We start from the raw sequence: 144,179 nt of genomic DNA, 5'->3' as shown, positions 1-144,179 counted from the left end.
GGCATTGTCATGTTGGAGGGTCATGTCAGGATGAACCTGCAGGAAGGGTATCACATGAGGGAGGAGGATGTCTTCCCTGTAATGCACAGCGTTGAGATTGCCTGCAATGACAACAAGCTCAGTCCGATGATGCTGTGACACACCGCCCCAGACCATGACAGACCCTCCACCTCCAAATCGATCCCGCTCCAGAGTACAGGCCTCGGTATAACGGTCATTCCTTCGAATGTCTCACCCCTGGTGAGACAAAACCGCGACTTGTCCGTGAAGAGCACTTTTTGCCAGTACTGTCTGGTCCAGCGACGGGTGGGTTTGTGCCCATAGGCGACATTGTTGTCGGTGATGTCTGAGGACCTGCCTTACAACAGGCCTACAAGCCCTCAGTCCTAAGTTTTCATAACTGTGCCCTTAATGTAAGATGTTAGTGTTACTAACCTGTGTTAGTGTCTTAACGACTGTTCCACAGGTGCATGTTCATTAATTGTTTATGGTTCATTGAACAAGCATGGGAAACAGTGTTTAAACACGTTACAATGAAGATCTGTGAAGCTATTTGGATTTTTACAAATTATCTTTGAAAGACTGGGTCCTGAAAAAGGGACGTTTCTTTTTTTGCTGAGTTTATGTGCTGGCTAGCAGAGTAGAACACTTGAAAAATAAAAGGAGAGCTGCACACTCTAGAAGCTCAGATGCAATAATTGAATAACCTAATAACCAACGTTTCAACAGACAAGGTGTCTTCATCAGGGTATAATGACAAACACTACGGGTCACAAGTTTAAATCATGTCAAAGGACACACACAGGTGTCTGTAATCATGGCGGGGTGTGGCTTGATATCATTGGTTAATTTACAGATATAAATAGAACATATAAAATAGACCATATTAAAAACATAAATGGATAAATCAAATCACATTTTATTGGTCACATACACATGGTTAGCAGATGTTAATGCGAGTGTAGTGAAATGCTTGTGCTTCTAGTTCCGACAGTGCAGTAATATCTAACAATTCCACACCAACTACCTTATACACACAATGTAAAGGGATGGAATAAGAATATGTACATATAAATATATGGATGAGCGATGGCCGAGCGGCAAAGGCAAGATGCAATAGATGGTATAAAATACAGTATATACATATGATATGAGTAATGTAAGATATCTATACATTAAAGTGTCATTATTAAAGTGACTAGTGATCCATTTATTAAAGTGGCCAATGATTGAGTCTGTATGTAGACAGTAGCCTCTCTGTGTTAGTGATGGCTGTTTAACAGTCTGATAGCCTTGAGATAGAAGCTGTTTTTCAGTCTCTCGGTCCCAGCTTAGATGCACTTGTACTGACCTCGCCTTCTGGATGGTAGCAGGGTGAACAGGCAGTGGCTCGGGTGGTTGTTGTCCTTGATGATATTTTTGGCCTTCCTGTGACAATGGGTCCTGTAGCTGTCCTGGAGGGCACATAGTTTGCCCCCAGTGATGCGTTGTGCAGACCTCACTACCCTCTGGAGAGCCTTGCGGTTGATGGGGGTACAGTTGCAGTACCAGGCAGTGATACAGCCCGACAGGATGCTCTCAATTGTGCATCTGTAAAAGTTTGTGACGGTTTTAGGTGACAAGCCACATTTCTTCATTGCATAAGTTCATAGATACAATTTGGCTCCAAACATTTACAAGGAATAGCAAAATCACAACAATGACTTCAGATCAAAGTCTACTTTTAGACAGAAGGGAGGGTGACGTGTTTGATGCAAATATAACTGTAGGGACGAAATCGAGTGGTTCGCTTCTAAAACGTGGGCCCCAACTGGGTACGTGGAGTTTTTGCACCTAATGGTGCTACGATGCTCCGAGATTAGTACTTTTAATTTGCGCTTCGTTTTACCCACATCATTTTTACCACAAGGACAAGATATAAGATAAATAACTGCCTTAGTGGAGCACGTGATAATGCCTTTTATTGGGATCTGTTTCCTGTTTGGGGGTGTTTGAAGGATCTACATCGTTCTAATTTGTTCAGAGCACTTTGGTAGTAAGAACGCAAGAATGCTTCTTTATGCGAGACTGTCCTTGAAAGAGATCATGTCTCAATTTGTTTTGGATTTTCTCAATGGCAGTATTAATTTGACCAATTTCATACCCCCTCTCCTTGATTTTTCTTTGTGTCTCATCCATATTTCTGTTGAAACCTGATTGTTTTTTGCAAATAATTTTGATTCGACAGAACTGGCTGTAGGGCAAACTGTTTTTCAAGGGAAGCAGGTGACAGCTATCAGCCATCAACAAACTGTTACGATCAGTAGGTTTCCTGTAAAGATCAGTGTATAGAACATTATCCTCACACAAAATCGGGGTTTAGGGTCATAAAATAGTATGTGGATGAAGGGAGGGTGTGTGGAATAAAGAGAAAACAATACATAAAACATACATGTATAATTATTGTGCAATTTATATCTATATGTAACAGGATTGGTTATGTTTCCACTTGCCACTGCAGAGATATGTATTCAATGTTTATGTATTCCTATTTGCTGGTTGAATTTACATATCAAGGTGTTATGCCATTTGTTGCACTTGCAGATAGGGGGAGATCGTGAATGTAAATTCTTCTCAGTTTGATATTGACGGTAGGTCACGTTCTTTAACACTTGTTGTGGAAATGCAACACAGGGACACTCGAACTCAATCTTAAATTAATAATTGTTTATTATCAGCTTGCTAGAGAGGTTCCAACAAACTTGATGCAGCATAGTGAACATATGTCAGGAGCTCTGTCGGGGCAGTCCTGTCAGTTCCCTTATATACAGACAAGTTATACTTGCAGTTATATAGCTTATTCATTCATAATTAATTCATCATTAATGTTTGCTTCATTCATGTGACCGACCAATACTGGGTCATGCATGTGACAGACCAAAGGGAGGGTGTGTGAGGCTTCTTCTCTCTAAGCTGTGACCTTGAAACTGAGATATCCTTTCTCTAAACAAGGCTCTGGGCATACTGCCAAATTGCAGATACTGATTGTGAGGATTCATCCCATCAGTCACTTGCATGAACACAGAAATAGTTTTTTTGAAAAGCACAAAGAGAACAGAAATGAGTTCATAGAAAAGCACGAACATAAACATTTCCATCACACACTATATTCTATTTTCATATTTACAATGTGTACAAGTTCACTATGTACATGTCCCTGATGTACAGTACCAGTAAAAAGTTTGGACACCTACTCATTCAAGGGTTTTTCTTTATTACTACTACTACTACTTTATTAATAGTACTATTTTCTACATTATTTTTAATTTATTTTTATTTTTATTTATTTTTGGGGGGGTGGATCAGCTTAATATTGCGGAAGGAATATTGCTTCCATCAATGTAATTGTCTGCATCATTTCCAATCCCCCATTTATTTTTTGGGTAAATATATATATCCATACACGCATGCATACATATACACATATATACATACACATACCTATATAGACATGCATACTTTTTTTAAAGAATATACCTTTATTATTATTCCCCGCAAACCCTACCAGCGATCGCCCAATTGGAGTAAACTAATAAACACTTTGGCTTTTACCTTAAATGTATTCATCTTATACACATTTTACAGACAGTCTAATAGTTTTTTTTACTTTGTTTTTAGTCCTTCCTCTATTTCTAATGTCCATCCAGTTTGATTTCTATTTGTAACTGTGCTATATCACAAAAGTTCTGAACCTATATACATTTTACAGACCCCGTATGTTTTACATTGTTTATCTTGTTATTAGTCCCACCCTTCAGCTCCATTCAACCCCTCCCATCAATCCATCAACATCATCCATTTCAGATTTCTATTTCACATATATTTTTCAACTGTGCTGTGATGCTTCACAAAACAATTGAACCTTTCTATTCTCATAGCTTCTACAGATTGTAAATTAAAAATAAACATTTTTGCTAAAATAATTATTATATTATTGATTGATTGACTATGGCTTTTCAAATCACCCAGTATTGCTATCTGCAGCGTTAGTTCTCGGCAAATGTTGCAATTCTTCAGCCATTCCTGGACCTGTGACCAAAAACGAGCTACATATGGACAATACCAAAATAAATGATCTAAATAGAATTGCAACATTTGCCTCCTGCCTCCTCACAGCAGAATCTGCAGAGCTGGGAAGATTGTATCCCCCATATATATAACATTCTATTAGTTGCAAGAATTTTGTATAGTAATTTAAATAGAAAAATGTTGAATCCGGCATTGTTTTGCTTGTCAATTCATAAACCTTGTGCCATGGAATGGGTACATCGAAAATCTCTTCCCAACTATTTTGCAATTTATATGGCACAGCTATCAGTTTTTTGGTCCTTAAATGAAATTGATATATGTTTTTATTTATCACACTTTTCTTTAATTAACCATTTATGTTCTTTAATACAGGGCCGACATACAAGTTCCTTACTTTTTTCCCCTTCTACTTGCCTCTTCCATTTTTGTGGTAATGCTGCAATTAATTGGTTGTAATTTTGGGTAGAGCAGACATTTCCATATGTCTGTGTTAGCTGCATGTGTGACATCACTCCACCAGTCCTATTTATAATATCATTCACAAAAATTATACCTTTTTTAAATATTTCTTTGAAAAATACTGTTTTTTTTTATCAATTACTATATTGGAATTTAACCACAATATTTGTTGTATTATTTGTTCTGTCTTTTCAGGTGGATTAAACTGAAATTGCAACCAACTTTCTAAGGCTTGTTTAAAAAATAAAGATATTTTGGAGATTATTTCCTTTTCAAACAACTGAAAGTGGGCAGGTGTAATCTGAATAAAGGGGAAAAGGCCCTTCTTGAATGTAGGATGAGACATTTGTACCAATTTTGTCACAAAGTCCACAGAAGGTGGCGCCCCTCCCCGGTCGGGCGGTGCTCGGCGGTCGTTGTCGCCGGCCTACTAGCTGCCACCGATCTGTTTCAGTGTCTGTTAGTTATGTCTGTTTTTTGATTGCACCTGTGTTTTGTTTGTCATTAGTGGGGGGGTATTTAGTTTGTCTGTGTTTAGTTAGGATTCGTGCTGGATTGTTCTATGTTACGTGTGGTAGGGGTTGTATTGATTTAACGTATTTGCTTTTGCTACGTATTCGTTTAGGCATTAGGGTTGCCGGGCTGCGCCCCGTCTGACTTTTAGAGTGGAGCTGTCACTCGTCATTTGACTTTTGTGCACCCTGTCTTATATGTGGATTTTGCCCCTTGGCAGTATTAAATACGTTTTGCTCAAACGGAACTCAGTCTCCTGCGCCTGACTCATCCTCCAGTGATTTATCTGCCCGTGACAAATTTACCAGAAAACCAGTTTGGATTTAAATATAACTTTGGTATGATTGATGCATTTAGTGAGAGGTCTAATGCTTTAATATTTAATAATTTCTGCCCTCCGAATTCATATTCATTATATAAATAGGCCTGTTTAATGTTGTGTGGCTTGCCGTTCCAAATAAAATTGAATATTTTTTGTTCATATAATTTAAAAAGCAGGTCACTAGGTGTAGGCAAAACCATAAGCAAATAGGTAAACTGTGATATGATTAACTTCTATAAGCGTCCCACCCTAGTCAACAGCCAGTGGAATCGTGTGGCGCGAAATACAAATACCTCAAAAATGCTATAACTTCAATTTCTCAAACATGACTATTTTACACCATTTTAAAGACAAGACTCTCGTTAATCTAACCACATTGTCCGATTTCAAAAAGGCTTTACAGCGAAAGCAAAACATTAGATTGTCAGGAGAGTACCCTGCCAAAAATAATTAAACAGCCATTATCAAAGCAAACAAATATGTCGCAAAAAACAAAACCACAGCTAAATGCAGCACTAACCTTTGATGATCTTCATCAGATGACACTCCAAAGGACATTATGTTATACAATACATGCATGTTTTGTTCAATCAAGTTCATATTTATATCAAAAACCAGCTTTTTACATTAGCATGTGATGTTCAGAACTAGCATACCCACCGAAAACTTCCGGTGAGTTTACTAAATTACTCATGATAAACGTTCACAAAATACATAACAATTATTTTAAGAATTATAGATACAGAACTCCTTTTTGCAATCGCGGTGTCAGATTTTAAAATGGCTTTCCGGTGAAAGCACATTTTGCAATATTCTGAGTATATAGCTCGGCCATCATGGCTAGCTATTCTGACACCCACCAAGTTTGGGGCTCACTAAACTCAGAATTACTATTAGAAAAATTGGATTACCTTTGCTGTTCTTCGTCAGAATGCACTCCCAGGACTTCTACTTCAACAACAAATGTTGTTCTGGTTCCAAATAATCCATAGTTATATTCAAATAGCTCCGTTTTGTTCGTGCGTTCAGGTCACTATCCGAAGGGTGATGCGCGAGCGCATTTCGTGATAAAAAAATTCAAAATATTCCATTACCGTACTTAGAAGCATGTCAAATGCTGTTTAAAATAAATTTTTATGCTATTTTTCTCGTAAAATAGCGATAATATTCCAACCGGGCAACGTTGTATTCATTCAAAGGCTGAAAGAAAAAATGGAGTAGTCTCGTGAACGCGCATCTCAGTCTCACTGTCCCCAGGCTGACCACTCACAAACTCTGCTGCTGTTCTTTGCCCAGAGACAGCAGACACCCCATGCCACTTTCTGGCGGCTTTAGAGAGCCAATGGAAGCCTTAGAAAATGTCATGTTACAGCACAGATGCTGTATTTTCGATAGAGATGCAACAGAAGGACAACAAATTGTCAGACAGGGCACTTCCTGTATGTCATCTTCTCAGGTTTTTGGCCTGCCATATGAGTTCTGTTATACTCACAGACACCATTCAAACAGTTTTAGAAACTTTAGAGTGTTTTCTATCCAAATCTACTAATTATATGCATATTCTAGTTTCTGGGCAGGAGTAATAACCAGATTAAATCGGGCACGTTTTTTATCCGGCCGTGAAAATACTGCCCCCTATCCCAAACAGGTTAAGTAAGTTTATCTGATACTCTCAATGATCCTGGATCACCACGGAGGTCATATATCCCTTAGCTAGATAATGTATGAAAATACTACTACTGGTCAAAAGATATTCAAATAACATAATGAGATCAAAATCACTAATTTGAACTCCACAAAGAAAAATTATTGTACCCTTCACAAATATGTCTAAGAACTTTAAACTCCATAATTATCAGTTATACAAATTTCCTTAAAATTAGTATTACAAATGACCTTAAATTCACTATCCAAATGACTTTTCAATGAGGCTGATCAGACCACAAAGGAAAGCCATGATAGAAGTCAAAAGTCATACCACCCTTTCAGAACAGTGTTTCTTACTACCTTAGACAAATGAAGGAAAAACCATCATACATTTTCCAGATGTTGGATCCCAGGTTCCCAGAACATTTCCCTTATCAAAAGACTTCACGTGTTTAATTAAAACTTAGAAAACAAAACTTCAACGATTCCATGTGTGTGTAACTTCTAAGATTCCATATGGAATAACAGTGGTGAGAAGTCCGGGGAGGGATACAATTCACCTTTAAATATTTAAATACAACTTTCATTCTCTATATGTCCGCTCAGCAGGCCATTTAGACAACAGACAACGTACTTTATCGAATTCACCTCGCTATTATTTTGAATGCATTCGTCTTTCAATTTAAACTAAACAAGCTATCAAAACGTTCGGTTTATATCTTAAACAACCACTAACAACCGTATCTTTCCAGGCAAAACATACCAACAGTTGAATGACAATCAGCAACTCAATTTTGAATCCACTGATGCATAGGCTAAGAAATTATCCCGGGTCTCCCGCATGGTAGGCAAGGATTCTACCTCTGAACCACCAATGCTATTGCTTAGGCTGGCAATTTCGGTGGTTTTGTCCTACTCCGTCACAATGTTTACAGGGAGCCTTACACTCCCGGGCGAAATGTCCTGTCTTATCGCAATTGAAACACTTTCTATCGTCTGGTTCTATGCATTTTCTTTTTCCTCCTCTCTTGAACACCATTACCCCGATAGTTACTGCTAAATGCTCTGACTCCACCTTTTCTCTCTTTTTACAGTCTCGGTGATTATGGCCTGCTTTATTGCAGTGTGTACACGGTGCCTCACAATCTCTAGCAAAATGACCCGGTTTGTGACAGTTAAAGCATCTATCTCCCCCTTTCTTTTAACTGTCTCTATCCACTTTTCTCAACTTTCTCCCTTTCTCTACCTCTATCCACTTTCTCAATAAGGTTGCTAAATCCTGTCCTCCTCACAATCTCTATGTACTTGCTATTGACCTCAATGTGTGTGCTTTCTACCGTTATTATCCTTAACCTATTTTGAAAAATACCTACCGTTAATCTTTCCTAGAATTTCAGAATAATTATTTGTATGAATCCTGATACATTATTTATATCTCACACGTATACAACCATAAATACGTATATGACCATAAATAATACTTATTTTTGTCGTTCCTTGAGACTTTTGACTGATCAATATATCTATCTCACACGCAAATAATTATATTCTTATTCTATGTGCTTTTTTAAAACTCTGATTCAATTACTTCTATGTGTATCTCTTACCTACTGTTAATTTCCTCTAGGATCTTAGAATAATTACTTTTATGACTTTTGATAGATTTATTAGGTCTCACATGTATCCAACAATAAGCTATTTCCCAGAGGTTGTAAGGCCCTGGTTAACAGCCCATTTTTCCGTTGTTACTTATGGCTTTTGACTGGTCAATATATCTATCTCACACGCAATTATCTTCTTACCCCCGTGGAAATTTCCCAATGTGTAATCAATTACTTCTATGTGTTGATTTCTATTCAATTACTTAATTGCTATATTTATTTTCTAATATGTATTCTCACTTTCTATGGGTGTAACCTCCTTCCTCCTGTTTGGAATAATCAGACCTATTTTGCGCGCCTCCGGTAGATCTCGACTATCCCCTCTAAAATGTATTTCGACAGGCGATCTATATTCATACAAATTATGTCCCTGACCTACGTTCTTATCATTTTTATTATTATATTTCGCCTTCTATATTATGTTTTCCACCTAATATATTATTAACCAATTATCATTTAGGTCTCAATATTAGCTCCAATTCTCACAATCTATGTGTGTGCTTCTATAATCTGTTATTATACTTAAATCTCACAATCTATGTGTGTGCTCTACTGTTATCATACTTAATCTCACTTACTCCCGTTAGTCCTAGACTAATGAAACTTACTTATCTTTATTTCGCCTTCTATATTACGTTTTCCGGCTACTGTACTTCAACCAGTTTTACTGTTAGGTCTTACTGTTAGATACTGTACTTTAACTAGTTTTACTTTTAGGTCTTACTGCAACCAGTTTTACTTTTAGTTCTTACTGCAACTGGTTTTACTTTTAGGTCTTACTGCAACCAGTTTTACTTTTAGGTCTTACTGTTTGATACTTACTTCGAAATGTCTTAATTAGATCTGTGACCCAGTGCCGCCAACACTAACATCGATACTTTTGTCTTAAACTTTCTCTACATTAGATTATATGGACGGTATACCCGATACAAATCTTACTTACTGGTAGTTTAACAGTTAAAATCCTCCCTCACATTTATCTTGACCAATGCTTTATAGGAATTTAATCCAGTCCATTCTAAGTTAATTTTTAGCAAGTTTAGAATTTAACCCCAAACTAATGAATAAAGATTACTGACCTTATCTTGCAGCTGAGAATTCAATGTAGGTTGGATCTCGTCACCGTTTCTGTCGCATACCAGTTCGCCACCGGCCTGTAAAGAATCCTCAGAAAGGGGCCAGGTCTTTAATCTAGGATATTTCATCCGCCCGTGCACGGTTTCGGTGTCTCCCTGGACCGACAGAAGCAGGAATTGAGTTCCGGCTGTCGAAGGACCAAGCTGTCAGTGGAATTTTGTATCCCCAATGATAATAATTAACAATCAATAAACCTCTCCAAGGTTTGTAAGACACTGGGTTAAGAATAATTAGGCAAGGACTCAACTTTCTGCAAAAGGTCTGTACAGTTTATTCAGAGAACGTTCTGAAGTACATTACACAAAGATGTTCATTTTATGCTCACTCCCCGCTTACGCACATACCTACACACAAACAATAGATATCCTACGCACATACATACACACGAACAGCAGGTGAATTGTATCCCTCCCCAGACTTCTCACCACTGTTATTCACTATCCAGTGCTGTCTGTTCCTTTCCCCCGAAGATTAGAGAAACCTTGAGGGTCACTCCCTTTCTTCTCTAAGTTACTCAAAGTTCCTCAGCTACCGGGTCAATCACAGTCTACTTGTTGTTATCCTGGGGCCACTAAAACACACACACACACATTTCATTTTGTTCCGGGCCTCTACTGGACCTTATGGGCCTTTCGATTAGTACTTTAATTATTCATTATACATGCTACATAACTACTTAATTACTAATTGGTTATGTGACAGGGTTGGATTCTTTATTCATTTACCTTTATTATATAATTCCCTTATCACTACTCAAAATATAATAACCCACAAAACCCAGGAAGAAAAACCCCTACTTAAATATGATCTCCAATTAGAGACAACGAGGACCAGCTGCCTCCAATTGGAGATCAACCCAAAAACAACAACATAGAAATAGAAAACTAGAACTAAACATAGATATAGAAAACATAGAACAAAACACTAAACACCCCCTGTCACACCCTGACCTACTCTACCATAGAAAATAACATCTTACTATGGTCAGGACGTGACACATCTCAACATCAACTGTTCAGAGGAGACTACGTGAATCAGGCCTTCATGGTCGAATTATTGCAAAGAAACCACTACTAAAGGACACCAATAATAAGAACAGACTTGCTTGGGCCAAGAAACACAAGCAATGGACATTAGACCGGTGAAAATCTGTCAATATTTTTGGTTCCAACCTCTGTGTCTTTGTGAGACGCGGAGTAGGTGAACGGATTATGTCTGCATGTGTGGTTCCCACCGTGAAGTATGGAGGAGGAGGTGTGATGGTATGGGGGTGCTTTGCTGGTGACACTGTCAGTGATTTATTTAGAATTCAGGCCACACTTACCCAGCATGGCTACCACAGCATTCTGCAGCGATACACCATCCCATCTGGTTTGCACTTAGTGGGACTATCATTTGTTTTTCAACAGAACAATGACCCAAAACACACCTCCAGGCTGTGTAAGGGCTATTTAACCAAAGATGAGAGTGATGGAGTGCTGCATCAGATGAGCCGACATCAACCCAATTGAGATGGTTTGGAATGAGTTGGACCGCAGAGTGAAGGAAAAGTAGCCAACAAGTGCTCAGCATATGTGGGAACTTCTTCAAGACTGTTGGAAAAGCATTCTAGGTGTCTACCTCATGTAGCTGTTTAAAAGAATGTAAAGCTGTCATCAAGGCAAATGGTGACTACTTTGAAGAATGTCAAATATAATGTATATTTTGATTTGTTTAACACTTTTTTGGTTAATACATGATTCCATATGTGTTATTTCATAGATTTGATGTCTTCACTATTATTCTACAATGTAGAAAATAGTAAACATGTAGAAAAACCCTGAAATGAGTACTGAGGTGTGTCCAAACTTTTGACTGGTACTCTATATATTACACTGAACAAAATATAAACGCAGCACGTAAAGTGTTGGTCCCATGTTTCATGAGCTGAAATACAAAATCACAGAAATGTTCCATAAGCACAAAAAGCTTATTTCTCTCAGGAGTATTTCTTTCTGTAATAAAGACGTTTGTGGGGCAAAACTAATTCTAATTGGCTGGGCCTGGCTCCCAGTGGGTGGGCCTGGCTGTCAAGTGGTGGGCCTATTCCCTCCAAGGCCCACCCATGACTGCACCCCTTCCCTGTCATGTGAAATCCATAGATTATTGTCTAATTTATTTATTTCAATTGACTAATTTCCTTACATGAACTGTGAGTCAGTAAAATATTTGAAATTCTTGCATTATCTTGCATTCTTCATATTTTTGTTCAGTGCCTTCGGAAAGTATTCCTACCCCTTGACTTTTTCCACATTTTGTTACGTTACAGCCTTATTCTAAAATTGATTAAATTACATGTTTTTCCTAATCAATCTACATACAATACCCCATAATGACAAAGCAATTTTATTTTACAAATGGATTAAAACTAAAAAACAGAAATACCTTATTTACAGAAGAATTCAGACCCTTTGCTATGAGGCTAGAAATTGAGCTCAGGTGCATCCTGTTTCTATTGAGCATCCTTGAGATGTTTCTACAACTTGATTGGAGTCCACCTGTGGTAAATTCAATTGATTGAACATGATTTGGAAAAGCACCCAGCTGTCTATATAAGATCCCACAGTTGACAGTACATATCAGAGCAAAAATCAAGCCTTGAGGTCGAAGGAGCTCCGAGACAGGATTGTGTCAAGGCACAGATCTGGGGAAGGGTACTAAAAAATGTATACAGCATGAAGGTCCCCAAGAACATAGTGGCCTCACTCATTCTTAAATGGAAGAAGTTTGGAAACACCAAGGCTCTTCCTAGAGGTGGCCTCCCAGCCAAACTGAGAAATCGGGGGTGAAGGGCCTTGGTCAGGGAGCTCCAGAGTTCCTCTGTGGAGATGGGAGAACCTTCCAGAAGGCCAACCATCTCGGCAGGACTCCACCAATCAGGCCTTTATGGTAGAGTGGCCAGATGGAAGCCACTCCTCAGTAAAAGGCACAGGACAGCCCGCTTGGAGTTTGCGAAAAGGCACTTAAAGACTCTCAGACCATGAGAAACAAGATTTTCTGGTCTGATGAAACCAAGATTGAACTCTGGTCTGAATGCCAAGTGTCAGGTCTGGAGGAAACCTGGCATCATCACCATGGTGAAGCAAGATGGTGGCAACATCGTGCTGTGGGGATGTTTTTCAGCGGCAGGGACTGGGAAACTAGTCAGGATCGAGGGAAAGATGAAAGGAGCAAAGTACAGAGAGATCCTTGATGAAAACCTGCTCCAGAGCTCTCAGGACCTCAGACTGGGACAAAGGTTCACAGAAAACGCAGTAGTCGCTTCAGGACAAATTCTGAATGTCCTTGAGTGGCCCAGACAGAGCCCGGATTTGAACCCAATCGAACATCTCTGGAGAGATCTGAATATAGCTGTGCAGCAACGCTCCCCATCCAACCTGACAGAGCTTGAGAGGATCTGCAGAGAAAAATGGGAGAAGCTCCCCAAATATAAGTGTACCAAGCTTGTAGGGTCATACCCAAGAAAACGTGAGGCTGTAATCGCTGCCAAAGGTGCTTCAACAAGTACTGAGTAAAGAGTCTGAATACTTATGTAAATGTTTTTGTATACATTTGCAAAAATAATAAAATATTTTTGCTTTGTGTGGGGATTGACGAGGATTTTTGATGAAGATTTTTTTATAATCAATTTTAGAATAAGGCTTTAACTAACAAAATGTGGAAAAAGTCAAAGGTTCTGAATACTTTCCCGAATGCACTGTATATGTGTATATGTGTATACCTGTTATATATTGGGGGCAAACTAGGATGTGCTTTTGTGTTATTGCTGTAAGAGGGAGTGAATTAGCTTGCACGCTCTAATTGTAATGGTCACAGTAATGCCCTGTTATTTCCATGCTAACAGATGAATCAAGAATATACAGACATTAACATGTGCTAATGTGCTTTCTTGTGTCTATCATCAGGTACTTACATTTATTGTATGTTGTTCTATTTTTGTCATTGTTATGTTTGTTGGCCGTCATTGTAAAACGAGAATTTGTTCTTAACTGACTTGCCTAGTTAAATAAAAAAATGTTTATCAGCCTCATAAAAGCTGATATTTCAAACAGATAAAATATGCATCCAAGCCTAGCTGAAATATTGAACATGTTGGGTCATTTTCACAGCTCTCTTTCCTTACAACCGGTCAAACTGAAAAAAAATCTTTCCCCTGATTTTTCTTGTTTTTGAATTGTATTTTCTCACTGGTGCCTCTTTGAGCTGCAAAGGAGGTAGAGATGACAGATAAATCTTTACAATGTCAACTAGATTGGAGTACACTACATGACCAAAAGTATGTGGACACCTGCCTATCGAACATCTCATTCTAAAATCATGGGTATTAATATGGAGTTGGTCCCCCCCCTTTGCTGCTATAACAGCCTCCACTCTTCTGGGAAGGCTTTCCACTAGAGTTGGAACATTGCTGTGGGGACTTGCTTCCATTCAGCCAAAAGAGCATTAGTGAGGGCGGGCACTGATGTTGGGCGATTAGGCCTGGCTCACAGTTGGCGTTCCAATTAATCCCAAAGGTGTTTGATGGGGTTGAGGTCAGGGCTCTGTGCAGGCCAGTAAAGTTCTTCCACACCGTGCTCAACAAACCATTTCTGTATGGACCTCGCTTTGTGCACGGGGGCATTGTCATGCTGAAACAGGAAAGGGCCTTCCCCAAACTTTTGCCAAAATGTGGAACCACAGAAACGTCTAAAATGTCATTGTATGCTGTAGCGTTAAGATATTCCTTCACTGGAACAAAGTGGCCTGAACCATGAAAAACAGACCCTTATTCCTCCTCCACCAAACTTTACAGTTGGCACTATGGTAGCGTTCTCCTGGCATCCGCCAAACCCAGATTTGTCCATCAGACTGCCAGATGGTGAAGCATGATTCATCACTCCACAGAACATGTTTCCACTGCTCCAGAGTCCAATAGTGGCGAGCTTTACACCACTTCAGCCGACGCTTGGTATTGCGCATGGTGAACTTAGGCTTGTGTGCTGCTGCTCGGCCATGGAAACCCATTTATGAAGCACCTGATGAACAGTAATTGTGCTGAAGTTGCTTTCAGAGGCAGTTTGGAACTTGGTAGTGAGTGTTGCAACTGAGGACAAACGATTTTTACTTGCTGTGCGCTTCAGCACTTGACAGTCCCGTTCTGTGAAGTCCCATTCTGTGAGCTTGTGTGACTTACCACTTTGCGGCTGAGCCTTTGTTGCTCCTAGACGTTTCCACTTCACAATAATAGCGCTTACAGTTGACCGGGCAGCTCTAGCTTGTCAAAATTTGACAAATTGACTTGTTGGAAAGGTGGCATCCTATGACGATACAACGTTGATAGTCACTGAGCTTTTCAGTAAGGCTGTTCTACTGCCAATGTTTGTCTATGGAGATTGCATGGCTGTGTGCTCCATTTTGTCAGCAATGGGTGTGGCTGAAATTGCCGAATCCACTAATTTGAAGGAGTGTCCACATAGTCTTATATATACACTGCTCAAAAAAATAAAGGGAACACTTAAACAACACAATGTAACTCCAAGTCAATCACACTTCTGTGAAATCAAACTGTCCACTTAGGAAGCAACACTGATTGATAATACATTTCACATGCTGTTGTGCAAATGGAATAGACAACAGGTGGAAATTATAGGCAATTAGCAAGACACCCCCAATAAAGGAGTGGTTCTGCAGGTGGGGACCACAGACCACTTCTCAGTTCCTATGCTTCCTGGCTAAAGTTTTGGTCACTTTTGAATGCTGGCGGTGCTTTCACTCTAGTGGTAGCATGAGACGGAGTCTACAACCCACACAAGTGGCTCAGGTAGTGCAGCTCATCCAGGATGGCACATCAATGCGAGCTGTGGCAAGAAGGTTTGTTGTGTCTGTCAGCGTAGTGTCCAGAGCATGGAGGCGCTACCAGGAGACAGGCCAGTACATCAGGAGACGTGGAGGAGGCCGTAGGAGGGCAACAACCCAGCAGCAGGACCGCTACCTCCGCCTTTGTGCAAGGAGGAGCAGGGGAAGCACTGCCAGAGCCCTGCAAAATGACCTCCAGCAGGCCACAAATGTGCTTGTGTCTGCTCAAATGGTCAGAAACAGACTCCATGAGGGTGGTATGAGGGCTCGACGTCCACAGGTGGGGGTTGGGCTTACAGCCCAACACCGTGCAGGACGTTTGGCATTTGCCAGACAACACCAAGATTGGCAAATTCGCCACTGGCGCCCTGTGCTCTTCACAGATGAAAGCAGGTTCACACTGAGCACGTGACAGACGTGACAGAGTCTGGAGACACCGTGGAGAACGTTCTGCTGCCTGCAACATCCTCCAGCATGACCGGTTTGGCGGTGGGTCAGTCATGGTGTGGGGTGGCATTTCTTTGGGGGGCCGCACAGCCCTCCATGTGCTCGCCAGAGGTAGCCTGACTGCCATTAGGTACCGAGATGAGATCCTCAGACCCCTTGTGAGACCATATGCTGGTGCGGTTGGCCCTGGGTTCCTCCTAATGCAATACAATGCTAGACCTCATGTGGCTGGAGTGTGTCAGCAGTTCCTGCAAGAGGAAGGCATTGATGCTATGGACTGGCCCGCCCGTTCCCCAGACCTGAATCCAATTGAGCACATCTGGGACATCATGTCTCGCTCCATCCACCAACGCCACGTTGCACCACAGACTGTCCAGGAGTTGGCGGATGCTTTAGTGCAGGTCTGGGAGGAGATCCCTCAGGAGACCATCCGCCACCTCATCAGGAGCATGCCCAGGTGTTGTAGGGAGGTCATACAGGCACGTGGAGGCCACACACACTACTGAGCCTCATTTTGACTTGTTTTAAGGACATGACATCAAAGTTGGATCAGCCCTTAGTGTGGTTTTCCACTTTAATTTTGAGTGTGACTCCAAATCCAGACCTCAATGGGTTGATAAATTGGATTTCCATTGATTATTTTTGTGTGATTTTGTTGTCAGCACATTCAACTATGTAAAGAAATAAGTATTTAATAAGATTATTTCTTTCATTCAGATCTAGGATGTGTTGTTTAAGTGTTCCCTTTATTTTTTTGAGCAGTATATATAGTGTATTAATTATATTGATTTATGACATTCTGGTGAGCAAGGATTTATTTGGTATTCTAGGGGAACATATAATGACAGAAGAGAAGCTACATGTATCTAATTACACACAGTTGACTAACAAATCGAGAGCTTGGGGCTATAAGGTTCTCTGCAAAAATATGATTCTGAGATAATTGGCTTTAAAGTCCCGAACAATCATTGGTTTGAATGGTGTCAGCAATTTTTATATTGTATTCTTTTGAACTTATCAACATGGATTGGGTTATTTAGAGTACTATATTGGTAGAAACCATTGAACAGAACAAGGCTATGTCAATAACTCATTTTTGACAAAAATACAGATAGAACCTTATAGTCCCAAACTCTTGAAATAACCTACCAAAATGTCAGAAATTATTAACAATACATCTTTAAATTAGGCAACATAAAAAAATACTGCACCCTCTACCAGAAACGTGTTATGCTGTCTCTTACTGTAGCCTGAAGCTGGTTAGGGTTGGGTGGGGCCCCAGATTTTTACACTATCACATTGGCTATAGTCGGTGGTTGCGGATGGGTTGTTAGCAATTGCGGCGGTTGCGGGTGAACAAACAGCTGACCTGCGCACCACTAGCTCATATGTTCATTTCCCGTTGCAAAACATTTAAAAACGTGCCCATATGATCATGTCTGCTGTCAATGTCCCGCTTTCCATCTCCAACCGTTTTCTGTTACAGTTCACATAATGCCCAGCAGATGGTGACAAAATCTAATATGTGTGGCTATTTCACTGAACGCTAGGTTTGGGGTCAATTTCATTTAAAGTACAGTCAATTCAGAAAGTATACACTGAAATTCCAATTCTCCAATGCTTTTCAATTAGGAACATTTGGAATGGGAATTTATTTTGCTTTCTAAATTGACTGGAATTGAAACGGAATTGACACCAACCCTGCTGTACACCTCAAAGTAATCAGACGTTCCCTCAACAGCACAGAGCTGGACTGAAATGCATGGGAGAGGAAGACCACATTGAGCTTCCTCTGGCCTGTACAGAGCTGCTCTTGCTTGGTTTGTGCCATGGCAAAATTCTAAATGGTGGGTTATTAATGAGGCCTTAATAGTGCCTATTATAAACCCTAATGGGCATAGCTGTTATTTTTTGTCAACTTGGAAAGAGAGTGCACTTTGTACTGTAATGATTGGGCCAAGCCCTGAGTTATTTACATGGTCAAGAAAGATTTAGGGCCTTGGTAATTATAATGATTATGAATAATATGGCTATGTCTTAGCTATTAACACATATTGTTTTTGAGTAAATCAAGACAAGCACTGTGTTTTCTCTTTAGATTCCCTGGATTCCCTTCTGATGTCATTGGACAATGCTCCGGTATATACAGAACAGATTCCTGCCCTCTTTTACCTGGGAGAGAATTGTACTGGGTCTGTACTGATACGTCTCCGAAGCCCAATTTGAAGATACTCAAGGTAGACTGGGAAGAGGATACCTAGTCAGTTACACAACTGAATGCATTCAACCAAAATGTGTCTTCCACATTTAACCCGACCCCTCTGAATCAGAGGGGACAGATCTTGGTTCCTTTTTAGTACATATCAATGTGTGTGGAAAAATAACCTATGTACCAAGTTTACAGATTAGCCTACTTGTAAAACGGCAAGAACTTGAATTGTATTATGTGTCGTTCACCTTTGCAACTTCATAGTGATCCTGTAAGGTTCAGTTGGTAGAGCATGGCCCTTACACCACCAGGGTTGTGGGTTCAATTCTGAGGGCAGCCGATACGTAAACCGAATGCATGCATGACTGTAGGTCGTTTTGGATAAAAGTATCTTCTAAATAGCATATAGTATTGGGATCTTTTGGCTGGGTTATTTCTTCTTCTTTCACATCTCTGGAAACATGAGTGGATACCAAAGAAGCAAATCCCATCTTCATGATTTTTTTGAAGGGATTGTACTATATGTATAAAATAAACATAGTCATTTATTATATTTCTAACATGACTAATTGTTTTTTCTACTCAAAGAAACTGACCTCAATTTCAAACCGCATTGAAGAAAAATACATGTGTTCTTGGGTGTGTGTGTGCCTCTACGTGCAACTAATGGGTGTAAACTGTGTTGTTGTTGAAAAACATGAATAACGTCTTGAATAACGTCTGTAACTTCTGTTTCTCTCTTAGCTTTGTCTCAGTGTGAGTCATGCTAACAACCGTATCCTGACATACTGGTCTCAGTGCACTTCATGTTACATCCAGGGTAGATTATTTGTGGACTGGGACCTTTTCAAGATGATTCAGCACCAGTAAGAGTTCCATGACAAATCTAACAAACCTAAAATATTTATTTCGGTCATGTGTTGATCAGTTTGTACGAGTGCGCCAAGGTCATGGATTCACATACTGTCACGTCCTGACCAGCAGATGGAGCTAGTGTTTTAGTTTTGGGGTCAGGACGTGGCATGTTTGTGTTGGTTAAATGTTGGGTGGATGATTGGGACTTCCAATTGAAGGCAGGTGTGTTGAGTTGCCTTTGATTGGAAGTCCTATATAGGTGTGTGTGTTTTTCTTTGGGGTTGTGGGTGGTTGTTTTTTGCACTGCGTTTCTAGCCTGCAGAACTGTAGCTGTTGTTACTTTGTTTGAATTGTTAAGTGGATGCTTTACTCCTTTATTTTAATTAAAGATGAGTATTCACATACCTGCTGCCCCTTGGTCCATTTCTAGAGAAGACAGCCGTTACAGAACCACCCACCAAAGGACCAAGCAGCAGAAGAGGAGGAAGCCACAGGAGAGAGAAAGGGAACAATGGACATGGGAGGACGTCCTGGACGGCAAGGGAGCCTACACCTGGGAAGAGATCCTGGCCGGAAGGGATCGCCTCCCATGGGAACAGGTGGAGGCACTCAGGAGAGTGGAGGCAGCTGGACAGAGGAACCATCGGGAACGTTACGCTGGAACACGGTTGGCTAGGAAACCCGAGAGGCAGCCCCAAGATTTTTGTTGGGGGGGGCACACGGGTAGCTTGGCCAGGCCAGGGAGGAGCAGTAAGCCAGCTACCGGTGACTACAGGGAGGTGCGTACGAGGTGGAGGGCGCCATGTTACGCTGAGGTATGCACCATCTCGCCTATACGGACGCACAGCCCAGTTCGCCCAGTACCAGCGCCCCGCAGGTGCCAGGGCAAGGTGAGCATCGAGCCGGAAGGGGGGATGCCAACCCTACAATCAAGACCGCCAGCGCGCCCTTTCGGTCCGGTGTTTCCCGCCAGACGCACTAGCATGGAGGTGCGTGTCTCCAGGCTGGCACGTCCTATACCAGCCCCACGCATCAGGAGTCTAGTGTGTCAACCCAGCTTCGCCAGTCAACAGTCGTCAGAGCTGCCCGCCAGTCAACCATCACCAGAGCTGCCCGCCAGTCAACAGTCGTCAGAGCTGCCCGCCAGTCAACAGTCGTCAGAGCTGCCCGCCAGTCAACAGTCGTCAGAGCTGCCCGCCAGTCAACAGTCGTCAGAGCTGCCCGCCAGTCAACAGTCGCCAGAGAGGCCAGACTGCCCTGAACTGCCAGGGTGGCCAGACTGCCCTGAACTGCCAGGGTGGCCAGACTGCCCTGAACTGCCAGGGTGGCCAGACTGCCCTGAACTGCCAGGGTGGCCAGACTGCCCTGAACTGCCAGGGTGGCCAGACTGCCCTGAACTGCCAGAGGTGCCCGCCTGCCCGGATCTGCCAGGGTGCCCTGCCTGTCAGGATCGGCCCGAGTGGCCCTCCTGCCCTCCGGCCCAGCCCGAGGGGCCCTCCTGCCCTCCGGCCCAGCCCGAGTGGCCCTCCTGCCATCCGGTCCAGCCCGAGTGGCCCTCCTGTCCCCCGGCCCAGCCCGAGGGGCCCTCCTGTCCTCCGGCCCAGCACGAGTGGTCCGTCTGCCAGGGTCAGCCCAAGTGGCCCTTCTGCCCGGCGCAGTTAGCAGCGCCACCGAAGTGGGCTACGCCGACGGTGGAGCAAGGTCCACGCCCTGCACCTGAGCCACCTCCAGGATAGGTGGGTTGGGGAGGGAGGGTGTAGCACAGTGCCGTCGGTGACGGCAGCCACCCTCCCTTCCCTCCCTTATTGTTTAGGGTTATTGTTTATGGGTTTTGTGTTTTTTTTTTTTCTTGGTAGGTGCATTCCGGGGTCTGCACCTTGAGGGGGGGGTACTGTCACGTCCTGACCAGCAGATGGAGCTAGTGTTTTAGTTTTGGGGTCAGGACGTGGCATGTTTGTGTTGGTTAAATGTTGGGTGGATGATTGGGACTTCCAATTGAAGGCAGGTGTGTATAGTTGCCTTTGATTGGAAGTCCTATATAGGTGTGTGTGTTTTTCTTTGGGGTTGTGGGTGGTTGTTTTTTGCACTGCGTTTCTAGCCTGCAGAACTGTAGCTGTTGTTACTTGTTTGAATTGTTAAGTGGATGCTTTACTCCTTTATTTTAATTAAAGATGAGTATTCACATACCTGCTGCGCCTTGGTCCATTTCTACAGAAGACAGCCGTTACACATACATACCAAAAAGTTATACACTAACTGGACTGTGAGTTGCTTTGGATAGGTGTCTGCTAAGTGGAATAATATGAATTCTATCTCAAAAATGCATTTGGTTTACGATTAGTTTAACCTTAACATCAGCAAAGTGTATTCAAGTTCACTGAAGTTCACATCTGTAGCGTTGCACTATGCCATAATAACTTATCGAGGAGACTAATATAAGGGCATCATGCCATCTGTGCAGGTGTTTAATGTTTGAATATCCTGTAGCTACATCCTGATGCTTTCCCCATGTAATCTGTTGTGTACTGTAGGCTCAGGCAGACTGTCAGGAGTATGACATGTACCAGGTGCTCTGGCATTGTCTTCCCAGTTGGTACTGCGTATAAAACATTGTCAGCCAGCAGTCCCAGGTGGAACACCACCTCTTCCTGCTGAGAGACGAGCTGCAAAAAGACAACTGGTTCGTTTGAGCTGTCTATTGTAATCTTGTTCCTCAATATTTAAACTTTTTATTAGTGCAACACCATGACAATGTAGGCTATATATTCGTTTCCAGAATCTGCCATACTACAGACTGTGACAAATTAGGACTTTCCTAATAACTTGATTCAGCTCTAATCTGGTAATCAGATCTGTTTGTGCTTTAGCCAATGCTTTGTAAAGGGAAAGGCAGTTGTTGTGACAACACAGCAGTTGGATATGAAAAGTCAGACATCTCTTTTCTTTGAGAGTAAGTTGACATTTGAGATAAGGCCCAGAGTACTTCTTGACCATGTGACATGATCACTCAGTATGTACAATTTAGTACCTCTAGAACCCTGGGGGCGTCTCAGACTCTCTGGTCTGTTTCTTGGCTCAGGTGTTCCTGCAGAGCGATCCAGGCCACATTCCTCAGCCCCTCCTGCAACATGGCTCCGCTGAGCCCTCAGCATACTTACACCAAAGCCTGAACAGCACTGTAGCGCAGCTGCCAGGCGTCGGTGCCAGCTAGCGAATGAACAGATGACACCAAACTCAGTGAAAACCCTGACAAACTGCAGACCAGGATAGGGAATTACAGTTTTAGATTAGACTTTTAGTGTAAATATAATGGCTAACCCAAGCTGTTTCATTGGACCATACTCTTACTTTAAACTGTAAGGTCTGCAATGTAGAGTCATATAGGCCTAATATCTAAAGATGTTGAAAAATGAATAACCAAAACTAAAATAGATGTGGTTATATTTTTGCTCATTTCAATGTTTGCTTGGTTTCCCACTCCTTTTTCTCCATGATTTACATGGATTGCCATTTGCCATGGCCAACAACCTCTCGGATGCATCCCTTCCAGGAAAAGAGGATGACATACTTTTAGTGATAATGAAAGAAATGAAAAGAGAGAGAGAGACAAGTTAATTTAGTGTGTAGATTATATATGGGCCAGTTTTTGACACACCCAGATGAAGACTAAACTACAAAAACATGCTCAATTTAGAATCTCCAGTGAAAGTGATTTTCAGTCCAGAACTAGGCTTAATCTTGGTTTGGGTAACCAGCCCATAATATGTCTAGAATCCCATCCTGCTCTGTCTTTGGGTTGATGCAGAAACTCATAAACATCTGAAGGCACAGCAAGGACTTTCCAGAACCAGAACCATTAGTCCTACAGTACAGTCCACCCCAAATTTAAAATAGATGTTTAAAATTAAATACATTAATTTAAGAATTCATTGATTTAAAACAAATCACGTTGATTTGGATGACTAAGCAAGTCTTTATAACTTGAAACTGGTATAAAATAAACATGAATACATTTAGGAACAATGATGCATCCGGAGCGATGTGTTTACATACATACAGTTGAAGTCGAAAGTTTACATACACCTTAGCCAAATACATTTAAACTCAGTTTTTCACAATTCCTGACATTTAATCCTAGTAAAACTTCCCTGTCTTAGGTCAGTTAGGATCACCACTTTATTTGAAGGATGTGAAATGTCAGAATAATAGTAGAGAGAATTATTTATTTCAGCTTTTGTTTCTTTCATCACATTCCCAGTGGGTCAGAAGTTTACATACACTCAATTAGTATTTGGTAGCATTGCCTTTAAATTGTTTAACTTGTTCAAATGTTTCGGGTAGCCTTCCACAAGCTTCCCACAATAAGTTGGGTAAATTTTGGCCCATTCCTCCTGACAGAGCTGGTGTAACTGAGTCAGGTTTGTAGGCCTCCTTGCTCGCACACGCTTTTTCAGTTCTGCCCACACATTTTCTATAGGATTGAGGTCAGGGCTTTGTGATGGCCACTCCAATACCTTGACTTTGTTGTCCTTAAGCCATTTTGCCACAACTTTGGAAGTATGCTTGGGGTCATTGTCCATTTGGAAGATCAATTTGCGACCAAGCTTTAACTTCCTGACTGATGTCTTGAGCTGTTGCGTCAATATATCTACATAATTTTCCTGCCCCATGATGCAATCTATTTTGTAAAGTGCACCAGTCCCTCCTGCAGCAAAGCACCCCCACAACATGATGCTGCTACCCCCGTGCTTGACAGTTGGGATGGTGTTCTTCGGCTTGCAAGCATCCCCCTTTTTCCTCTAAACATAACGATGGCCATTACGGCCAAACAGTTCTATTTTTGTTTTATCAGACCAAAGACATTTTTCCAAAAAGTATGATCTTTGTCCCCATGTGCAGTTGCAAACCGTAGTCTGGATTTGTTTATGGCGGTTTTGGAGCAGTGGCTTCTTGCTTGCTGAGGGTCCTTTCAGGTTATGTCGATATAGGACTCGTTTTACTGTGGATATAGATACTTTTGTACCTGTTTTCTCCAGCATCTTCACAAGGTAATTTGTTGTTGTTCTGGGATTGATTTGCACTTTTCCCACCAAAGTACGTTCATCTCTAGGAGACAGAACGCGTCTCCTTCCTGAGCGGTATGATGGCTGCGTGGTCCCATGTTGTTTATACTTGCGTACTATTGTTTGTACAGATGAACGCGGTACCTTCAGGCATTTGGAAATTGCTCCCAAAGATGAACCAGACTACAATTTATTTTCTGAGGTCTTGGCTGATTTCTTTTAATTTTCTCATGATGTCGAGCAAAGAGGCACTGAGTTTGAAGGTAGGCCTTGAAATACATCCAAATACACCTCCAATTGACTCAAATTATGTCAATTAGCCTATCAGAAGCTTCTAAAGCATTGATATCATTTTTATGGAATTTTCCAAGCTGTTTAAAGGCACAGTCAACTTAGTGTACAGTACGTAAACTTCTGACCCACTGGAATTGTGATACAGTGAATTATAAGTGAAATAATCTGTCTGTAAACAATTGTTGGTAAAATTACTTGTGTCATGCACAAAGTAGATGTCCTAACCAACTTGACAAAAATATCGTTTGTTAACAAGAAATATATGGACTGGTTGAAAAACGAGTTTTAATGACTCCAACCTAAGTGTATGTAAACTTCCAATTTCAACTATATGACTGTGCAATGACTGGCATGACAAGAGGAAAACTGATGATGCACTATCCAATTTAGAAATTGCACCTTGTTTAGCCTACTGTTACAGCTCTTAAGATTAAGTTGAAAGCCGGACTGAGTTCCTTTTTGGGGGGAAATATTGTCTTGCATACAACAACTGCAAATGGTTTTATGCACTTTATTTAATCGACAAAACTAACTTGGATTTCATTATTTTTTATTCTCCCATTATATGACATTTACAGAAAGATAAACAATGACAACATTTTACTCTCAACAAGCAACATTGGTAGAAAGAGATTTGCGCATAACACCATACCCTAATGCTGAGTTTCAAAGACAGACAATAGAACAATAACAATTCTATACCAAGTAAAGTGTATTGTTTCTCAAATATGCTTTTGATTTCAAATCATCCTAGACCAGCTTCTGTCTTGAAATTGAGTTTTGTCGCTCAAAAGGAGATAATACATTTTTTTCCCATAATTTAATCAGATGTGATACAACTGTTAAACTAGCTTTGACATTCACATTCACATTCAAACATTACGGAACAACCATTTCCACATTAATTTACATTGACACAAATAGACATTCAAAAAAATTAGCAACCAATGTCACAAGAATTCTAATTCCTTACCATGACAGTAAAGGCGCAATTATTTGACCACCAGAATAGCTAGGCATTCTTCCGTACCACACATAAGATATGCTCACCTCTAAACACCCCAGGAAATGTAAGGGAACATTTCCATATCCTTGGAACTTCACAAACGTGTTCAAAACATTAATTAAAAAACACCATGGCAACATGTTGAAGTGGATTTGAAAATGGCTCAGTCAAGGTACCAGTTTGAGGCATTCCATCTGTTAGCCAAGATCACAGGCAAGAACGGAACAAAACAAAAATAGTTGCGCAAATATGACAGGTTTTGTGACCTTTGGCATGTGTCATATGCTTAAGCAAGCAGTCGTACGCTTTTGGCCATAGTAACAAAATGTGTCTCAAGAATGTAATGACTAACTATTGTAGATTTAGAAGATTCAACTCGTTCAGATGCACGAGGAGAAAAGAGGGGATTGCTGCATATACGGTATCAATGGTAAGTTGGATCAGTTGCATAGTTTGATATCTAGGCTGTAGGCCCCAATTCAATCAATCACAGATTATAATAAACCACACTGAGTGGCGGTTTCCCGGACACAGATTAAGCCTAGTCCTGGACTAAAAAGCATGTTCGATGCCAAATTTCCATTGAAAGTGCTTTCTAATGCAGAACCTGGATTTTTCCATGTCTGGGAAACCGGCTTTGAAAGTTAACGCTACAGGTGTGTTTTTTTCATCAACATCCAATTAGGACATTTTCCCAGAGAGGAACAGCTTGTGGGGTGTGTCTGTTTTCACAGTAACACCTCAACACAGTGTGAACATTCTAAGTCAACCCGCGGTGCCGTTTTCCTGCAACTGCAACTGATTAAAAGGCTTTATTATTGATACACCTTTGAACATTTCTTGATCAAAACATCTGACTGACTGGTGCGCTGTACCAAGAGTAGCATAGCTGTGTAAAACAACAAAAAAGGGATAATTCACAACAATACGTATATGAAGGTCACAATAACAGACCTATATCAATGAATGTGATGTCACATGTCAATTATATAACAACTATTTGCTTCAGTAATTTCGCATTGATAGTAAATTATAATGGACATTTTTCTCCAAGGGGAACAACATAAGCATATGTACATTGGGCTCATTATGAAATTGAGAAATAAGGCACATTTTTGCTCTTTGGAAAAATAAAAACAGCATCTCACTTGAAATGAAACATATAAAAAAATATATAATTAGAATCAGTTGGCGTTCAAATCTTTTTTTCGGCATGCCAATGACTTTAAGCAATATTCACTATGATTGTAACCATACCTTGGTAAAACAAGACAAGAAATCACATTGTACAAAATCATATTAGTGGAAAAGGAAATCTGGACCTGTGGTCTTCTCAGTAGAGTGAGTTCAAGTGAAATTGCAACACAAACGTTCGCAACACAGACAGAACCTGAGACTGCAGGATAACTAGGGATACTGGATTCAAACAATATCATATTGCACTTTTAGAATGAAGCTTAATCAAGTTCCATTTCCTTCTCCTCCTGCCTCTCTCCTTTCTACCCCTCCTCCCTCTCTTCTTCCTAATCCTCCTCCCTCTCTCCTTCTTTCTCTCTTCCTCTTTCCCTACTTCCGTCTGTTCCAAGGATGTACTATGTCCCTAGGCTTCTGCATAGCCTCGCTGACAATGTTTTTCGGCACAGGAACAGAGGCCAGATTTTGGGCATGTGCCGTGGCAGGCACTGACTAGGCTCTCTGGCCAGCTGTCATGTCAGCTGCACGCGGTATGTGCTGATCTCCATTGGTTTCAGTCTGATTTCCTCTTTGCTCGACCCTCCCTCAGTCGTATGCATCAGAGTCAGGGATACGGGGATGATGCTCTGGAATCTCAGTTCTGAAAACAGCTTCTCCGTGTGGATCTGTGAGAGAACCAAACCAAACATGAACAATGACGTTATAACCGCATGTTGGAATAGAGAACCCATTATAAAAGGAGTTGATGGTTTAATAAAAGTATTTGACGCCGGCTTTGATCATGATGAAATATCCTATTATTTTAGAAGATATTAATAGGGTAGAGTATACTGAGCAAAAATATAAACGCAACATGCAAAACATTTCTAAGGTTTCACTGTGTTACAGTTCATATTAGGAAATCAGTTAATTTACATAAATTACCTAGGCCCTAATCTATGGTTTTCACATGAATTGGCATAGGCCCACCCACTGGGGAGTCAGGCCCTACCAATCAGAATGATTTTTTTCCTACAAAAGGGCTTTATTACAGACAGAAACACTCCTCAGTTTCATCAGCTGTCTGAGTGGCTGGCCTCAGACGACCCTGCAGGTTGTAACGGCTGTCGTAGAGAGGGGACCAAAGTGCAGCGTGTTGATTGCTCATGATCAATATTTATTATAACTCAAAACACTAAAGGAAAAATAACAAAGAGAAAAACGAAAGCGCACAGTTCTGTCAGGTACATAAACTAAACAGAAGACAACTACCCACAAACACAGGTGGGAAAAAAACCTTACTTAAGTATGATCTCCAATTAGAGACAACGAGGACCAGCTGCCTCTAATTGGAGATCATCCCAAAAAACAACAACATAGAAATAGAAAACTAGAACTTAAACACAGAAATACAAAACATAGAAAAACACAAAACACCCCCTGTCACGTCCTGACCTACTTACTATGGTCAATAACATCTTACTATGGTCAGGAAGTGACAGTACCCCCCCCAAAGGTGCGGACTCCGACCGCACCTAAACACAATAACAACCCCCCAAAAACAAAACAAAAGGGAGGGTAGGGTGGGTAACTCCTGTCTATGGCGGCTCTAGTGCAGTCCACATAACCTTATCCTCCAGCAGAGGAGGCAGCTCTGGTTCGGGGCGTAACCCCCGCTGCACCCGCTGATCCCTCTGCTTCACTACCACCGGACCGTGGATCATCGGAGGAGGAACCGGACTGTAGATCATCGCCGGAGGCTCTGTGCTGCAGACCGCCGCTGGAGGTTTTGGGCTGCAGGCTGCAGCTGGAGGTTCTGGGCTGCAAACCGTCTCAGGAGGTTCTGTGCTGCAGGCCGTCTCAGGAGGTTCTGTGCTGCAGGCCGTCTCAGGAGGTTCTGGGCTGCAGGCCGTCTCAGGAGGTTCTGTACTAGGGAGCATCGCTGGCGGATCCGGACTGGGGAGCATCGCTGGAGACTCCGGACTGGGGAGCATCGCTGGAGACTCCGGACTGGGGAGCGTCGCTGGAGGATCCGGACTGGGGAGCGTCGCTGGAGGTTCCGAACTGGGAACCTTTGCTGCAGGCTCCGTGCCAGGGATCATCACTGGAGGTTCCGCGCCATGGATTATCACTGGAGGCTTTGTGCCATGGATCATCTCTACAGGCTCCGGGCTATGGATCATCCCTACAGGCTTCTTACATTTTTATTTTACATTTTAGTCATTTAGCAGACGCTCTTATCCAGAGCGACTTACAGTAGTGAATGCATACATTTCTTACATTTTTTTTCTTCTTCCCCCCCCCGTACTGGTCCCCCGTGGGAATCGAACCATGGATCATCCCTACAGGCTCCGGGCCATGGATCATCACTGGAGGCTTCGTGCCATGGATCATCACTGGAGGCTTCGGACCATAGATCATCACTGGAGGCTTCTTTCGTGGAGCTGGAATAGGTCTCACCGGACTAGGGAACGTCGTTGAGAGTTCTGGACTAGGGAACGTCGCTGGAGGCCGGGTGCGCAGAGCAGGCACAGGGTATACTGGGCCGTGGAGGCGCACTGGAGGTCTGGAGCTTATGGCTGGCACAACCCGTCCTGGCTGGATAACCCCTATAGCCCCCCGCAAGCGCGGGGCGTTGTAACAGGTCGCACAGGTTTGTGCTGGCGAACTGGGGGTACCGTGCGTAGAGCTGGCGCAGGATAACCTGGGCCGAAGAGACGCACCGGAGACCAGGAACGCTGAGCAGGCAGAATCCTTCCTGGATGAATGCCAACACGGCAACTGTGGGAAGCTTGCACCGAGCGCACCAGGCTGTAGTTGCGCACTGGCGACACAGTGCGCATCCCCGCATTAAACGGGGCTTGCTCGATCACTCGCCCCCCACGGTAAGCACGGGGAGTTGGCTCAGGTCTCCACCCTGACTCTGCCAATCTCCCCGTGTGCCCCCCCCCCCCAATGTTTTGGGGGGGCTGCCTCTTGTGCTTGCCTAGTTCCTCTTCTCGTCGCCATTCCACTCTCGCTACCTCCACCTGTTCCCATGGGAGGTGATCCCTTCCAGCTTGGATCTCCTCCCACGTATAGGATCCCTTGCCATCCAGAATTTCTTCCCAGGTCCATTCCTGATCACGCTGCTTGGTCCTTTGGTGGTGGGTAGTTCTGTAACGGCTGTCGTAGAGAGGGGACCAAAGTGCAGCGTGTTGATTGCTCATGATGAATATTTATTATAACTCAAAACACTAAAGGAAAAATAACAAAGAGAAAAACGAAAGCGCACAGTTCTGTCATGTACATAAACTAAACAGAAGACAACTACCCACAAACACAGGTAGGAAAAAAACCCTACTTAAGTATGATCTCCAATTAGAGACAACGAGGACCTGCTGCCTCTAATTGGAGATCATCCCCAAAAAAACAACAACATAGAAATACAAAACATAGAAAAACACAAAACACCCCCTGCCACGCCCTGACCTACTCTACCATAGAAAATAACATCTTACTATGGTCAGGACGTGACACAGGTGAAGAAGCCGGATGTGGAGGTCCTGGGTTGGCGTGGTTACATGTGATCTGTGGTTGTGAGGTTGGTTGAACGTACTGACAAATTCTCTAAAACGACGTTAGAGGCAGCTTATTGTAGAGAAATGAACATTCAATTCTCTGGCAACAGTGGTGGACATTTCTGCAGTTAGCATGCCAATTGCACGCTCCCTCAAAACTTGAGACATCTGTGGCATTGGGTTGTGTGACAAAACTTCACATTTTAGAGTGGTCTTTTATTGTCCCCAGCACAAGGTGCACCTCTGTAATGATCATGCTGTTTAATCAGCTTCTTGAAATGCCACACCTGTCAGATTGACAGATTATCTTGACAAAGGAGAAATGCTGACTAACAGGGATGTAAACAAATTTGTGCACAACATTTGAGAGAAATAATATTTTTTTGCATATGGAACATTTCTGGGATCTTTTATTTCAGCTCATGAAACACTTTAAACACGTTTTTTTTCAGTATATCTCTTTCATTTTGGTGTGCATGTGCGTGTGTGTGTTTGTGTGCATGCATGCACGGGTGTCTCTCTGTGTGTGTATGCCTGTGTCTGTGTGCTCCTGTATGTGTTAGAGTGTCGGCATGTGTGTGGCAGCTTTACCTTCCCCTGCGTGGTGGCACACAGTAGCCCTGTGTTCCTATTGGAGAAGGCGCAGTCAAAGCCTTTTCTGTGCAGAATCAAAGCCGCCTCGTCCGACGGACCACCCCCGTCCTCCTGTAGGACCAGTGACAAATGATTCAGTCCCCACAAAGACCCCAACTGCCCCCCCACCAGCCTCAACACTGGAGCCATTATAGAGACCACCCTTTCACAGGTCAGCTGCATTTCCACAGCCATGTTCGAGGAGTTGATTCTGAAACAGACATGGGTTCACATACTATTCGAAAACTGACTGGCTTAATGGACCAATAGAGTAGTTTCAACACTGCAACGCTCCTATCTGGAACTCCAGGCAGGCGAGAGCAAACGCTTAAGGTATTTTAAAGATTTCAAATCGTATTTAAACCCAGGTCTGACTCTGAAACAGGGTAACTACTGTAGTTTACTACCTGACAGCACAAGTCCAAGTCAATTTCATCCTCCCTCCAGAAATGGTGTTTCTTTTCCATCCACAGTCCCTGGCTGAGTAAATGGAGAGATGCCACAGTGCATACTAAGTGGGATGGTAGTTGCGGCAGTGGTGTCATCATGTGAGTATTCGTGTAAATCCATACAAAGCCCTCGTCTCTAACACATTTCACGCTACCGTCTCCTCTTTTGATTTGTTCTCAGAGTCAAATTGGATGTCAGAGCGTGACTTTACAATCGATAATTGAGCAAATTGGTCAGCAGATTCCCCTTCTCAGCGGAACAATTAGCTCGATCTTTGACATGAGAGACAGCTCTATCATCAGAGTTAACGGGCCATGCGACAACAAAGTAGGAGATTATAGAAGATGTACAACACAGAGATGTAGTGTATTTACAGAGATGATATAAGGACAATTAATGGAGGAGTGCTGAGTGTGTGTTTTGTCCTAACAAACAAGAGATGAAACCAGGATTCCACATAGGTAGGTTTAAATCAATACAGCCAAGGCGGATCTTAATAAAAAGCATGACCATGAGAACACAGCGGTACAGTCATCATTTCAGAAAACTTGGTAACTCGTAGTCTTTCTATGAAGTTGCTCTGGTGTAGTAACCCTGTAACTACTCTAGTAACAACATTGTATTAACATATTATTACATAGTTATTCAGGATTTACATACAGTAGCAAATGACCTGAGCGTTTCTTTGTTACTAGCTACATAATTGGAACGGTTCATGTCTCAACTCCATGAATATGCAAGTACAAAGCAATGATTAAATCACTAGAAAACAACATGCAAATGCAATGTAATTAAAGCCTTACTACACAGATATACGAGTAACAATGTAAAGCATAAGCTTTTTGCGGCCTTATGCTCCACAGGGAGAAAAGAGAAGTACGGAAGTATTCTGTAGCATTACCTTGGACTGTATGCTGCGTAAATTGACCAAGTGGATGTCACAGGGCAGGGATGAGGCCAGCGGGGTGAAAGCGGACAAGGACAGGGACTGTGCCTTCGTGCTGATAGCCATGGAGATCAGAGGGTGGTTCAGGTACAGCGACGACACGTGACTCAGCAGAGACGGGTAGCTGAGGTGTGAGGGTTTCTCCCCCTAGAAATATCAAAGCAGAGACAGGGACATTAGGACAATACTCTGGGGAAAAAGAGACGAATGATCATAATGTAATACATGACAATGTTTTAACCCTAATGTCTTAACACTAGAAAAGATGAGAGCGTCATGTGGAAGGAAAACAAATGTACATATTTATTTTTACTCTGCCATTTTTAAAGTCATGTCCCCCGTCCTTGACTTTTCCTAAGTAAGTCTATATAACACACTGTCATTGTTAAAATCTTAATATCACTAACAAAATGTCATGTCAACATGTCATTTTTTCCCACTGCCCTCATTCACTGCTAGTAAGCCTGTGTAGCTGATAGCCCAAAACTATTTCTAAACTAATTTCACACATATAATAATAGAGTTAGCCTAAAGACAAGATTAAATTGACAATAGTCTGATGGGTGACAATATTATCAATTGTCAAATTGAAGAGATGGGCACAGCATGGAATTGACACAGAGGCAGGGAAACGGAGCGCCAAAAAGTCACTTTTTCAAATCCTACAGGGTCACATGCAAGTAAGATGTTTTGATTTATATCTAGTATCAGAAAGAGTGGATTCTGAAGTTTCTAAAACACTTACCTTTGTCAAATAACTCTCAAAATTCAAGAGGCGAGCTCTATTTCAAAGTATCACTTTTTCCAAGAAAAACCGCTGTTCCATTTGTTTACCACATGAGCAGCATAGCTCAGCCTACTAAGCAAAGACTAGTAATACAACTTAAAATATGTTATTCTGTTCTTTTGAAAAACATTTCCTTATTTATATAATGTTTCTTAAGACCTGCCAAAACAAAATTCTAATGGATTTCTTTGTGATGGATTTGACTCTTGAATTGTGGTGTTTTAGTGGTTTTTCTATATAGCCGAAAGTAACATAACCTAATGAAAATGCTATTATGTTATTTGAAATAATTGTTATTTCTTATTATAATGTTACCTATGACCTTAATAAACACAATCAAAGGACACTTTTTCCCATTGCATATATGAAATGTATTTCTTAGACCTTTAGAATGTTGACGTCCAAAAAACAAGTCATGGGGGGGGCTCGAGGCAAGGCTTTTCTAGTGTTAATCAAGTCTCCATAATTGACCTTCAAAAGTCAGTGAACATCAGTAAACTACAGTAGAACTACAAACTACAGTAAGTATGATAATGATAAAACGGAATATGTAGTGAGCTCAATCTCAAACCCCTGTTGTAAGTACCCCATCGGTCTTGGCCCTCTTCTCCAGGAGCAGGCGGAAAGTGCTGGCGGTAACTTTGTTGTCCAGAACACCCTGGCCCAGCCCGCGGTTATCATCCTGGTTCAGCCGACGATCCATAATCACCTCCAACTGGCCTGGAGGGGAAAACACAGGTATATTTTGGTTATCACTATGGCAACAGCTTCCAGGAACGACACAATATTTACATCTTACAGTTATTCGGAAAATAAGCAAAAGGAATAAAACAACAATATGTCACATAAGAGAAATTCATCAAGTACAGAACGTGATGTCTTTTAAAGATTGGCCAGAAACAGCATGATAGAAACTTTACTCATTTTAAATCGCGTCGTACTGTATCTCCCCCTCTTTTCACATCATGGTGCCAAAATAGCTGATGACATTATGTACTGTATACACCACAGGAGGTTGGTGGCAACTTAATTGGGGAGGACTGGCTCGTGTTAATGACTGGAGTGGAATGAGTGGAATGGGTTCCATGTGGTTGATGCCATTCCATTAGCTCCGTTCCAGCCATTATTATGAGCTGTCCTCCCCTCAGCAGTCTCCACTGGTATACAGATGGCAAGCTTAGAATCGAGCAGGGGTGTCATCTTTCCCGGAGAATTGAAGAACTGACGCCCTTCCAATAGACAACAGAAAACAAATCCACCGGCTTGCACTCACCACTCACGAGGCTGGCGGAGCCCAGAGACTGTGCAGTGAGCAGGGTCAGTCTGGTACCGGGGTCCTGGATGTAGGCCATGCTGGTCATGGGATAGAAGTTGGCTTGCAGGGGAAGCTTGGCCATGGTTCTTCTGGGCTGGATCTGCAGACAACATACATAGCATGGTTACACAATACCCACGTTTTATACAGTGACGCTATGGATTGAAGCGCAATGAGCCTCGACGCGCAATGCGGGTACTTGAGAAACAAGAGTGCTATGACATAGCATCAGGAGTACTTCCTGACCATGTGACCTGACCAGGAAAAACTCAGAGCCCTAGACTTTAACGAGGACCCAGAATTTTTCCTGTAGGGGAAAAACTCCTGGCCCCAAGCATACTGAATCACCAGAGAACAGGTGTGTTGAGTGGGATCTTTATCTTAATTAAGCCGACCAGTTTGTTTAGACTACAATGGCTGCGGGAAGCTGTTCAAGTATGTTGTTGTTTTTAATTTGTGTTAAGCGTTGAGTTGCGTTTCATCTCTGATGGCAGTAAATCCCTCTTAATCCCTGAAATCAACGTCAGACTGCCAAAAACATGCAAATAGAGATTGAGGGGGAAAAAACTGCCTCTCTATGGCAGCGTATCTAATTGGCAAAGGCGCTCAAATGCTGATCTGTCCGAAGATTCTCCCGTGAACAAATTCAAATCGTTTCAGCTTTTGTTTTCAGTTCAAAACTTTATGTCATGACACAAAATGGAAGACGTCAATGAAGTCCCTTCTGGGAACTTGGACAGCTAATATACCCCCATTCAGCTAGTTTCAATGTCAAGCTAATGCTACAAAATAGCCATTTCTATCATAGTTAATTGCTAATCATGTCATAATTGACCAAGCACAAGCCAGTTCAGAAGCAAGGAACGCAATATTTCTTGGGTTGGAATGTGTGACAGTAGCTGGTATACTGCAGAGCTCTGGCCTATAGCTAGTATACTGTACATGGTTCTGTTTTCTTTGTTTCTTTGCATGGCTTTGTATGTGTGCTCTTGGTCCGTGTATTCTTCACTCAATGATTTTGTCAGTGTTATCTCCTGCCCTCTTTCAGGTAACTTAAAAATCATACTAAAGCACTCGAGGAGCCATTTAACGCTAAAATGACACAAGAATAAATTAATTGTACAGCTGTGAATGATTAACCTCTACACTTATCCTTCAGTGTGTACGAAACAAATGAACATTCTCTCATTGAACGGCACTGCAGTGCCTGAGCAGAGAGAGTGGTAGTGAGAAAGAGAGAGAGTGAAAGAGAGAGAGAAACAGAGATCTGTGTCATACAGTAACAGTACCTGGAATCCGTTGAGGTCTGTGAAGAATCGATCCTTGCTGTCCACATCTGATGTTAACCTCATTGCAATTTCATGGTTGAACTCCCCCCTTATATCTACCAAGTTACATATCTCCACTGCCTGGCCCTCCACACCTAGAGAGAGAGAGAGAGAGAGAGAGAGAGAGAAAAAGAAAGAGAGAGAGAGAGGAGAGGAGAGGAGAGGAGAGGAGAGGAGAGGAGAGCGAGAGCGAGAGGAGAGCGAGAGCGAGAGCGAAAGCGAGAGCCTACACTGAACACCCGCTATGCTGTGGTGCTTACAGTATTACTCAGGCACAGGTGCTGCTACACATTCCTCAGGGAAGAGACGTTATAGGAAAGGTCTGTGGTAAAACATAGTCTGGATATATTTTTTTCTTCACATTTAAAAAAAAATTGGACTTACGACCAAAATTATACTGACAAATACATTTTTTATCTGTGTTCCTATTCATGGCTATGGGACATATTCAAAAGTTTCATTTTTCTTTGGCCTGGCTTGAGGTATTTTTTTATTTTGTATTTCTTTTTTTAACCTTTATTTAACTAGGCAAGTCAGTTAAGAACAAATTCTTATTTACAATGATGGCCTACAATGACGGTATTAATGATAATCTTATTACAGAAGGCCTCCTAGTACACAAAATCATTTTTGGGAACAGATAACCCTTTTTTGGGAATACATCTTACATTGTTTGATATCATTTTACATACCCAATTGAATTAATCCACCGGGGCGGGAAAAAAAACTGTTGAACAAATTTGCCGCAGTTCTTCATAAAATTATAATAAAAACAGTACATAGCCTTTGGGTAAAAGCCAAAGTGGTAAAGGAAATTGAGTCTGAACATTGAGCCATCAAATAGAGTAATATGAGACCAACATAATGGTGTAACTCTAGTAATAAGTCCCGCAACCTTATCTCCTAAAAGCTGTATACTGTAGCTGTACCTCAGGTCAAAATAGGCAATGAAACCATTCTCTCTATCTTAAGTAAAATCAGCATGGGTGGGTCCAATTAAGGACTGTTTTTCTGTGAGATGACATGTGCACCCTCAGGGTCTCTTTCTCCTGGGTAGCATGACAGCAGCTTCCTCTTTCTCACCAAGCATGCAACCCAACATCACTCATTTTCTCTATGAAAGCAACCGTTCAATGGTATCGCACTGACTAAACCTCTCTCTCTCTCCCTCTCTCTGAGTGAATCTTCATGTAGCTCATCTACAGACAGATGAAAAGATGAATAGTGTTTTGGATCTTCTCCCACAGAGAAACATTTCAGGATCTTTTGCTATCTTAAGGTTCTGTTTTTCTATCTCTGATACATGTAGGCTACTCTCTACCTATTCCAAGGTCCCATGCATTGTCCAGCTTTTCGGTTGATTTTACAATCAGTGGTGTAAAGTACTTAAGTAAAAAATCTTTTTAAGTACTACTTAAGTAGTTTTTGGGGGTATCTGTACTTTACTTTACTATTTATATTTTTGACAACTTTTACTTTTACTTATAATGTACTTTTTACTCCATGCATTTCCCCTGACACCCAAAAGTATTTGTTACATTTTGAATGCTTAGCAAGACAGGAAAATGGTCCAATTCACACACTTATCAAGAGAACATCAGTGGTCATCCTTACTACCTCTGATCTGGTGGACTCACTAAACACAAATGTTTCGTTTGTATATTATGTCTCAGTGTTGGAATGTCCATCTACTATCGATGCATTTTAAAAACAAGAAAATTGTGTCGTCTGGTTTGCTTAATATAAGTAATTTGAAATGATTTATACTTTTACTTACGATACTTAAGTATATTTAAAAACAAATACTTTTAGACAAGTAGTATTTTACTGGGTGACTTTCACTTTTACTTGAGTCATTTTTTATTAAGGTATCTTTACTTTACTCAAGTATGAAAATTGGGTACTTTTTCCACCACTGGTTACAATTGCAGATGCACGCACACACACACACAATTTCCATCCTTACCTTGAACGTTATACAGGCGTAGAGTGTGTGTCACGTGATCGAAGGTAGTGGTGATTTCAGAGAACACAGATCCTTTGGTTACCCGTATCACTGGAGGCCGGGCGGGAGAGTACATCTGGAGGAGAACAGAAAATCAATGGGGATCAAATCACTCCTAACACCATCTCCCATCCATCCTCTGCCAATAATACCTCCTACAGAGAGCATGCTGGTAAGGGAGCACAAATAAGGGCGGGAAGAGAGAGCGGGAAACTGGGGGAGCAGAACAACTGTAAGAGCTGAAGCCTTTATTCTTCACAGGGTTTCAGTACAGCTGCAATGATTCACGTTGACAAAGGAGCATCAATCACGTTTAATAAAGATGTCAGATTACCTTGGCTTCCCCGTCGGGCAGGAACAAGTAGGCTCCGCTTTTATCTCGGTTGCTGGTTGTGCCGTACCACGCAAACTCCACCTTGATCTGGTGTTCTGAGCCGTTCTCTTTCAGCTTCAATCTCTGAGCGTGTCAGTCAGAAGACAGCGGGATTTAACACTTACATCATCACCATTACACTGACAGTTTGGCATCAATGATGAGAGCGAACAGAGCTACCGCTATAATAATAAGACACCTTCTGTATCGTGTGTTGTTGTAGCTGAGCTGATTTGATGAACAATGTGATGAGTACTCATGCCTGAGACCGGAAGGCTCGTATGACATCCCACAACTAATGCCTAGGCTTTAGCTCAGAGGAAAATGCAGTCTTGTGTCACACAGACAACCCTGGTTTGATACCTGGTCAGTCCCATTGAGTCTAGAAGTGTGATATATTCCATGCAACCTTTCAGTGCAAAGCCCTATGGGTCACAGTCACTATACGCTTTATGACTCTGGTTCAATGCCCTGCTGTGTAGTGCTATGCTTTACTATGTATGCTATGCTGTGTTGTGCAGTGCTATGCTTTACCGTACTACTAATGCTGACCCTGTAAAACAGCACATTTCACTGCACCTATCTGGTGTATGTGACAATAAAACATCTGTGATCTGAACTATGCTGTGCTCTGCTGTGCTGTGCTGTGCTATGCTGTGCTAAGCTTTGCTATCAGGGCATAAAATGTACTTTTTGGTCCACCAACTAGAGTGGCAGGTAGATTTAAAAATCTACAAGCCACTCAGATTTTTACCAACCAAAATATTTTCCCCCCGCTAAAATTACACCAACAAAACACAGAAAAAACAGATGAGCATGCTTTGTAATGTTTCTAAAACAAGAAATGTATTACTAGTAAGAAGTAATGTGGTATATTGTTTCAGAATGTTTTTGGTGACCTGTGTCTTTTAACCAAAATATCACAGATGAGACAAAAAGTTTCGAGGTTACCGCGGTAGCGTGTCTGGAGTCATGTTTGTGTCTGTGAGATTGAGTTTGACTAGTAGAAGCATTGTCTTCTCTTATCTAACAGTTGAAACTCAAACATCGAAAAAACGACCTAGCTTGTGAACAAAACCATGTAAATAGCCAAGAAATACAAGGACAAAGTCTCACTTCAGTAAACTTTAGTTTCACGTAAATTAGACCGACTTGTATGCCTGTGTGCAGCGCTTCTAAAAATGAATCTTTCACTTAGCTCTTCACGTGTGCACAGCCCCCAGCCAGGCAGTGTTGCAGCACGAGATAAGCTATATAGGATTTGTAGTTCTTTGACTTTATGCGATTAATTTAGCAGCTATAAAACAAAACTGCAGAAATACTTTGAAAACAGCTACTGCAGCATTTATTTTACTATAAATGTGATCATGCTTTTTATTCACAAATGCGAGTGAAATGCTTGCACTGTGGAGCCCTGACCACTCGCCAACATGGCTGGTGAAATGGACGTCTTACCCGCCAATGCCAAAATCTACCCGGATTTGGCAGGTGTCGGGTGTTAATTTTAGGCCCTGTTTGCTATGCTTTGCTGTGCTATGCTGTGCAAAGCTTTGCTATGCTGTGCTGTGCATGGCTTACCTCCATCAGGCCGGTGGTGGGGGAGCTCCAGATCTGGAGGTGGGGGTTGTGGATGCTGAGGGGGGTGGAGGCGTCCTGGGGAATGTTGACGGTGAAGTGCTTCATGTTGACGGATAGTTCGCCGCCTTGCCTGAGGAAAACATACTCTGCCGTCTCTGCCCCGCCGCTCACAGCCGTACTCAACTGGTACAGCCCAAGACCCAACGCTGGCACCTGAGCTACGAAGGACAACTGCCCGGGAGAGAAAACACCAATATATGAGATAATGTGAAAAGAAAGCATAAACAACAGAAAACGTCTCTGTTTCACCACAAAATGGCAATACATTGATGATCAATCTCTAGTCCAAACTGAAAAGCACAGCTTTGTGTTTCTGCATCCATACACATATACCATATACTACCCGCCTGATACTCCCTGACACTACCTGACACTACCTGATACTACCTGCCTGACACTACCTGATACTACTTGATACTACCTGCCTGATACTCCCTGACAATACCTGATACTACCTTCCTGATACTGCCTGACACTACCTGATACTACCTTCCTGATACTGCCTGACACTGCCTGATACTACCTTCCTGATACTGCCTGACACTGCCTGATACTAGCCGATACTGCCTGACACTACGCGATACTACCTGATACTGCCTGACACTACCTGCCTGATACTACCTGATACTGCCTGACACTACCTGATACTACCTGATACTGCCTGACACTACCTGATACTGCCTGATACTACCTGATACTGCCTGACACTACTTGCCTGATACTACCTGATACTAGCTGATACTGCCTGACACTACCTGCCTGATACTACCTGATACTGCCTGACACTACCTGATACTACCTGATACTGCCTGACACTACCTGCCTGATACTACCTGATACTGCCTGACACTACCTGATACTACCTGATACTGCCTGACACTACCTGATACTACCTGATACTGCCTGACACTACCTAATACTACCTGACAATACCTGCCTGATACTACCTGATAGTAGCTGATACTGCCTGACACGACCTGATACTGCCTGACACTACCTGCCTGATACTACCTGATACTAGCTGATACTGCCTGACACTGCCTGACACTACCTGCCTGATACTACCTGATAATAGCTGATACTGCCTGACACTGCCTGATACTGCCTGATACTACCTGATACTAGCTGATACTGCCTGATACTGCCTGACACTACCTGCCTGATACTACCTGATACTACCTGATACTAGCTGATACTGCCTGACACTGCCTGATACTGCCTGACACTACCTGCCTGATACTACCTGATACTAGCTGATACTGCCTGACACTGCCTGATACTACCTGATACTAGCCGATACTGCCTGACACTACCAGTCCTCACTCACCTGCTTCTCTCTGCATCCCCTACCAGTCCTCACTTACCTACTTCTCTCCGTCTGCTCTTCATGCGTGTCTATTCCTCCGTCAGTTTAAAAAATATATAATTTAGCCGTGATGGCGAGCATGGATGTAAACCCAGATGAGTCTTTTTACATTTGTTCAATTGGAGCAGCGTGCAAAGTGAGCAATGTTGTTGATACATTGTTAAAACCAAGAGCACTGACTAGTCTGAGTAGACTTTGCAAGTTCACTGCCATGCAGCCTCTGAGTGACAGGCATGCTTGCAGCTTTACAGCAAAGAAAACAGCTTGTCGGTTAAAACGGTTAAAACAATATGACCATGTTTTTTATTTTATTTATTTTTTATTTAACCTTTATTTAACTAGGCTAGTCATTTAAGAACAAATTCTTATTTACAACGAAGCCCGACCAAAAGGCAAAAGGCCTCCTGTGGGGACGGGGGCTGGGATTAAAAATATAAATAAATTACATTAAAATATAGGACAAAACACACATCACGACAAGAGAGACAACACCACATAAAGAGAGACCTAAGACAACAACATAGCATGGCAGCAACACATGACAACACAGCATGGCAGCAACACAACATGACAACAACATGGTAGCAACACATGGCAGCAGCACTAAACAGGGTACATACATTATTGGGCACAGACAACAGCACAAAGGGCATGAAGGTAGAGACAACAATACATCACACAAAGCACCATATTACCAGAGATGCCTTTTTTCTTTCTATTGGGATTCACGCGCATTTGATATAATTTCACAAACCATGTTGCAGTCTGTTTTAAACTAATCCCAGGTCGCTAATTATTGGTTTGATAACAAACAACGTTGTTCAGCTAACAATCTGGTAAATTGACAGTAGGTCTAGGCAAATTTTATAGGCACAGGAAGAAAGGAAAAGGGTCTGCTACTCATCTAATGTAAGACTAAACTAGATCAACAATCTATTTATTTCCGGTGCTCCTTAAATACTGTTTGGTGCTTAACGTTTTCAAATTTGGGCTCAGTGTGTGTATGTGTATTTGTGGGAGAGAGAGAGAGTGGTGTGTGTGTGTGCATGTGTTTGCGTGTGTACCTGATACTGCCAGATACTGCCAGATACTACCTGATACTGCCTGATATTACCTGATACTGCCTGCCTGACATTACCTGATACTGCTTGATACTACCTGATACTGCCTGATACTGCCTGATATGACCTGATACTACATGATACTGCATGATACTACCTGATACTGCCTGATACTGCCTGATATGACCTGATACTACCTGATACTGCATGATACTACCTGATACTGCCTGATACTACCTGATACTGCCTGATATGACCTGATACTGCATGATACTACCTGATACTGCCTGATACTACCTGATACTGCCTGATATGACCTGATACTACCTGATACTGCATGATACTACCTGATACTGCCTGATACTGCCTGATATGACCTGATACTACCTGATACTACCTGATACTGCATGATACTACCTGATACTGCCTGATATGACCTGATACTGCATGATACTACCTGATACTACCTGATACTGCCTGATATGACCTGATACTGCATGATAATACCTGATACTGCCTGCCTTACTACCTGATACTGCCAGATACTGTCAGATACTGCCTGATACTGCCTGATACTGCTTGATACTACCTGATACTGCCTTATATTACTTGATACTGCCTGCCTTACTACCTGATACTGCCAGATACTGCATGATAATACCTGATACTGCCTGATATCACCTGATACTGCCTGCCTGACATTACCTGATACTGCTTGATACTACCTGATACTGCATGATACTGCCTGATATGACCTGATACTACCTGATACTGCATGATACTACCTGATACTGCCTGATACTGCCTGATATGACCTGATACTACCTGATACTGCCTGATATGACCTGATACTGCGTGATAATACCTGATACTGCCTGCCTTACTACCTGATACTGCCTGATATTACCTGATACTGCTTGATACTACCTGATATGGCGTGATAATACTTGATACTGCCTGTCTGACGTTACCTGATACTGCCTGATATTACCTGATACTACCTGATACTCGTATTATCATTCATGAATGTATCTGAATTTGAAGCTTAATAAAAAACTATTGATGTAAGGGATTAACCTGGATAAATAAAGGATATACAAAAATAATTGATAACAAAACAATGTAACAGACACTCATACCTGGAAGGCCTCTGTGGAAGCTGTGGTGTAGTCGTCCCAGACCGCGCTAATCTGAGCGGGGATGGGGTGACCGTGGTCCGTGATCACACACACGTGGGGCGTGTTCACGTACACGGTCACCACTGACGTGCGGTCCTGCTCCGTGGGGTTGTAGACGACCACAGACCTGTGGGAAAAAGATATGTTGGTACAAGCTGCTAATGTTTTGATCTGATAAGTCTGAAAGTACAGACACATATCCAGACAAAACTGTTCAACCTGACCAGACTATAACTTCCTATACTTTTTCTAAGGCATATTTGGAATATGAAAGGGGTCATAATATCAGCCAGAATGTTGTGAGGGAAAAGGGAGTAATATTTGTACAGCGACATACCTAGGGTGTGAGCTGATTTTCAGAACGTTTTTTCGAGGCAGGGCATCTTGAGCAGGCTGGATGTCATCCTGAGAGAAATTTGCATGAGATTGAGTTGATTTGCAAAATAACATATCTGATGTAGCTACACCAACACACAGTCCACAGACTATTTTCAATTCTTTGAGACACATTTGAAAAATGTATTTAATTTTGTTGTTGTGGTATTGGCTCCCGCTTTTGGGAATTGAGAAGATATTTAAGCGTCTAAGGCTCATTCACTTCCCAATACAAATTTCATTAGGTTGGGTTGAGTGAGATTCATATCAAGCGTATTTTCAGCTGCTGTAGCAAAACGACGAAGTGGAAGAGGTTACATTCCTCTGAAAATTGATGTTGACTTCCTGCCGGGGCAATTTGCATATTAAAATCCTGATGTTGTGCCTGCTTGAGGGATTTTGTCGAAGTTAGAGTATGGTAAATAAACACTTCAAAAGGTAGCTACTGCATGCACTTCACTCCCTGTACCACCACCATCAACCGTCACCCTTTGAAAATCCCTCTACTAATCTGAAAATGTTGCTATGCACAACCAACACCCTTGTTTCAACACTGAAATTAAAACACCAATGCTATTTTTACTCACCATTTGAAGAAAGGCTTTTGACGGATTGTGACTGTATGCACTTTTGTCCTTTAACACCAGCCAGTGAGCGGAGTTGACAATCACTTGGTTCAAATTCAAAATGGAATGAAACAACCTGAGAAGAGAGAATTGTTTTTAGTAAATGCCCAGAGGAAAGCAGTCAAAGCTCCGAGTCAAATAATGTTTCACTTTCATTCAACCAATGTCTACGTCCCGACGCTGAATACAGTATAATCACTAAACCATGTCAGTGCAATCCATTTAACTCGTGACTAATCAGTGTGTCCATGTCTACACTGCATCTCTCCCAATCAAATAAGACGATGAAAACAAATAAAACAAGTAATAAAACAGAGTGATACCTGGTACCGTAGTCGATCACTACCATGTCCTTGCCGGTGCCTGTGATGGCGTCATGGTGCTGGAACAAGCCCAGGTTCCTCCTGGCTTCAGTGAGCAGTCTGTTGTTCTCCACAGCTGGGAAATCATTCAGCTTCCTAAACCTCTGAATATTAGCCAGGGTCAGGGAGTAAAGGATCTCAGCTGCCCTGAAGGACAGACAAAGGGAATAGTTATTTTCTTCACATGAGTTTTCCTTTCCATGGCACCAAGACAAAGACAGACATGGGTTGTGTTCATTAGGGAGAAATGTTTTAAACGGTGAGATGCCATGTAATTTGAATCTGAATTTGACCAATAATAAAAAATTAAAAAATACTGTTGCAAAACATTGTGCAGTCCTGAACACGACCCATGTTCACTGATAGACAAATAGTTGTTGATATAGGGGTTCATCATGGACCAAGAGATAAGTAAAGTACTCCAAATTGACTAGAGTTGGAAATCTCCAGTATTTGATTGCAATCAGAGTCTCGGCTTGTGTTATTGAACCCATTTAACCCCCGAGCTACAACAATGAAAAATGAGATGCTCGGCTCACAAAATAGAGATTTTCTCATTATCCCTAAAGTATCAAGGAAAACAGCTGGCAGATGAGGCTTTTCGTAAACTGCTCCAGCCTTGTGAAATGAACTGTTAGTTGCTATCAGGGAATCAGAGACAACCAGTGTTACCATTTCTAATTCTGAGATTGTTTCAGCCCAGTGGAAGCCCTGCCACTTGTTTTGGTATAGAGCTGAGGGATGGAACTGGGAGAATCAATGTAAGCACTCTTAAAGTCATAGGCCAGTTTTTTTACTGTTGTGTAACTTGTTTACAGCTTTTTCTCTCGATATTTGATTGTGCATCTTGATCACCGTACTATGTCCTATGTGTCTAACTGTGTCCTTCTAGATTGTTCTAGATTGACAATGGCAGAGCAACACCTCTTGTTTGTGGTAGATCTCTAAGAAAATCATATTTTAACACGAAAACCAAAATATTTGATCAATCTAAGGACAATCATGTACCTATCTCTAAGTCATTGAGCAAGAACAGGACTGGGGAGCCCTAGGATTTCAATGCACTGACTGCATCTTGAGAGCTTCTCACATAAAACAATACACTGAGGCAACTGACCCAAACGTACCATGTAAAAAGCCAATAGTGCTGCCTCCTTTCACAGAGAAAGACATATTTACAGAACAAGACAATGACTATGAAGGGAACATCTCTTTCAGAGAATTGAGGAGAGCAGGCAGACCTACATCTATACACATACTGTGCACAGTCTTGTTTGCAGCTTGAAAGCAGTCACCGGTTGAGTACTAAGACTAATTTAACGACTTTGTTGTGATTACCCATTTCCCTTCCTATATTTAGACACCATCAAATGCAAATACAGTCATGTGTTTGAAGAAAATGCACGAATCCATCCATACAATATCTGTTAGTATACTGAATCTAACATAAATTCCTTTCTGTTATGAAGTTGAATCATTCAAGCATAACAATAGACGCTTACACAATCTTGAGACCTCAAAAGTTCAAACGGACTTAAACTCTTTCTCTGCTGAAACTTATCTCACGTGGTATTTCCCTGCTGAAACTTTTCTCACGTGGTATTTCTCTGCTGAAACTTATCTCACGTGGTATTTCTCTGCTGAAACCTTTCTCACGTGGTATTTCTCTGCTGAAACTTATCTCACGTGGTATTTCTCTGCTGAAACTTATCTCACGTGGTATTTCTCTGCTGAAACCTTTCTCACGTGGTATTTCTCTGTTGAAACCTTTCTCACGTGGTATTTCTCTGCTGAAACTTATCTCACGTGGTATTTCTCTGCTGAAACTTATCTCACGTGGTATTTCTCTGCTGAAACTTTTCTCACGTGGTATTTCTCTGCTGAAACTTATCTCACGTGGTATTTCTCTGCTGAAACTTATCTCACGTGGTATTTCTTTGCTGAAACTTTTCTCGCGTGGTATTTCTTTGCTGAAACTTATCTCACGTGGTATTTCTCTGCTGAAACCTTTCTCACGTGGTATTTCTCTGCTGAAATCTTTCTCAGGTGGTATTTCTCTGCTGAAACCTTTCTCACGTGGTATTTCCCTGCTGAAACTTTTCTCACGTGGTATTTCTCTGCTGAAACTTATCTCATGTGGTATTTCTCTGCTGGAACTTTTCTCACTTGGTATTTCTCTGCTCTGGGCAATGGTGTGTGAGATGCTGTGTGTATGTGGGGGGTCTGGAGGTTGGTCTGTAATGAGGGCTTTGTCTGTGTGGGCTCACAGTGAGACAGACAGTCTGTGGTGGAGAGGGGGAGAACCCAATGTTGAGGCCCCAGGACCCTGCCTGTGCTCCTGGTTAATGGCTTTGTAGACAGTGGGACCTGGGGCAGGAGAGGAGACACTCATTACTGCTCTACTACTGAGTCTGATCAAACACAATGGTGCACACACAGACAGACAGACAGACAGACAGACAGACAGACAGACAGACAGACAGACAGACAGACAGACAGACAGACAGACAGACAGACAGACAGACAGACAGACAGACAGACAGACAGACAGACAGACAGACAGACAGACCTCTTATCCACAGTCATCTCTGTGTGCTTAGTTCCTGCACTGACCACCTTGGCTGTCTCACACCAGGGATCCAGTAAGATTATGCCTTTATCTGAACAGTCAAAACAAAGGAAATCGATACCTGCTGAGAATACAGTTCTAAACACGGTGACTGAGGGTCTTTACCCCGTATCGGTAGAAAGTAGCAAAACTTTTGGCCAGAAGTTTGGGTGCCTGGTACTTTTAGTTGTAGAAGAAACACTTGACTAGAAGATACCAGGAAGACTAGCGGTTGCCAAGGTGTCAGTTCATGGGGATCCAAATAAAGAATAATGTAACCCAATCAAAGACATGATGAAACTAATCCACTGTGCATTAAACAGATAATTGTTATTTTTACATTTGAAGCAACTGAGATAGACCATAAATAAACCTTGAATAATAACCACATCTCCAACTGGGCCTGATTAGATAGGCTTGATTAAAATAATATGATTGTTAAAAATGTTCATTTACATTTTTAATTACATGTTTCTCACCAACTACTCTTGCATATTGATGAATGTTGAAGTATCGATCCAATAAAATATTCAAGTTTGGTCTTCTCACTCCAAAGTGTTTTCCACAGTTGATGAAGAAAGAAATGAAAGCCAATCTAATGGTCCACCATCTAATAACCTCAAACACTGACCAGACAGACTTGACTTTAATGCCTTTTTAGTTAGCACTAGCCTTTATCCTTCATACACAGTCACGGGTGAGAGAAGATCTCCCCCGGGTCATTGCCTTTGATCCAGTCTGTTTCTTTCTTTAGTAAAGGTTTCTGTAGCAAGTTATTGTTTATGTGGTGAGGGAGTTAGCCCCATGCACAACCTGCAACCTGCAGGGCCAGAGACTGCTTGGTCTATCTCCTACCCTTCAACCTGTCTGGCTTGGTTACACCTGCTGGGGGTTTAACCTCCTCCGACAAGGTGACAGTAGTAATGGGGTAAAAAAATTTTAGTTACATATCACAACATTATTTTGGACTATATTTTATCGATACTTTGACTCCAAGTATCGATTTGTAAGGTAGTGTTAGCTAGGTAGCGTTAGCTAGGGCTAGTCGGCTGTACCCGTGCCAAAACACAGCTATTTTTCATCCTATAGCTTGTTCTTCTACACACAAAATAATAAGCAATTAAAGCAATTGTTAATTTACATTTTCATTTGTTTCATTCCATCATTAGCATATTCAGTGCTTTCAGAAAGTAATCACAACCCATTACTTTTTCCACATTTTGTTGTGTTACAAAGTGGGATTAAAATGGATTTAAATGTTTTTTTAAATACAATAATCTACACAATCCTCTGTAATGTCAAAACGGAAGAAAAATGTGAACTTTTTTTAATTAAAGGAAAATAAAACACTAATATATTTTGATTAGATCAACCCCCTGAGTCAATACATGTTAGAATCACCTTTGGCAGCAATTACAGCTGTGTCTTTCTGGGTAAGTCTCTAAGAGTTTTGCAAACCTATATTGTACAATATTTGCCCATTATTATAACAAAAAATATTCAACCTCAGTCAAGTTGGTTGTTGATCATTGCTAGACAGCCATTTTCAAGTCTTGCTATAGATTTTCAAGCCGATTCTAAGTCAAAACTGTAACTAGGCTACTCAAGAACAATCAATGTGGTCTTGGTAAGTAACTCAAGTGTATATTTGGCCTTGTGTTTTAGGTTATTGTCCTGCTTAAAGGTGAATTTGTCTCCCAGTGGCTGTGGGAAAGCAGACTGAACTAGGTTTTCCTCTAGGTCTTTTCCTTTTTCTTTTCATCCTAAAAAACTCCATAGTCCTTGCTGATGACAAGCATACTCATAACATGATGCAGCCACCAACATGCTTGAAAATATGAAGAGTGGTACTCAGTGATGTGTTGTGTTGGAATTGCCATAACAAAGGGATTGGATACTTATTGACTCAAGACATTTCAGCTTTCCATGTTTTATTAATTAGTTTAAAAAAAATCCACTTTGACATCGTGGGGTATTATGTCGAGATCAGTGACACAACATCAAAATGTAATCAATTTTGAATTCAGGCTGTAACACAACAAAATGTGGAAAACGTTCCACATGGATGCTGGCCCATGTTCCATGTTAGTTCCAATGCTTCACACAGTTGTGTCAAGTTGGCTGGATTTCTTTTGGGTGGTGGATCATTCTTGATAGACACAGGAAACTGTGAAAAACCCAGCAGCGTTGCAGTTCTTGACGCACACAAACCGGTGTGCCTGGCACCTACTACCATACCCCGTTCAAAGGCACTTAAATATTTTGTCTTGCTCATTCACCCTCTGAATGGCACACATACACAATCCATGTCTAAATTGTCTCAAGGCTTAAACATCCTTCTTTAACCTGTCTCCTCTTCTTCATCTACACTGATTTATGACATTTACATAAGTATTCAGACCCTTTACTCAGTACTTGGTTGAAGCACCTTTGGCAGTGATTACAGCCTCAAGTCTTCTTGGGTATGACGCCACAAGCTTGGCACACCTGTATTTGGGGAGTTTCTCCCATTCTTCTCTACAGATCTTCTCAAGCTCTGTCAGGTAGGATGGGGAGCATCGCTGCAGAGTTGCAAAGAAAAAGCCATATCTCAGACTGGCCAACAAAAAGAAAAGATGAAAATGGGCAAAAGAACACAGACACTGGACAGAGGAACTCTGCCTAGAAGGCCAAGCATCCCGGGGTCGCCTCTTCACTGTTGACGTTGAGACTGGTATTTTGCGGGTACTATTTAATGAAGCTGCCAGTTGAGGACTTGTGAGGCATCTGTTTCTCAAACTAGACACTCTAATGTACTTGTCCTCTTGCTCAGTTGTGTACTGGAGCCTCCCACTCCTCTTTCTATTCTGGTTAGAGCCAGTTTGCGCTGTTCTGTGAAGGGAGTAGTACAAAGCGTTGTACGAGATCTTCAGTTTCTTGGCAATTTCTCGCATGGAATAGCTTTCATTTCTCAGAACAAGAATAGACTGACGAGTTTCAGAAGAAAGTTCTTTGTTTCTGGACATTTTGAGCCTGTAATCGAACCCACAAATGCTGACGCTCCAGATACTCAACTTGTCTACAGAAGGCCAGTTTTATTGATTCTCAGAACAGTTTTCAGCTGTGCTAACATAATTGCAAAAGGGTTTTCTAATGATCAATTAGCCTTTTAAAATGATAAACTTGGATTAGCTAACACAACGTGCCATTGGAACACAGGAGTGATGGTTGCTGATAATGGGCAACATTAACAATTTCTACACTGTATTTCTGATCAATTTGATGTTATTTTAATGGACAAAAAAATTGCTTTTCTTTCAAAAACAAGGACATTTCTAAGTGACCCCAAACTTTTGAATGGTAGTGTGTGTGTATATATATATATATATATATTTCAGTGGAGACTCCTCAAAGGATGAAAGGAAGGACCATCCTCAGTGAACTTCATAAAAATAAAAATTGTGAAATATGAAAAAAGTTATCCTTCTTAGATAATACCATACTAAATATATTCACGTCACCAAATAATTGATTAAAACACACTGTTTTGCAAAGGTCTACAGTAGACTCAACAGCACTCTGTAGGGTAGCACCATGGTGTAGGCGGAGGACAGCTAGATTCCGTCCTCCTCTGGGTACATTGACTTCAATACAAAACCTTGGAGGCTCGTGGATCTCACCCCCTTCCATAGACTTAAACAGTAATTATGACAACTTCCGGAGGACGTCCTCCAGCCTATCGGAGCTCTTGCAGCATGAACTGACATGTTGTCTACCCAATCAAAGGATCAGAGAATGAATCTAGTACTGAAAGCATAAGCTACAGCTAGCTAGCACTGCAGTGCATAAAATGTGGTGAGTAGTTGACTCAAAGAGAGAGAAAGACAATAGCCGAACAGTTTTGAACTAATTATTTTATTCAAAAATTAAGGAGAAGCGCGAGAGAGAGAGCTAGCTATATTTCATATTTTTTTCACTTTCACTTATTTAGCTAGCAAATGCAGCTAGATAGTTTAGCCTTCTCCAACAGAGAGATATTTAATGTTACCTAGCTGGCAATGGCTATCCAACACTGGAACTTTTCCAAGTCAAGGTAAGCTTTTGCTGTGATTAATTTATTGCCACCGGGGCCCGCCGGTGAAACTGCTAAACTGCTTGCTAACTGTACACTGTACTGCATGATTGTAGCGGGTTTACGAACATTTTAGTTCGGGTAGCTATGTTGACTTGACGTTAGCTAATATGGTTACAACAATGTAGGCTGTGTGTAGCAGTTAGCAGTTATGATTTGAAGATTTGGCTTGGAAAGGTTTTTTCGGTGGTCAACGGCGTGACACCTTTCCCTATGAGGGAATTCCAATTTAGCTGTCAATTGGCCAAACAATAGACCAAGTGTCACGCCCTGACCTGAGAGAGAGGGTTTGTTTCTCTATGTGGTTAGGTCAGGGTGTGGGGTGGGGTGGGCATTCTATGTTTTATTTTCTATGTTTTGGCCGGGTATGGTTTCCAATCAGAGGCAGGTGTCTATCGTTGTCTCTGATTGGAAGCCATACTTAGGTAGCCTTTTTTCCACCTGTGTTTGTGGGATCTTGTTTTTGTATTGCTGTTAGTAGCCTGCAAAACTTTTCATTTGTTGTGTTGTTTATTGCTTTGTTTTTTGCTGGTTCACCGTTAAATAAAATATGATGAACCCAACCCATGCTGCGCCTTGGTCTACCTTTAACGACCGACGTTACACCAACCAACATAGATTATTTATTTATCTAGACTAGAGTTGCTGCTGGGAAACAGCCAAACCACAAGGCTTGGTCTATCTAGAAATAAAGTATGCTAATATACATGTTTATATGCCATATATACAGTTGAAGTCGGAAGTTTACATACACACATAGACTTAAAACCGCCTTAGCCAATCTACCCGTGTGCCCCCCCCCCAATTTTTGGGCCCTGTCTCTCGGGCCTCCGTTGTTGCCTTGCCTGAAAATGAGAAATAAGAAATAAAGAAGGACAAAGAAGTTGCAGAAAAGGAACTGCATGTGCTTCTACCTGAGGTGTGACTCCAGCACACGGTCCAGGCGTTTGTAGAAGGGTCGAGAGGTGAAGTAGCCACTCCAGTAGTGGTCATCTCGGTCTGCGTAGGTGAAGAAGTCGCCGCTGACCACCGGTAAAGAGGTACTAGCGTGACCGGGGTCTATGGCCGATTTACGAAGAGCATTGAAGTAATCCGTGATGGTGCCGAACTGAGCCTAGAACAGAATACATCAGTTGGAATATAAAGCAGATTTATGATAGAGTACCTGAGAGACAAACTGAAAATAGATCTATCAATGCTGCAGGGTAGTTTACTTTTCTGCTTTATTGAGAGCAGTGTACCATTGCAATAGCTGGACACACACGAAAAAATCAAGAAGGGCAGGAATTAGGGAGCCAACGAAACACACCATTACACTATCGGGCATCAGTCATTCCAATTATGCGCTGCATCAAAACCTTACACCCCACCATCTTCCAACAATGCAAACCCAATAAACCTGAATTAAAGATGGCATCCATAAAAGGAAATGGCTAAACAAAACTCTACTCCTGCATATTCACACAACATTCCAGCACCCAAGTCACAAGTCAGACCTTGACGTGTAGTTCTGGATGAGAGTTAATGTAGTCAAAGAGCTTCTGGTAGTTCTGGAACTGCTGGTCCCACTCCAAGGCCTCTGCATAGCGGAAGTCGTCCCCTAGGGGGACCATCACCACCTTGGTTCGGAACAGCTTGGACTTCTTCCTGTACTGGTCCAGCAGCATCTGAACCCTTGGGATTATGGGAAAAAGAGTTGACTACTACAACGGAGTCACAATTTTTCATGACATATTAAGTGTGGAGAGGGGTTGCTTGTGTATTTCCATATATTACTTTTTAGACATTTAATGCCTCCCAATTCTCTAGTCCAACCCTTGTCCATCTGCCGCTATCTGTTAGGGCCATGTTGTGCAATCAGACACCAAGGGAACACTGGGTGCAAACAAGTTCCTCTTGGATTTGCTACTGAATCAGAAAGTCCACTTATCATCAGAGCCTTCTGTTAGAAAAACAGACGCCATCTGAAATTCCTATTACCACAACAGATTATCCTACAGTGGCGTCAATGTCTTATCTTGTTCACACAACGTGTTTGATCCTTGTCTATAACACCATCACACTGAGGACACCATAACACCATCACACTGAGGACACCATAACACCATCAACATGGAGAGAATGTGGACTGTCTGTCTACCACATAAACCAGTGTTTGTAAAATTTTGTTTTTTTGGGAGACAAGTCTTTTTTTTTACTGTGAGCCTCAAGCCAAAGACAATTTCCTGCCTCAAGTAAATCCAATGGGACAATAAAGATTTTGTGATTTGAATTTTGTATTTCACAGCCAAGTCCAGTGGTTATAGAGATACATAATAATAATAATTATTATAATAATAATACAGTATATCATTCTCATTCCATTTCTATGTAATTGGTCACCTGTGTTGTACGTTCTCATCCGTGATTGGCTGAGGGGGGACCCTCCAGGGACAGCTGACCCGCCCACCAGGAAGTCTTTTGAAGTCAAACTGGCAGCAGATCTTGGGGTCGGGACCACACGTGTGGGGAACATCATAACTGTAGAAGGGCATCATGTGGCATAGAATGTCCGTGCTGGAGGCTGGGTCTGCACACAGATAGAACATGAAATACAAGCCTTGTCCATCTGATATTTCTTAATTTCTTTCTTTTTCTTTTTTGGATGTGTGTATTGTTTTGTATTGTTCGGTATTACTGCACTGTTGGAACTAGAAACATAAGCATTTTGCTGCACCTGCATTAAAATACGTGTATGCGACAAATGCAATTTGATTTGAAATAGAATAAAATAGAATATTAAAATAGAACATAAAATAGATGTATTTTTTCTTACGGGTACTTCATGTGTGGTACTTGCATTTGACAGTACAAAGACAACATTTCAGAACATGAACTGTAAACATATAGCTAGAATGTAATTACATTTCTATCTCAAAGAGACTGGCCATGGCATGCATGCGTTATTCAAAAGTACTAACATTTATACCTTGTTAGAATTAAAACTCATGCCTGGTCGATGATAATGATATTAAATAACTTTGATGGATATAATCTGATCTGGCATTGAACCGATGACTAATCGGCGAGAGAGATTAAATCCTATTTGTCCAGCAGTGGAAGGGGCCCACTTCCTGTCATCTCCCACATGGCACATTTCTAGCCATGCTCTCTATTATTCCACAGGATGTCTGTCTCTCAAAACAAGAGCACAGAGAGGCGTTTCCAACCACTACATCAATGTCAGTTTTCCATGACATGTATTTGACCCCTGAATTTTATATGAATAGAGGGAATCAGGGTTGGGGTCAATTGCATTTAAATTCTAGTCAATTCAGAAAGTAAACCAAATTCCAATTCCACGTGTTCCTCATTGAACAGTATTGGAAGAGAATTAGAATTGGAATCGTTGTACTTCCTGAATTGACTGGAATTGAAATGGAATTGAACCCACCCTGAAGGGAATATAGAGGGTGAGGAGCATACAGATGACAGTGTTCAGAAAGCTTCTATAATATACCGTATTTTAGTGCTATTTGACCAGTATAGTGAGTACGTTAGGTAAAACAACATTCTCAGATTGTTATTCAACTATTCATTCAACTTTAATTTCATTCAAGTCTTCCAAATTAAAACCCACAAGACTTTTAGTCATGTAGATAATATATTTCAAAACATTGTCCAGAGTCTAAGCTATATAATTAGGGTGTGTATCCCCTTTGGCCATACTGGGAAAACTGCATCACATTGCCAAACAAACAGTACTCTAGTTTTTCATCAAGAAGTACTCAACTCAACTCTATAACACTGAGAATTACATAAAACCATACGAACAGAACACAACCTGATCTGATCTTTCATCATTGTCTGCTATTAAATAATCATAACAGTATTTGATCATTTTCATGACGTAAATAACAACTTGTACAGACAGACGCTCTCTTTGGCATTGCAGACGCATGAATGAGTACTACATCATTTGGCTTAGAGGTTTGAGTAATCACCCGTTTAGATGCATCATAGCTGCATGGAACCACTAACTAACAAATGCCTGTTCTGTTACCAACTGCTCCCTGTCACACACACACACACACACACACACACACACACACACACACACACACACACACACACACACAGCAGATGGTTCATGGCCAATGTGAATCAGACCTTTGACCTCCAAAACTCTCCATCCCTCTAGTCATGAGGCTGTGGTCTACATTCTTCTTATCAATCAACAAGCTCATCACCAGACCAAGGTTCAAACTGTTTGTTTTCTTTCAAGCTGGCCTGGCTAAATGGAACAAACTGAATTGTCGCAAAAGTGCAAACCCGCCCATCTGGCACTCCTCTCAGGCTCAATCAAATGCAAATAGAAAGGAACCCAACACTATTTGAACCCAGGTCTGTTCATTGCATGAAGTACCAGCCAGACATGTTTAAGCCATGCAGGCCTCAGTCCATACAAAGAGAATCCCTTCTACCACAGATGCTATAAGATGAGACCAAAGAGAAAGGAGCATGCCTTCATATGACACTTGTGTAAGGTAGGTAACCTGGCGGTTAGAGCGTTGGGCCAGTAACCAAAAGGCCGCTAGTTCAAATCCTTGAGCCGACTAGGTGAAATATCTGTTGACGTGCCCTTGTGCAAGGCACTTAACCCTAATTGCTCCAGGGTCACTGTTAATAATGGCTAAATCTGGCCGTGACTCCACTTTCTGAGCATGTCTCAGGAGGAATTGGGATACGCAAAAAAAATTATCAAATACACACTTTTACATGTGTTAAATAGGAATAATAAAAGCACCCACATAATTATCTATGGACATAAGAAATCCCCCTGCTGATGGTCTGAGCGGCTCAATACTGTAGGCAGCAGATGCTGCTGTCGCTTATCCGAGTGCTGTTAGTTACACAAGCTGACTGCCTAGAGTTCAACACACGGCATCAAACCATCCACAGCATCTGTCACACCAAATATGTACAGGAATTGGAAGGATTTGTTTTCTACTGACTACATGAGTATGTACTAGTCACTCTGAGGTCATGTTCTTTTGTTTCTGTCCATAGACTTGCAGTAGAACTAGGAATTTGTATATGCTAAATGCTTAATTTAATGGCTAAGATAGTACCTGAACCACTGAGAACAGAGGCAAGAGTACTGGATCTCCAGCATGTTGAATGCTACAGTAGTGTAAACACTGAGCAGTGTTTCCCCTACAACTGTATAAGTGGGGCAGGACCCCTTACCTTCTAGCTAGGGGAAACACTGACTCTGGAAGTGCACCCTGGGAGAGCCACAGGGCTACATTTATTCTGGTTACTTGCCCCAGTTCTGTCTCCAAAAGAACTCCAGGGTCTTCTGACTGGCAAAGTGTTTCTTGACGGAGTAGTGCACCCTCTGGATGAGCATGTTGGCCAGGCCAGCCTGTTTCAACAGGTACGCCTGGGTAGGGGAGTGGCCAAACGGATCCACAGCCCAGCCCGTCTGGGGTTTCACTCCTAACAGGGGAGAATAGAGGGAGAATCCAGGTTCATGCAGAGGAGGTTGGCAACAGTCCTCCTTTTTTGAGGAAAAATTCTAAACAATAAAAAACGATGAAACATTACATAAAAATCCTTGAAATAAACATCTGTTACACAGGTCAATCATTAGCATAATTAAAAGGTTGTCTGAACTCTGAATCAACACATTTGCATCAGTCATCCTCCCTAACTTTTTAAGTCACCAGCTGCCACTGGGTTCATCTGTTCATACCTTGTCATGCTACCCTGTCGTGCTGCTGCTCCAGTTTCAACTGTTCTGCCTGCGGCTATGGAACCCTGACCTGTTCACTGGACGTGCTACCTTGTCCCGGACCTGCTGTTCACGACACTCTCTCTCGCTCTCTCTTGCTCTCTCTCTATCGCATCTGCTCTCAACCTCTGAATGCTCGGCTATGAAAAGTCAACTGTCATTTACTCCTGAGGTGCTAACCTGTTGCACAATCTACAACTACTGCGATTATTATTTGACCCTGCTGGTCATCTATGAACGTTTGAACATCTTGAAGGACAATTAATGGCCATGTACATTTATAATCTCCACCCAGCACAGCCAGAAGAGGACTGGCCACCCTTCAGAGCCTGGTTCCTTTCTAGGTTTCGTCCTAGGTTCCTGCCTTTCTAAGGAGTTTTTCTGCATTGCTTGCTGTTTGGGGTTTTAGGCTGGGTTTCTGTATAAGCACTTGGTGACACTGGCTGATGTAAAAAGGGCATTATAAATACATTTCATTTGATATATAAATCGATAGATAAAATCTCTGATGGTTAAAGTGTGCTAATCATTTTGTTTGAATCATGCAAAATAACCAATATGTTGTGCTTGCCAACAAATGTCCTTTTTATGATCTCTTTCCAGATAACTAACTCCTGATATTTTATGCACTCACCCACATTTCTCTCCAACCATTGGTGTCCCTCCAATAGCTGGTCAATTAATGCAAAGTAATGCGAGTTGGCTTCATCAGGCATCACCCAGCCTCCCGTTGTGATCTCCAACTGGCCTTGCTCAAACAGACTAAACAACATAGAGGAAAATTATCATTCAGGCTCTAAGACAATCAGCTCAGTCAATTACCAATTCATAGCTCAAAGCCAAAAGAAAAAAAGGCTATACAAAAACCATGCAGCTTTATCAATTTATGAGCTTCTTTTTCCATTCAAAATTGCAGGTTGAATGTAAAAAAAATTAATTGTATTAAGTTGTAAAAATAAAAAAAAATACCAGATTACAAAATGTATGTTATATGGTCAGGAACCTGCAAAATTCCAGTAACTTATCCAAATTCCCCAGTTGTCCAGAAATCCTGCTTGGAAGATTCCTGGAATTCCAAGGGAATCAGCAGGAATACTAGGAATCCTCAAACCAGGATTTCTGGAAAACCGGGGAATTTTGGGAGAATTACCGGAATTTTGCAACCCTAAAAATAAGACATTCTAAAGGTGTAATAGATCTTAGGGTGTGTTTGTAAATTCTAAAGGTGTAATAGATCTTAGGGTGTGTTTGTAAATTCTAAAGGTGTAATAGATCTTAGGGTGTGTTTGTAAATTCTAAAGGTGTAATAGATCTTAGGGTGTGTTTGTAAATTCACTATGGAGTGCCAGAGTGCGTTCTGGGCGTTCATAAATTCAGAGCGTTGTCACTCTAGCATAAAGGCCTGATTGGTGGAGTGCTACAGAGACGGTTGGAACTGTCCGTTTGTAAATCTCGGAGTGTTCATAGCACACACTGGACGCCCTGGCCGAGGAGTAGGGTTGATTCGAGCGTTGTGACCTCACAACGTGAGTCAGGCACCCAAGCTAACTGACTAAAGTTGGCTAGCTTGCTAGCTACTTCCAGACACAAATGAGAGAACACCTCACTATGACCATTTTACTCTCCCTAGTTTTCATGTTATCTAGAGCGTTGGTGACTGTAACTGTGGGGTTGGCAACAATTTAATTATGTTTTTTTGCAGATGTTTACTGACACCGGTCATATTCAGAAGGGGGTTGCGCGCTTGTAAATTCATCAGTTATTCTGTGCTCTGGCACACTCAGACGAGAGTGCTCTGAAATCGGTGTAGATAGCCAGAGTGAATTTACAAACGCACCCTTAGTTGCACGAGACATCACCTCATGTGTGGCTGAGAAAAAAAATCAGGGCCCTACTTATTGCGACAACAAGAACAATCTTCTTCTCTGTAGCTGTTGAATTGTCTTACTCCTAAGTCCTAAGAGTAAAATCAACCACCTCAGGAGTTACTCCCATCTCTTGTTAGGACAGGAAACCTTGCTATGATTGCGATTCAGCATCTTTTCTCTGTTCGCCGAGCATATTTCAATTGCAGACTTCCTTAACGTGTCCCTGGCGAGCCCCTTAAATAAGAGCATGGATAAGCAAAACAAAGGACAACGACTCAGCAATTTTCGTAATAACAAGTTGAAATTGCTCTTTATTTTCTCTCCACGGAAATGTGATATTTCTTTGGTATCATTCAATCACCAGAAGGTTTCCTTCATTGTTCTATGATTGGACAGGTGGAAGTGGTGTGTCGTGTAGGTCTGTCCTGGTGTTGAAGAGTTGGAGTAGTGAAAGCAGGTGCCATCTTCACTTAGCAGATAGCAACACCGCATCCTAACGAGGACGGATGGACACGTCCCTTCATCAAACCAAAACACGCCGCTCAAAAACATGTTCCTTTCCAATTCTAAAAGTTCTAAAGAATTAATGAGGTCGTTTGTTCGAATTTCTCGAGCGATGCTTCTCCGTGTACTGTAACAGGGAACATTTTATCATTAAGCGCCAGACCTTCAATTTGCTGACATAAAATAAAACATGCAAAGAAAATAAGTTATTACATAAGCAATGACACTCAACAAAAAAATAGTAAACACAGAATATAAAAAAATTTTAAAAAATGGATCTGTTTGCTTAGAACTCCCTGCGCATCAAATCAATAGTGAATAAATATTTGTGTTAGATCTCCCTCTATTCTTCACCTTAAGGCTGTTTTTTTGTGCTCCTAATTGGAATTCTAACCTCCAGCTGAAATGTTTATTGCATTTCATACACAGTTTGTGTATCCCCCAAGGCTAGCTGCTGAACCCTACCCGTCAGTTGCTCGTTGTGAGCATGGCCAATGCACACAGCATTTGTGACACCCTGCTTCTTGCTCTGGGGGCTGTTTTCAGAAGTAGAGAACCATTACACAATTTCACAACAACTACCTTTTACACACAAGTGTAAAGGAATGAATAAGAATATGTACATATAAATATATGGATGAATATATGGCCGAACGGCATAGGCAAGATGCAGTAGATGGTATAGAGTACAGTATATACATATTAGATGAGTAATGTAGGGTATGTAAACATTCTAAAAAGTGGCATTGTTTAGAGTGACTAGTGATACACTTATTACATCCTATTTTTAATTATTAAAGTGGCTAAAGAGACTGAGGCAGAGTGAGCGAGAACATGTGTTAACCTATGTGCCTCTCACAAGCAAAATAGATTTGATGACCTCAAGACCATAGACAGTTTAGCTGGTTAAGGCAATTCAAACCAATTTACTCCTGTTACCAGGCAGAGTAAATATTGTTTTAACTGTAAACTAGGATTTATGTTAAAAGTTAGGTGAACAAAATACGAAAATCCCTTACTTTCCCTTACACCATCACTAGGCTTGGACAATATACTGTTTATACCATATAACGGGGTATTTCCCCTCTGTACAAAATATTAGGAACACCTGCTCTTTCCATCACATAGACTGACCAGGTGAATCCAGGTGAAAGCTATGATCCCTTATTGATGTCACCTGTTAAATCCACTTCAATCAGTGGAGATGAAGGGGTGGAGACAGGTTAAAGAAGAATTTTTAAGCTTTGAGACAATTGAGACATAGATTGTGTATGTGTGCCATTCAGAGGGTGAATGGGCAGGACAAAAGATTGAAGTCCCTTTGAATGGGGTATGGTAGTAGGTGCGAGGCTCTGGTTTGAGTGTGTCAAGAACTGCAACGCTGACGGGTTTTTCACGCTCAAGTTTCCCGTGTATCAATAATGGTCCACCACCCAAATGACAACCATCTAACGTGACACAACTGTGGGAAGCACTGGGGTCAACATGAGCCAGCATCCCTGTGGAACGCTTTCCACACCTTGTAGTCCATGCCCTGATGAATTGAGGCTGTTCTGAGGGAAAAAGGGCTGCAACGCAATATTAGGAAGGTGTTCCTAATATTTTGTACACTCAGTTTAAGTTAATTTTAACTGTAAGAAATCTAAATCTAAGTGTCAAATAAATCATATCCGGCTCAGGGCTCCAGCTATGCATTTGGTTTGCTAACTTGCTAAGTGTCTAGATGTCAAGATCAAGATTCTTGGTTACAGCAGAGACATTCAATCCCTTCCTGGATCAAGATCCCTGTTGCCTAATTTGTTTTGTGCGTCAAAAAATAGTGCTTCTTGTGTGCACTTCCGGTAATAGCGTATACCCCGGTATGGTACAGAAATGGTATGACGGTATGAATATCTGGATACCACCCAACCCTAGTTATCACATATCATTTTTTTGGTTAAAATGATGTGGGAAAAACATTGATTTGACCAGTTTTTGTCCAGTGAGTCACTTCTAATTTAATTTAATTTTTTAGAAACCCTATAAAACTGCTAGCCCTAAGCAAGGCATAAGCTTGCTTTAATTACAATGGGAATTACAGAGGAGCATCGGAATCTTATTGTAAATCCACTGAGGAATTAGATTCCACGTTTACAGCAGCCAAGCTATATCAACAAAACAATAACATAAACCATAAGTGATTTGCTGCTCATATTGATTTCAGTATCACCTTGAAGCTAGAATGACAGAGACAGACAGACAGACTACCTCTTGACAGCGTCTCTCTTCTGGTCGTCGATGTTGTCCCACCACTTGGAGAAGTATGAGATCTCGGACCAGATCATTTTCCTGCGGCTGTCCTCGTGGAGTTTCACCACTATGTTGTTCAGGATGTGCTGGGTCTGGTCCCGGTAGTATTCGTCAAACGTCTTCAGCCATCCTGAGAACGTACAAATGGACAAATATGACAGTGGTAGAGCATACATTACAACTGTAGTCTGTCTGTCTGTCTGTCTGTCTGTCTGTCTGTCTGTCTGTCTGTCTGTCTGTCTGTCTGTCTGTCTGTCTGTCTGTCTGTCTGTCTGTCTGTCTGTCTGTCTGTCTGTCTGTCTGTCTGTCTGTCTGTCTGTGTGTGTGTGTGTGTGTGTGTGTGTGTGTGTGTGTGTGTGTGTGTGTGTGTGTGTGTCTACCATAGAGTCAATAAACTGAGTCAATAAAGCCATCATCATCATCATCATCAGGTGAATGAGCAGAACATGTGGTTCAATCTATTTGCCACATCCATTGATTTAACAACATAATGTCATCATACTTCCAATGAAAATCAATGCATTCAAAAGAGTATTTCCACTGCAAGATAAAATAGGATAAATAATTCAGTAGAAGGCACACAGGCATGAGTGCTTTTAAACGGTGCAAGGGCATGAGTATTGTCATTAGCTACTGTATACAACTCTAACGGAAAACCAGCCTAGTTAAACCAGAGTTACTGGGTTACTGAAGAATTACCCAATCTCAGGCACAAAGAATAGGTTGGCCTTGGCTGTTACTGGGCTGCAGATGCTGCTACTGTGCTTACACGTGATGTGACAAATGCCCAGCACTGACTACTCTTAGTGCCTACACTAACGCCTTAGTCTCTGGAATGTCTAGTGAGGGACTACGCCTTTAAGTCACACTGCAACGCACCATTAAAAGGCTGTGTTTCTGTGCAAAATGTACTATTGAAGAAATTTTTCAAAACAGGCTTCTGATGCGTCTGATCAATTGTGTTATTTTTCTGATATATACACAGTAGCAGTAAATGTTTACAATTTTTACTATTTTCTACATTGTAGAATAACAGCGAAGACATCAAAACTATAAAATAACACATATGGAAATATGCAGTAACCAAAGAAGTGTTAAACAAATCAAAAAGTACGATTCTTCAAAGTAGCCACCCTTTGCCTTATTGACAGCTTCAAATCAAATCAAATCAAATTGTATTTGTCACATGCGCTGAATACAACAGGTGTAGACCTTACAGTGAAATGTTTACTTACGAGCTCTTAACTAACAATGCAGTTTTAAGAAAAATAAGTGTTAAGTAAAAAATAGATAAGTAAAAAAATAAAAATAAAAGAGCAGCAGTAGCGAGGCTATATACAGGGGGAACCAGTACAGAGTCAATGTGGAGGCTATATACAGGGGGAACCAGTACAGAGTCAATGTGGAGGCTATATACAGGGGGAACCAGTACAGAGTCAATGTGGAGGCTATATACAGGGGGAACCAGTACAGAGTCGATGTGGAGGCTATATACAGGGGGAACCAGTACAGAGTCAATGTGGAGGCTATATACAGGGGGAACCAGTACAGAGTCAATGTGGAGGCTATATACAGGGGGAACCAGTACAGAGTCAATGTGGAGGCTATATACAGAGGGAACCAGTACAGAGTCAATGTGGAGGCTATATACAGGGGGAACCAGTACAGAGTCGATGTGGAGGCTATATACAGGGGGAACCAGTACAGAGTCGATGTGGAGGCTATATACAGGGGGAACCAGTACAGAGTCGATGTGGAGGCTATATACAGGGGGAACCAGTACAGAGTCGATGTGGAGGCTATATACGGGGGAACGAGTACAGAGTCAATGTGGAGGCTATATACAGGGGGAACCAGTACAGAGTCAATGTGGAGGCTATATACAGGGGGAACCAGTACAGAGTCAATGTGGAGGCTATATACAGGAGGAACCAGTACAGAGTCAATGTGGAGGCTATATACAGGGGGAACCAGTACAGAGTCAATGTGGAGGCTATATACAGGGGGAACCAGTACAGAGTCGATGTGGAGGCTATATACAGGGGGAATCAGTACAGAGTCGATGTGGAGGCTATATACGGGGGAACGAGTACAGAGTCGATGTGGAGGCTATATACAGGGGGAACCAGTACAGAGTCGATGTGGAGGCTATATACAGGGGGAACCAGTACACAGTCGATGTGGAGGCTATATACAGGGGGAACCAGTACACAGTCGATGTGGAGGCTATATACACGGGGAACCAGTACAGAGTCGATGTGCGGGGGCATAGGTTAGTCCAAGTAATTGAGGTAATATGTACATGTAGGTAGAGTTAAAGTGACTATTCATAGATAATAACCAGAGAGGCACAGCAGTGTAAAAGAGGGGGTGGTGGGAGGAGAGGGGACAATGCAAATAGTCCGGGTAGCCATTTGATTAGCTGTTCAGGAGTCTTATGGTTTGGGGGTAGAAGCTGTTAAGAAGCCTTTTGGACCTAGAGACTTGGCGCTCCGGTACCACTTGCCGTGCGGTAGCAGAGAGAACAGTCTATGACTAGGGTGGCTGGAGTTTTTTAGGGCCTTCCTCTGACACCGCCTGGTATAAAGTTCCTGGATGGCAGGAAGCTTGGTCCCAGTGATGTACTGGGCCGTAGGCACTACCCTCTGTAGTGCCTTGCGGTCAGAGGCCGAGCAGTTGCCATACCAGGCAGTGATGCAACCAGTCAGGATGCTCTCGATGGTGCAGCAATAGAACCTTTTGAGGATTTGAGGACCCATGCCAAATCTTTTCAGTCTCCTGAGGGGGAATAGGCTTTGTCGTGTCCTCTTCACGACTGTCTTGGTGTGTTTGGACCATGATAGTTTGTTGGTAAAGTAGACACCAAGGAACTTAAAGCTCTCAACCTGCTCCACTACAGCCCCGTTGATGAGAATGGGGGTATGCTCGGTCCTCCTTTTCCTTTAGTCCACAATCATCTCCTTTGTCTTGATCACATTGAGGGAGAAGTTGTTATCCTGGCACCACACGGCCAGGTCTCTGACCTCCTCCCTATAGGCTGTCTCATCGTTGTCGGTAATCAGGCCGACCACTGTTGTGTCGTCGGGCAAACTTAATGATTGTGTTGGAGTTGTGCCTGGCCATGTAGTCATGGGTGAACAGGAAGCACACTCTTGGCATTCTCTCAACCAGCTTCATGAGGTAGTCACCTGGAATGCATTTCAATTAACAGGTGTGCCATTGTTAAAAGTTAATTTGTTGAATATCTTTCCTTCTTAATGCGTTTGAGCCAATCAGCTATGTTGTGACCAGGTAGGGGTGGTATACAGAAGATAGCCCTATTTGGTAAAACACCAAGTCCATATTATGGCAAGAACAACTCAAACAAGCAAAGAGAAGCGACAGTCCATCATTACTTAAAGACATGAAGGTCAGTCACTACGGAACATTTCAAGAACTTTGAACGTTTCTTCAAGTGCAGTCACAAAAACCATCAAGCGCTATGATGAAACTGGTTCTCATGAGGACCGGTACAGGAAAGGAAAATCCAGAGTTACCTCTGCTGCAGAGAAAAAGTTAATTAGAGTTAACTGCACCTCAGAATGCAGCCCAAATAAATGCTTCACAGAGTTAAAGTAACAGACACATCAACTGTTCAGAGGACCCTGCGTGAATTAGGCCTTCATGGTTGAATTGCTGAAACCACTACTAAAGGACACCAATAAGCTTGGGCTACAAAACACGAGCAATGGACATTAGACCGGTGGAAATCTGTCCTTTGGTCTGATGAGTCCAAATGTACGATTTTTGGTTCCAATCACTGTGTCTTTGTGAGACGCATAGTAGGTAAACGAATAATCTCAGCATGTGTGGTTCCCACTGTGAAGCATGGAGGAGGTGTGATGGTGTGTGGGTGCTTTGCTGGTGACAATGTCTGTGATTTATTTAGAATTCAAGGCACACAACCAGCATGGCTACCACAGCATTCTGCAGCAATACGCAATCCCATCTGGTATGCGCTTAGTGGGACTATCATTTGTTTTTTCAACAGGACAAAGACCCAAAACACACCTCCAGGCTATGTAAGAGCTATTTGACCAAGGAGAGTGATAGTGCTGCATCAGATGACCTGGCCTCCCCAATCACCCGATCTCAACCCAATTGAGATGGTTTGGGATGAGTTGGACTGCAGAGTGGAGGAAAAGCATACAACAAGTGCTTAGCATAGGTGGTAACTCCTTCAAGTCTGTTGGAAAAGCATTCCTCATGAAGCTGGTTGAGAGAATGCCAAGAGTATGCAAAGCTGTCATCAAGGCAAAGGGTGGCTTCTTTGATTTGTTTTGATGTCTTCACTATTATTCTACAATGTAGTAAGTAGTAAAAATAAAGAAAAACCCTTGAATGAGTTGGTGTGTCCAAAATTTTTACTGATACTGTATATATTTTTTCTAAAGGTAACAGGACAAGACTTTCATCAATTGCTCTATGTCAACTTGTCAATAATTATCAGGCCATTTGAAAGAAAGAAAGCAGAAAGCCCTTTTTTATAATGAGAGGTCAAACACACTGATGGTCAAAACCGATAGAATAGGTCTCTTTCTCCATTGTTACAGTAGTGGTGCCACCCCACACACATCTTCATGTTGTATAATTAAGCAACCCGTCTATGCCACATTATAAACAGGGTGGTTTGAGCTCTGAATGCTGATTGGCTGACAGCTATGGTATATCAGACCGTATACCATGGGTATGACAAAACTGTTATTTGTACTGCTCTAATTACATTGCTAACCAGGTTATAATAGCAATAAGACACCTGGTGCCTTATTGTGGTATATGGTCTGATATACCACGGCTGTCAGCCAATTAGCATTCAGGGCTCTAACCACCCAGTTTATATTGTGGTATAGACGGGTTGGTTGTTTAGCAACAAAACAGACATGTGCACAACTATGGTGCAAAACAGACTGGGTTGGCTTAGATTGTTGACAACATGTAAACTATATTTTGTCTCCAATACTTACTGAAAACATAAATAAATTTGCACAATGAGCACTTGTTGTCTCTCAAATACATTGTTACAGTTGTTGGTTAGCTAGGTAGCGAATTGTAGCCATATTAGCATAGACGTGACATCAGTCAAACCTCCTCAAAACAAGAAATGAGCCACCTACGATTCCCCACATGGCAGCTTCTTGTCATTGTTGGTAGCTATCTGGCCATCCAGAATCATAACAACACACAGCCTTTTGCCCCATTGAAGCGCGTGCATCGTTTTCGTGACATTGTCAGTTGACCCGTCTATAATGCTTGTCTTTATGTTATGTACTGTGGTATAATGCTTGTTCCCTTGACAAACCAGGAAACACAATTAACCCAGGAAGGAGCGAAATATGAATCCTGACTCTGCTGTGGAGCGGCCCACGCCTTGCTTCCTGTCTGCACAAGGTTGTGACTGCATTAAGTAGAGAAAACAAAGCATTAAAGAAGTCACAGAACAATGTCCAGTGTTTCCAGGTTAGCTTTAAAGGGACAATATACTCAAAAATAAACATTTTGTGAATGTTTTCAAACCTCTAAAGTAGTCTTGTGTCAAGATAAATCCATGTCCCACGCCATCGATTGTGAAGAACTACAACCTGATTTTGGAGTGTAATGTCCGTTTAATGGTCAGAAGTAGTGCACTGCTTACCAGGATCATTGTGTGAGTGGGGCACAACAAAGACTTGCAGTGGCTCGCTGTCCCATTCATTCTCCTGGTAGGTGATATCAAAGCCTTGTTTCCACACTCCCCCATCATGGTTGTCAAAGGTCAGGAGGTCATACACATCTAGCAACTGAAAAATAAACAACAAAAACAAATAGTGGGACATTCTTGAGGTAAATGGGGCCACGCCTGGCTCAGTTGGTAGAGCATGGCACTTGGAACGCCAGGGTTGTGGGTTCGATTCCCACGGGGGACCAGTATGAAAAATGGATGCACTCACTACTGTAAGTCGGTTGGATAAGAGTGTCTGCTAAATGACTAAAATGTATGGTTTGCAGCAAAGCCTCACTTTATTAGGCTATGTACTCTAGAATTTGTTCAAGGAAGTTTCATGTATTTGATTCAGTTTGTGTTTACTTTAAGTCACAGTGGCAGTTAAGTGCCTAATCCACCACAGAGCAAAGAAAGAAAGCAGTGAATCTGTTCCTGAAAATATGTGTACGATAACAGTCATATCTGTGACATCAGCAAGTCAGAAGAACGCAAGTGAGAGATGGAAATTCTACCGCAAACTGAGACCGCTTGGTATTTCTTTGGAACTCACACCAACTTAAATGTCTCTTTGTCTTTTGGCCAAATAAAATGATGGAATGAATGGAATGTGATACAGAGAGGACAAGATTAAATAATGTCTGCTCTATGGTACGAGAGCCACTGACTAAAGCCATAATTTTAATAACAGGAATATAAATCATAGAAATTAGCTTGTTATCATGATTGATGTGAAGAACAAATATATTTACATTACATTTACATTTACATTTTAGTCATTTAGCAGACGCTCTTATCCAGAGCGACTTACAGTAGTGAATGCATAGATTTCATACATTTAAAAAAAATAAAAAAAATAAACAATTGTACTGGCCCCCCCGTGGGAATCGAACTTCTTAATCATAGCCTCAATTTTGTTCCGCACATTGAATATAGTTGGAGAGTCCCTGTAATCCTAGATTCAGATCATTCAGGCGAGATAAAACATCACCCAGATAGGCCAGTCGTATGAGAAACTAGTCATCATGCAAGCGATCAGACAAGTGAAAATGGTCAGTAAATAAAACTAAGCTCGTCTCCAAATTAAAAAAAAAAAAATTAAAAAAAGTGTCAATACTTTGCCCCTTGATAACCAGCGGAATTCTGTATGTTGTAAAAGCGTTACATGATCGCTGCCCATATCATTGCATAATGCAGAAACTACACGAGAGTTCAGGGGCCTTGCTTTAAAAATATCCTCTCATGTCCTGGTTTCCAGTGGTTTTCCTTAATTGACCCCCCATAAAACGTAACGGACATACCAGGAGCTGTGCCAGGCCCGCCACATCTGTTGACTCATCCAGCTGTAATGCATATAATTCACTGATGCGTCGTGAAAGTGTTGTTTGATGAAGAAATTGTCTGTATAGCTTTTTTGGCCTTTTCCCCCAGCATTGTCCCAGCCTTATCCACGGCAGCAGGAAGAATGAAGTCCTCCACAATAGAGGTCGACCGATTGTGATTTTTCAACGCCGATACCGATTATTGGAGGAACCAAAAAACCCGATGCCGATTAAAAAAAAAAAAAAAAATATTCGGCCAATTTTTTATTTTTTTTCCTAATATTGACAATTACAACAATATTGAATGAACACTTATTTTAACTTAATATAATACATCAATAAAATCAATTTAGCCTCAAATAAATAATGAAACATGTTCCATTTGGTTTAAATAATGCAAAAACAAAGTGTTGGAGAAGAAAGTAAAATTGCATTATGTGCCATGTATGAAAGCTAACGTTTAAGTTCCTTGCTCAGAACATGAGAACATATGAAAGCTGGTGGTTCCTTTTAACATGAGTCTTCAATATTCCCAGGTAAGTTTTAGGTTGTAGTTATTATTGGAATTATAGGACTATTTCTCTCTATACGATTTGTATTTCATATACCTTTGACTATTGGATGTTCATATAGGTACTTTAGTATTGCCAGTGTAACAGTACAGCTTCCGTCCCTCTCCTCGCTCCTACCAGGAACACATCGACAACAGCCACCCTCGAAGCAGCGTTACCCATGTAGAGCAAGGGGAAAAACTACTCCAAGTCTCAGAGCAAGTGACGTTTGAAACGCTATTAGCGCGCAACCTGCTAACCATTTCACATCGGTTACACCAGCCTAATCTTGGGAGTTGACAGGCTTGAAGTCATAAACAGCGCAATGCATTGCGAAGGGCTGCTGGCAAACGCACTAAAGTGCTGTTTGAATGAACGCTTACGAGCCTGCTGGTGCCTACCACCGCTCAGTCAGACTGCTCTATCAAATCATAGACTTAATTATAACATAATAACACACAGAAATACGAGCCTTGGGTCATTAATATGGTTGAATCCGGAAACTATCATCAAAACATTTTTCCTGTCAGTGAAATACAGAACCCTTCCGGATTTTATCTAACGGGTGGCATCCCTAAGTCTAAATATTCCTGTTACATTGCACAACCTTCAATGTCATAATTACGTAAAATTCTGGCAAATTAGTTCGCAACGAGCCAGGCGGCCCAAACTGTTGCATGTACCCTGACTCTGCGAGCAATGAACGCAAAATGACAATTTCACCTGGTTAATATTGCCTGCTAACCTGGATTTCTTTTAGCTAAATATGCAGGTTTAAAAATATATACTTCTGTGTATTGATTTTAAGAAAGGCATTGATGTTTATGGTTAGGTACAGTCGTGCAACGATTGTGCTTTTTTCGCAAATGCGCTTTTGTTAAATCATCCCCCGTTTGGCGAAGTCGGCTGTCTTTGTTAGGAAGAAATAGTCTTCACAGTTCGGAACGAGCCCGGCGGCCCAAACTGCTGCATATACCCTGACTCTGTTTGCAAGTGGCAAATTTTCCCTAGTTAAAAGAAATTCATGTTAGCAGGCAATATTAACTAAATATGCAGGTTTAAAAATATATACTTGTGTATTGATTTTAAGTAAGGCATTGATGTTTATGGTTGGAGCAACGTGTACCTAAGCGATTATATGTAACGCAGGACAGGCTAGATAAACTAGTAATATCATCAACCATGTGTAGTTAACTAGTGATTATGATTGATTGATTGTTTTTTTATAAGATAAGTTTAATGCTAGCTAGCAACTTACCTTGGCTTCTTACTGCATTCGCGTAACAGGCAGGCTCCTCGTGGAGTGCAATGTAAAGCAGGTGGTTAGAGCGTTGGACTAGTTAACCGTAAGGTTGTAAGATTGAATCCCCGAGCTGACAAGGTAAAAATGTCGTTCTGCCCCTGAACAAGGCAGTTAACCCACCGTTCTTAGGCTGTCATTGAAAATAAGAATGTGTTCTTAAATGACTTGCATAGTTAAATAAAGGTCTAAAAAAAAAAATAATAATAATAATAATAATAATAATAATAAATTACAAATAGGCCAAATCAGCATCCAAAAACACCGATTTCCAATTGTTATGAAAACTTGAAATGGGCCCTAATTAATCGGCCATTCCGATTAATCGGTCGACCTCTACCCCACAATAGTATGGGGCTTGCCTGTCCTAGCCACTCAGTAGCTCACCATATAATATGCTTCTAGCCCCTTCTTATTAAATGGTATCTGTTGCTTTTATACACGTCTTACTACTCGAAAGTCGTCTTTATTCTGGCAAAAAAAAAAAAACTTGTTGCTTATTTTTCTAATTGCCATGTTTTATTTCTAAACGTCCGCGCAAGAGTGAAGGTTACCCGCGAGAGAGTAACGGTTAATGTGATTGGATGTTAATTATTTGACTAGGCTACCTGTATTTTACATTGTGTTATTTCGCTGAACACTAGATGCTTTAATTCCATTTTTAGCAGTGAAACGAGGCTACTCAGGCGAGAATTATAAAAAAAAAAACATTTTAATAAAAAAAAATAAAAAAACACCCAGATGTATAGCCCCGTTGGAAAATATAAAATGCACTGTTTGAAAATGTGAAATCACTTTTATTTGGTGTACCCCTGATGGCATTGCGCGTACCCAGTTTGGAAATACCTTGTCTAGTCTAAGTACAGATCTAATTCCACGACCAGCCACCGAGTGCAAGGGGGCAACCACCCCCTCAAACAGGGGCATTGTGTCCTGCATAACCCCGTTTATAAAATTAGTATGTAATTGTGTTATTTGTTCACTCAGGTTCCCTCTATCCAATATCAGGTTCCGGTTGAAGATCCGACAACATTCAGTATCAAAAATATGCAGAAGTAGAGAAAATTAGAAAAGGGGCAAATACTTTTTCACAGCACCGTAGATTCACTAACAGTGACTAAAGGTGGCTGATTGAGCAAACAGTTTAAGTGTCGTTTGTCAGATTTAAGTGACTCAAAAAGGGCAAAACTGTTTGTCTAATCTGAACTTAACTGTACTGTACTGTAAATATGATGAGATATACTGTATATCAGGGTTCCCCAACTGGTGGCCCGCTGGCCAAACGTGATTTTATTATGTCTTTTGAGCATTTAAAAAAAAAAATAATAATACATTTAAATAAATATATATATGAATTATTCTGTATTATTATTTTGGGGAATTTTCATTGTTAGACATAAAAGACTGTAAAAACACCAGGAAATCAGCTCCAAGCGATTTTAATTTAAGAAATCTGTTCCCAAGTATTCCCACGCATAATAGAGAGATGCGTGATCGTATATAAATGTAAGCAAGGTTTGAAATGATTATGTTTTAGTCAAACATTATATCTATTTGGGCTTCTTGCGGTCAATTTGCAGTCTACAAATGATTTGTAATTATGCTCCGGCCCCCCGACCATCCTCTCATGAAAAAATCTGCCCGCGGCTGAATTTAGTTGATGAGCCCTGATGTATATACAGACATATGGTGTCTCATTCTGTCTATTTTAGCACAGGAGTGATAGGTTTATTTTCGATCTGTGACATTCTTGCGTATAGAGTGACTTAAGGTATTAACTCTTTCTAAAGAAACCTGTCTTTCAAGTCAAACTGCAGTCCCTTCTTACGTTTCCCACATATACAACCAAAAACATTTCCCATGAGCTGGCATTCAATACCTCACCTGACATGATGGACTACCTAGAAAGGAAAAGGATAGTCCAACCAGACCAGATAATATAACCAAACCCATTCAGATTACACCTGTTTGAATTCATTCGAGCTGTATACTAATGCATTACGAAGTCTGTGTGCTCATAATATTAATTGGGAAAATATTCAATAACATATTCTTGGCACATAGTGTAATGGTAGTGTAATGGTTTTAACATTTGTCCTTCATTTCAACACCATAACCATGACACATTGCAATAAGTATCGTCCCCATGGCTATTACAAGGCTTCATATTTCACACTGATGGTGGGAGCAATTCAGCATGGAAGGTTGGCATCATGGTAATGAGATCATGATGGTGTCACTTTATATAATGATGTATCTTATTAAAAGAGGTGAAATTTAGAGTTCAATAAAAATAAACACTGGCAGTTAACTGTGTGCATGGAGGTTTGTTTACTTCAAACTTTCCCTGGAGTATGTTGAACAGATCCGATCGCAGTTCAATCCTTCAACAATGTTGCTACACGAACACCTGAACTGTTTGTTTGTCATTGTATCCACCTTATAAAACTCTTACCTGCACCCCATCTGCTGGCTTGGAGAACTCCCTTGCTGCAAACTGACAGTCTTGTGAGTCAATAGGGAGGACCAGTGGAGGCGAAGCCAGCAGTTCTAGATAGGGCCCTTGGCTCATGTTCCTGCCGTCAAGACCCCCACGGCCGTCCTTGACCGACTCCTTCAGGTTGATCACAGAGTCCCTGATGTTGGCTATGATCTCATTGTTCTCTGACAGTAGCCTCTCCAAGCGGTCAATCTTATCCTGCAGGATGGACAACTGGCCCTGATGAACGAGAAGGAGGGACAGGGGAGAACAAGTTTACTGGCTGTATACAATACAGTATGCATATAATTATGCAATGAGTGTTTATAAATGAGTTATAATGAGTCTATTAATATTTTAAATGACTGCCAATAAACTAATTGTAAACCTTTATATAAGTAACATTAATGTAGTGTTACCAAAATGAGGACCTATGTCATCCACGGTGACAAATACAAAGTGTCAATGTATATAGGTTTATTTTTTAAGACTTCAATGACAGGAAGTGGAAATGACTACTATATAGAAAACAAGTGGTCAGTCACCTTCTTATTAGACAAACATTACCACTTTTACCAGTTTTCACTTAGTCTCAGAAATCCCAGACCTAGGGCAACAGCACGGGTGTATAATAGGTGTATAATAATATAGGTGTACACTGGAACATTTATTGTGGGAGGCAACCCGTATTCTTAGGAAGACTAGTTTTCACTCATTCAGGAATGGAATTATGCAACACAGAACCCGGCCCACGATAAGATCTCAATATGCATTTTTTGTGTGTGTGTTCATTGGAACCATATCTGTTGCAAGACAATAACTCTATCATGTAACACAATTATAGTATGTAGGCTATTGTACAGGCTACAGTTGAAAATATGTTTACATTGTCTGGAACCTTGGATAGGCCTACAATGTAACGTTATAACAATGTAGGCTAATTAGTAAGCCTACAGCAGCCAATCAACGCCAGTTCTCTATGTGATTGCCTACACAACATAGATAGGATATTGAGGAAATGGGCTACTTTACAAAGTTATTGATATTTGTGCAACCATGTAAAAACAACGTTGCACTCAAGTTATACGCTACGATCTTATACATGCATGTCTGATCTACACTGCAAAAAGTGAGAAAATAAGTAGCTTATCTGAACCAAACAGCCAACGAAATCGAAAAACTTACATTTTGCAATTTATCCCCACTGTTGTTTGGACTTTTGGTATGGTCTAATTGCAGGTGATCCAGCATCAGGTACAATGAGAAGATAACAACACAGAATATGGCACTTCCAAAAACAGTGAATTGCCGACTGAGCTTCATCATCATTTACAATCGAAACTGCCAGGTAAATCGACGGTGATCGCATTGAGTGACCGCAATTAAACCTATAGTTATTTAGATCACCCTCAGGGAATGATCGATGTCTTGACTCTGCGGTGAGGATCAGAAAAATCTCATGCTATTCCCCCCAAAAATAGTTATTCATTATTCTTTAGTGTGTTAGGACGGAACTAACATAAGTGTCCACATTCACTCTTATGAACAACAAGCTTTAAAAAGCTCGGTATGTCACCCAAAGGTAGCCTGAATCATGGCTGGAACAAGATACTGCGTCCCCAGTCGCGAAGTTTCAGTACGAAATAGTTGTGATTCAGCAGATCGTGGCCAGTGCCGACGACCCCGTCTCCTTTCTGCATTTGTTTTCTGTTCAAATGAAGTAAGGTAGTGAAAAACATAGGTATGAACGTGCGCCGCCTACCGACTCACAACTTTTTTCATTTGGGACGCGCCAGTAAAGTGTGGGATATGTTTTTAGTCCAGAGCACAACGCGTATGGAACGTTTCCAAATCCATAGTTTTGCATTCATTGCCCTTCCTAGTTCCTATCATATTCAGCTATTGCATCTTCCAGAAATTCGTCTCCACTCCAATCATTCATTGGTGTAGCGAAAAGTTGGCCATTAACTCCAGAAAGCACTCATTTAGATACCTTGTGAAAACAGCTGCATGGGCATGTTCAGCACCCGCTCCTGATGTTTAACGGCTCTCCAAATGCCAGCTTCACTACTACATGATCTCGTTCATATTTTCAACATTTGGAATTCAAAGAGAGAAAGTGTTCCAGATGTGAAGCCATATCATTGGAAAAGTCGGGAGCGTTTGTGGAAATGAACAAGCTCCAAGCACCGACAAATATTAATTCCTTACTCCCTCATGATTGTAATATTAGAGGCAAACAAGTTGAAAACGCCACAAATTTAAGTCAGCATTTATGAATTGAGAAAAGCGAGCGCGCAATGAATATTTTCTTAGCATTACCAGTTTCCTTTGTGAACGTAATCTCACAACTGAGAAGCGTCTCTGTTCCCTCTCCAGGCCACAGTCAGTAGCAGTGGGGTAGAGGAGAACAGAAACTTGTATACGCCTACTCTGACATCATTTGGTGACGAGATATATGGCATAATTTGTATAAAATCTAACAGGTAAAATAAATATATGAATGGGTTAATTTGGAGAGTGAATTATCATCTGTTTATCGTCTATTAGGCTTAATAAAGTAAGAATAATAGTTATAATAATAATAATAACACGAAATACTTGTTTTTGATCAACTTTTGTAATTGTATCATCAAGGTCAAATCGTCTACATTTGGCAGAATTAATTTACTATTTTAAAGATTTGCTTCATTAATCATTATCTTGCTGCAGGGTAAATGTTCTTCAATATTCATTTTTTCTTCTAATATTTTCTCTGGTGGAGAAAGCTTCAAAGATCCCCATCCCTTGCTTGGAACTCAAGCTGATTTAGGAACCAATTTCTATGAAGGCTCTTTAGCCTGGTGTGCAGGGCCAGTTTTAGGCATAAGTGACATAAGCGGCCGATTAGGGGCCCCGGCCGATATGCGGCCCCATATCCCAAAAAAACAACAATTATTACTTTTTTTAAATGTAGGACCTTAGTCGGGGTCTCAACTTAATATTAACAGTAAGAATAGCAGGATACACCTGGTGCAATTACAAAATTTGGTTGTGTGTCAGCACTTTTTCTCTTGTTATGTCAGTCACTGACAGTCACTCAGTTAGCCATGTCAGTTAACAATTTATAGATTGGTAGTTAGTCTAGCCAGCTATCTAAACGTGTAGTAATCATGGCCGAATACCGATTGGGCATGCAGGGCACGTGGCCAGGGTCCATGACCTTTAGGGGACCCACAATGATTTTGTTAGTCATTCTCACTCAGATATCGTATGGCATAAGTCATTACAAAATGTGCAGAACTGCAGGAAATTAGCTATAAAACTGCAAAAATTATTTCCACCCCATGAGGAGGAGTAGCAGCCAGCATGGAGGTTGTCAGAGTGTTCTGGCCTTGGAGCCTGCCTGGTAGGGGTTGAAAGGTAAACCCAGCCACCAGGTGCCCAGTGATGCAAGCCTACCAGAAGAGCTAAATTCCTTCTATGCTCACTTCAAGGCAAGCAACACTGAACTGAATCGATGCAGTTATTAATGAACCCGTGACTGATGTGGTAAACTCCTCAATGCTATCGGATGAATCTCCGAACATATTCCAGTCTGTGCTAGTGAAACAGTCCTGTAGCTTAGCATCTGCTTCATCGGACCAAATCCTTATTGGTACTTCCTTTTTGAATTTTTGCTTGTAACCACGAATCAGGAGGATATATTTCTGATTAGATTTGCCAAATGGAGGGCGAGGGAGCACTTTGCATGCATGGGGAGTAAAGATGGAAGGAACACCTAGGTGGGGATGCTGTTCATTGACTACAGCTCATCGTTCAAGACCATAGTGCCCCCCAAGCGCATCACTATACTAAGAACCCTGGGACTGAACACCTCTCTCTGCTACTGGATCTTGAACATCCAGGTGGAGGGGTAGGCAACACCTGCCCCTTAAGGGTGCGTGCTTAGTCTCCTCCTGAACTCCCTGTTCACCCACATCTGCGTGGCCGCACACGACTCCAACACCGTCATTAAGTTGCCCACGACATAACAGGGGTAGGTCTGATCACTGACAACGATGAGGCAGCCTATAGGGAGGAGGTCAGAGACCTTGCAGTCTATGACCTTTCCCTCAACTTCAGCAAGACAATGGAGCTGATCGTGGACAACAGGAAACGGAGGGCAGAGCACGCCCCCATTCACATCAACAGGGCTGTAGTGGACCGGGTCGAGAGCTTCAAGTTCCTCTGTATCCACATCACTAAGGAACTATCATGGACAACACCTCTTCCCCTCAGGAGGCTGAAAAGACTTGGCATGGGCCCTCAGATCCTCAAAAAGTTCTACAGCTGCACCACTGAGAGCATCTTGACTGGCTGCATCACTGCTTGGTATGGCAACTGCTTGGCATCCATCCTTAGGCACTACAGAGGGTAGTGCATACAGCCAGTACATCACTGGGGCCGAGCTCCCTGCCATCTAGGACCTCTATACCAGGTGGTGTCAGAGGAAGGCCCTAAAAATTGTTAAATACTCCATCCACCCAAGTCATAGACTGTTCTCTCTGCTTCCACATGGCAAGCGGTACCAGAGCGCAATGGCAGCAACCAAAAGGCTCCTGAACAGTTTCTACCCACAAACCATATGACTGCTGAACAGTTCATCAAATGGCTTCCCGGACTACTTGCATTGGCCCCTTTTTGTTTCGTTTTTTGCACTGACTCTTGTACTGGCTCTATACACACTCACTGGACTCTACCCACACACTCACACATACTACACTGACACTCCAACACACACACACACACACACACACACACACACACACACACACACACACACACACACACACACACACACACACACACACACACACACACACACACACACACACACACACACACACACACACACACACACACACACACACCGACAACAACGAGACAGCCTACAGGGAGGAGGTGAGGGCACTCAGAGTGTGGTGTCAGGAAAACAACCTCTCACTCAACGTCAACAAAACAAAGGAGTTGATCATGGACTTCAGGAAACAGCAGAGGGAGCACCCCCTATCACATCGGCGGGACAGCAGTGGAGAAGGTGGAAAGTTTTAAGTTCCCCTGCGTACACATCACGGACAAACTGAAATGGTCCACACAGACAGTGTGGTGAAGAAGGCGCAGCAGCGCCTCTTCAACCTCAGGAGGCTGAAGAAATGTGGCTTGTCACCTAAAACCTGCACAAACTTTTACAGATGCACAATTGAGAGCATCCTGTCGAGCTGTATCACCTCCTGGTACGGCAACTGCACTGCCCACAACCACAAGGTCTCTCCAGAGGGTGGTGCAGTCTGCACAACGCATCACCAGGGGCAAACTACCTGCCCTCCAGGACAGCTACAACACCCAATGTCACAGGAAGGCCAAAAAGATAATCAAGGACAACAACCACTCGAGCCACAGCCTGTTCACCCCACTACCATCCAGAAGGCGAGGTCAGTACAGGTGCATCAAAGCTGGGACTGAGAGACTGAAAAACAGCTTCTATCTCAAGGCCATCAGACTGTTAAACAGCCATCACTAACACAGAGAGGCTGCTGCCTACATACAGACTTGAAATCATTGGCTACTTTATTAATAAAAGGATCACTCGTCACTTTAATAATGCCACTTTAATGATGTTTACATATCTTGCTTTACCGATCTCATATGTATATACTGTATTTTATACCATCTATTGCGTCTTGCCTATGCCGCTCTGTCATTGCTCATCCATATATTTAAATGTATATATTCTTATTCCATTCCTATACTTAGATTTGTGTGTATTAGGTAGTTGTTGTGGAATTGTTAGATTACATGTTAGATATTGCTGCACTGTCGGTACTAGAAGCACAAACATTTCGCTACACTCGCAATAACATCTGCTAACCATGTGTATGTGACCAATACAATTTGATTTGATTTGATTACTACAAGGTTTAGAAAGCTGGCTAGACTAACTTACCTAGCAATCTATAAAACGTTAGCTGACATGGGCTAATTGAGTGACTAACACAACAAGAGGAAAACTTCTAATGCACTGCCGAATTTCGAAATTGTAACCTTGTGTATTCTACTATTCTAACTCCCAACTGTAAGTGGTTGGGGGCCCCCAACCAGCCGTGGGGACAAAAATAGCCCATTTTCTAAAGCATTAATTTTGCTAGGACTGGTCTGAATGGAGAGGGGACAAATGAAAACTGGCTGTTATTGGCAGAAAGGTTTGGAACTCTTTTTGTTATTGGTCAATTAACCAATGTACCACATGGTGATATCACCATGGTAAGCCGAAACTCCCGCCCATATGCAAACCTGCTCATTAGAAGGTCCTGTGTAGATTGTATTTTCAACCATTCACTATCAGGACATAACAATTATTCATTTTTTCACACTTTTAAAGTTGTTGTACAATATCATACAAAACACAGGAAAACTGAATTTTGACTGCACTTGGCCTTTAACACACACCATGGTTAACACTGCTGTTAATATTTATTATTACTATTTATTTAAGCTGCAATATAAGTCACTTCTCACTTTACTGCTTGTATATAACAGTCCCCATAATTTGACATAACACATTAATAAATCATACTGTGTATTGTATATAGTGTATATACTCCCTGTTTATAGCTCCATTCTTGTGTATGATTTTATTGTGTTCATTTTCATTTTAATTTTACAACTCTGCATTGTTGGGAAGGGCTCATAAGTAAGCATTTCACGGTAAAGTCTACACCAGTCCAGTTGTATTCTGCGCATGTGTTTTCTACTGTAATGTGTACATACTCTCATAACTAGTTTTATTACTTTTTTCTTTCACTTTTTTATTACTACTTGTTAAAAGCTTCTCCCAAGTGGGTGAGACACCTACTCCCGTTGCCTGCTGCACTGCTGCTTGGATTCCATCTGGCGATCTGTTCACCGTCTGCCCTGGTTGTCTCCCCCTGTCTGGTACAGATACCCCCACCACGCTCCCCCCTCTCTCCCGAGCTTTCGCTCGCCTCCAACTCACAGGCACTGTTGGGGCGAGTGACTCTGAACTTACAATGACTAGCCCCAAGTCGTTATATATAAAAATAAATTATTGTGCATTTTGTTATTTTGCTATTTGCCTCATGACTCCTGCATGCTTTGTTGACTACGAACTTTCTTTACCCAACCGTGGGACAGACTATGTTTGTTCCCACACTCGGGACTCTGACTCTCTATTGGTTACCTGGACTTTTGGCCTCCCATCCTACTCTAACCACCTCTCGCCAGCTTTGTATTCATGTTACCTGATGAAACTGCTGTACAATATGATCTTGTTGGATCTGATGCACATTCAGATGTCATAAATCAGCACTGCAGAGCTCTCTCTGTCCTATGCCATGCCTTGATTGTATTACTGTTGATGATATCTGGAAATGTGCATGTACAGCCTGGCCCATCTACTGTTGCTAGCCCCAATTCTGACTTCTGCTCTGATATCTGCTTCACTGATTTCTGCTCTCGTAAAAGCCTGGGTTTTCTGCACATTAACACTAGAAGCTTATTACCTAAAATGGATCAATTGAAAGTGTGGGTTCACAGCTCCAATCCAGATGTGTTGGTCATTACTGAGACATGTTTAAGGAAGAGTGTTTTGAATACTGATGTTAACCTTTCTGGTTATAAACTTTTTCGTCAAGACAGATCTTCCAAAGGTGGGTGAGTGGCAATCTTTACCAAGGATCACCTTCAGTGCTCGGTTGTCTCCACCAAGTCTGTCCCCAAACAATTTGATTTGCAGGTTTTAAGTATTAAACTTTCAAATAGCTCTTTGTTGACTGTTTCTGGGTGTTATTGTCCTCCATCAGCACTGGTGTGTACCCTAACCTCTCTCCTGGCCCCTTACACTAAGTCTGAATTTCTCCTGCTAGGTGACCAAACGGGGACATGCTTAAACCACCTGACCAAGTCCTAAAGCAATGGGACTCATCTAAATCTTTCTCAGATTATTACCAATCCCACAAGTTATGACTCCAAACACCCAGAAAGGCTACTCATCTTGATGTTATCCTCACAAATAATCCTGATAGGTATCAGTCTGGTGTTTTCTGTAATGACCTTAGTGATCACTGTTTTACAGCCTGTGTTCGTAATGGCTGCTCAGTGAAACGACCTGTCCTGATTTGTCATAGGTGCTTGCTAAAAAACTTTAATGAGCAAGCCTTCCTTCATGAACTGGCCTCTGTAAAATGGTATAAAATCAGCTTGATCCCCTCTGTCAAAGACACTTGGACCTTCCTTTTTGATATTTTAAGTGGTATTGTTAACAAACACGCCCCCATAAAGAAAATGAGAAATTAAAACAGGTTCAGCCCCTGGTTCGACCGTGATCTTGCAGAGTTACTCACCTCAAGAATTGCATTTGGCGAAAGGCTTGTCACACACATACTCAGGCTGACTGGCTCTCGTTCAAGCAAATGATAAATAAGTGCACTCAGGCTATCCTGAAGGTCAAAGTTAGTTACTTTAAGGAGCAGTTCTCTCTTTGTGGGTGGATGTGTCACTTCAACCTTAAAGGTCCTCAATGATGTCACCATTGCCCTTGATTCTAAGCAATGTTGTTCTCCTCTTCTATTGACTTGGCCAAAGCATTTCATACGGTAGATCATTCCATTCTTGTGGGCTGGCAAAGGAGTATTGGTGTCTCTGAGGGGTCTTTGGCCTGGTTTGCTAACTACCTCTCTCAAATAGTGCAGTGTATAAAGTCAGAAAATCTGCTGTCTCAGCCACTGCCTGTCACCAAGGGAGTACCCCAAGGCTCAATCCTAGGCCCCAGGCTCTTCTCAATTTACATCAACAACATAGCTCAGGCAGTAGGAATCTCTCTCATCCATTTATATGCAGATGATACAGTCTTATACTCAGCTGGCCCCTCCACAGATGTTGTGTTAAATGCTCTACAACATAGCTTTCTTAGTGTCCAACAAGCTTTCTCTACCCTTAACCTTGTTCTGAACACCTCCAAAACATGTGGTTTGGTAAGAAGAATGCCCCTCTCCCCACAGGTGTGATTACTGCCTCTGAGGGTTTAGAGCTTGATGTATTCACCTCATACAAGTACTTGGGAGTATGGCTAGACGGTACACTGTCCTTCTCTCAGCACATATCAAAGCTACAGGCTAAAGTTAAATCTAAACTTGGTTTCCTCTATAGTATTCACTCCTCTTTCACCCCAGCTGCCAAACTAACCCTGATTCAGATGACCATCCTACCCATGCTAGATTACGGAGGCGTAATTTATAGATCGGCAGGTAAGGGTGCTCTCGAGCGGCTAGATGTTCTTTACCATTTGGCTATCAGATTTATTACCAATGCTCCTTATAAGACACATCACTGCACTCTATACTCCTCCGTAAACTGGTCATCTCTGTATACCCGTTGCAAGACCCACTGGTTGATGCTTATTTATAAAACCCTCTTAGGCCTCACTACCCCTATCTGAGATATCTACTGCAGACCTCATCCTTCACATACAACACCAGTTCTACCAGTCACATTCTATTAAAGGTCCCCAAAGCACACACATCCCTGGGTCGCTCGTCTTTTCAGTTCGCTGCAGCTAGCGACTTGAACGAGCTGCAACAAACACTCAAACTGGACTGTTTTATCTCAATCTCTTCATTCAAAGACTCAATCATGGACACTCTTACTGACAGTTGTGGCTGCTTTGCGTGATGTATTGTTGTCTCTACCTTCTTGCCCTTTGTGCTGTTGTCTGTGCCCAATAATGTTTGTACCATGTTTTGTGCTGCTACCATGTTGTGTTGCTACCATGTTGTTGTCATGTTGTGATGCTACCATGCTGTGTTTCATGTGTTTCTACCTTGTTATGTTGTTGTCTTAGGTCTCTCTTTATGTAGTGTTGTATTGTCTCTCTTGTCGTGGTGAGTTTTGTCCTATATTTATATTTTATTTATTTATTTTTAATCCCAGCCCTCGTCCCCGCAGGAGGCCTTTGTAAATAAGAATTTGTTATTAACTGACTTGCCTAGTTAAATAAAGGTAAAAGTAAAAGTAAAATACATAAAATAAAATAAATACAAATTTGGGGACTTTTGTATTTGGCATTTGATTATTGATTGATATCGTAGGCTACTGCATTTTTTTAGGAGAGTTACTGAAGCATTTCACTGTACCATTTACACCTGTATCCTGTGCACGTGACCTATACACATTGCTTTGATTTTGATTTGATTTATTGGATGACAATTTATTTTAGTCGCCAACAAAGATGTCCCAGGTGTTTAATAAGTCAAATTGCACAAGCCACACATTTATTATAATTTTTATTGAGGTGTCCTGCTCTTCTCTCTTATTATAGTAGACATACGGTTTAAATCCCCTCTATAGGATCGGTGGGTCCCCCGCGGGACGGTTGAGCTAATGTAATGTCATTAGCATGAGAGTGTAAGTAACAAGAACATTTCCCAGGACATAGACATATCTGATGTTGGCAGAAAGCTTAAATTCTTGTTAATCTAACTGTACTGTCCAATTTGCAGTAGCTATTACAGTAAAATAATACCATGCTATTGTTTGAGGAGAGTGCACAGTTATGAACTTGAACATGTATTAATAAACCAATTAGGCACATTTGGGCAGTCTTGATACAACATTTTAAACAGAAATACAATTGTTCAGTGGATCAGTCTAAAACTTTGCACATACACTGGTTCTATCTAGTGGCCAAAATCTAAATTGTGCCTGGGCTAGAATAATATTTGTTTTTGTTTTTATGCTCTTTTGCACACCAGTATTTCTACTTGCACATCCTCATCTGCACATGTATCACTCCAGTGTAAATTACTAAATTGTAATTACTTCGCCACTACTGGCCTATTTATTGCCTTACCACCTTACTTCATTTGTACACACTGCATACATATTTTTCTATTGTGTTATTGACTGTACGTTTGTTTATCCCATGTGTAACTCTGTTTTGTTGTTTTTGTTGCACCGCTTTGCTTTATCTTGGCCAGGTTGCAGTTGTAAATGAAAACTTGTTCTCAACTGGCCTACCTGGTTAAATAAAGGTGAAATAAATAAATACATCATGGCCTTTCTCGTGCATTTCAAAGAGGATGGTACAAAAACAATGCAAAAAAGCACGTTTTTTTCTTTGTATTATCTTTTACCAGATGTAATGTGTTATATTATCCTACATTAATTTCACATTTCCACAGACTTCAAAGTGTTCCCTTTCAAATGTTATCAAGAATATGCATATCTCTGTTTCAGGTCCTGAGCTACAGGCAGTTAGATTTGGGTATGTCATTTCAGACGAAAATTGAAATAAATGGGGCGGATCCCTAAGAGGACTTATCGATTGCCAGTGCAGTCTTGGCAACTGATTGGACAAATCCTGTCATGACACTAGGTTTGCCGATGACGTTAGTTTACTGTTTTTTTTCCTCGCAGTTTCGGACGGAGAGAAAGCCTGGGGGACAGGTAATACAGAGATCACTTTGAATAATGGATGTCGATATAGGTTAAAAGAAACATTGGGACCGGTAATGTTTGATTAATAACAAGTGGACCGTTTTGTCCCTTGGCGTTTGGAAATTGCAAGCTAACTGGATGAGGAAGAAGCGCTTTTGACCAGCTAGCCAGCATAACACGATACCGTTAGCTAGCTAACGTTAGGCCAAGGCCAAGTGTTTTTTTCGTGTACTAAACACGAATCTTATTTTCGGAAAATACACCCTAATAATCTGTCAACTAGCAGCCACATAACCAGCTGGCCAGATTGACTACTGTTATCGTAAACTGTAGCTATTTGTCTTGGGAATTCATCTAGCTAGCGAATGACGTCAGTAAAACAACTTTGCAACCAAGCTAGCGAGACAACAATGGCAAGCCGGTTTCAATAATTATGTAGCTAGCTACGCTATTGATTATTCCGTTTCATTGCTGTCTAGTTTGCTTAAATGTAACAAAGTGTTTGTTTGCTATTAGCTCGCTATAAAGCCAGCTTGAAAAATAATTGTATCAACTAAATTGGTGTCCTTTACAGTCTTGTGACATGCAGGAGACCAGGTTCGAACTAAGTCAGTCACCAAGAGGTCATGGCTAGAAGGGATCTAGTTCTTGTCAAATTAACGTCAGATTTGACTTTTTGTATCAGGTTAGGCTAATTAACGCAGCAGTTTAGGATAATTCACGTAGCAGGTTGGGATAAATAAACCGTCACAAGAGCAAGATTAAATAGGGAGTGGAAAGGCTATCAGTAGAAGAGCTATAACAGGGCATTTCAACTATATTCTTATGGGGGCCTTCTAACGCAGCCTGTGATCATCATAGAGGGGAACATAAGGCGCGCCAATGCGCCAGAGAGTCTTCGCTTTCAAGAATGGTGTCATAATAGCTGGGTTCAAATGCTAGAGCCAAATTCATTGGAAGGAAATAAATTAAACATGCCACATTGGCTTCAGAAATGGCCAGAAGTTTGTTTACCACAGTGAGTGTTTGATTCTCTGTTCTCCAGGATGTTGTCTCTGGTTTTGAATCTACATTTTATGAGCTGAATTTTAAAACTGAATATGAATGCATCTGAGATGTTTATATATGAAACTTTGATAATTTCAAGTTTATCAGTTGTAAACTTGATACAGACGATGAATGCAATATCTACCATATTGAAATCGAATATATCAATATTGAACGATTGAATTTTAAAATGGAATGCAATATTTATTCAATTCAGTTTAAAATCATGGAATGAAAGTTACATTTCTGAATTCCATGGTTCAATTTGTGCATTACAAATGAAAAAATATTCAATTCCATATCCTAATACAAATTTAAAAAAGATGGAATTCAAATGCAATTTTTGTTGGCACTGAAATCGCTTCATATAGGCCTATCATTTGTTGGGATAATTTAACCTTTAGTACTGAATTTGGTAGTATAATACCTTCTCCCCTTTCCTTTCATGTCAATTTTGGTCACATCTGTAGCTAGTTTAACAATTGTTTTAGCAAGTCCATGAATGTTTACTTTGCTTTCATGTCATGTTAATCCTATTTGTTGTTTTGCTTTTATTTGCTAACTTTTCCAAACTGTTTTTAAGTGTAAAGAAGGCCTCCACAACTGTTATGGTTTGCAGCAGTGTTTATTGTATCTGGATCAAAGCTAAAAAAGAAAAATGCAGTTATTCTCACACTAACTCTTTTTAGACGCAGGTCTATTTTGACAATATGGATTATGTCTACATTCTGAATGTTTCTAATTTATTTATTCAACATAAATAAATATGAATCTCAAAAGTACCCTATTTGATTTAGCTTATTTGTTAGACATATTAGTGACAATATCCTCTTCAAACACATGAAATTTCCAGAGTGAGCTCTCTGGCACTTTTAATGATATGACCCATTTTATACATAGAAATGAGGTCATTAACCAATCACAGCCCTCCTTTAGGATTAAACATTCAACAAATTACCAGCAGAGGGAGTCCCCTTTGAATCCATTTTCCCATTCATTAGAAGTGAGCCCACTGGAAATCAGATGTACTTGTAGAGTATATTGTTCCAAACAATGTCTTCAAATAAACAAAATCAAAAAGGATACTTTTGAGATGTTTTATTTAACTAGGCAAGTCAGTTAAGAACAAACTCTTATTTACAATGACTGACTACACCGGCCAAACTCGGATGATGCTGGGCCAATTGTGCACCGCCCTAGGGGACTCCCAATTACTGCCGGTTGTGATACAACCTGGATATTAACATTCATATTTTTTATGTTGAATGAATAAATATAATGTGAAATTATATTTCAGAATTTAGACATACTCCATATGTTAGAACACACTATAAATATTATGTCACCAAGATGTTGTCTGCATCATGTACAGTTCACAGATCATAGGGTAAGTATTCAGGCCTCTTGACTTTTTCCATGTTTTGTAATGTTACAGCCTTGCTCTAAAATTGATTAAGTTGTTTTTCCTCCTCATCAATCTACAAACACTACCCTATAATGACAAAGCAAAAACAGGTTTTTAGACATTTTTGCAAATGTGTACTTTTTTTACTGAAATCACATTTACATAAGTATTCAGACCCTTTACTCAGTAATTTGTTGAAGCACCTTTGGCAGCGATTACAGCCTTAAGTCTTCTTGGGTATGACGCTATCAGCTTGGCACACCTGTATTTGGGGAGTTTCTCCCATTGTTCTCTGCAAATCCTCTCAAGCTCCGTCAGGTTGGATGGGGAGCGTTGTTGCACAGCTATTTTCAGGTCTCTCCAGAGATGTTCGATCAGGTTCAAGTCCGGGCTCTGGCTGGGCCACTCAAGGACATTCAGAGACTTGTCCCGAAGCCACTCCTGCGTTGTCTTGGCTGTGTGCCTAGTGGCGTTGTCCTGTTGGAAGGTGAACCTTTGCCTCAGTCTGAGGTCCTGAGCTCTCTGGATGAGGTTTTCATCAAGGATGTATCTGTACATGTTTGAAACTTGGAAACATGAACACACTAGCTAGCTGAACAACTGACTGGAGAAATAAGCCTGCAGCAGACGTGATACCCACTGTCATTGAAACGCCTGCACAACAAACTGCCGACACAGGCTGTGAACAAGCGGTTCGGTGGCATTCTCTCTTTACTCTGTCGCCACCATGTTCGACGCTATGTACAAGGACCGCTACTTCGATGCAGACAAGAAACAGGGTTTACGTGAAATGTTACATACACAGCTGGACAAGATGGAAACGGACACATTGACAGTGCACACCGAGAAAGAGGGGCCACGGACAGACAGAGCTGAAACGTCACTGCTTGACATGTATGATGAAATCCTGGTTGAGAATGAAACGACTGAACAAATGAACAATGAAACAGCACAGCAAGTAAGTGAAATAAATAGGTTTTGATTATGTTTTACTGGTAATGGGGACTTACATAAATGCCAACAATAACTTTTTGATCTCTGTGTGTGTAACCTTTATTTAACTAGGGAAGTCCGTTAAGAACAAATTCTTATTTACAATGACGGCCTACCCCGGCCAAACGCAGACGACGCTCGGCCAATTGTGTGCCGCCGCCCTATGGGACTCCCAATCACGGCCGGATGTGATACAGCCTGGATTCGAACCAGGGACTGTAGTGAAGCCTCTTGCACTGAGATGCAGTGCCTTAGACCTCTGTGTCCGTGTGTGTCTTAACTATTTAACTGTACTAGAATGCTTAAAAGGACGCTAAAATTGTAAATATCGGTAACAGGTTTTTTGTCAAGGAAAATATCGGTGCATCACTACTGTCAGTGACCATTGGGCACTTGGTCACTTCCTTGACCAAGGCCCTTCTCCCCCGATTGCTCAGTTTGGCCGGGTGGCCAGCTCTAGGAAGAGTCTTGGTGGTCCCAAACTTCTTCCATTTAAGAATGATGGAGGCCACTGTGTTCTTCAATGCTGCAGAAATGTTTTGGTACCCTTCCCCAGATCTGTGCCTCAACACAGATCTGTGCCTCCTGTCTTGGAGCTCTACCGACAATTCCTTCGACCTCATGGCTTGGTTTTTTCTCTGACATGCACTGTCAACTATGGGACCTTTTTATATAGACAGGCATGAGCCTTCCCAAATCATGTCCAATCAATTGAATTTACCACAGGTGGACTCCAATCAAGTTGTATAAACATCTCAAGGATGCTCAATTTCGAGTTTCATAACAAAGGGTCTGAATATTTATGTAAATATGGTATTTCTGTTTATTTTCACTTTGTCATTATGTGGTATTGTGTGAAGATTGAAGGGGGGGATAAAATATTTGATCAATTTTCGAATAAGGCTGTAACATAACAATGTGAGAAAAGGGAAGGGTTGTTAATACTTAGCGACTGTACTCTAGGGCTGAAGTCACTTTCATCAGGATCTAAAAAAATATGTTTGCAATGCAAATGTAGAAAGTATGTCAAACATTCTTCCTTTCAATTAAGTTTCTATGTGAGAATGGCCAGAACAATCTGAGATACCAAAAATATTTGAGCTTTGCTGGCATGGAATCACCCAGTAGGTCTACTTTCAGGTTTGATTAAACCATCGGTCACTCTTTGCAACTTTTAATTTGGCGCCTTGTGTTTCAATGTTGTTATTTTCTCTCTGTAGTGATGGGTCAGGAAGCTGGCAAGCCAGCCTGGCCCAAACCACCTGGTGGACATCAGACAATCACAGGAAGGCGTTACGGCAGGAGGCATGCGTACGTTAGCTTCCGTCCAACCTCTGCCAAGCACAGGAACCCAGCCAGCGTGGAGGATTGGCCCGATACGGAAATGGACGGTGTCCGTAGAGTGCATTCCATGTGTACGTTCACGGTGCAATAGATAAATACGACTAAGTCCCATTTGCAGTGTATTGAATAGCTGAGGGACAAGCTTGTAGGCTATTTGAGTCAGGCCTATATTTCTACATGATATCAAGGTCAACAAATCAATTAAAGTTATGTTTATTATTTCTTTGACATCATGGCAGACCACTAAGCAACTCCTGTAGTGAGCAGCAGCATGTGAGTAAGTGCTGCACCCACTGCACCGGGGCAGGTTTGGATCCATTTATCCTGTGACATGGAATTCAGTGTGAGCAGCTAAGCCTATAAACCCCAATCTGCTCCATAAATGGTGGTTGGCTGGAGCTGCTGCATGCTATGTCAGTATTTAGCAAGTATGATAGTTGTGTATTGGCAAGTCATGGTAATAGTAGATGTTTTAGCTGGAACTAAATGCCTTTCTCCTTTCTAGCTTCAAAAGGAAACATCTCCTCGATGCTTCACGCCATCTTTCCTGTCTCATCGAATTCGGTTCACCCAGAGGTGAAAATCAAATCTGGCAAAGATCCTCCCCACAAGAAACAGTCAACTTCTAGGCAGTCATCGGAAGCCCACTCCATCCACTACAAAAAGAGTGACCAACCTGTAGCCTCAGACCAGGACCAAAATGGTGGCTCGAAGAAAAGTGCAGAAGCTAGTGCATGGCCTATCCCCGAGGACGAGGACAGCAACCCTTCCAATTCCAGCATATTGAGCATTGTAAATATTGATGCTTACGAGCCGGACAGCAGTGGCGGCGAGGAGGAGGGGGGACATGGTTCCGACACGTCTCACGGTCTCCAGAAAATACTGGATGACATGATCTTCGAGCTGGGTAAAGAGTTTGACTATCTCAGCGGTTTGCACTCGTATTTGTACACACAATCTAGTGAAGGGACGACAGACTGTTCCCTCAGAGACACTGAGTCAGTGAAAGATTCTAGAACAGATCCTAGATCAGATTCTAACACAGAAGAAATCCCTCCTGAGTGGAATATATCAGAACACAACAGAACAGATCACCCGGAAATCAGCACTGAGTTCCGAACACCAGAGGACCTAGCAACTGTTGGCCCCAAAGGTCCTGCTGAGCTGGGGAACGACGACCAGAGGGGGACCCAGTCAGAGATGGTGGTTAGGCCCAAAATTCGTAAGCAGACTAGTGAAACACACCTGGAGAAGTGGAAGAGTTCTCATGGCGAGGAGGCACACTGTGGCTCAGCCAAACAGGCCAGCAAGACCAAGTGTGTGTCCGCACCGCCATTCTTCCTGACACAAACGGAAAGGCCAAACCAGGAGTTTCTCTTTGATTACCCTCAGACTGATTCATATGGGATTAGCCCTATCAAGAGGAGGGGTGAATATGGAGAAGCTTGTAGCAAAATTATTTCTGATGATGAAAAGGACATCTGGGAAGAACTGGAGGACTTCAATGAGACGGGTGTTCCTTTCATGAAGGCTGAGGAAAGGTTTAATATACCTTTATATTGTCATTTTTACATATCACCCTTTTATTGCTCTTAGATTGTAGTAAAATAGTACAAAACCATGTGTGTATATATTAGTGTGTGTGTGTGTGACACTATCAGGATAACTATCAGGACAACAGACAGCTTCATGTTCAAACTTTGACAGAAATCGGATTTCTGTGAAAGTTTGAACACGAAGCTGTCTGTTGTCCTGATAGTGTCAACTGAGGATTGAGGAAGCGGAGGTTGCTAACGAAGCTCTTGTGTTTTTCCTGCTGAGACCTCTCTGCTAAGCAGATTAGGTTGGGGTGCTTACTAGGTGGACTGACGCATGTGTGTGTTGTCTGTGTCTGCAGCTCGGAGTGCAGCGAGGGGGAGTGGTCAGCCTTGTGGACGTCGGACTCTGGCCTGGAGAAGGAGCGTGGCTCCAGTCAGGAGAGCTGGGTGACGCTGCCCGGCCTGGACGAACTGCACAGCAGCAGTCTTGAGGACGTTCCCGAGCTCAGCCTGCCCCCTGAGTAAGTACCAAAATACTGGCCTTATACGGGTCACTCCTGATAACTGCAACATAATACAGCCTTATACGGTCACTTATGATAAATGCTATCAATGGCTTGGGATTGGCCTAAATGCATGTACTAATCTAGAGTAATACAGATATGAGTAGTTAAATGGGGAAGTATTGAAATTAGGACTAGGGGACCAGTGCATTTAACTGTATGTATATCTAATGTATACTATATATTCTATAGTGTATAATGTCATTGGTAAGCACAGCCAACCCTCAGACAGACACCTCCATGTGTTAATGCTGTGATGTGGAACCAAGGTGTGGGCTGGAATAACGATTAAGTGCCACAGCAGCACAGTCTCCAAGCAAGGTCTTAAATTAATAAATTAAATCAGTTGAGGTAGACTGAATCATTCCCATGGATAATGACTTGATGATTAACTAGCTAAGATATGCAAACTACTGTACATGTATATCATTTGATCAAATCAAATACACATATTTAGCAGATGTTATTGCGGGTGTAGCGAAATGCTTGTTCTTAACTCCAGGAGTGCAGTAATATCTAACAATTCACAACAATACACAGAAATAAATACCTGTCTGCATAGCCTACATTTCCAGTGCATACTATTTTTGATTCTCATTTGCAAGGTGAAAAGTTGGTCATGTCCATTTAGGGCACAAAATGTAAATGATTGTTTCTTATTGGACAAGTCTCTCCCTGTTTGTCAGTTTTCTTCAGTCTGCCCAATGAAATCAACGTGTGTGTGTGTGTGTGTGTGTGTGTGTGTGTGTGTGTGTGTGTGTGTGTGTGTGTGTGTGTGTGTGTGTGTGTGTGTGTGTGTGTGTGTGTGTGTGTGTGTGTGTGTGTGTGTGTGTGTGTGTGTGTGTGTGTGTGTGTGTGTGTGTGTGTGCACTGCAGGGAGCCGACCCCTCTGGAGGAGGGGGAGATACCGTGGTTGATGTACAACGAGGAGACGGGCAGCAGTAGTGACGAAGACCCAGATGGCATGAGTCACTTTGTCCACCCAGGCCTCTTCATCCTGGATGGGAACAACAACCTGGAGGATGACTCCAGCTTGAGCGAGGACCTGGACGCTGAGTGGAGGTGGGGAACAATTTGGAGTTACCTCTTGGGGCTAGGTATTTTCACGGCCGGATGAAAAACGTAGCCAATTTGAACAGGCCCAGAAACTAGAATATGCATTTTATTTGGATAGAAAAAACTCTGAAGTTTCTAAAACTGTTTGAATGGTGCCCGTGAGTATAACAGAACTCATATGGCAGGCAAAAACCTGAGAAAAAGTCAAGCAGGAAGTTGAAAATCTGAGGGTGTAGTTTTTTCAAGTGATTGCCTTGACTGTATACAGTGACTTAGGGTTCATTTTGCACTTCCTAAAGCTTCCACTAGATGTCAGCAGTCTTTAGAACGGTGTTTGAAGATTCTATGGTGAATTTGATGGGAATTACAGCACAAGGAAGTAGGTGTCCCATTATAAGGCATGGGCTCAGTTACACGCAATGACTTGGGAGCGAGCTGAGTTTATATTCACTGCTAAAGAGAACGTATAGGTCCGGTTGGAATTTTATTCAAGATGTATGATAAAAGAAACCTAAAGATTGATTCTATACATCGTTTGACATGTTTCTACAAACTGTAGTATAACTTTTTTGACTTTTCGTCTGGACTAAGTAAGCATGCGCGTTGAGGATTTGGATAGTGAACCTAACGCGCGAACAAAATTGATTATTTGGACATGTATATGAACTTTATCGAACATTTATTGTGGAGCTGGGGTTCCTGGGAGTGCCTTCTGATGAAGATAATCAAAGGTAAGTGAATATTTATAATGTAATTTCTTAGTTTTATTGACTCCAAGATGGCGGGTTTCTGTTTGCTTGTTATTGGTGTCTTCTGGGCTGTACTCAGATTATTGCAAATTGTGCTTTCGCCGTGAACCTTTTTTGAAATCTGACAAAGTGATTACATTTAGGAGAAGTGTATCTATAATTCTGTGCATAACACTTCTATATTGATCAAACATTTTGATGAGTATTTCTGTAATATGTGTGCTGATTCACCGGCGGGTTTGGAGGGAAAACATTTCTCAACATTACACGCCAATGTAAAATGCTGTTTTTGGATATAAATATGAACTTTATCGAACAAAATATACATGTATTGTGTAACATAATGTCCTAGGAGTGTCATCTGATGAAGATCGTCAAAGGTTAGTGCATCATTTAGCTGTGTTTTGGGTTTTTGTGATGCATCTAGTTGCTTGGAAAATGGCTGTGATTATTTTTGTCTATGTACTCTCCTAACATAATCTAATTTTATGCTTTCGCCGTAAAGCCTTTTTGAAATCGGACAATGTGGTTGGATTTACGAGAAGTTTATCTTTAAAATTCTGTAAAATAGATGATTGTTTGAGAAAATGGAATTATGAGATTTTAGCTGTTTTGAATTTGGCGCTCTGATTTTCCACTGGCTGTTGTCTCAATCAATCCCGTTAACGGGATAAGAACAGGAAGGGGTCCCATAGAGGTTAACTCCAAATTGTGAGAGATAGATATATATAATTCATGATTTTGTGATCATTTTCTGGAGGTGTGTAGAATGTTTGGCGTTTTACTCCTGTAATGTACTTTGACGCGTTGACATTTGCAACGTGGTAGATGTATGCAGGGCCAGGAGGTTTCCTGACCAGGAATAACGTTATATGAAAAATATAATAATTTTTTTGCTTCATCTTAGGTTGCTAGATGACTTTGGAGAGGGCTTTGGGATGGCCCAGGCTATTTCCTATGTGGATCCTCAGCTCCTCACATACATGGCTCTTGAAGAGCGTCTGGCCCAAGCTATGGAGGTAAGGCTAAAACCCTAGACTCTTACTATGACACGAGTTACTCTAATCAAGTCCACATGACAGAAAGGTCTTAGGATCATATTTGTTCACCACCATTCCATCTCTAAACGTTTTGCTTCAAGTGTGCTTTTCAAGATTGTGCCATCCTATGTTGACACATTGAGCTCGCTAAAATTCAGACCACAGGCTGTGAGAATTGGCAACAACTCCTCCTCAGCCCTCTGCTGCACTCCCTGTTCACCTATGACTGCGTGAACTTTGCCCCTCACCAACTCTCATGTTTGCTGACGACACCACGGTTGTAGGCCTGATAACCAACAACGATGAGTCAGCCTGTAGGGAGGTGGTAAGTGAACTGGCATTATGGCGTCATTAGAACACCCTCTCCCTCAACGTCAGGAAAAACAAAATAATTTATTGATGACTTAAGGAAACAGAGGGAACATTGCCCAATCCACATCAATGGGACTGTAGTAGAGAGATGCACGTTTTAAATTCCTCGGTGTCCACATCAATGGAACTGTAGTGGAGAGATGCACGTTTTAAATTCCTCGGCGTCCACATCAATGGAACTGTAGTAGAGAGATGCACGTTTTAAATTCCTCGGCGTCCACATCAATGGAACTGTAGTAGATAGATACACGTTTTAAATTCGTCGGCGTCCACATCACAAGGACTTGTCATGGACCAACAACAGCGTCTCTACTTCCTAAGGTGTTCCTTTCCAAATACTACCGCTGCACCATCGAGAGCGTCCTGACCGGTTGCATCATTGCCTGGTACAGGAATCGCTCCATCCATGAGCGGAGGGTGAAGACTGCCCAATACATGGATGGGTGGGACCATGCTCCCACCCCTCCAGGACATCTACTCGAAACGGTGGCTGAGGAAAGCACACAGCATCAAGGACCCCACACACCCCAGCCATGAGCTGTTCACTCCTTTACCGTCAGGCAGACGGTATCGGAGCATGAGGCCTGATACCAATGGGCTCAAGAACTGTTTCTATCTACAAGCCATGTGACTGCTGAACACATGAACTGGACTCACCACCTGCTCTGATTCTCCCCACCTTAGCACACATCACAACTGCTGCTACCAGACTTATTATACTGCTCGTGTAAATATTGTACTATAAATTGTGCCTTCCTGTATAATACACTTAATTTTTCTTATTGTTGTAACATTGTCCAGAAGGAACCTGCAAGTGAGCATTTCGTTGGACCGATGCATATCCCATACATACGACTACTAACTTGTTGCTGTCTTGTGCAACATGAAGACCCATTCTTAACAATGTTTACCTACCTACACTTTAATTACATTGAACGCATCCATGTAAATACATAGGGACATTGGCACCTGATGTTTTTGTTGTTGTGGTTCACAGGCAGCTCTAGCCCACCTGGAGTCCCTGGCCATTGATGTGGAGCAGGCCCACCCTCCGGCTACAGAACAGATTATAGAGTGTCTGCCTCAGATCACCATATTGGAGGACCCCATTGGTAAGTTCACATTGCTAGAAGACCACAGTGGTAGGACCAAAAAGACTAGCCCTTCCCTCTGCTTCCTTTGAATTGGCTGTGTGCAATTTCCCATTTTAGCATTGGCAACAAGAGACTCAGTCATTCTGGGTGTAAGAAGTGAAATACTGCTAAATGTGCAATACCTTCAAGGATTCCATCAATGTCATAATTCACAATGCTCTTTGAAAAAGATCAAGCAAACCATATTTCCAGTGGTGGAAGGAATAAGATTAGTTATTTTAATGTTGACATGCGCTAACTAGTGTAAATGGCCTAGCTAATGCAGTGGTTAATACCAACATGGAGTGCCTTTTGTATCAGGATCAAAAGACATGTAATTAGTGGGACTGTCCACTCTGTAAATCCCCACCCTCAGTCTTGCGCTCATTTTTACTATTAGCTGGCTGGACCAGCAATCCAGTCCAGACTGACACTGAAAGAAACCAGCTGCTAATATATAGACTCTAACATATAGACGCAAAGCACTGTGCTCATTAGTCTGTATGAAATGGATAATAAAGACTTCAGCAGGCTGTTTGTTTCAACACATCGACGCATTCCATATGGAAATATTCTGCTGTTACTGATCCAATGTTGATTAAGGCGATGTGGTGTCAAGATAAGAAATAACTCGCCGTGCGTAAAGCAATGCATTATATGAATGATGGGCAACTAATGTAAATGTGAGGGGCAAGAGAAAATGAATGCACCGGTGTCTCGTCAAGTTTGACACGCCGTGTGTCCCCAGGAATAAATTGCGGTAAGCAGGTGTTGAGATGGCCGCCATTTGTCATGCCATGTCGGAGCGAGCGGTTCCATCTGTGTGCTTGTGAATGGAGCCTGATGGAATGTAAACGTGTGGGGCTGTGAATACAGAACAGAGTGGATGAGGCCGGGGCTGCAGAACATGAAGTGACAAATGGCCCAACGCCACTCTCGGACACTTATGATTAGTTCTTTTTGTGCGCCTCTCTTTATCCTCGTCTTTCTCTCCCTCGCCTTTCTCTTTCCTTTCTCTCTCTAGGTCAGGAACATTGCTGTGCCATCTGCTGCGGTGAGTACGTCAAAGACGAGATTGCAACCCAGCTGCCGTGCCACCACATGTTCCACAAGATCTGTGTGACTCTCTGGCTCCAAAAGGTATGTGTGACTGACTGAGGGCCTCTGTGTGGAGAATAACTTTAGCCTATATTCAGTCTAGCTCCTGGTCTGTGTCAATATATTTTGAGTGATGATATGGAAATGTTTATACTGACTGTTATGATATCTTTTCTCTGTAGTCTGGGACTTGCCCTGTCTGTCGTCACATACTGTCGCCTGTTGTCACGGAGACCACTGCTAACACCTCGTTTGTGTCGGATCAGGACATCCCACCGTCCAATCACAGCGCAGCCGGAATGCGGTGAATCCACTGGTTACCAATCAACAGCCAGAAAAGAGGCCTGTAACGCTTCAATGAAAAATAGTTCTTATTACTTTTTCTTTCATTGTCGCTCTCTGCAATGTAACTCTATGAATGAGATTGTTGAATTAGTTCTGCACATGTAAACAAGTTCAAGATCTATGTCCGAGAGACAGTTCAGGCTTATTTTCTGAGAAAATATTATCTGTATAATGTCAAGTCTTTGTTATGAATGTATGTTTTAATGAAGGATAGGAAATTGCAATTTTTGTTTATTCTAGATTTTCATTAAAGCATTTCAGATTTTACTTGCATTTTTTTAATACAGATGAAAGCATTGCTATTGTACCTCACATTGTACTAATTTCAAAATAATTTTGGTTCCCGTGTTTAATAAAGGCTGTAGTGTGGGTAAGTCTTGAACTATCAAAACCAATAACTTCCTTACGAAGAGTTTGTATACATCCACTGTAGAAGCCATTCAGAGAGTTGTTTATACAAGGAAGAGATTTAGCACACCACCTTTATTTCTCACAATGTAAGCAGATCATCAAATATTTGTATTCTGAATAAGGATTTCAAAGATAATGGTGTTCATTAATTTCTCCACCTTCCCAAATCACGTGATCTGTTGAATTCAAAGAGCCAAAAATGTTTATTGCAAGTACACAGTATAAACAATGACAGGACATGATTGTGAAAGCTAAATCTAACAAGGGGGCATACAGGTGTGTAATAGCAAACAAATGTAAGGACATTTGTAAATTACAACCACACTAGCTACAGTAATTCTTACTACATAATATGGGCTAACTATAACAATGTGATACTAATTCAAATCCAGTGCATTGTTCACTTGTTACTTTAGATCTGGTGTTTATTCATAGGGAAGCATGTTGGGCTAAACAACAGTACCATTGTGTCTTTTTAACATGGCCAAAAGTGCAATCAAAACAAGGTCTGTTGTGGCAATAAATATCCCAGCTCTTTAAATTAGTCTGACACACATCAAATAACAATATGCTTTAGGAAAAGAGCTCAGTAATGCACATAGTGCATTTGGAAAGTATTCAGACCCCTTGACTTTTCCCACGTTTTGTTTCGTTACAGCTTTTTAAATGTAAAAAAAAATCCTCAATCTACACACACAATACCCCATAATGACAAGTCAAAAACAGGTTTTTAGAAATATTTGCAAATTTATAAACTTTACATAAGTGTTCAGTAATTTGTTGAAGCACCTTTAGCAGCGACTAGTCTTGGGTGTCGCGACAAGCTTGGCACACCTGTATTTGGGGAGTTTCTCCCATTCTTCAAGCTCTGTCAGGTTGGATGGGGAGCATTGCTGCACAGCTATTTTCAGGTCTCGAGAGAGATGTTTGATCAGGTTCAAGCCACTCCTGCGTTGTCTTGGCTGTGTGAACCTTCGGCCCAGTCTGAGGTCCTGAGCACTCTGGAGCAGGTTTTCATCAAGGATCTCTCAGTTCACCTTTCCCTCGATCCTGACTAGTCTCCCAGTCCCTGCCGGGTGAAAAACATCCCCACAGCATGATACTGCCACCACCATGCTTCACCGTAGGGATGGTGCCAGGTTTCCTCCAGACGTGGCATTCAGGCCAAAAGGTTCAATCTTGGTTTCATCAGACCAGAGAATTGTGTTTCTCATGGTCTAAGAGTATTTTAGGTGCCTTTTGGCAAACTCCAAGCGGGCTCTCATGTGCTTTTTACTGAGGAGTGGCTTCCATCTGGCCTCTACCATGAAGGCTTGATTTGTGGAGTGCTACAGCGATAGTTGTACTTCTGGAAGGTTCTCCCATCTCCACAGAGGAACTCTGGAGCTCTGTCAGAGTGACCATCGGGTTCTTTATCACCTCCCTGACCAAATCCCTTCTCCGATTGCTCAGTATGTCCGGGCAGCCAGCTCTAGGAAGAGTGGTGGTGGTTCCAAACTTCTTCCATTTGAGATCGATGCATGGCACTGTGTTCTTGGGGAACTTCAATGCTGCATACATTTTTGGTACCCTTCCCCAGATCTGTGCCTCGAAACAATCCTGTCTCTGAGCTCTACGGACAACTCCTTCGACTTCATGGCTTGGTTTTTGCTCTGACGTGTCCTGTCAACTGTGGGACCTTATATACGGTTGTGTGCCTTTCCAAATCATGTCCAATCAATTGAATTGACCACAGGTGGACTCCAAGTTGTAGAGTAATCAAGGATCATCAATGGAAACAGGATGCACCTGAGCTCAATTTCAAGTCTCATAACAAAGGATCTGAATACTTATGTAAATAAGGTTTATTTATAATTGGCAAAAAAATGTAAAAACCTGTTTTCGCTTTGATAGTATGGGTTATTGTGTGTAGATTGCTGAGATGATTTATTTAATCCATTATACAATAAGGCTGTAATGTCAAAAGTCAAGGGGTCTGAATACTTTTCGAAGGCACTGCATCTTCAAATGCTGTAAAGTTGGCCTTGGAGTACATACTGGAATGCTAACGTTAATGCAGCACAATACTTTCACATTGAATTGTGAAGCTTAAATACACTTTCACTCAAAAACAAATGAGTGACAAACTGAAAGAGAATTCCATTCAACACAAGTGTAATAATGGTCTGTATCATGTATTGGCCAGTAATGTAGAGCAGATTTTTCAACTACTCATGGGGACATCTAGACTTGGTCACTTTGCATGAGAAGAATACAAATATAATTATTTTTTAACCATAGAACAAATTCTATAAAAACAATCAAAATACTGGCAAATATTTTAATACTCTAACAACAGGAGACAAACTAATAAAATACTCATGATACTATAAGTGTGTCAAATAAATAAGAGTTACTGAAAAAGGTATATGCCTTTCAAATGTGTTAAACAGAAATATCTTGTGCTCATCAACCAGTAGTTAAGATGTAAGCTCCCTTCACCTATTCATTCTACACCTTTTTCTTACTAGATTGTCTGGAATGCATTTATTTATTTAAATATCAGGAGGTAATTTGACTGGAGAAATTTAGAAAATAACTGTTACTGCTGTCAACGAACCAAAGCCTGTGTCTCAAATGACACCCTATTCGCCATATAATGTACTACCTTTGGCATATTAGTGCACTATATCGGGAATAGGGTGTAATTTGTGACACAGTAAGATGAAGATACAGGATAGATGAGCAAGAGACATTGTATAATGGATAGGAAAGAGGGTTTTTCCAAAACTCTTTTATACATATACTAAAAATGTACAATCATGCAGATTCAGACGCAAAACATAGACAATGTTCTCTTTATCAAATACATCATTGGAAGAAACAATTCCAATAGAGATACACACATAAAACGTGACCTACATTTGCATAAAATAAAAGTTATAGCATCTACAAGTATTTACAAAATACAGGAGGAATGTTTTTTGAAAGACAAGAGTTCCATCAATCTAATAGGAGTGAAACTGATGGATGGATGTGACGTGTTACTTCACAGAAGATGCTTTTGAAGACACGCTTGGGCTGTCAGCACAAATGGCAAGGAGCTTGGTTGACATAGAAACAACATGGCACCCTCAGAGAAATTACATCATACAGGATTGGCTGGAATAGCGAATATACTATATTAGGGACCGGAGAATTACCGTGCAGTAAAACTGTAGACCATAGGTATAGACTAGGCCCCAGAGTTCTCTCTTGGTCATGTTGCATGGTCAGATACAACTCCTGGCGCTAAGTATACTTAATGAAAACAAGTTCATTGTTCATTGCTGAATGCATGTCTATCAACAATTTAGAACAGTAGTTTATTTAAAAAAAAATGGAAGTAAATAATACCACAAAAATGAATGCATGAAAAATGGAGCTCCTCAAAACTCTCGTAGCTATGTAAAAGTGGACTGTTTTTGACACAAAATGCTAAATTCACATTTCAAGTCAGATGGTACATTCCAATTTTCAAATTATGAGTATTGAGCTTGTAACAACAGAGACCAAAACATAGAAAATAGTCAGCATTCTGGAGGGTCTGAAACATTGAATAATTCTAAGTAAAATTATATTAATTCTAAATAAATGGCCTTATTGCAATATTTCTACATTACAAAGCCCAAACAATTATAGGAAAAGGGTGTCACAAATTGCACTTATCCTTGTATGTTAAACTCAAAGGTTTTCTACATTAAATAGTGGGCGTGAAGAGAATACTTTACGAAATCTTTGGACAGAAATGATTCACAGGTCTCAAATCAAACTGTCACATCACAATAAGACTTTACAGGAAGAAGAAAATACTTCTTGCTGAATGTCAAAAACAAGACACTATACCCTTAGGTATAAACTGTTACGTCCTTGGGTAGGAACTGGTTCTCAAACCCCATCTGTCTCTGAAGACTGAAATGAGCTACAGAGTGCATCTAGACAGTCTTTTTTAGACGTTGCATGGCTACACGGAGCACCAGACTCCTTTGCATCATATTACTCATCTAACCTTAACAGGACCAAACTCAGGGCCCCAAAAAAAAAGAAATTGTGACATTTCTCATTATCGTGGCTATGCCCGAGTGATGACCAATAGCAAAATGACAGAAGTCATATGTGCAATGGAGCATGATGAATTGTATCTATTGTACACGTTTGCGTGGTTATGTCTCAAAACACTTTTAGTTGCAGAGGTTCAGTAAGACAAAGGAACAGAAATAAAGGAACACCAGGTTTAAAAAAAATAATACTGTCATTTTGACAATGATCCAAGCTAAGCAGAGATCTCTCTCCTTGATAATGGCTCAAAACAGATGCCTAGGCAAATAACACAGTGATTTTGTGACAAGGTATACACCGTGAGTACAATCACGACAAGTAGCATCAAGGCTGTAACGTTCTGTGGTGTTTCTCTCAGGTTGTAAGGGGGTGATCCCCTGGATGTGATGACATGACCTGGTCCACCTTCCCCTAACAGGTTGCTATTTCTTCTTGATCGAGGCCAGTTCTTTCTGAAGGTCGGCGAACTTTGGCCGATTTTCAGGTTTGTACTCCCAGCACTTCTGCATGACTTTGTAAATCTCCTCAGGGCACTTTGTTGGACAGGACATTCTGTAATCTAAGATGGGGGGGAAAGACAGACACAGAGGGAAAATGTCATTTAATTTCCTAGGATGGATTGAGGCAGTATAAATCGGGGGTATAAGTTTAGAGAACAAATGACCATCCAACGCAGTTCTCTTCATGACTTCTTGTAGTTCAAGTAATTGTCTCTATAGGGCCAACTCCAATGCAAAAGAACAGACAGACAACCCCCTTAAAGTAATCCTTTGAGTTCCCTCATCCAGACGAACACTTCTTGTGCTGACGTTACTTCCAGAGGCAGTTTGGAACTCGGTAGTGAGTGTTGCAACCGAGGACAGACGATTTTTACGCGCTAGGTGATCCCGTTCTGTTTCCACTTCACAATAGCAGCACTTACAGTTGACCAGGGCAGCTCTAGCAGGGCAGAAATTTGACGAACTGACTTGTTGGAAAGGTGAGCTCTTCAGTAAGGCCATTCTATTGTCAATGTTTGTCTATGGAGATTGCATGGCTGTATGCTCAATTTGATACACCTGTCAGCAACGGGTGTGGCTGAAATAGCATAATCCACAAATTTTAAGGGCTATCCACATAATTTTGGCCATGTAGTGTTGTGCCGTCTTTTATCATTAGCAAGACCTCACAACAGGAAAAATCGTAAGGTACAATCTGTTGACGACTGAGGGAGGGTTCACTTATGAATCATCTTGTCAAGAGGTGAAAAAAATACTGGAGAACAGACACCTCTGTCTACTGGCCTGACAATAAGCAACAGAGGAGTTGGCTAAAGCACAAACAGATCCAGCTACCAGGCTAATAGAGATATGCTGGCAAATAAGGGAGATCAACACAACACTCTGAACCCTTGGAGGTCTTCTTACCTTTCTCCACTTGCTCTCTGGCCTGCTGGTTGGTCATCCCTGGGTAAGGACACACTCCTAGACTAAACGTTTCCCATAGGAGGATGCCAAAACTCCACACATCACTCTCCGAGCTGTATCTCCCTGGAACAATGACCAAACACAACCCCACTGTCTCAGCCATCAAGTATTGAAGAAATGCTGTGTCATCAAGAAGAATTGATCAAACTATACTACCTCCTGCAGAGCTACAAATCATATTCTCCCAAAGGAACATTGCTATTGAGAGTTATTTCTACAGTAGTTACCCTTTGAGGGGTAAGGCCTATGCTGCTGTTAACCTATACATCTATTTGGGGCTTTGATAAAGAAATTGGTGAAAAAGAAAGGCCCTCCAGTTTACCATAATTCAAAGCCTCTGGAGCTGTCCACTTGATGGGGATCTGTTTGAGGCCAGACGACGAGTAGATCCCATCGTCCTCTTGTCTTGACATCCCAAAGTCGCTGATCTTCAGCAGGTTGCTCTCTCCCACCAGACAATTCCTAGCCGCCAGATCCCTAAAGGGAGATGGACGGGGGGAGGGATAATAATATAATTTCACTTCCACTCTCCCTCCATCCTCCTCCGACAAATGTTTATTTGTCACATGCGCCGAATACAAAGGTGTAGACCTTACAGTGAAATGCTTACTTACATGCCTTTAACCAACAATGCAGTTGAGAAAAATAAGTGTTAAATAAAAAATAGAAGTAAAAAAAAAAGTTACAAATAATTGAAGAGCAGCAGTAAAATAACAATAGCGAGGCTATGTACAGGGGGTCAATGTGCGGGGGCACCGGTTAGTCGAGGTAATATGTACATGTAGGTAGAGTTAAATTTAGTGAGTGAGTGAGTGAGTGAGTTTATGACAGATGCTAGCCATATTGGCCGACAGGAATACTCATCATGGACATTAACATTTTCATATTAACAATATGCCATGAAATAAATGACTGAAATAGTAGGCAATCAGGACACCTAAAACCAACCCGATTTGTAACAGATGGGGAGCCCCACTACCACTGTCCAAGTTAAGGTCACCATACTGTCTTTAATCTGATCATGTGAACATTTCTACTTTGCAGAGAGAAAAGTCATCCACCAGATTTGGTTGGCCCTGCTGCAGGTGGCTGGGATGACCCGTGTGTGTGTGTGTACACTACAGGGTTGTGTGTAAGTATGTGAAAGTGTGTATGCCCCGTATATGCGTGGGTGCGACGTCCATGCGTACACACTCGCAGGACAGATTGCGCCCTGCATCCCTCCCATTTCAATTTCATAGCCCTCATCTGCAGCCCCTCTGTGAGAAGAGGCCTACAGCTACACCGGTATTTGTCAAAGCGCTTCTCCTGTCATTTCTGCTGACTGCCGGCACCGAGCCACAGAGTTGGGCTAAATTAGGCTGTCACTCAGGGAGACTGGCCCCGGTGAGATAAGTAAGAGCAATGCACCGGAGATGATTTGATAGCCCCGCTGTGCTGAGATAAATGTAAGACTGATTGCAGCAGCAGCTGCAGCACCTCTCTCTCTCTTCTTGCGACTGTCTGGCTTGCTGGAAATAGTAGTTTTCACCTGAAAACACAATCTCAAATTGGCCTGGATAGAGAGATATGGCTCAGGGCTTCGTGTGTTACCATCAAAGGTGACAGTGTTGTAAACTGCATTAAGCAGAGAGAGATACATGTTGACCTCTCACATATCTTACTTTAGGGGGCCTCCTGGCATTACAGAGGTGAAGACATTTCATGGGGTTTAAATTCAGTTAGATTTGTAAATCAAAATCAAATTTTATTTGTCACATGCGCCGAATACAAAGGTGTAGACCTTACAGTGAAATGCTTACAAGCCCCTAACCAACAATGCAGTTAAGAAAAAAAAAAGTGTTAATGATTTACTAAAATAAACTGAATCATAAATAAATAAAATAAAAAAATTATTAAGGAGCAACAAAAAAATAACAGTAGCGAGGCTATATATAGGGGGTACCGGTACAGAGTCAATGTGCGGGGGCACAGGTTAGTCAAGGTAATTGAGGTAATATGTACATGTAGGTAGAGGTAAAGTGACTATATGCATGGATAATAAACAGAGAGTAGCAGCAGCATAAAATGGGGGTGGGGGGGGACAATGCAAATAGTCCGGGTAGCCATTTGATTAGATGTTCAGGAGTCTTATGGCTTGGTGGTAGAAGCTGTTAAGCCTTTTGGACCTAGAGACTTGGCGCTCCGGTACCGCTTGCGGTGCGGTAGCAAAGAGAACAGTCTGACTTGGGTGGCTGGAGTTTTTGACAATTTCTAGGGCCTTCCTCTGACACCGCCTGGTATAAAGGTCCTGGATGGCAGGAAGCTTGGCCCCAGTGATGTACTGGGCCGAAGGCACTACCCTCTGTAGTGCCTTGCGATCAGAGGCCGAGCAGTTGCCATACCAGGCAGTGATGCAACCAGTCAGGATGCTCTCGATGGTGCAGCTGTAGAACCTTTTGTGGATCTGAGGACCCATGCCAAATCTTTTCAGTCTCCTGAGGGGGAATAGGAGTTGTCGTGCCCTCTTCACAACTGTCTTGGTGTGTTTGGACCATTCTAGTTTGTTGTTGATGTGGACACCAAGGAACTTGAAGCTCTCAACCTGCTCCACTATAGCCCTGTCAATGAGAATGGGGGTATGCTCGGTCCTCCTTTTCCTGTAGTCCACAATCATCTCCTTTGTCTTGATCACGTTGAGGGAGAGGTTGTTATCCTGGCACCACACTGCCAGGTCTCTGACTGCCTCCCTACAAGCTGTCTCATCGTTGTCGGTGTTCAGGCCAACCACTGTTGTGTCATCGGTAAACTTAATGATGGTGTTGGAGTCGTGCTTGGCCATGCAGTCATGGGTGAACAGGAGAGGACTGAGCACGCACCCTTAAGGGGCCCCCGTGTTGAGGATCAGCGTGGCAGACGTGTTGTTGCCTACCCTTACCACCTGGGGGCGGCCTGTCAGGAAGTCCAGGATCCAGTTGCAGAGGGAGGTATTTAGTCCCAGGGTCCTTAGTTAGTGATGAGCTTTGAGGGCACTATGGTGTTGAACGCTGAACTGTATTTAATTAATAGCATTCTCACGTAGGTCTTCCTTTGGTCCAGGTGGGAAAGGGCAATGTGGAGTGCAATAGAGATTTCATCATCTGTGGATCTGTTGTGGGTCTAGGGATTCTGGGATAATGGTGTTGACGTGAGCCATGACCAGCCTAGTAGGCTTCATGCTATGTTAAGAATAGTTTAATGTATGAAGTCGTGTGTCATATATAGAAGTAAAAATAAGAACTTAACTGAAATTCTATTCAAAGCATGAGCAATCTTTTGAACATTAGACAGATAGGGCTATTTGTTGGAATTAGGGCTGTATACTGTATTTTACTACATACCGGTATTACTGCATGGACTGGTTTGGGCTTTTACTTTACCATCTATAATGGTATTTCAACGTTTGGTTTGTTAAATGTGATACTCAACTCTGCCATGTGTAATGTCCGTTTTTATCTTTTACTCCGTTTGCTACTTGAGTCTTTTCTACCTGTCCTCCTGCATGCTGCTTCCCACACCAAGCCCTGCCCCCTGTCACTCAAGGAGAGCACGTGGTTGCTCAACCACGGAGTCAGAGCACTTTCTTACCATTTACTCTGCATGGTCAGATAGACGTGACAAGAATGCTGATTTCCACAAGCTTTCTATAGTTACACTATTAGTTTGTGTACCTTACTGTCTGCAAACTACCGTCTGCTAGTTTGTCTTTTCTTAGCAAGTTGTGCCTTGTGGATAAAATTAATTATGTTAGCCACTAATGCTAATTGCTCATTAGCTGGCTTGCTAGCTAGCTTGCTTGCTAAATGTACTTAGTCAGCAAACGTAGCTAGCTAATATAGCATGGTAGACAGATATTTCACCGGAAGTATATGTATCCGCTTAGCGTTTCGACGAAGCCAAGTGTCAGGCAGTGGGAGAAGCTGGAACAAGATGGATTTCGATTAAACATTTGATCTCAACACAGTTCTGTTCCCAAAACTAGAATCTATTACGAGCAGAGTGGATGAAGTTGTCAACTTTACCCTTTGCTAAAGTAAAAAAAAAAAATGGCGATGTTTAGAAGGAGTGCATGGCTAATTGAGTTATTGCACACGCGCACATCAGAGTAGGCGTTTCCTAACAAAAGTATGCAAATGTAGGCTACAATGAACCAATAGGATCTCGCAAGCTCGAGCCCAGCTCCTTGCTTGTTCTGCCCACTATGACTCTTTGTTCCCATTTGAAACAATGGGCTGTGGTCTATCTTATCAAACTTTAGTACCAGTGCTGGTGTAGGTCTAGACAAGCATGCTGTTTGTGCAACGGCATCGTCTAAATCAGAGAAGAATAGAGTTCGCCAGCTTGTAGTCCTAAAACCCGGAAATGAGTTACCTCTGGTTCATTCAGCCATCCCTATGGGCAAATAATAGGGTTTTGGGATAAACCCCCAAAATAAGGTCTGAGATCCTAGGAGATCTTATACGTTTTGTTCTATGAGATAATATCAGTCAGTTAACATGACCTTTAGAAATGATGAAGCATTGGTGTGCTTTGTGCTTTTTTAATAACATAAATTCTTCAAAATTCACAAAAAGTGACGTTAGCTGATGAACTCATAGAACAAAACGTATATCTCCTAAGCCTGTGTTTACCACTAGAGATGTGACAAAGGGACAATTTTGCTTAACGTTTCAATTGCAATTTTTTAACATCGGTTTTCCTTTAACACGACAACAAAAATTTAGCTGACACTTCGAAAAAATTCAACATCAATTTACAATGCAGAATAACAGCCCTATTAAATATGTATGACTGCTAGACTGAACACACACTTGCAGCATTAGCGAAGAGACAGAGCAGGCAAGCCAGAATGAAGGAGAGAGAGGCAGAAGAAGGCAGAAGTGTGCTCATATGTTTTGGTAATCTGCATCTTGCAATGTCTTGTTTTACATGCCTTGCAAATACACCAAGTAGCCTCTTCCTCTCTGGTTTTATTTGAATTACACAACTTCCCCAGGCCTTTATAGCCTATTGGCTATAACAAGAAAATAATGTTTTGTGATAACTGAACTGTGATTTTAATTAAGTGAAGAAAAAAAACATTGTTTTCGGTTAGGGATTTTTCTTAACACTAAGGACCCCAACTTTGTTTAAACGTTTTAGCGTTCACACCCCTATTTATTCAAAAACCTTCCAAAAACCCCATTAATTTCCCCATAGGCTTTGACCAACGAGCCATGGTTGAGTTAGGGCCTACAAAAAGTTGCCATTACTATTTCTCTCTATAAGCGAAGCACGAATATGTTAGCTAGCTACACGAGGACAGAAAACATGTAATGTAATATCTAATTAGAGTCCCCTGGAAACACTTTGGTTCCTTCCCTCTCAATAATTCATCCCTGGTTTATTAATTAGTTCTTATGTCAAACAACAACAATGTATTCAAGGTGCTGCCCACTATATTCCAACTATAAAATTAGAATAATCATTATATTTCCACGATTCCAACAGTTCACAAATTAACTAGGCCTAGATTTTTGCCCATTTCATGCAGCCCTGCGTGGCAACGTGTGGAAATGATAAAAAAAAGTGCAGGAAATGCAGAAATTGATGAAAACACTGAAAATTATTTTTGTTTGAAGTTGGATTGAACCATATATGGAGAATGGAGAAAGCCCCATTGAAATCACTTACAATTGCTGTGTTGCCACCCTAGGGTTATAAACTACTCCAAGTATATTTACAACTTGTAATATTCAAAAACATAAAATACCATCACAAATTTGAACAAATACTGTGATATGATATTTTGGCAATGTCGCCTAGCCCTAGTTGGAATACTCTATAGAGAATAATAAACATACAATATTCCAGATTGATGTTGACAACGCTAAAACAAGGCGAAGATCTCCATACCTGTGGATGCAGTTTTTGAGCTCGAGGTAAGCCATTCCTGCAGCAGCATCTAAAGAAAACTTCACCAGCTGTTTGGTCTTCAGGTCTTCCTTCTTCTTCCGTAGAAACGACAAGAAGTCCCCTCCTTCAAATAGGACATAAAATGTATATTCACATTTGTAACACAGTGTTGTAAACACAATTACTTTGGAAATTGCACACTACAACGGAGTCCTAAAAAGTTATGCTACTGGACTTACCTGACACTAGCTCCATCACAATGTAAATAGGCTGTCGTTGTGTGCAAACGCCTATCAGCTTCACAATGTTTGCGTGGTCATATTGCTTGAGGATCCTGAAGAAACAAGAAAGTACCAGTATGAGATAATTACATAACTGTCAAATCTCTAAACACCAGATTAAAAGCGTGTGAAGTGAAATAGTGTTAGATGAGTGAACGGACATTTCAAGGTACTTGATGGGACCTGCAATTGATTGACAGCAGACATTTTCATCCACTATATTGAAGGACATGTGGTCCTCTAACCTGGCTTCTGATAGGAACTAGGACATTCAGCGCATGTGGCAAATAAAAATGTGATTTTGTTGTCTAACCTGGCTTCTGATAGGAACTTAATCTTCAGCTCCTGTGGAAGATCCTCTTTACATGTTTTGACTGCCACAGGAGTCTTGTCCCGCAATGTTCCTTTGAATACCTCACCAAAGTTGCCCTAAGAACAAAGAAAAACAGAGATACAGTAACAGAAGTTGGTTTAATCAAACATATATTGACATGAATGATGATGAATGTCAAAACTAATCCAAGATAATATCTGTCCTACAGATGTGGTGAAAATGAAAAGGATATCTAAAATCACTCACTTTGCCAAGGAGCTCTCCAAGAGTAACATCCTCATGGTTGAGTATCCATTTTTTATCCTACAAAAGAAAACATAGGCAATTGTAAACACAAGACACAGAACATCCAAGCAGTACAATGAAAAACATACAAAAGCTACTGTGTAACATTGGAGCACTGACCGACTACTTTATATTCAGAATTACTATAATCTGAGGTACAATTACAAAAAAAATTTTTTCAAAATCAACCACAAAAAACCTTGATGCCTCAAAAACATCAGAAAAGGGAAAATAATTGAAAAGTCTTTCCATCTTTGGCCCAGCTCAACATAACACATTCCAATGGCCAGTCTCATCGAATAACACAATGATCAAATCCAAATCGCATTCTTCCAAGAGCGAGGTAGTGCCTAATGGTCAAATTTCACCGCTTTGCTATGAAGTGCTTGAAGAAAGACCATTTAAAAACACTTATTATTCCTAGGCTTCAGCAGATCCATTACAGTAGTAATGACAACAACCATTAGCCCTGTGTTGGTGATGGCTGAGGCAATTAAAACACCATTATGTTCATCACCAGCAGGCTAGCTGAACAGGACTCGAGGTCTTCTCTATGATTAAACCTGGCTATTGACAGTGTTGGCCTATTTTTGCAACACAGAGCAGATATTAAAAAGACATTTGCACTATTATACATGAGAAATGTGTCCTGAAAAACATCATACAGATCTGGAAACCAGGAGTTAATACTGTCAATTAGGGCAGGGAATTTCCAGGGACCTCACGATACGATATTATCATGATACGATATGTATTGCGATTCTCACGATTCTATATGTATTGCGATACAATACTGTGATTTTAATGCGATTCGAGGGATGAGAGCCATGAGAAAACAAGTTTTGATCAGTCAGGGAAATAAAAGTTCTGAAAGCAAATTGGATCCTTATTTAAAAAGAAGATTGAGAACATACTGGAGTTCTGGTGCAGATACAGCCAACTAGCGCAAAACTTATATTGTAATAGTGTCAAAACGATACAGGTTGTCAAAAATAATAACCTGATATTTTCCTGTACGTATTTTTCCCATCACTACCATTGTCAATGGGCAAGGCGTCTTCTGGAGCACAGTATGATCACTGTCATTCAAAAGAGAACAACCTGGTATTGTAACTGGTATTGTAACTGTCTGAGAAGCTCTAATACATTTTTTATGTTTTTAAAATGTTTGATTAAAAAAAATGGTGTAGTTAAAACTTCCAACAAAAAGTTGTTCAACAGTGATCACAGCACTTTACTGATTCAAACTAAAATATTTAGTTGATGTCAGAAGGGCTTATTCCTGACCATCTATTAGCCTCCTGCCACAAACACCACAAGATAATGAACAACCTAAGCATATTGATGAGTTTCACAGTGTGATTAAAGGCCTCCATGACAGCTTGATGGCTTTAGCAATAATTACATTCCCACCCCTGTTGTGAGACCACTCATTGACTTTAGATCTGAATCACAGGGTGTATGAACAAAGATAGGAGAGCAAATATGTTTTACCTTGACGACTGGGTTTAAAAGCACCACCCCAGACTTCTTGGTAATAACTTGCTTTGAAGTGTAATGGTGTTCAATTAACTGAGGAATGGTTGGGAAGCCAGTGCCTTCAAAACGATACTGGTTCTGTGGACAAAGAGGAGGCAGAGAGCATGGGATTGATTCATTACAAAGTTAAGTTGGAAGCTTTTCGAATCATCATCTTTTGTGTTACGGAAACAACTTTACAAGCAATTACTAGTAGCTGTCATCTGAACAAATTAAATTAAAAACACATCAACCATAGAATTCCTTGCCAATTAATTTCCGTTTCCACCAAGGTGCCTGTGATCTCTCGTCTCTGTGTCTTCTTAACAGACACAAAGCAACCATTGGCTGACGCACATCACATCAAATATACCTGACTACACCTTTATATTTAGTCTCTTTTACTGCTGAAACCTAGTGGCTCTGCAGTGAGACAAACACCTAGCCTGGTCTCAGATCAGTTTGTGCCATCATGTCAACTCCTTGTCATGCCAAACATGACTCAAACAGATCTTGGACCAGGCTAAGAAACGCCTTTAGTTTATTCAGAACAAGTAGAACTCACGTCTGCAAACTGGATGATGAAGTGTCTCCGCTGTCCCTCTGAGAAGACAGACAGGACGTACTCGCCAGGCTTGCCGTGGCTCTCCCGGACCAGGAAGTCTCCCTGCTCTTTGAGCAGCTCCTGGGCCTCGGTCCTGGGGATGGCCCCATGGTACCACTCCTGGTCCCCCAGGGGCTTCTCACTAGTTGGGATCACGTCGAAAAACTGCTGGATACGCACAATGGAATGATATGACATGATGATATATAATGATATGATGATTTGATAATGAAAGTTAGGGATCAATCATCAATTCCTGTTCAACTGCCAGTCAAGAGAGCTATAAGACCTGTCACTCCACTCAGATCAAACAGGCACAATTTGGATGCAATATGTATGATACACATATAAGAATATTTTGAAGATAAATACACAACGCAGAGGATGAGAGGACGAGAGTACTAGAATTAATGGTCAATAGGAGTTGGGTTTCAGTTCAACAGCTGTTTAGAATCTGTGGAATGTCATTCCTGAACTCAGAGCTGTGTGTACCACGTTGTCATTGGTCTGTACATTGAGTCGGGAGCAGGATACTGGTTATTTGGCCATTGGCCCAGTGGTACTGCAAGGACTTCTGATTAGTATACCCCAGGCTAGGGTGGGGGGTTATAAATGGCATCCTGTTCTTTTGTTCAGTGGAGAAATGCTGAGGACAGAGGAGACTGAACATCTACCTACCAGCATAACATCTTGATTTGTCCTTCTCAAATAAACACATTTTTCTCCCTCTGATTTGTTTTGGGGTCTGTGTTATTGAAGAACATCAATTGCTAACACACAGGATAGTTTCCACACTCACTACACAAGAACACAATACTTTTAAAACCTGTTTTTTTAACATACTTCAGAACTTACCGATGATGAGCCAAGGACTGATTTGGGAGAGCGGAGGATGCCGGCTAAGGAATGACGCAAGGTGTCAAACTTTGATGTCCTGTCTTTGCCTTTGTCCTGAAAATACAGACATATGGTTGAAAATCTGTTGAGAATAAACAGTTGAGCAAGCCGAATACAGTATACTATAGCGTATAGAGGTTTCTAGCTATAACAATGTGCTTACACTGCCCTCCTCTGCTCATCCAACTCTCTGCAGAGAGAGCTAGAGTTGAAAGGAGGCTCAACAGCAACACCATAGCATCTAGCACATACTGCAGTCAACAAAATGCTTTTTATCTTGCACTCATACACTGCCCCATTCAAAGCCAAATATCTCAACGTTGGTGAAACATGTTTCCCATTTCACTGAAATGACTGAACCAGTGGAAAATTGGTATGCAACGTGTATCAGTGTTTTTCTTCTGAGCTGGTTTATAACGACACCATCTGCTTTTAAACAGGAAAATGATTGACACGGAGATACATCTATTTTTAGATCGACATTTCAGTGACATTTGATGAGAAAAGTAAAAAATAGTTTTCATGAAAGTTCAAAGATTCAGCACAACAGAGTCCTTTAGATTTAAAAAAAAACAACTGATTTGCCTGAATGAGTATGTTCATGGAGACAGCAGAAGACAAAGAAACATTCTGGCCTACTACTATACAATGAATAGAAAGCAGTAAACTGACACAGTACCAGTATGTGTAAGTGTATAGAAGTACATTTTAGCCGAAAAAGTATCTAGGGCTAACAAAATCATCAAGCAAACACATTTAATCAACAGACCCTATACAGTATCTCTGAAAAGGTCAGAGACAGAGGAGTTCATAGTAGGACAGTCTGAGTGGAAAGTGCTGCATTCCTTCTGATTACAAAGGAAGTAATATCCCGGAATCCACACTGATGTTCTCCGTTTCACCATGGTTCACAATCACATAACAGATTGGATTCCGACTTGACAAGTAAGTCCTTCCTATTCAAAAACCAACAACGGTCAACTCCACAACAATAACCACTCACTCACCATGGAGTTGACGGAGCGCGCGTCGTCCTCGTAGTTGACCATGGGGGGAGGCTCCTTGCCCTCGTTCTCCTGCATCTTGTGGTCAAGCAGGTCCTTCTGGGCGCCCAGCTTGGCTTCTGTGCAGCGTAACAACTGGACCGTTTGCCTCAGCTCCTCCAAAGACTGCTTCTGACTGAGCAGCAGCACCGCACTGATGGAGGGAGGGAGAGATGGAAAGAGAGAAGTGGAGAGATTGAGACAGAGAGAGAAAGAGAGAGAGAGATTGAGACAGAGAGAGAAAGAGAGAGAGAGATTGAGACAGAGAGAGAAAGAGAGAGAGATTGAGACAGAGAGAGAGAGAGATTGAGACAAAGAGAGAGAGATTGAGACAGAGAGAGAAAGAGAGATTGAGACAGAGAGAAAGAGAGAGAGAGATTGAGACAGAGACAGAGAGAGAGAGATTGAGACCGAGAGAGAAAGACAGAGATTGAGACAGAGAGAGAAAGAGAGAGAGAGATTGAGACAGAGAGAGAAAGAGAGAGAGAGATTGAGACAGAGAGAGAAAGAGAGAGAGAGATTGAGACAGAGAGAGAAAGAGAGAGAGAGATTGAGACAGAGAGAGAAAGAGAGAGATTGAGACAGAGAGAGATTGAGACAGAGAGAGAAAGAAAGAGATTGAGACAGAGACAGAAAGAGAGAGATTGAGACAGAGAGAGAGAGAAAGAGAGAGATTGAGACAGAAAGAGAGAGAGATAGAGAAAGAGAGAGAGATTGAGACAGAGAGAAAGAGGTCAGGCTCTGACGCTAGTCTGAAATCAAACAGTATTACAACTACTTAATCCACCTCTCGGAACAAGGATGTGGAAAATTATTTTCTAGTTTGCGTTCCACCAGAGGGATATATAGCCTACAGTGTAACCGCTGAGCTGCTTCTGTGCTCTGATTAATGGGTGTGAAGACATTTCACGCAAAACAATTTAGTCAAACACCCAACAAACATTGCTGTGGAAGCGGAGGTCCGTTTTTAAAAGTGACGCTTGCCACAGAAGGGATAAAACCTATAGGCACAATTCTTCACAAAAAACAACTTCACAACTGTCCTAATCAAATGACCATCACTTCATTAATGTTTTCAAAAAGAGAACTTCAGACAGGATAAAAACTAGCCTAGGCCATACAACCAGTCCTCATCCTTAATCACACATGTAGCTGAGACTTCACATGGGGATGACTGGACAGGCCTGATAATATCATCGTATCTTACAGGGGATTATCCAGCAGACCCTGAAATATGTGCTGAGCCCTGTGCTACAGACATAGCTCTGTCTATTGTACCCTGTCCGCCTCAATGAACCTTCACATCATTCATGCTCCTAGAGTTAGATCATGGCCAATCGGGCTTCTTAGAAACAACGACAAACTTGGAATCTATTAAGCTAGTCGCTAATGGTCTCTGTTGTTATTGTTTAATGGCATGTGTACAACTGAAAGCCATGAGATTGAGGAAAACATCTAACACATGCTATGGGAGATCATCTTATCCAGAATGCAAGAATCATTAGAGCTGTATTGTTATGGTAGCAACGTACTCAGACTTCTTTTCACATGTTTTGGTGGACTCATCGAGCTTGTTTTCCAAGTCTTGCATGAGATCCTCCTTGGTGCGTAGACTCTGCTGAGTGAGGCCCAGCTCATCTGATGTGGATTTCAGCCTGCGGAAGGAGATACAGTGGATTAAAGTGTATCTGACCTTTGACACAATCAGTCAGCCAGTCAATAGCAGATGCTGTACGGCTTGATTCCTCGCACCCTCCTCTCACCTTTTCAAAACGTCAGAGAATGAGATAAGGTTAATGAGGGCAATACTCTCCTCCCTTCATACATGTTCTACTCACATCGCTTGTAAACTGTCTGCAGTCAAATTGTTCCATAGGATCTCGTTTGCTTGAAGATTCTCGGTTTCCTCCAACAGTGAAACGTCAAATTCTACATTTGGTTCTTTGGTTTCTGGAGACCTGGAAGATGATGATACTTCATGTTAACCAAAATTAGAAATTGAAATAAAGTACTGTTATTAACATTTCAACGGCCTTAAACTAAAAGCCTACCTGTGAACCTCAATGAAGTGTTCATACTCTGACACAGGATCAATTTGGTCGATGGAGGTGTGGATTTCTTTGTGGACTTTCACTATTTCATCAGTTAAGAGACTGGTTATTTCACTGTATTCCTCCAAAATCCCCTTCCTGAAAATGACGGAACAGTCAGAAAATCTTTTATTTTTTTTAAATACATAAATCAAGGTTAAAATTGAGGTAAGCGTATGCTCAGTATATGAAAGGTTTAAAAACACACATTTGCGTGACTCGAGGATCACACAGTGTCACGTCCAGACCATAGTAAGATGTTATTTTCTATGGTAGAGTAGGTCAGGGCGTGACGGGGGTGTTTTGTGTTTTTCTATGTTTTCTATTTCTATGTTCTTAGGTTCTAGTTTTTGTACTTCTATGTTGGTTTGTTTGGGATGACCTCCAATTGGAGGCAGCTGGTCCTCGTTGTCTATAATTGGAGATCATACTTAAGTAGTGTTTTTTCTTCCTGGGTTTTGTGGGTGATTATTTTTGAGTGGTGTTTGTTTCTCCTCTGCGTCACGGTTTGTTTTGTCAATTCAGTTTATTTATGTATTGCAAAGTTTCACAGATTAAATAAAATGTGGAACTACACGCACGCTGCACTTTGGTCCTCTCCTTTCGACAGCTGTAACACACAGATGGACAGCTCTGCGGGTTTATGAACAGGGATAGACACGTTGTCATTCTAAAACCCATTGTATTTCTCACTCAGTTCAGAAATATAATTTCAGTGGAGGAACTCTGAATTGTTCTCCTGTTATTAACATCTGTCTAAGACTTAAAAAACATTGTGATTAAAAACACAGCTTAAGCAGGACATTCTGAACAAGAGGGTGCCTCCGCCTCCTAGTAATCCTACGATCGCTATGAAATTATTGGATTAAGCCTCATCTGGGATCTAATCCCATGCGACAACAAGAAGAACCCTTGCAAATAGTTATTCATTTACGTATTACAATTTCCAAAGAATGTTTATGTCGCCTGACTTGTTAGGGCGTCACAGATCTGATGACTCATAACCTGCAGTGTGCTGCTGGACGTCTAGGATGGACACTGCAGAAAAGGAACACTCTGCACACAGTGGCATATGCACCCAAGTGAGTTCAACATTTCGACCCTTAGACCATCATCAGGGTTCAACCTAAGGGTCGAGACGTAACGAAGCAAAGCACATTCTACTTGTTCATCTACTTTAACCTTCAAGATATTCTCAAACTCATTGAATTCATCTTTACGGAGTGTATCCCTTGTTAATCTCTGCCGGAGCCACACACACTCACAGTGCACTGATCATCTCCTCCTGCATCTTCTGCAGGGAGTCGAGCAGGAGGGGCAGCGTGGTGTCGTGGTAGTGCTCCTGGTGGAGCTGGGCACTCCGCACCGCCAGCACGTACTGGTTGTGGAGGTTGTGAAGCTTCATAGTGGCCTTGTCGTAACGCTCCCTCGCCTTCTCCGGCTCCTTGCCTGAAAACAAACCCAACAAGTGCTGTGCTGCTGGTTTGTCTGGAGGAGGTTTAATATGGTTGTGCCTCATCATCCGCCTCCCAAGACATGTCAGTCATATGATCTCCCTCTGCAGGGTTTGGTGATTCATGCATTAATGCACTTCAGCTGGTCTCTAATAAGACTTCATACATTTCCTCCAAGATAAACTGCACTACTATGAATCATTACATTAAACTAATATTTTTCTGTAAATAATCAGGAGAAATTCTTACCTTTCACCATTGCGTCTCTGTATTTTTCTTTGGCACTGTGGGCATCCTTTGTTAATTGTCTGTAGGTGCCTTTTAACTTTTCTAGGTCGCTTTTCGTCACCTAGGAGATCATATCGGAAACATCACATCCTCTAGTACAGTGGTTCCCAAACTTGTTATAGTCCCGTACCCCTTCAAACATTCAACCTCCAGCTGCGTACCCCTCTAGCACCAGGGTCAGTGCACTCTACAATGTTGTTTTTTGCCATCATTGTAAGCCTGCCACACACACACTATACGATACATTTATTAAACATAAGAATGAGTGTGAGTTTTTGTCACAACCCAGCTCGTGGGAAGTGACAAAGAGCTCTTATAGTACCAGGGCACAAATAATAATATAATAATTATCAATCATTTTACTCTTTATTTAGCCATCTTACATATAAAACCTTAATTGTTCATCAGAAATGGTGAATAACTCACCACAGGTTAATGAGAAGGGTGTGCTTGAAAGGATGCACATAACTCTGCAATGTTGGGTTGTATTGGAGAGAGTCTCAGTCTTAAATCATTTTCCACACACAGTCTGTGTCTGTATTTAGTTATCATATTAGTGAGTGCCGAGAATCCACTCTCACATAGGTACGTGGTTGCAAAGGGCATCAGTGTCTTAGCATGATTTGCCCAGGCAGGATTCTCTGACCACAGCCCAATCCAGAAACCTGGCAGTGGCTTCTGATTAAATTACATTTTCACAGAACCGCTTGTTGCAATTTTGATGAGGCTCTCTTGTACAGATATCGGTAAGTGGACTGGAGAAAGGGATAATGAATCCAGTTGTTTGTGTCGTCCGTTTTGGGAAAGTACCTGCGTAATTGCGTCCCCAGCTGACTCAGGTGCTTCGCTATATCACATTTGACATTGTCCGTAAGCTTGAGTTCATTTGCACAAAAAAATCATACAATGATGGAAAGACCTGTGTGTTGTCCTTGTTAATGCAAACAAAGAGCTCCAACTTCTTAATCATAGCCTAAATTTTGTCCCGCACATTGAATATAGTTGTGGAGAGTCCCTGTAATCCTTGATTCAGATTATTCAGGCGAGAAAAAACATCACCCAGATAGGCCAGTCGTGTGAAACAAGTGAAAATTATGGTCAGTAAAGAAAACTTTAAGCTTGTATCAATTCAAAAAAACGTGTCTTGATAACCAGCGCACTTCTGTATGTTGTAAAAGCGTTACATGGTCACTGCCCATATCATTGCATAATGCAGAAAATATATGAGAACTCAGTTGCCTTGCTTTAACAAAGTTAACCATTTTCACTGTAGTGTCCAAAACGTCTTTCAAGCTGTCAGGCATTCCCTTGGCAGCAAGAGCCTCTCGGTGGATGCTGCCGTGTACTCAAGTGGCGTCGGGAGCAATTGCTTGCTTACCACTCCACTATGTCTCCCTGTCATGGCTTTTGCGCCATCAGTACAGATACCGACACATCTGGACCAAGTCCATTTGATGTCACAAAGCTGTCCAGTACTTTAAAAAATATCCTCTCCTGATGTCCTGGTTTGCAGTGGTTATTTCAATGGACAAAATGTTTTGCTTTTCTTCCAAAAACAAGGACATTTCTAAGTGACCCCAAACTTTTGACCGGTAGTGTGTGTGTGTATAAATATATACACACACACACACACTTTGTGTGTATATATGTGAATCACATTTTTATTTGGCGTACCCCAGTTTGGGAATACCTGCTCTAGTCAAAGAAAAACCTGTCCTGATCTAACTGCAAGATTAGCATTTTAGCGACAACATATGAAACACCCTGTCAACAATGCCCCATATCACCACAAATAAAGTCACTACACAGGAAAGACAATGAAGCAGGAGTAGGATAAATGTGTGTGTTTGTGGGTATACAGTACCTTGTTCATCTCGGACTCGATCTGTGTGTGGATGCTCTGGTAGCTCTTCTTAACCTGCTGCTTGTCTTTGATCATCATGGTGAGTCTGTGCAGAGGGCCCGAGTTCAGCTCCTCCGCGTGACACTTCATGATCTGACTCAGCTGTTCTGTCTGCTGGACCATGTGGGCCCAAGACTGGAGAGATGGGAGAGGAAGAAAAGAGAAAGATAGAAGAGGGAGACAGAGGGAGAGAGAGAGGGAGAGGTAGAGAGGAAGCGGATTGAGAGAGGGAGAGGTAGAGAGGAAGCGGATTGAGAGAGGAAGCGGATTGAGAGAGGGAGAGAGGAAGCGGATTGAGAGGGAGGGAGGGAGGGAGCGGATCAAGAGAGAGGGAGCGGATCGAGAGAGGGAGGGAGGGAGCGGATCGAGAGAGGGGATTGAGAGAAAGAGGGGGAGGGAGCGAGAGAGAGAGGGAGCGGATTGAGAGAGCGCGAGAGGGAGGGAGAGAGCGAGAGGGAGGGAGAGAGAGAGCGCGAGAGAGAGGGAGAGAGAGAGCGAGAGGGAGAGCGAGAGGGAGACGGAGCGAGAGAGGGAGCGAGGGATAGCGTGAGAGAGCGCGAGAGAGCGAGAGAGAGAGCGAGCGAGAGAGGGAGGGAGAGAGCGAGGGAGAGAGCGAGGGGGAGAGCGAGGGGGAGAGCGAGGGGGAGAGCGAGGGGGAGAGCGAGGGGGAGAGCAAGGGGGAGAGCGAGGGGGAGAGAGAGGGGGAGAGAGAGGGGGAGAGAGGGAGAGAGAGCGAGCGAGAGAGGGAGAGAGAGCGAGCGAGCGAGGGAGAGAGAGCGAGCGAGGGAAAGAGAGCGAGCGAGAGAGGGAAAGAGAGCGAGAGAGAGAGGGAGAGAGAGCGAGCGAGAGAGGGAAAGAGAGCGAGCGAGAGAGGGAAAGAGAGCGAGCGAGAGAGGGAGGGAGCGAGCGAGCGAGGGAGAGCGAGAGAGAGCGAGGGAGAGAGCGAGAGAGGGAGGGAGAGAGCGAGAGAGGGAGGGAGAGCGCGAGAGAGGGAGGGAGAGAGCGAGAGAGGGAGGGAGAGAGCGAGAGAGGGAGGGAGAGAGCGAGCGAGGGAGGGAGAGCGAGGGAGGGAGAGAGCGAGGGAGGGAGAGAGCGAGGGAGGGAGGGAGAGAGCGAGCAAGGGAGGGAGGGAGAGAGCGAGGGAGAGAGCGAGAGAGGGAGAGCGAGAGAGCGAGAGAGAGGGAGAGCGAGAGAGAGGGAGAGAGAGGGAGAGAGAGGGAGAGGGAGAGAGAGAGAGAGAGAGGGAGGGAGAGAGGGAGAGAGAGAGGGAGAGAGAGAGGGAGAGAGGGAGGGAGAGAGGGAGAGCGAGAGAGGGAGAGCGAGAGAGGGAGAGCGAGAGAGGGAGAGCGGGAGGGAGCAAGAGGGAGGGAGCAAGAGAGAGAGGGAGCGAGAGAGAGAGGGGGAGCGAGCGGGAGCGAGAGAGAGCGAGAGAGAAAAAGGGAGGGAGCGAGAGAGAGCGAGAGAGAGGGGGAGCGAGAGAGAGAGAGGGAGGGGGAGCGAGAGAGAGAGAGGGGGAGCGAGAAAGAGAGAGGGGGAGCGAGAAAGAGAGAGGGGGAGCGAGAAAGAGAGAGGGGGAGCGAGAGAGAGAGAGAGAGCGAGCGAGCGGGACAGAGGGAGCGAGCGAGCGGGATAGATGGAGCGAGCGAGCGGGACAGAGGGAGCGAGCGAGCGGGACAGAGGGAGCGAGCGAGCGGGACAGAGGGAGCGAGCGAGCGGGACAGAGGGAGCGAGCGAGCGGGAGAGAGGGAGCGAGCGAGCGGTGGAGAGGGAGCGAGCGAGCGGTGGAGAGGGAGCGAGCGAGCGGTGGAGAGGGAGCGAGCGAGCGGTGGAGAGGGAGCGAGCGAGCGGTGGAGAGGGAGCGAGCGAGCGGTGGAGAGGGAGCGAGCGAGCGGTGGAGGGAGCGAGCGGTCGGGAGCGAGCGAGCGAGCGGTGGAGAGGGAGGGAGCGAGCGAGCGGTGGAGAGGGAGGGAGAAGGCGAGCGGTGGAGAGGGAGGGAGAAGGCGAGCGGTGGAGAGGGAGAGAGCGAGCGAGCGGTGGAGAGGGAGCGAGCGAGCGGTGGAGAGGGAGCGAGCGAGCGGTGGAGAGGGAGCGAGCGAGCGGTGGAGAGGGAGCGAGCGAGCGGTGGAGAGGGAGCGAGCGAGCGGTGGAGAGGGAGCGAGCGAGCGGTGGAGAGGGAGCGAGCGAGCGGTGGAGAGGGAGCGAGCGAGCGGTGGAGAGGGAGCGAGCGAGCGGTGGAGGGAGCGAGCGAGCGGTGGAGAGGGAGCGAGCGAGCGGTGGAGAGGGAGCGAGCGAGCGAGCGAGCGGTGGGGAGCGAGCGAGCGAGCGGTGGAGAGGGAGGGAGCGAGCGAGCGGTGGAGAGGGAGGGAGCGAGCGAGCGGTGGAGAGGGAGGGAGCGAGCGAGCGGTGGAGAGGGAGGGAGCGAGCGAGCGGTGGAGAGGGAGGGAGCGAGCGAGCGGTGGAGAGGGAGGGAGCGAGCGAGCGGTGGAGAGGGAGGGAGCGAGCGAGCGGTGGAGAGGGAGGGAGCGAGCGAGCGGTGGAGAGGGGGGAGGGAGCGGGAGAGGGGGTGGGAGAGAGGGGGGAGGGAGGGAGTGTGAGAGAGGGGGGAGGGAGGGAGTGTGAGAGAGGGGGGAGGGAGCGAGAGAGAGGGGGGAGGGAGGGGGAGGGGGAGGGAGGGGGGAGAGAGGGGGGAGGGAGCGAGAGAGAGGGGGGAGGGAGGGAGAGAGAGGGGGGAGGGAGGGAGAGAGAGGGGGGAGGGAGCGAGAGAGGGAGCGAGAGAGGGAGCGAGAGAGGGAGAGAGAGAGGGAGAGAGAGAGGGGGGAGGGAGAGAGAGAGGGAGAGAGAGAGGGGGGAGGGAGGGAGCGAGCGAGAGAGAGGGAGCGAGAGAGGGAGCGAGAGAGGGAGCGAGAGAGGGAGCGAGAGAGAGGGAGGAACGTGAGAGTCGGGGAGCGCGAGAGGGGTAGAGATGGAGGGAGCGAAAGAAAGAGGTTCAGCAAAGCACCATGTTCTATCTCACCTTAAAGACATTACAGATGTAGTCTGTGTTGACACTTGTGTCTGTACTGTATACATGAATATATCTGTATTTCTGAATTGATGTGTTTGTGTTTACCTTGGAGACATTGCTGATGTAGTCCATCTGGGAGGAGTTGTCGTGCTTGTCCACCTGCTGGCTGATGTTGAGGAGGAGAGAGGCGTACTCCTTGTCGCTCTTCACCCGTAGCGTCATGAAGCGCTTCACCGTCTCCAGCAGCTTCAGCTCCCAGTCCTGCAGCTTCAACAGCCCGTCGTGGGAGTTCCCCAGGTCCCGTCCGAACCCCATCGTCCCTCTTCCTCACGACACGCTATTTAGTCTCACACTTCAACAAGCCGGGAGGATGGATAGTCACCCTCAGTTCTGCATCTTTCCTGGAAGGAGGATTGAGGCAAATCAGTGGAGGCTGCTGAGGGGAGGACGGGCTCATAACAATGTCTGGAACGGAGTCAATGGAATGGCATCAACCTCCTGTGAGGCACATACAGAAACTATAATAAATGTGTAAAACATTTTGCACAAATTACAGCAAATTGATAGCACCTGTCCTGGTCGACAAAGGCAAACTGCTTGTTGAATGTTGGTTAGTCACTAGTTGCAGACAGTTGGAAGGTTTTCTATGAATTAGCCTAAATAAAAGGTACTCCTTTGATTAGCCTAACCCTTTATAGACTGCAACAACCTTCTGATGCAAGAGGCAGAGTTTTCTGAAATAAAGACCCACAATGAAGGAAGGGGAGGGCGACCAGCTTAGTTTAGGAAGTGGGTGGGCGAACAGTGAAGCGGCCAAAACAAAATGGTAACAAATTCATGTAGGCTACCTAACCTCACCATCCCTCATCTCTGCTCTCATGTAACTATTTATAGGCCTACCACAGTAAGACATTGAAACAGAGTCAATAGAGACCAGAAACGGTAGTTACAGTACAACAACAGGATGTAGGCTAGTCTAATGTCAGATAGGGAGGTAAACCTTCAGAGACGAGGCAGATTATAAAACAGACAATCACTCTACCTCTACTACTACTAGACTGCCTATTTAATCTGGCTTTAAACCTCAGGGGGGGAAAGCTTATTATCTCCAAGTCAGATGCCTTCTGTTCTGCTCCAGTGTCTCACACTGAAGACTTTTAACGTGCTGATAAATAACGTAGGCTCCAAGAACATCTTGAAAACTTCAACTACCAGTTTTGGAAGTTAAATAGTGGGGCAAACACCATTTGTCAAAGATGCACCAAGCGCGCCAGAGACTAGAAAAATGTGCCTTTCTATTGGGAATGTTGTTGTGTATATCCCAGTCAGATCACATATGCCATTGCCTAATTGGAAGGTAACGTCTTCAAATAGTCTGCCTTGATCTAATATGTGAAAACTCTTAAGAGAAACCCTTATGAGAATGGAGCGGCTGGAATTCAAAGTAGTATAACCTAAACAAGAACAGCCTATAACCTAATCTGAAACAGCCTTATTCGGCAAGTAGACAAACTTGTGCCATAAATGGGTCATAGCATGAACACTAGGACAAGTACAACAATAGAGGCTACTAAGCCAACACAAAACATCCTCCACATTCAGAAAACATTTTAAGTTATGCATTCTCAAAATTATAACAATACAGAAGACCATGTGAATTGTATTTAGGCTGTCCGTGCAAAATCAAGTGGAATAAGTGTCAGTGACATGGCAGATGTGGTCACAGTAAAACATGAACTTATTAATTCACTGCCAAAGGAATTAAAAATATATGTAATTTTACCATGCACGAGTCGCAGGCTATAAAAGAAGATGAAGGAAATGACTCCACTGTACAGTGTGAGCACTGAGACTATACAGAGTTATTAGCTAATGTCTCTGGTTTATTCCAAAACCAGTTCAAAGTTCAAAATGCAATTACAGAAGCTGGATCAGAAGCAAATCTTTCACAGTTGAAAGAATAAACATAAACATAACCTCAAAAATGATAGCAAACCCTATTAAACTGACACAGTAGGCTACTAAAAGTCTACTAGCTAAACAGGGACAGGGCCATTTTAGAAAAGCTTTTGTAACAATAGCAATTTTGCAAAACTTGATCACCTGTCCCTCACATTACTGTGAACACTTACATTCCCTTTAATGGTGGCTTTGAACACTTACTTGTAGCCAAAAACATCACCACACACAGAGTGTTTTCTAGAACACCTACTTTAAGATACAGGGAGCATCTTCAGTAGCACACCAGGCTAGTGTTCAAGTGATCAGCGGCCCACGTAACTGCCACCAACAAGCATCATGAGAAGAAGGCTGAAAGGAAACCACAATGTGATTATAATGCAGAAAGATGTAGGCCTATTCAAGTCATGAGACACATTGAGTAGCCTACAATATGGAAATGTTGTGGGGCGGCTACCTATTCTCAAACATCTTAGGCTAGGCCTATATGACAAAAATGAAAAACTGGATAGTGGGTCATTGCACTTCAAAAAGCACAAAAAAGAGGATTTTGACACCGACCATCTCAGATTGTTCAGAAACCGTTTCTGTAGTTAGAAACAGATCAGTATTACTGCAACAGTATTTTGTTGAAATATAATTTGTTCTCTGAGAAATTAACCTAATTGATTGCACCCATTTGGCCATTTTAATTTATAGGATTCATATAATATTCAAGAATTGTTGTACCTAACATCTGATTTGGACTAATATATATATAGATGGCCATATAAAAACTCAAAATGTTGGACACACCTAGTCATTCAAGAGATTCTTTATTTTTACTATTTTCTACATTGTAGAATAATAGTGAAGACATCAAAACTAGAGGTTGACCGATTATGATTTTTCAACGCCGATACCAATTATTGGCGGGCCGAAAAAGCCGATACCGATTAATCGGCCGATTATTACAAATAAAACAATGACAATTACAACAATACTGAATGAACACTTATTTTAACTTAATATAATACATCAAAATCAATTTAGCCTCAAATAAATAATGAAACATGTTCAATTTGGTTTAAATAATGCAAAAACAAAGTGTTGGAGAAGAAAGTAAAAGTGCAATATGTGCCATGTAAAAAAGCTAACGTTTAAGTTCCTTGCTCAGAACATATGAAAGCTGGTGGTTCCTTTTAACACTAGTCTTCAATATTCCCAGGTAAGAAGTTTTAGGAATTATAGGACTATTTCTCTTTATACGATTTGGGCTCGAACCAGGAACACATCGACAACAGCCACCCTCGAAGCAGCGTTACCCATGTAGAGCAAGGGGGAAAACTACTCCAAGTCTCAGAGCAAGTGATGTTTGAAACGCTATTAGCGCGCACCCGGCTAACTAGCTAGCTATTTCACATCGGTTACACCAGCCTAATCTTGGGAGTTGACAGGCTTGAAGTCATAAACAGCGCAATGCATTGCGAAGGGCTGCTGGCAAATGCACGAAAGTGCTGTTTGAATGAACGCTTACGAGCCTGCTGCTGCCTACCATCGCTCAGTCAGACTGCTCTATCAAATCAGACTTAATTATAACATAATAACACACAGAAATACGAACCTTAGGTCATAAATATGGTCGAATCCGGAAACTATCATCTCGAAAACAAAATGTTTATTCTTTCAGTGAAATACGGAACCGTTCCGTATTTTTTCTAACGGGTGGCATCCCTAAGTCTAAATATTCCTGTTACATTGCACAACCTTTAATGTTATGTCATAATTACGTAAAATTCTGGCAAATTAGTTCGCAACGAGCCAGGCAGCCCAAACTGTTGCATATACCCTGACTCTGCGTGCAATGAACGCAAAATGACACAATTTCACCTGGTTAATATTGCCTGCTAACCTGGATTTCTTTTAGGTAAATATGCAGGTTTAAAAATATATACCGTAATTTCCGGACTATAAGCCGCAACTTTTGTCCCACGCTTTGAACCTCGCGGCTTAAACAATGACGCGGCTAATATATGGATTTTTCCCGCTTTCAATTTATTTATTTTTAAAACACATTCTGTGACGTGCTCAGTTTTTTGGCGGCATGAAGCTTTCATTAGACCAATGAAATTGCCGAACGGGTTAAGGTCAAGCAACTTTTTTGTTTACTGTTTAGATTAAATTGAGCGCTCTCAAACTTCCCATCATTCTGATTACGGTAGTCATTTTACGTTAAAGCCTATTTATTTTTGTTACAAGCCGTGTTTCGTTAAAGCCTATTTATTTTTGTTACAAGCCGTGTTTCGTTAAAGCCTATTTATTTTTGTTACAAGCCGTGTTTCGTTAAAGCCTATGTAAAGTTCATTTGTTTCAATGTACCGGTAGGCACCTGCGGCTTATAGACATGTGCGGCTTATTTATGTTCAAAATAATAATTTTTTTTAAATTCAGTGGGTGCGGCTTATATTCAGGTGCGCTCAATAGTCCGGAAATTACGGTACTTCTGTGTATTGATTTTAAGAAAGGCATTGATGTTTACGGTTAGGTACAGTCGTGCAACGATTGTACTTTTTTCGCAAATGCGCTTTTGTTAAATCATCCCCCGTTTGGCGAAGTCGGCTGTCTTTGTTAGGAAGAAATAGTCTTCACAGTTCGCAACGATCCAGGCGGCCCAAACTGCTGCATATACCTTGACCCTGTTTGCAAGAGAAGTGACACATTTTCCCTAGTTAAAATAAATTCATGTTAGCAGGCAATATTAACTAAATATGCAGGTTAAAAAATATATACTTGTGTATTGATTTTAAGAGAGGCATTGATGTATATGGTTGGAGAAACATGTACCTAAACGATTATATGCAACGCAGGACAGGCTAGATAAACTAGTAATATCATCAACCATGTGTAGTTAACTAGTAATTATGATTGATTGTTTTTTATAATATAGGTTTAATGCTAGCTAGCAACTTACCTTGGCTTCTTACTGCATTCGCGTAACAGGCAGGCTCCACGTGGAGTGCAATGTAAAGCAGGTGGTTAGAGCGTTGGACTAGTTAACCGTAAGGTTGCAAGATTGAATCCCCGAGCTGACAAGGTAAAAATCTGTCGTTCTGCCCCTGAACAAGGCAGTTAACCTGTTGGGGATAGGGGGCAGTATTTGCACGGCCGGATAAAAAACGTACCCGATTTAATCTGGTTACTACTCCTGCCCAGTAACTAGAATATGCATATAATTGTTTGCTTTGGATAGAAAACACCCTAAAGTTTCTAAAACTGTTTGAATGGTGTCTGTGAGTATAACAGAACTCATATGGCAGGCCAAAACCTGAGAAGATTCCAAACAGGAAGCGCCCTCTCTGACCATTTCTTGGCCTTCTTTGTCATCTCTATCCAAAACAAAGGATCTCTGCTGTAACGTGACATTTTCTAAGGCTCCCATAGGCTCTCAGAAGGCGCCAGAACGTTGAATCATGACTCTGCAGTTACTGGCTGAAAAAAAGTAGCGCGTTTGGGTAGTGGCTGGTTACAGTACTGTGAGACTCAGGCGCGTGCCCGAGTCGACCTCATGCTTTGTTTTCTTTCGTCTGTTTACCTAAACGCAGATTCCCGGTCGGAATATTATCGTTTTTTTACGAGAAAAATGGCATAAAAATGGATTTTAAACAGCGGTTGACATGCTTCGAAGTACGGTAATGGAATATTTAGAATTTTTTTGTCACAAATTGCGCCATGCTCGTGACCCTTATTTACACTTCGGATAGTGTCTTGAACGCACGAACAAAACGCCGCTATTTGGATATAACGATGGATTATTTTGGACCAAACCAACATTTGTTATTGAAGTAGCAGTCCTGGGAGTGCATTCTGACGAAGAACACCAAAGGTAATCAAACTTTTGTAATAGTAAATCGGAGTTTGGTCAGGGCTAAACTTGGTGGGTGTCTAAATAGCTAGCCGTGATGGCTGGGCTATGTACTCAGAATATTGCAAAATGTGCTTTCACCGAAAAGCTATTTTAAAATCGGACACCTCGATTGCACAAAGGAGTTCTGTATCTATAATTCTTAAAATAAATTGTTATGTTTTTTGTGAACGTTTATCCTGAGTAATTTAGTAAATTCACCGGAGGTTTGCGGGGGGTATGCTAGTTCTGAACGTCACATGCTAATGTAAAAAGCTGTTTTTTTATATAAATATGAACTTGATTGAACAAAACATGCATGTATTGTATAACATAATGTCCTAGGTGTGTCATCTGATGAAGATCATCAAAGGTTAGTGCTGCATTTAGCTGTGGTTTGGATTTATGTGACATTATATGCTAGCTTGAAAAATGGGTGTCTGATTATTTCTGGCTGGGTACTCTGCTGACATAATCTAATGTTTTGCTTTCGTTGTAAAGCCTTTTTGAAATCAGACAGTGTGGTTAGATTAACGAGAGTCTTGTCTTTAAAATGGTGTAAAATAGTCATATGTTTGAGAAATTGAAGTAATAGCATTTCTAAGGTATTTGAAAATCGCGCCACGGGATTACACTGGCTGTTGCGTAGGTGGAACGATTTCGTCCCACCTAGCCCAGAGAGGATAAGTGTGCCTTGAATTCTAAATAAATCACTGACAGTGTCACCAGCAAAGCACCCCCACACCATCACACCTCTTACTCAATGCTTCACGGTGGGAACCACACATGCAGAGTTCATCCGTTCACCTACTCTGTGTTTCACAAAGACATCTCAAATTTGGACTCATCAAACCAAAGAACAGATTTCTACCGGTCTAATGTCCATTGCTCGTGTTTCTTGGCCCAAGCAAGTCTCTTCTTATTATTGGTGTCCTTTAGTAGTGGTTTCTTTGCAGCAATTTGATCCATGAAGGCCTGATTCACACAGTCTCCTCTGAACAGTTGATGTTGAGATGTGTCTGTTACTTGAACTCTGTGAAGCATTTATTTGGGCTTCAATTTCTGAGACTGGTAACTAATGAACTTATCCTCTGCAGCAGAGGTAACTCTGGGTCTTCCTTTCCTGTGGCGGCCCTCATGAGAGCCAGTTTCATCACAGCGCTTGATGGTTTTTGCGACTGCAGTTGAAGAAACGTTCAAAGTTATTGAACATTTCCAGATTGACTGACCTTCATGTCATAAAGTAATGATGGACTGTCGTTTCTCTTTGCTTACTTTTGCTATTCTTGCCATAATATGGACTTGGTGTTTTACCAAATAGGGCTACCTTCTGTATACCACCCCTACCTTGTCACTACACAACTAATTGGCTCAAACGCATTAAGAAAGAAAGAAATTCCACAAATTAACTTTGGGGCGGCAGGTAGCATAGTGGTTAGAGTGTTGGGCCAGTAACTGAAAGGTTGCTGGATTGAATCCCTGAGTTGACAAGGTAAAAATCTGTCATTCTGCCCCTGAACAAGGCAGTTAACCCACTGTTCCCTGGTAGGCCGTCAATGTTAAATACAAATTTGTTCTTAACTGACTTGCCTAGTTAAATAAAAAAATACCTGTTAATTGAAATGCATCCCAGGTGACTACCTCATGAAGCTGCTTGACAGAATACCAAGAGTGTGCAAAACTGTCATCAATGCAAAGGGTGGCTACTTTGAAGAATCTCAAATATTTGTTCAACACTTTTTTGGTTACTACATGATTCCATGTGTGTTATTTCTTAGTTTTGATGTCTCCACTATTATTCTACAATGTAGAAAATAGTAAAAATAAAGAAAAACCCTTGTATGACTAGGTGTGTCCAAACTTGTGACTTGTACACACACACACACACACACACATATATATATATATATGGGGGGAATAAAACCACCTGTGGCCCAGTTGGTGTGTCTGAGCTATTAAAGCCTTCACCTTTTTTATTTGACCTTTAATTAACTAAGCAAGTCAGTTAAGAACAAATTCTTATTTCCAATGATGGCCTACCAAAAGGCCTCCTGTGGGGACGGGGGCTGGAATTAAAAATACAAATACATTTTTTAAATATAGGACAAAAACACACATCACAACACTACATAAAGAGAGACCTAAGACAACATAGCATGGCAGCAACTTTTCACTGACACAAAATGGTTGAAGGGATGGTGGACCCTCAAACATTTCACATGGAAGGGGTTCCTCCACTATCAGGCAGGTACGGATCAATACTTAACCTATAAGGCCTAGAAAGACAACATTGAAAAGTAAGATCACAGGCTTGCATAACATAGTGAGTCACCCACAATAAAGAAATAGCCTCTGACTGGCCGCCTAGTGAAAGTTCAAGAAGAGAGAGTTGTTTTTGATCAGACTTGTTGTGTCATGAGTCTGACACAAGTCTTACTTTTAACCCGTGTTTTCTAAAAGTACATATAGTAGTCAGTCAAATAGAAAAAGTAGCCAGCCACCCTCAGGGCCCAAATTGTTTGCAGAAGAAGCTATTTTGGGGGCCTCTGGTACATTCTAATGCCTTGATTTCATCTGAAACGCACAGCTAAATGAGTGAATATTTTGTCGAGTTTACCTCCTAGATTGGAAAAATGTGTTGTGGTATTGTTTATTTTTGTTTTGGATACTGTCTAGGTCTATATGATCAGGACTATTTTCGAAATAAGAGAACATTAAACCTGTCTTCTCTTGATATTAAAGTTTGATTTACAGTTTTACTACAAGATATGAATTGCCACAATGATGTTTGTTCTTGAAATTATGTATTTTATTAAAACAGAAAAATGAAGTAAATAACCCACATTATCTTTAAAAATACATTTATGGTTTTGATTTTCCTGGTTTCCGTTTCCTCAGTTTTTCACTCCAGAAACCCCCCCACACTTTTTTAATACAAAAACAAAATTGGATGTTCTAAGTCCACAACAATGCGTAAACCACATCAGGAGACCACTTTTGAGGTCTGGGAGAAAGAAAAAAAATCTGATCAATTTAGATTTTGGGGTGTAAATCACCCTTAATTTAAGTGTGCAATTAGCAAGAGGCTGTTGTATAGCAGTGTTTTGATGGTAGAGTTTGCCAAACAAATACCCACTGGATTGATGAAAATAATCATGATATTATTCTGCCAGGTAAGCATAGGCTACTTCGTATTAACATTTAATTGAGAATGTTTTTGGGAAAGCCTTTCCATCTATCAGAAGACTGTTTTCATTAGCATCATCGCTAATGGCTACACAAAGTGGTAGACATGTGCACTGCACACACGCACACTCGTTGCTTCTTCAGAAAGTTGCAGGAAATACAAATCCCTGAGGCACTCTGTTCATGTCTTATGATAAATAATTTGCCAAATTTTTCTATACATTTAGTTGATTCCCTGCTAAGGTCAATAAATGTTTGAATATTGTTGAATTCCATTTTAATGCCTGGATTCCACGAGGGCACTAATTGTCATATTTGGACCAGAATGAGGTTCTCCACTACCTACTATTCATGCAGTGATGATTCAACATCTTCATCAAATGGTTTTCAGAATTCATCTGCAGATAATCACCAAAAAGCCTACCAGTAGCAAACGCAAATTAGGGAGCCAAATAAACAACTCTCTCAACGATGCGATTCGGAAGGCTACACTGATTGACGAGATGAGTCATTCACTTAAGCGCCACTGTCTGGCACTCTAGGAAAGTACACCTAGGAAATCCTTTGGTTTACTTGTCTCGATGCGATACCATAGACATATAATCACATTGCATGAATGTCAAAGGGATATAGGATATCGACTTTATTCAGTAAGTTCGACAACTTTTATAAACTAATCAACACTTGCTGTTCAATTGTCAATCAACTCACAGTAAATAGCCTACTATGCGCCACGACTCCATGTGCCTGGCTATGTGAAACACGCAAAAAACAAATTAATGTGTCAGAAAACAATAATTAGGCTAAGTCGTAGATTGACACATTGTTAACACTTACATTACATGGGACATGCAAATTCACAAGCATCATGCTTATTTTTTATTTATTTCACCTTTATTTAACCAGGTAGGCTAGTTGAGAACAAGTTCTCATTTACAACTGCGACCTGGCCAAGATAAAGCATAGCAATTCGACACATACAACAACACAGAGTTACACATGGAATAAACAAAACATAGTCAATAATATAGTAGAACAAAAGAAAACAGAAAGTCTATATACAGTGAGTGCAAATGAGGTACGTTAAGGCAATAAATAGGCCATGGTGGCGAAGTAATTACAATATAGCAATTAAACACTGGAATGGTAGATGTGCAGAAGATGATGTGCTATTCGATACTAATGCAGAACGCCACAGGATGTTTTTGTGCTGGTCAAGGGCAGACAGGTCTGGAGTGAACCAAGGACTATTTCTATCCCTAGTTCTACATTTTTTGAGTGGGGCATGCTTATTTAAGATGGTGAGGAAGGCACTTTTAAAGAATAGCCAGGCATCATCTACTGACGGGATGAGGTCAATGTCATTCCAGGATACCCCGGCCAGGTTGATTAGAAAGGCCTGCTCGCAGAAGTGTTTTAGGGAGCGTTTGACAGTGATGAGGGGTGGTCGTTTGGTCGCAGACCGATTACGGATGCAGGCAATGATCGCTGAGATCTTGATTGAAAACAGCAGAGGTGTATTTGGAGGGCAAGTTAGTTAGGATGACATCTATGAGGGTGCCCGTGTTTATGAATTTGGGGTTGTACCTTGTAGGTTCATTGATCATTTGTGTGAGATTGAGGGCATCAAGCTTAGATTGTAGGATGGCTGGGGTGTTAAGCATGTCCCAGTTTAGGTCACCTAGTAGCACGAGCTCAGAAGATAGATGGGGGGCAATCAATTCACATATGGCATCGAGGGCACAGCTGGGGGCAGAGGGAGGTCTATAGCAAGCGGCAACAGTGAGAGACTTGTTTCTGGAAATGTGCATTTTTAGAAGTAAAGCTCGAATTGTTTGGGTACAGACTTGGATAGTAATACAGAACTCTGCAGGCTATCTTTGCAGTAGATTGCAACACCGCCCCCTTTGGCAGTTCTATCTTGGAGGAAAATGTTATAGTTATCGATGGAGATTTCAGGGTTTTTGGTGGTTTTCCAAAGCCAGGATTCAGACACGGCTAAGACATCCGGGTTGGCAGAGTGTGCTAAAGCAGTGAGTAAAACAAACTCGGGGAGTAGGCTTCTAATGTTAACATGCATGAAACCAAGGCTTTTACGGATACAGAAGTCAACAAATGAGAGCACCTGGGGAGTGGAGCCAGGCACTGCAGGACCTGGATTAACCCCTGCAGGACCTGGATTAACCTCCACATCACCAAAGGAACAGAGGAGAAGTAGGATAAGGGTACAGCTAAAGGCTATACGAACTGGCCGTCTAGCACGTTCGGAACAGAGAGTAAAAGGCGCAGGTTTCTGGGCACTCTCCCTCCTCCGTGTAAAGAAATACAACTGCAACCAGAGATATGTACAGTACCTTCGGAAAGTATTCAGACCCTTTGAGTTTTTCCACATTTTGTTAGGTTACAGCCTTATTCTAAAATTGATTAAATTGTTTTTTTCCTCATCAATCTACACACAATACCCCATAATGACAAAGCAAAAACTGGTTTAGAAAAGTTTGCTAATGCATAAAAAAAGTAAAAAACATTTACATAAGTATTCAGACCCTTTACTCAGTAATTTGTTGAAGCACCTTTGCCAGCGATTACAGCCTTGAGTCTTCATGGGTATGATGTTAAAAGCTTGGCACACGTGTATTTGGGGAGTGTCTCCTATTCTTCTCTGCAGATCCTCTCAAGCTCTGTCAGGTTGGACGGGGAGCGATGCTGCACAGCTATTTTCATCTCTCCAGAGATGTTCGATCGGGTTCAAGTCCGGGCTCTGGCTGGGCCACTCAAGGACATTCAGAGACTTGTCCCGAAGCCACTCCTGCATTGTCTTGGCTGTGTGCTTAGGATCGTTGTCCTGCTGGAAGGTGAACCTTCACCCCAGTCTGAGGTCCTGTGAGCTCTGGAGCAGGTTTTCATCAGGGATCCATCTGTACTTCGCTCCGTTCATCTTTGCCTTGATCCTGACTAGTCTCCCAGTCCCTGCCGCTGAAAGACATCCCCACAGCATGATGCTGCCACCACCATGCTTCATCGTAGGGACGGTGCCAGGTTTCCTCCAGGCGTGATGCTTGGCATTCTGACATGCACTGTCAACTTTGGGACCTTACATACACAGGTCTGTGCCTTTCCAAATCATGTCCAATCAATTTAATTTACCACAGGTGGACTCCACAATCAAGTTGTAGAAACATCTCAACGATGATCAATGGAAACAGGATGCACCTATCCTCAATTTCAAGTCTCAGAGCAAAGGGTCTGAATACTTATGTAAATAGGGTATTTCAGTTTACAAATTTTAATAAATGTTCTAACATTTCAACAAACATGTTTTCGCTTTGTCATTATGGGGTATTGTGTTTAGATTGTTGTGGACTTTAAAAAAAATGTAATCCATTTTATAATAAGGCTGTAACATAACAAAATGCGAAAAAAGTCAAGGGGTCTGAATACTTTCCTAAGGCACTCTATATAATAACAGAATACTCTTGTCTCTGACCTAACAATAGGAGTCATTGTCCCAAAGGCGGGAAGGTAGGTGACATGCTTAGGTCCAAAATAAGTCCATAGAAACAAATTTGGCAGAAATTGGACAGATTTTGTAAAGAGTGAAACTTCTCGCTTTGCCTCTCCCTCTCTGCTGCGTTTCCCTGTAAATCGCTTGCTTTGTGACTTACAGGCACCTATCCTATCAATAGATTGCTAAAACATTCATATCGTTCATTCTAGCGGGAGAGGGCTCGACGGACTAGCGAATCGAAACTTCAAAAGTTGCCTAGTTAAAGTTGCAATATGCAGAAACCGCTCCTCCATTTTCTGGTTGTTCAAATTCTAATAGTTTGCCTAATTTCAATTTGTGACAAAAACGAGCAATGTATAATGTAGAGCGGCATTGTACCATCTAAATCGCTCTTAAATATCTTTTCAATAAACAAAAATATTGTGTTTTCACCTTGTGTACAAAAGCAAAAGTAAAAGATGCAAAAACTAAACTAAAGAATGGGACGCATAGAAATAGCGTATATAGAATAGATCTACCAATTATTTTAGACTTGCTTCAACGAGAATGACATATCTATAACTCACATTTCTATGTGAATTCGGTTGGGTCGCCCAAAAAGTTGCTTTAATATGAAATGGAAAATGTATCTGGCTGAAAATTAGTCTGTAACCGGCTGATTAGCCGACAGACGGAGCTAGTGGAAAACACTGCTTTGACCTGACAGTATCTCGTGACACAACAACCAACCTTGTGTACAATAAAGACATTCAGCCAGTAGCCTACATTTTATAAGCCCACAGCTGTAGGAAACTTGTCAAACAACAAGTCAATGACTTGAAGATGAACAGCTATCTCAATTTCAGTAAATCGGTGGCCACAATGCCATTCTTTACATCTGGGTCTCCTTCCTCTCTAACGTGTGCCACAAATTGTGAGTCAAACCGTGTAGTTGAAGTTGTACACAGGAGTATGACAGTGAAATGTCTTCTTAATGTGAGGTTGCTATAATCCTCTTTCTCACCAGCAATAACACCATTAGGGTGGGTGGGTGATGGGCTGGCGGAGGGGACCATCAGTGGGAGTTAGCTAAACTCAACAAGGATTTGCTGCGCGCTATAGAACAGCAGTGGTGGTACTGCTGCTTGAATACCCCATCTGAGTGAGCAGTCTAGCAAAGGAATGTCCTCCGCATTCGGTTCACTGCTGTGACATGAAAGGGTCATGGAATACAAGGCTGACAGACATAAACAGTGTCCTGACTCCACCTGGTGATACATTATTTTCTAGACTTTATTTCATATCTAGCGTATGTTTGTAGCTTAATGTAGGCAGTAAGTGTATACAAACACTGTTAGGCTACGCTGTTTGTTAGAAAAATGCAATCTGTTAGCTATGATGGGAGAGAGCATATTGGACACAGCTGGCTGAGTGTGACAAGGGGTTTTGTAAAGTCCAGTTGGCTGGCTGTGACAAGGTTTTCTGGAGCTGCATCCGTTTCATCCGCCCATTTCGTGGCAATCCATGATACAGTACTTTACAGCACAGCAACTGTTTCTCAATAATACTGGCTATAATGTCAACAAGTTGTCATAGATGTCAAAACCATTGATGGAATACAATAACAATCACAATGAACTGTTTGCAAACTGACAACATAAGTTGCACTTTCACCTAAAATGGCCATTGAATACATGCCTACATGTTTCCCATCCTGAGGAAAGTTTTTGTGCATCAAAGGCATTAGAACAGAACATGCGCCAAAGCTCCTAATGTGGATGTGCCTCTTCTTACCAAACACGGTCCAGTAGCTAGCTAGCAAGAGTAAACTAAGCAGCTAAATATCTGAACATAATTTGATTCACATTGTCAAGCTGACTAACTAGCAAACTATCTTAGCATTAGCAGTTAGCTTGCTAGCTAGCTAACGCTACCCACATTGACATCGCCATTGTAAAACGTTTAGGGTGAAACCTTAACTATGTGACAACAAAAGTTTAATAAATAGTGTCTGCATTATTATAAAATGTTCCTATAACAATATCATGGGAAATTAATGAATCGGTGTTTTTATTAGCTATTACCTTGCTGGCTAACCCGCTAGGTAAAGTTAGCTATTCATGCTAATTTCGGTTGTCTGGACATTTTTTTTTCTCCAGGAAAAAAATCCTTAACCATTGCTCGAAAGTGTTTGTTCTCTAGCAAATATATCAAATCTACATGATCCCATTCAAATAGACAGTTGATACAATCAATGACAGACTGCACTCACTTTATTATGATAGTTTCTTTTCTCCTATTATTTCTCCTTGTCTCCTGATTTCTTGGTATTCCTCTTTTCTTTTGCTCGGCTGCCGGAGCTGGGATTCGGGAGGGGTTTCCGCTCTGGCTCTGTACGGGTCTGGTCTACCATAGGGCTATGACGTGTGTGTGTGTAAAATAATGTGTGTTTTAGGAAGAGATAGAAATGGTTAAATTACACAGCTCTGCTCCTAATATACATACATGCAAGCCCCAACGTCCATCACGTCACACACTCAGAAATCTTACGGTATACAGCTTCAATGTGCTCCATATATGCCCCTCTCTCCTCCCTACTCCTATGACTTCTTGTGTTTTTTAGGTAAGAAAACAAACATATTAATAGCTATTCATTAGCTCTTCAATAGGCTACAGTCCCCTCGAGTTTATGACTGAATTGTATGGCGGCATTTGTACAGGTTGCCTAGCAGTTAACGGCGGTGGGCCAGTAACCGAAAGGTCGCTGGTTCGAATTCCTGAGCTGACTTGGGAAAAAAAATCTGTCGATGTGTCTATGAGTAAGAAACTTAACCCTACTTGCTCCTGTAAATCGCTCTTTATAAGAGAGTCTGCTAAATGACTAAAATGTACAGTTGGGAGGCTTACTGTAAAGAATACTTATGAATCATCATTGACAAGGAACAAACTAAGAGTCAATTAACCTATTACTTGGTGTGAGAGTCTTATCAGTTACAAGTTTCTTAGCAATTATAGCTAATAACCTTATGTTACCACTTTCAGTTGGAAGAAACTACAGTAGTAATTTTGCCCACTACATACAATATAAATAAGTCCCCAAGGGTTCCAAAACTCCACTGTTCAAAAGTTTGGGGTCACTTAGAAATGTCCTTGTTTTTGAAAGAAAATGACATTTTTTGTCCATTTAAAATAACATCAAATTGATCACACATACAGTGTAGACATTGTTAATGTTGTAAATGACTATTGTAGCTGGAAACGGAAGATTTTCTAGGGAATATCTACATAGGTGTACAGAGGCTCATTATCAGCAACCATCACTCCTGTGTTCCAATGGCACATTGGGTTAACTAATCCAAGTTTATCATCTTAAAAGGCTAATTGATCATTAGAAAACCCTTTTGTAATTATGTTAGCACAGCTGAAAACTGTTGTTCTGATTAAAAAAGCAATAAAACTGCAATAACACTAGTTGAGCATCTGGAACATCAGCATTTGTGGGTTTGATTACAAGCTCAAAATGGCCAGAAACAAATAACTTTATTCTGAAACTCGTCAGTCTATTCTTGTTCTGAGAAATGAAGGCTATTCCATGTGAGAAATTGCCAAGAAACTGAAGATCTCGTACAACGCTGTGTACTACTCCCTTCACAGAACAGCGCTAACTGGCTCTAATCAAAATAGAAAGAAGAGTGGGAGGTCCCGGTGCACAACTGAGCAAGAGGACAAGTACATTACAGTGTCTAGTTTGAGAAACATTTGCCTCACAAGTCCTCAACTGGCAGCTTCATTAAATAGTACCCACAAAACACCAGTCTCAATGTCAACAGTGAAGAGGCGACTCCCGGATGCTGTCCTTCTAGGCACAGTTGCAAAAAGCCATATCTCAGACTGGCCAATAAAAATAAAATATGGGCAAAAGAACACAGACACTGGACAGAGGAAGATTGGAAAAAGGTGTTACGGACAGACTAATCTAAGTTTGAGGTGTTCGGATCACAAAGAAGAACATTCGTGAGACGCAGAAAAAATGAAAAGATGCTGGAGGAGTGCTTGATGCCATCTGTCAAGCATGGTGGAGGCAATGTGAGGGTCTGGGGGTGCTTTGGTGTTGGTAAAGTGGGAGATTTGTACAGGGTAAAAGGGAGGCTTACACTCCACTTTGCAACGCCATGACGCACCCTGTGGATGGCGCTTAATTGGAGCCAATTTCCTCCTACAACAGGACAATGACCCAAAGCACAGCTCCAAACTATGCATGAACTATTTAGGGAAGAAGCAGTCAGCTGGTATTCTGTCTATAATGGAGTGGCCAGCACAGTCACCAGATCTCAACCCTATTGAGCTGTTGTGGGAGCAGCTTGACCGTATGGTACGTAAGAAGTGCCCATCAAGCCAATCCAACTTGTGGCAGGTGCTTCAGGAAGCATGGGGTGAAATCTCTTCAGATTACCTCAACAAATTGATAACTAGAATGCAAAAGGTCTATAAGGCTGTAATTGCTGCAAATGGAGGATTCTTTGACATAAGCAAAGTTTGAAGGACACTATTATTTCAATAAAAATAAAAAAACATTATTTATAACCTTGTCAACATCTTGACTATATTTCCTATTAATTTTGTAACTCATTTCATGTATGTTTTCATGGAAAACAAGGACATTTCTAAGTGACCCCATACCTTTGAACGGTAGTTTATATATGCAGTATCTCACAAAAGTGAGTACACCCCTCACATTTTAGTAAATATTTGAGTATATCTTTTCATGTGACGAAACTGAAGAAATGTCTCTTTGCTACAATGTAAAGTAGTGAGTGTACAGCTTGTATAACAGTGTAAATTTGCTGTCCCCTCAAAATAACACAACACACAGCCATTAATGTCTAAACCGCTGGCAACAAAAGTCAGTACACCCCTAAGTGAAAATGTCCAAATTGGGCCCAAAGTGTCAATATTTTGTGTGGCCACCATCATTTTCCAGCACTGCCTTAACTCTCTTGGGCATGGAGTTCACCAGAGCTTCACAGGTTGCCACTGGAGTCCTCTTCCACTTCTCCATGACGACATCACGGAGCTGGTGGATGTTAGAGACCTTGCACTCCTCCACCTTCCATTTGAGGATGCCCCACAGATGCTCAATAGGGTTTATGTCTGGAGACATGCTTGGCCAGTCCTTTACCCTCAGCTTCTTTAGCAAGGCAGTGGTCGTCTTGGAGGTGTGTTTGGGGTCGTTATCATGTTGGAATACTGCCCTGCGGCCCAGTCTCCGAAGGGAGGGGATCATGCTCTGCTTCAGTATGTCACAGTACATGTTGGCATTCATGGTTCCCTCAATGAACTGTAACTCCTCAGTGCTGGCAGCACTCATGCAGCCCCAGACCATGACACTCCCACCACCATGCTTGACTGTTGGCAAGACACACTTGTCTTTGTACTCCTCACCTGGTTGCCGCCACACACGCTTGACACCATCTGAACCAAATAAGTGTATCTTGTTCTCATCAAGACCACAAGACATGGTTCCAGTAATCCGTCTCACTTTTGTGAGATACTGTATATGTTAAGTTTTTTATTTTTCTAAATATAATCTCAACTTTGAACAACCATTTCTTATGTTGAGCAGAGCATCCACCAAAGGATTTACTAACTCAAATTGTTGTATGGTATTGATCCTTTCCACGTTTTCTGGCAAGGTGATCGTCAGAGCCTGTGACAGTGACAAAGACAGCAAGGCCCTGAGGTGACAAGTTTTGAAAATAATACTCCATGAGTCTGTCTTTATGTTACACCACCCCAGGTCTACTTGCTCTTAATATCAGATATTATTCAAACATTTGTGTTGTGCTTGAGTAACAATTTAACTTCTGTCCCTCTCCTCGCCCCAAACCAGGGACCCTCTGCACACATAAACAACAACCACCCTCGAAGCATCGTTACCTATCGCTCCACAAAAGCCACAGCCCTTGCAGAGCAAGGGAAACAACTACTTCAAGGTCTCAGAGCGAGTGACGTCACCGATTGAAACACGCGCAACAGTGTAAACCTCACTCTGTTCGTTCATAGTTTAGATTTCTGTGTACTCCATTTCAGAAATGCTCATTTGTAGCCTATTCACATGCATACTTTTTTAAAAACCTTTATTTAACTTGACAAGTCAGTTAAGACAAATTCTTATTTTCAATGAAGGCCTAGGAACAGTGGGTTAATTGCCTTGCTCAAGGGCAGAATGACAGATTTCTACCTTGTCAGCAGGGGGTTTGGACTTGCAACCTTTCGGTTACTATTCCAGCACACTAACCACTAGGCTATCTGCTGCCCCATGAATGTACACACTTTGTGAAGAAACCCTATTTATTAAACTAAAAACATTCTAAAGCAAGTCAAGTGAATCATTGTTGGAACAATGTTGTTATGAAGTGGGAAGCTACTGCTGCTCTGCTATAAAACGGCACCTGCTGCTATAGCCTGAACAGCTGCTAGTGGTCACTATTTACAACAACAACAAAAAACAGGTCGACCTCTAGCCACTGTTCAGGCTATTTGATGCTTTCAAGACAACTAGGAACTCTGGGAAAAAACGAGGTGACATGACGTCAGTGATCTTCAAGTTGGAAAGTCAGAGCTCTAGAAAGATGCCCGAGTTTCCGAGTTGGATGACTGTTCAAAACGACGTTTCTCAATCGAATGTTTTTGAAGTTCTCAGTTGTCTGGGAACTGGAAACTCGGAAATCTCCGACTTCCCAGTTCCCAGTTGTTTTGAACGCGGCAACCGCTGCTACTGATCCGCTAACGAAACATGATTAATGTATTACACAATCTGTTGAAAACTCTTAACTACACTGCCTGTTGCTATTTTCCGTGTTGTTTCCCATAGAGATCCTTGTGAAAAACAACAGAGAGAAATACACAATCACAGCAGTAGCCTGAACAGCCGCTAGTGGTCACTATTTACCTGTATTTTCAAACACGTTATGGCGAATGCGGCTCAGTCACAGACTGAAAGAATGACTAATATTGTAAAACTATATGAAAACAGCCTCATCTGGAGGATGCATCATTTATTGCAGCTTGAAAAAACACCAGTGGCGCTCCAACCAGGAAACAAAGGTATCCATTCCCATTGGTAGAGACGGACATAACTTCATTACTTCCTAATAGACATAACTTACATTTCTTTGTTTGGAGATAGAAGCTGTTTATCAGTCTCTTGTTCCCAGCTTTGATGCACCTGTACTGTCTCCGCTTTCTAGATGGTAGCAGGGTGAACAGGCAGTGTCTCGGGTGTCTAAGGGGACAACAAATGTATTCAGCCCCCTGAGGTTGAAGAGGCACTGTTGTGCCTTCTTCACCACACCGTCTGTGTGAAGAGACCATTTTAGGTCATCAGTGATGTGCACGCAGAGGAACTTGAGGAAAATATATTCTCTTTGGTGCAGTGTTTATCCATTCACTTACAGCCTAAAGTGTTTTATCTAGCCAGCACGTCGTACCATACATAACATAAAGCTTGTGTAATGTCAATCATATTTCCTCGACCTAATGCACTTCTAATATGGTAGCTAGTAACTACAGCAATTAGACTGCGTTTACACAGGCCGCCAAATTCTAATCTTTTGCCCAATGATTGGTCTTTTGACTAATCATATCAGATCTTTTGCCCAATTATTGGCAAAAGAATTGAGCTGCCTGTGTAAACGCAGCCTTAGTGCAGTAGCCCTGAGCCCCTGACACAAGACTAGGCGAACATGCTCATCACCAGCAGATAAACACAATAAGTCCAGTTCTGCCCAGTGACAGGTAAAAAAACAAACACCTGAAACTTTTTAAATACCTGAGCAGAATGATTTACATTTTAACTGTAAATCAAACATTTGCAGTTTGTAAAGGTCTACCATGGAAAGTGTATTTGACATGCTCTCACTGGTCACTGCAAATTTCAATTACCTTGAGTCCATTCTATAGGGTTGTGTTGTTCTGGATCTCTCTATTTTTCTGTCAAATTTCCTCTCTAATGATTTATTTCTTTAGTATTTACGTCTACATTTGCAGCTACATTGTCATTAGCTTTCTTTTCAAAGATTGAGATTACCATCCCACTGTGCACACACTGGTTGAAACAACGTTGTTTCCACGTCAGAACCAACGTGGAATAAACATTGAATTGACTTCTGTGCCCAGTGGGATTTTATTTTGTGAGGGAAGGGTAGAAGGAATTCTTGCTTCAACAATAGGGTGTGATGCAATTGTGAGTAATGACAAAGCAGTTTAGGGAAACAACATTGCTATAGAAAGACTGATAAGTTAGTATTTGTAGAGGTGTGTCCCTGATAACAGTTCACATTGAGTTCAGGGTCAAATTGTATAAGTGCATACACCCTTATGTTATACTAGGGGAATTGTGTTTCCCTAGTAGTGAGGACTTGTGAAGAGCAGAATCAACATCCTCTGCATAATCAAAACAGTTGCTTGTGAGAAGGTGTTAAAGTTCACAGTTGGCCGTTAAAACTGGAAACACTTATCTCCCTCACTAGCTTTAAGCACCAGCTGTCAGAGCAGCTCACAGATTACTGCACCTGTACATAGCACATCTATAATTTAGCCCAAACAACTACCTCTTCTTCTACTGTATTTATTTATTTTGTTCCTTTGCACCCCATTATTTATATTT

General features: G+C 41.9%; 3 protein-coding genes across 7 annotated transcripts; 1 reads left to right on the top strand and 2 right to left on the bottom strand.

The window, feature by feature from the left end:
• Positions 1-25,082: 25,082 nt before the first annotated feature.
• Positions 25,083-75,657, bottom strand: LOC106568341 (alpha-mannosidase 2). 2 transcript variants are annotated; one of them, XM_014138604.3, is made up of 22 exons: positions 74,462-75,657; positions 73,253-73,516; positions 67,559-67,703; positions 61,846-62,017; positions 57,861-57,988; positions 56,758-56,931; positions 53,833-54,019; positions 52,947-53,124; positions 52,365-52,564; positions 44,693-44,878; positions 44,331-44,445; positions 43,706-43,773; positions 43,330-43,495; positions 39,704-39,934; positions 38,087-38,209; positions 37,714-37,828; positions 35,709-35,842; positions 34,378-34,519; positions 33,691-33,824; positions 32,273-32,464; positions 30,880-30,993; positions 25,083-27,414 (listed from the first exon to the last, which is right to left on the bottom strand). In XM_014138604.3, the coding sequence occupies exons 1-22, from the start codon at positions 74,603-74,605 to the stop codon at positions 27,262-27,264; spliced, it is 3,465 nt and encodes a 1,154-aa protein (XP_013994079.2). In that variant the 5' UTR covers positions 74,606-75,657; the 3' UTR covers positions 25,083-27,261. The 2 variants fall into 2 exon arrangements, with proteins under 2 accessions (XP_013994079.2, XP_045548458.1); XM_045692502.2 differs by lacking the exons at positions 25,083-27,414; positions 30,880-30,993 and adding an exon at positions 31,022-31,401.
• Positions 75,658-84,649: 8,992 nt separating this feature from the next.
• On the top strand, positions 84,650-97,698 carry LOC106568340 (E3 ubiquitin-protein ligase Praja-2). The gene is made up of 9 exons (XM_014138603.1): positions 84,650-84,757; positions 89,414-89,608; positions 90,043-91,078; positions 91,435-91,596; positions 92,515-92,700; positions 94,351-94,462; positions 95,853-95,967; positions 97,013-97,128; positions 97,269-97,698. Exons 2-9 carry the CDS (start codon positions 89,416-89,418, stop codon positions 97,392-97,394), a joined length of 2,046 nt encoding a protein of 681 aa, XP_013994078.1. The 5' UTR covers positions 84,650-84,757; positions 89,414-89,415; the 3' UTR covers positions 97,395-97,698.
• A 323-nt stretch (positions 97,699-98,021) lies between these two features.
• LOC106568339 (tyrosine-protein kinase Fer) lies at positions 98,022-138,078 on the bottom strand. 4 transcript variants are annotated; one of them, XM_014138600.3, is made up of 20 exons: positions 137,784-138,078; positions 125,212-125,309; positions 123,105-123,400; positions 119,957-120,130; positions 118,054-118,153; positions 117,616-117,799; positions 116,312-116,449; positions 116,099-116,218; positions 115,793-115,915; positions 114,225-114,414; positions 113,176-113,271; positions 112,282-112,488; positions 111,693-111,815; positions 110,160-110,216; positions 109,893-110,008; positions 109,538-109,632; positions 109,299-109,422; positions 103,708-103,862; positions 103,326-103,448; positions 98,022-102,478 (listed from the first exon to the last, which is right to left on the bottom strand). In XM_014138600.3, exons 3-20 carry the CDS (start codon positions 123,312-123,314, stop codon positions 102,342-102,344), a joined length of 2,472 nt encoding a protein of 823 aa, XP_013994075.1. In that variant the 5' UTR covers positions 123,315-123,400; positions 125,212-125,309; positions 137,784-138,078; the 3' UTR covers positions 98,022-102,341. The 4 variants fall into 4 exon arrangements, with proteins under 4 accessions (XP_013994075.1, XP_082816638.1, XP_082816640.1 ...); XM_082960512.1 differs by lacking the exon at positions 125,212-125,309 and having other exon boundaries at positions 137,784-138,073; XM_082960514.1 differs by lacking the exon at positions 125,212-125,309 and having other exon boundaries at positions 112,282-112,485; positions 137,784-138,073.
• Positions 138,079-144,179: the final 6,101 nt, after the last annotated feature.

The sequence above is a fragment of the Salmo salar genome, chromosome 13 (genome assembly GCF_965601325.2).
Source record: "Salmo salar chromosome 13, fSalSal1, whole genome shotgun sequence".
NCBI classification, from domain to species: Eukaryota; Metazoa; Chordata; class Actinopteri; order Salmoniformes; family Salmonidae; genus Salmo; species Salmo salar.
The sequence above is the reverse complement of the archived record's forward strand: the minus strand, read 5'-3'. Positions and strand labels throughout refer to the sequence as shown.

Coding starts and splice junctions, on each gene's coding strand:
- LOC106568341 (XM_014138604.3), bottom strand. CDS start 74,605: ATGATGATGAAGCTCAGTCGGCAATTCACTGTTTTTGGAAGTGCCATA. Junction 43,496..43,705: donor AAAATCAGCTCACACCCTAG/GTATGTCGCTGT, acceptor TTTTTCCCACAG/GTCTGTGGTCGTCTACAACC. Junction 34,520..35,708: donor CAGACCTCAACGGATTCCAG/GTACTGTTACTG, acceptor TGTTGTCTGCAG/ATCCAGCCCAGAAGAACCAT.
- LOC106568339 (XM_014138600.3), bottom strand. CDS start 123,314: ATGGGGTTCGGACGGGACCTGGGGAACTCCCACGACGGGCTGTTGAAG. Junction 110,217..111,692: donor TTTTAAACCCAGTCGTCAAG/GTAAAACATATT, acceptor TTTCTTTTGTAG/GATAAAAAATGGATACTCAA. Junction 110,009..110,159: donor TTGGAGAGCTCCTTGGCAAA/GTGAGTGATTTT, acceptor CTTTGTTCTTAG/GGCAACTTTGGTGAGGTATT.
- LOC106568340 (XM_014138603.1), top strand. CDS start 89,416: ATGGGTCAGGAAGCTGGCAAGCCAGCCTGGCCCAAACCACCTGGTGGA. Junction 89,609..90,042: donor CCGTAGAGTGCATTCCATGT/GTACGTTCACGG, acceptor TCTCCTTTCTAG/CTTCAAAAGGAAACATCTCC. Junction 97,129..97,268: donor TGACTCTCTGGCTCCAAAAG/GTATGTGTGACT, acceptor TTTTCTCTGTAG/TCTGGGACTTGCCCTGTCTG.